This window comes from Pseudophryne corroboree, chromosome 6, assembly GCF_028390025.1.
Source record: "Pseudophryne corroboree isolate aPseCor3 chromosome 6, aPseCor3.hap2, whole genome shotgun sequence".
Taxonomy (NCBI): Eukaryota; Metazoa; Chordata; class Amphibia; order Anura; family Myobatrachidae; genus Pseudophryne; species Pseudophryne corroboree.
In genome coordinates this window covers 39,468,173-39,596,109 of record NC_086449.1, presented here as the reverse complement: position 1 = coordinate 39,596,109, position 127,937 = coordinate 39,468,173, and the positions used below count along the sequence as shown (strand labels likewise).

At 49.1% G+C, this 127,937-nt stretch overlaps 16 non-coding genes across 16 annotated transcripts; 7 read left to right on the top strand and 9 right to left on the bottom strand.

Annotated features, from left to right (window-relative positions):
- The first annotated feature begins 10,220 nt into the window (after positions 1-10,220).
- TRNAL-AAG (transfer RNA leucine (anticodon AAG)) lies at positions 10,221-10,302 on the top strand. Its single transcript has one exon. It is a non-coding gene; the product is annotated as a tRNA-Leu (tRNA).
- Positions 10,303-10,849: 547 nt separating this feature from the next.
- TRNAP-UGG (transfer RNA proline (anticodon UGG)) lies at positions 10,850-10,921 on the bottom strand. The gene has a single exon. It is a non-coding gene; the product is annotated as a tRNA-Pro (tRNA).
- A 13,260-nt stretch (positions 10,922-24,181) lies between these two features.
- Positions 24,182-24,263, top strand: TRNAL-AAG (transfer RNA leucine (anticodon AAG)). The gene has a single exon. It is a non-coding gene; the product is annotated as a tRNA-Leu (tRNA).
- A 1,421-nt stretch (positions 24,264-25,684) lies between these two features.
- Positions 25,685-25,756, bottom strand: TRNAP-UGG (transfer RNA proline (anticodon UGG)). Its single transcript has one exon. It is a non-coding gene; the product is annotated as a tRNA-Pro (tRNA).
- Positions 25,757-39,559: 13,803 nt separating this feature from the next.
- Positions 39,560-39,641, top strand: TRNAL-AAG (transfer RNA leucine (anticodon AAG)). Its single transcript has one exon. It is a non-coding gene; the product is annotated as a tRNA-Leu (tRNA).
- Positions 39,642-40,656: 1,015 nt separating this feature from the next.
- TRNAP-UGG (transfer RNA proline (anticodon UGG)) lies at positions 40,657-40,728 on the bottom strand. The gene has a single exon. It is a non-coding gene; the product is annotated as a tRNA-Pro (tRNA).
- Positions 40,729-41,941: 1,213 nt separating this feature from the next.
- TRNAL-AAG (transfer RNA leucine (anticodon AAG)) lies at positions 41,942-42,023 on the top strand. The gene has a single exon. It is a non-coding gene; the product is annotated as a tRNA-Leu (tRNA).
- Positions 42,024-42,345: 322 nt separating this feature from the next.
- TRNAP-AGG (transfer RNA proline (anticodon AGG)) lies at positions 42,346-42,417 on the bottom strand. Its single transcript has one exon. It is a non-coding gene; the product is annotated as a tRNA-Pro (tRNA).
- Positions 42,418-43,015: 598 nt separating this feature from the next.
- TRNAP-UGG (transfer RNA proline (anticodon UGG)) lies at positions 43,016-43,087 on the bottom strand. Its single transcript has one exon. It is a non-coding gene; the product is annotated as a tRNA-Pro (tRNA).
- A 1,213-nt stretch (positions 43,088-44,300) lies between these two features.
- On the top strand, positions 44,301-44,382 carry TRNAL-AAG (transfer RNA leucine (anticodon AAG)). The gene has a single exon. It is a non-coding gene; the product is annotated as a tRNA-Leu (tRNA).
- Positions 44,383-44,704: 322 nt separating this feature from the next.
- TRNAP-AGG (transfer RNA proline (anticodon AGG)) lies at positions 44,705-44,776 on the bottom strand. The gene has a single exon. It is a non-coding gene; the product is annotated as a tRNA-Pro (tRNA).
- Positions 44,777-45,373: 597 nt separating this feature from the next.
- On the bottom strand, positions 45,374-45,445 carry TRNAP-UGG (transfer RNA proline (anticodon UGG)). The gene has a single exon. It is a non-coding gene; the product is annotated as a tRNA-Pro (tRNA).
- A 14,873-nt stretch (positions 45,446-60,318) lies between these two features.
- On the top strand, positions 60,319-60,400 carry TRNAL-AAG (transfer RNA leucine (anticodon AAG)). The gene has a single exon. It is a non-coding gene; the product is annotated as a tRNA-Leu (tRNA).
- A 26,450-nt stretch (positions 60,401-86,850) lies between these two features.
- On the bottom strand, positions 86,851-86,922 carry TRNAP-UGG (transfer RNA proline (anticodon UGG)). Its single transcript has one exon. It is a non-coding gene; the product is annotated as a tRNA-Pro (tRNA).
- Positions 86,923-88,369: 1,447 nt separating this feature from the next.
- On the bottom strand, positions 88,370-88,441 carry TRNAP-UGG (transfer RNA proline (anticodon UGG)). The gene has a single exon. It is a non-coding gene; the product is annotated as a tRNA-Pro (tRNA).
- Positions 88,442-101,169: 12,728 nt separating this feature from the next.
- TRNAS-GCU (transfer RNA serine (anticodon GCU)) lies at positions 101,170-101,251 on the top strand. The gene has a single exon. It is a non-coding gene; the product is annotated as a tRNA-Ser (tRNA).
- The last annotated feature ends 26,686 nt before the right edge of the window (positions 101,252-127,937 follow it).

The following is a 127,937-nucleotide window of genomic DNA, read 5'->3' as shown; positions in this document are numbered from 1 at the left end:
GGCATCTCTCCCCCGCCGTTTCCTCAAATCTGCCTTGCCGACAACTCCCTCAGGCAGGGAGGCTGTGCTAGAGGCAATTCACAAGCTGTATTCCCAGCAGGTGATAGTCAAGGTGCCCCTACTTCAACAAGGACGGGGTTACTATTCCACACTGTTTGTGGTACCGAAACCGGACGGTTCGGTGAGACCCATTTTAAATTTGAAATCCTTGAACACATACATAAAAAAATTCAAGTTCAAGATGGAATCGCTCAGGGCGGTTATTGCAAGCCTGGAGGAGGGGGATTACATGGTATCCCTGGACATCAAGGATGCTTACCTACATGTCCCCATTTACCATCCTCACCAGGAGTACCTCAGATTTGTGGTACAGGATTGCCATTACCAATTCCAAACACTGCCGTTTGGACTGTCCACGGCACCGAGGGTCTTTACCAAGGTAATGGCAGAAATGATGATACTCCTTCGAAAAAAGGGAGTTTTAATTATCCCGTACTTGGACGATCTCCTTATAAAGGCGAGGTCCAAGGAGCAGTTGTTGGTCGGAGTAGCACTATCTCGGGAAGTGCTACAACAGCACGGATGAATTCTATACATTCCAAAGTCACAGCTGGTTCCTACCACACGCCTACTGTTCCTGGGGATGGTTCTGGACACAGAACAGAAAAGTGTTTCTCCCGCAGGAGAAAGCCAAGGAGCTGTCATCTCTAGTCAGAGACCTCCTGAAACCAAAACAGGTATCGGTGCATCACTGCACACGAGTCCTGGGAAAAATGGTAGCTTCTTACGAAGCAAAATTCCATTCGGCAGGTTCCATGCAAGAACCTTTCAGTGGGACCTCTTGGACAAGTGGTCGGGATCGCATCTTCAGATGCATCGGCTGATAACCCTGTCTCCAAGGACCAGGGTATCTCTACTGTGGTGGCTGCAGAGTGCTCATCTTCAAGAGGGCAGCAGATTCGGCATACAGGACTGGGTCCTGGTAACCACGGATGCCAGCCTTCGAGGCTGGGGGGCAGTCACACAGGGAAGAAATTTCCAAGGACTTGGGTCAAGTCAGGAGTCATCCCTACACATAAATATTCTGGAACTGAGGGCCATTTACAATGCCCTAAGTCTGGCAAGGCCTCTGCTTCAAAACCAGCCGGTACTGATCCAATCAGACAACATCACGGCAGTCGCCCATGTAAACCGACAGGGCGGCACAAGAAGCAGGATGGCGATGGCAGAAGCCACAAGGATTCTCCGATGGGCGGAAAATCATGTGTTAGCACTGTCAGCAGTGTTCATTCCGGGAGTGGTCAACTGGGAAGCAGACTTCCTCAGCAGACACGACCTACACCCGGGAGAGTGGGGACTTCATCCAGAAGTCTTCCAACTGTTGGTAAACCGTTGGGAAAGGCCACAGGTGGACATGATGGCGTCCCGCCTAAACAAAAAAACTAGATATTGCGCCAGGTCAAGGGACCCTCAGGCAATAGGTGTGGACGCTCTAGTGACACCGTGGGTGTAGCAGTCGGTTTATGTATTCCCTCCTCTGCCTCTCATACCAAAGGTACTGAGAATAATAAGAAAACGAGGAGTAAGAACGATACTCGTGGTTCCGGATGGGCCAAGAAGAGCTTGGTACCCAGAACTTCAAGAAATGATATCAGAGGACCCATGGCCTCTACCGCTCAGACAGGATCTGCTACAGCAGGGGCCCTGTCTGTTCCAAGACTTACCGGTGACGGCATGGCGGTTGAATTCCGGATCCTAAAGGAAAAGGGCATTCCGGAGGAAGTCATTCCTACGCTGATAAATGCCAGGAAAGAAGTAACCGCAAACCATTATCACCGTATTTGGCGAAAATATGTTGCGTGGTGTGAGGCCAGGAAGGCCCCAACAGAGGAATTTCAGCTGGGTCGTTTTCTGCACTTCCTACAGTCAGGAGTGACTATGGGCCTAAACTTGGGTTCCATTAAGGTCCAGATTTCGGCTCTGTCGATTTTCTTCCAGAAAGAACTGGCTTCACTGCCTGGAGTTCAGACATTTGTAAAGGGAGTGCTACATATTCAGCCCCTTTTTTGTTCCTTCTGTGGCACCTTGGGATCTCAACGTGGTGTTGAGTTTCCTAAAATCACATTGGTTTGAGCCACTTAAAACTGTGGATTTGAAATATTTCACGTGGAAAGTGGTCATGTTATTGGCCTTGGCTTCGGCCAGGCGTGTGTCAGAATTGGTGGCTTTGTCATGTAAAAGCCCTTATCTGATTTTCCATATGGATAGGGCAGAATTGAGGACTCGTCCCCAGTTTCTCTCTAAGGTGGTATCAGCTTTTCACTTGAACCAACCTATTGTAGTGCCTGCGGCTACCAGGGACTTGGAAGATTCCAAGTTACTGGACGTAGTCAGGGCCTTAAAAAATTATATTTCCAGGACGGCTGGAGTCAGGAAAACTGACTCGCTTTTTATCCTGTAGGCACCCAACAAAATAGGTGCTCCTGCTTCTAAGCAGACTATTGCTCGCTGAATTTGTAGCACAATTCAGCTGGAGCATTCTGCGGCTGGATTGCTGCATCCTAAATCAGTAAAAGCCCATTCCACGAGGAAAGTGGGCTCATCTTGGGCGGCTGCCCGAGGGGTCTCGGCTTTACAACTTTGCCGAGCTGCAACTTGGTCAGGGGCAAACACGTTTGCAAAATTTTACAATTTTGATACCCTGGCTGAGGAGGACCTTGAGTTCTCTCATTCGGTGTCCCCATGGTCCTTACGGAGTTCCCAGCATCCACTAGGACGTCAGAGAAAATAAGATTTTACTCACCGGTAAATCTATTTCTCGTAGTCCGTAGTGGATGCTGGGCGCCCATCCCAAGTGCGGATTGTCTGCAATACTTGTATATAGTTATTGCCTAACTAAAGGGTTATTGTTGAGCCATCTGTTGAGAGGCTCAGTTATATTTCATACTGTTAACTGGGTATAGTATCACGAGTTATACGGTGTGAATGGTGTGGCTGGTATGAGTCTTACCCGGGATTCAAAATCCTTCCTTATTGTGTCAGCTCTTCCGGGCACAGTATCCTAACTGAGGTCTGGAGGAGGGTCATAGTGGCAGGAGCCAGTGCACACCAGATAGTACCTAATCTTTCTTTTAGAGTGCCCAGTCTCCTGCGGAGCCCGTCTATTCCCCATGGTCCTTACGGAGTTCCCAGCATCCACTACGGACTACGAGAAATAGATTTACCGGTGAGTAAAATCTTATTATATATATATATATATATATATATATATATATATATATATATATATATATATATATATATATATATATATATATATATATATATATATATAATATAATATAATATTATATAGAGTGGGTGCGGGCCGGCACTCATCCCAACGGCTAGAATTTACCCTGGTGCCCTCTGGAAGAACTTTTGCAGAATCCCAACATAGAAAACAGCGGCACCCAGGGAATTTCAAAACAGATAAATGTATTCAAAGTGTACAAGAAAGCCGACGTGTCGGGGCTCACCCGCCCCTTTGTCAACGTGTGTAACGTTACACACGTTGACAAAGGGGCGGGTGAGCCCCGACACGTCGGCTTTCTTGTACACTTTGAATACATTTATCTGTTTTGAAATTCCCTGGGTGCCGCTGTTTTCTATGTTGGGATTCTGCAAAAGTTCTTCCAGAGGGCACCAGGGTAAATTCTAGCCGTTGGGATGAGTGCCGGCCCGCACCCACTCTATATAATATTATATTATATATATATATATATATATATATATATATATATATATATATATATATATATATATATATATATATATATATATATATATATATATATATATATATAATATAATATAATATAATATAGAGTGGGTGCGGGCCGGCACTCATCCCAACGGCTAGAATTTACCCTGGTGCCCTCTGGAAGAACTTTTGCAGAATCCCAACATAGAAAACAGCGGCACCCAGGGAATTTCAAAACAGATAAATGTATTCAAAGTGTACAAGAAAGCCGACGTGTCGGGGCTCACCCGCCCCTTTGTCAACGTGTGTAACGTTACACACGTTGACAAAGGGGCGGGTGAGCCCCGAAACGTCGGCTTTCTTGTACACTTTGAATACATTTATCTGGTTTGAAATTCCCTGAGTGCCGCTGTTTTCTATGTTGGGATTATATATATATATATATATATATATATATATATATATATATATATATATATATATATATATATATATATATATATATATATATATATATATATATATTTCTCTGTCGTCCTAGTGGATGCTGGGGTTCCTGAAAGGACCATGGGGAATAGCGGCTCCGCAGGAGACAGGGCACAAAAAGTAAAGCTTTAGGATCAGGTGGTGTGCACTGGCTCCTCCCCCTATGACCCTCCTCCAAGCCTCAGTTAGATTTTTGTGCCCGGCCGAGAAGGGTGCAATCTAGGTGGCTCTCCTAAAGAGCTGCTTAGAAAAGTTTAGCTTAGGTTTTTTATTTTACAGTGAGTCCTGCTGGCAACAGGATCACTGCAACGAGGGACTTAGGGGAGAAGAAGTGAACTCACCTGCGTGCAGGATGGATTGGCTTCTTTGGCTACTGGACATTAGCTCCAGAGGGACGATCACAGGTACAGCCTGGATGGTCACCGGAGCCTCGCCGCCGGCCCCCTTGCAGATGCTGAAAAGAGAAGAAGGTCCAGAATCGGCGGCAGAAGACTCCTCAGTCTTCTTAAGGTAGCGCACAGCACTGCAGCTGTGCGCCATTGCTCTCAGCACACTTCACACGGCAGTCACTGAGGGTGCAGGGCGCTGGGAGGGGGGCGCCCTGGGAGGCAATGTAAACCTATTTTTTGGCAAAAAATACCTCACATATAGCCTCCGGGGGCTATATGGAGATATTTAACCCCTGCCAGAATCCGTTGAAGAGCGGGAGACGAGCCCGCCGAAAAAGGGGCGGGGCCTATCTCCTCAGCACACAGCGCCATTTTCCCTCACAGAAAGGCTGGAGGGAAGGCTCCCAGGCTCTCCCCTGCACTGCACTACAGAAACAGGGTTAAAACAGAGAGGGGGGGCACTAATTTGGCGTTAGAAATATATAAAAAGATGCTATAAGGGAAAACACTTATATAAGGTTGTCCCTATATAATTATAGCGTTTTTTGGTGTGTGCTGGCAAACTCTCCCTCTGTCTCTCCAAAGGGCTAGTGGGTCCTGTCCTCTATCAGAGCATTCCCTGTGTGTGTGCTGTGTGTCGGTACGTGTGTGTCGACATGTATGAGGACGATGTTGGTGAGGAGGCGGAGCAATTGCCTGTAATGGTGATGTCACTCTCTAGGGAGTCGACACCGGAATGGATGGCTTATTTAGGGAATTACGTGATAATGTCAACACGCTGCAAGGTCGGTTGACGACATGAGACGGCCGACAAACAATTAGTACCGGTCCAGACGTCTCAAAAACACCGTCAGGGGTTTTAAAACGCCCGTTTACCTTAGTCGGTCGACACAGACACAGACAAGGACACTGAATCCAGTGTCGACGGTGAATAAACAAACGTATTCCTTATTAGGGCCACACGTTAAGGGCAATGAAGGAGGTGTTACATATTTCTGATACTACAAGTACCACAAAAGAGGGTATTATGTGGGATGTGAAAAAACTACCTGTAGTTTTTCCTGAATCAGATAAATTAAATGAAGTGTGTGATGATGCGTGGGTTCCCCCCGATAGAAAATTATTGGCGGTATACCCTTTCCCGCCAGAAGTTAGGGCGCGTTGGGAAACACCCCTTAGGGTGGATAAGGCGCTCACACGCTTATCAAAAAAATATCATATAAAAGTATATACACACATACTGGTGTTATACTGCGACCAGCGATCGCCTCAGCCTGGATGTGCAGAGCTGGGATGGCTTGGTCGGATTCCCTGACTAAAAATATTGATACCCTTGACAGGGACAGTATTTTATTGACTATAGAGCATTTAAAGGATGCATTTCTATATATGCGAGATGCACAGAGGGATATTTGCACTCTGGCATCAAGAGTAAGTGCGATGTCCATATCTGCCAGAAGATGTTTATGGACACGACAGTGGTCAGGTGATGCAGATTCCAGACGGCACAAAGGTGTATTGCCGTATAAAGGAAGAGGAGTTATTTGGGGTCGGTCCATCGGACCTGGTGGCCACGGCAACTGCTGGAAAATCCACCGTTTTTACCCTAAGTCACATCTCTGCAGAAAAAGACACCGTCTTTTCAGCCTCAGTCCTTTCGTCCCTATAAGAGTCATATTTGCCCAGGGATAGAGGAAAGGGAAGAAGACTGCAGCAGGCAGCCCATTCCCAGGAACAGAAGCTTTCCACCGCTTCTGCCAAGCTCTCAGCATGACGCTGGGAACGTACAGGACCCCTGGATCCTACAAGTAGTATCCCAGGGGTACAGATTGGAATGTCGAAACGTTTCCCCCTCGCAGGCTCCTGAAGTCTGCTTTACCAAGGTATCCCTCCGACAAGGAGGCAGTATGGGAAAAAATTCACAAGCTGTATTCCCAGCAGGTGATAATCAAATTACCCCTCCTACAACAAGGAAAGGGGTATTATTCCACACTATATTGTGGTACTGAAGCCAGAAGGCTAGGTGAGACCTATTCTAAATCTAAAAAAATTTGAACACTTACAAAGGTTCAAATCAAGATGGAGTCACTCAGAGCAGTGATAACGAACCAGGAAGAAGGGGACTATATAGTGTCCCGGGACATCAGGGATGCTTACCTCCATGTCCCAAATTTGCCCTTCTCACTAAGGGTACCTCAGGTTCGTGGTATAGAACTGTCACTGTCAGTTTCAGACGCTGCCGTTTGGATTGTCCAAGGCACCCCGGGTCTTTACCAAGGTAATGGCCGAAATGATGATTATTCTTCGAAGAAAAGGCGTCTTAATTACCCCTTACTTGGACGATCTCCTGATAAGGGCAAAGTCCAGGGAACAGTTGGAGGTCGGAGTAGCACTATCTCGGATACTGCTACAACAGCACGGATGGATTCTAAATATTCCAAAATCGCAGCTGATCCTGACGACACGTCTGCTGTGCCTAGGGATGATTCTGGACACAGTCCAGAAAAAGGTGTTTCTCCCGGAAGAGAAAGCCAGGGAGTTATCCGAGCTAGTCAAGAACCTCCTAAAACCAGGAAAAGTGTCAGTGCATCATTGCACAAGGGTCCTGGTAAAAATGGTGGCTTCCTACGAAGCAATTCCATTCGGCAGATTTCACGCAAGAACTTTTCAGTGGGATCTGCTGGACAAATGGTCCGGATCGCATCTTCAGATGCATCAGCGGATAACCCTATATCCAAGGACAAGGGTGTCTCTCCTGTGGTGGTTACAGAGTGCTCATCTTCTAGAGGGCCGCAGATTCGGCATTCAGGATTGGATGCTGGTGACCACGGAGGCCAGCCCGAGAGGCTGGGGAGCAGTCACACAAGGAAAAAATTTCCAGGGAGTGTGATCAAGTCTGGAGACTTTTCTCCACATAAATATACTGGAGCTAAGGGTAAATTTATAATGCTCTAAGCTTAGCAAGACCTCTGCTTCAAGGTCAGCCGGTATTGATCCAGTGGGAAAAACATCACGGCAGTCGCCCACGTAAACAGACAGGGCGGCACAAGAAGCAGGAGGGCAATGGCAAAAACTGCAAGGACTTTTCGCTGGGCGGAAAATCATGTGATAGCACTGTCAGCAGTGTTTCATTCCGGGAGTGGAAACTGGGAAGCAGACTTCCTCAGCAGGCACGACCTCCACCCGGGAGAGTGGAAACTTCATCGGGAAGTTTTTCCACATGATTGTGAACCGTTGGGAAATACCAAAGGTGGACATGATGGCGTCCCGTCTGAACAAAAAACGGGACAGGTATTGCGCCAGGTCAAGAGACCCTCAGGCAATAGCTGTGGACGTTCTGGTAACACCGTGGGTGTACCAGTCGGTGTATGTGTTCCCTCCTCTGCTTCTCATACCTAAGGTACTGAGAATTATAAGACGTAGAGGAGTAAGAACTATACTCATGGCTCCGGATTGGCCAAGAAGGACTTGGTACCCGGAACTTCAAGAGATGCTCACAGAGGACTTATGGCCTCTGCCGCTAAGAAGGGACTTGTTTCAGCAAGTACCATGTCTGTTCCAAGACTTACCGCAGCTGCGTTTGACGGCATGGCGGTGGAACGCCGGATTCTAAGGGAAAAGGCATTCCGGAAGAGGTCATTCCTACCCTGGTCAAAGCCAGGAAGGAGGTGACCGCACAACATTATCACCACATGTGGCGAAAATATGTTGCGTGGTGTGAGGCCAGGAAGGCCCCACGAAGAAATTTCAACTCGGTCGATTCCTGCATTTCCTGCAAACAGGAGTGTCTATGGGCCTCAAATTGGGGCCCATTAAGGTTCAAATTTCGGCCCTGTCGATTTTCTTCCAGAAAGAATTGGCTTCAGTTCCTTAAGTCCAGAAGGTTGTCAAGGGAGTATTGCATATACAACCCCCTTTTGTGCCTCCAGTGGCACTGTGGGATCTCAACGTAGTTCTGGGATTCCTCAAATCACATTGGTTTAAAACCAGTCAAATCTGTGGATTTGAAGCATCTCACATGAAAAGTGACCATGCTCTTGGCCCTGGCCTGGGCCAGGCGAGTGTCAAATTGGTGGGTTTTTTTCTCAAAAAAGCCCATATCTGTTTGTCCATTCGGACAGGGCAGAGCTGCGGACTCGTCCCCAGTTCTCTCCCTAAGGTGGTGTCAGTGTTTCACCTGAACCAGCTTATTGTGGTGCCTTGCGCCTACTAGGGACTTGGAGGACTCCAAGTTGCTGGATGTTGTCAGGGCCCTGAAAGTATAGGTTTCAGGACGGCTGGAGTCAGGAAAACTGACTTGCTGTTATCCTGTATGCACCCAACAAACTGGGTGCTCTTGCTTCTAAGCAGACTATTGCTAGTTGGATGTGTAATACAATTCAGCTTGCACATTCTGTGGCAGGCCTGCCACAGCCAAAATATGTAAATGCCCATTCCACAAGGAAGGTGGGCTCATCTTGGGCGGCTGCCCGAGGGGTCTCGGCTTTACAACTTTGCCGAGCTGATACTTGGTCAGGGGCACACCCTGACTGAGGAGGACCTGGAGTTCTCTCATTCGGTGCTGCAGAGTCATCCGCACTCTCCCGCCCGTTTGGGAGCTTTGGTATAATCCCCATGGTCCTTTCAGGAACCCCAGCATCCACTAGGACGATAGAGAAAATAAGAATTTACTTACCGATAATTCTATTTCTCGGAGTCCGTAGTGGATGCTGGGCGCCCATCCCAAGTGCGGATTATCTGCATTACTTGTACATAGTTACAAAAATCGGGTTATTATTGTTGTGAGCCATCTTTTCAGAGGCTCCGCTGTTATCATACTGTTAACTGGGTTCAGATCACAGGTTGTACAGTGTGATTGGTGTGGCTGGTATGAGTCTTACCCGGGATTCAAAATCCTTCCTTATTGTGTACGCTCGTCCGGGCACAGTATCCTAACTGAGGCTTGGAGGAGGGTCATAGGGGGAGGAGCCAGTGCACACCACCTGATCCTAAAGCTTTACTTTTTGTGCCCTGTCTCCTGCGGAGCCGCTATTCCCCATGGTCCTTTCAGGAACCCCAGCATCCACTACGGACTCCGAGAAATAGAATTATCGGTAAGTAAATTCTTATTATATTCTAGCAGCAGGATGTATAATTTAACGTTTCAATATTTTATTCATATTTCCCCTGACGATAGTATTATTGTAGCATTGTCTTATTATTGAAGCCTTGCATTATACCTTTCTGGCTGTTAGAAGTAGAGGTTTAAATCTACTATGACATATTTCTTTGTACATAAATAGATAAGTACACGGTAGAGTCACATTATTCAGAGCAACATACGCAGCAGGGTTCACTGAGCTGTCATGTTAGACACACGTGTGGTCGCCCCCGGGTTCATAGTGAGGGTGAGCCGCTACACTGTAGCACGTCGTTCGGCCCCCACGCACCTACGTAGCCGCCGTTCACCTCTCACATCAATGGCGCGCGTCGCTCCGCAGTAATATGTAATGTAATATGGCAATAATATTAAATGTAAAAGTATAATTGACGCTAGGGCTATTGCTAGACATAAATAAACCATTATATTCCAAGCTCCGAGTAGTTAAACATTTTGGCTATCAGGTAGCGTGGCCGAGCGGTCTAAGGCGCTGGATTAAGGCTCCAGTCTCTTCGGGGGCGTGGGTTCGAATCCCACCGCTGCCAAGGTTGTGTTTTAGCATTTCTAAATATTTGCAGGATAGCCTCCAGTGCCCAAATATATTACGTAAACCCTGCGATGTATCTAAGGAAGTGGGGAGAAACACAGCTCACATTGCATATATTGGCTACGATGTCCCGTTTCCCACCACAAGTACAGCCCTTATAGGTTCCTCTGGGGTGATAGTCATTGAAGCCTATGGGCTACTAGTCGTCAGAGTTTACCCAGTGAGGGATCCATAATCCCCTCTGCGGCAGTGGCGGCTAGCACATGGGCGGTCAGCAGAACGCACGTGTGCCGTAGCGAGCCGTGGTCCTGAAGTAGAAGTGAAGTGACATCATTAGTGATCACTTCTAACTCATTGCAGGGATGGCCTCCTGTCGGAGCACCTGTTCCTACTTGTGTATTTTATGAAATTCAGGTGATAATTTCTCATTGCCGCAGTAAGCAGTTAAAAATTATTGGGTCCAAGAGCTGACAATCAATATGCCCCTGAGTTACATCACTTCCACTTAGGGGAGATCCAGCATTACAGAAACAAGTGTAAAAGTTGGGCTCGTCCGGGATTTGAACCCGGGACCTCTCGCACCCAAAGCGAGAATCATACCCCTAGACCAACGAGCCACATTGGTGCACTGGTCTCATGTATGGGGATGTGTGAGTAATGCTCTGGATTGTTATTGGGGAAATCTTGTTCCTGAGAATGTGCACCAACTAGTGAATAGGTTTACGGTGGGTACACACCGGGCGATAATGAAATGCCGGCGATGAACGACTTTATCGTCGGACGATGTAGCGTTCAACGATATAGTAGTTGTACCCGACTTTACTAAAGTGTGTAAAAATGAAAAGTGTCGTGCTGCCCACAGCAAACAGTCAGGTACCATCTTTTGGTATGCAGTAGAGAAACAATATCTAGAACTTCATTGGTTGCTATGGCAACAACATCACTTTTCATTTTTAGAAATTGTAGTAAATCTACTCCAGGACTGTTACTGCCGTGCCCTTCTAGGACTGATGCAGGGGACCAGGAATGGACTGTGGGTGTTATTTGGCCACCGGCATCCCACTGTGCATGAAATGGGGGCGTGTCATGAGACATGGGGGTATGGCCTCCCAGCACGCCACATCTCTATGCATGCCGGCCCAGGCAGAGCGCAGGAGGCGGAGCTGGTAGTCCATGCCGGGATTTACTCTGAGGGCGTTTCCAAATGAATATATATATATATATATATATATATATATATATATATATATATATATATATATATATATATATATATATAGTGGGAAATCATGCCAAACAAATCTTATTGACTTTTTTGACTCTGTGACGAAAATAATAGATCAAGGGGGAGCTGTAGATGTAGCATATCTAGACTTTAGTAAGCATTTGACACTGTCCCACATCGCAGACTGCTAAATAAACTTGAAAGTGTGGGGGTGGATTATAAAACAGTTAAATGGATAAGAACCTGGTTGCAGGATAGGAAACAGACAGTTGTAGTAAATGGAGTGCAATCTTTGGAAAGAAATGTTACCAGTGGAGTACCCCAGGGATCTGTACTTGGACCAGTTCTCTTTAATATCTTTGTTGGTGACATTGCAAATGGTATTAAAGGGAAAGTATGCCTTTTTGCAGATGATACAAAGATTTGCAACAGGGTAGACACACCGGGAGGGGTAAAACAAATGATTGATGACCTAGCTAGGCTTGAGAAATGGTCAAGAACATGGCAATGGCAACTACAGTTTAATGCTAAAAAATGCAAAATCATGCACTTGGGTCTCAAAAACCCAAAGGCTAAATATAGTATCAAGGGTACAATAATGGAAACTACTGAAGAGGAAAGGGATTTAGGAGTCACTATTTCAAGTGACTTAAAGGCAGAAAAGAAATGCAACAAAGCAATGAGAAAGGCAAGTCAGATGCTTGGTTGCATAGGGAGAGGAATCAGTAGCAGGAAAAAAGTAGTAATAATGCCACTGTATAGGTCACTGGAACGGTCACTGTGTCCATTTCTGGAGACCATATGTTCAGAAGGATATAAATACATTAGAGAGTGTACAAAGAAGGGCAACTAAAATGGTGCATGGCCTACATCACAAAACATACCCAGAAAGGCTAAAAGATCTTAACATGTATAGTTTGGAGGAGAGAAGGGAAAGGGGGGACATGATAGAAACTTTAAAATATACCAAGGGTCTTAACAAAGTTCAGGAGCGAAACATTCTTCAAAGGAAGAGGAGTATTAGAACTCGAGGACATGCACTGAAACTGGAGGGGGGGGGGGGGGGGGGGGAGGTTCAGGGGAAATTTAAGGAAAACTTCACAGAAAGAGTAGTGGACAAGTGGAATAGCCTCCCATCAGAGGTGGTAGAGGCTAAGACTGTAGAGCAATTTAAACATGCTTGGGATAGGCATAAGGATATCCTTACAAAGAAATAAGGTTAAAAAAGGGTTGAGATTGCCTAAAGGATAAAAAAGGGGCAGACTAGATGGGCCAAGTGGTTTTTATCTGCCGTCAAATTCTATGTTTATATATATATATAAAATATATATATATATATATGTATTTGTTCTCTGCTGTAGGAGTGCCGGTCATAACTGTTTTGTTTTTTTTGTTGTTTTTTTTATATATATATCTATATATATATACAGTACATATAAAATGTGGGTGTGACCGGCAGACTTAACCAATGCCAGCTCTGTGCACATTCTGAGTTCATGAAAAGGACCTCACCGGTAGGCGGGCTTAATAAGACCCTCAATCCTTCCGAGCTTTGCATAAGCAATGTTGGGATTCCATTTCTCTGTTGGTGCTTCAACAGTTTTATCTGCTTTGCCTGTTTATCAGCTTTGTCTACATCTCGGGTCTTCTTCACTGGTTACACTGGCTGACTTAACATCTCAGCCTCAATGGAGATCAGTTGCTTAGAATCGCAAATCAGCATTATAATGGCTGGGTAACCTGGGTTGACTGATTGCAGTGATTTTAAAATCCAGTGCTTAAGTTCCCACAAAAGGTCATTTCTTCTTCAGGGTCCGTGGTCTCCACAGGGTTAACCTTGGGTATGGCTGGTGGAGACCAGGACTGGCACCGAACAATAAAGCTTGTGATCCTCCCAGGATGCACTGGGCTCCTCTCCCCTCATACCCCGCCCCCCAGGCTCAGGCACTTCAGTATATTCGATGCCAGCAGGAGCGGGTCACACTGAACAGGGGCGGCACACTGCAGCCCAAGCTTTTGTATTTGTATAGTTTTTTCTTTAAGATTTTTCTTTTTTTTTCTTTGAGCAATCAGCACCTGGCAATCCAGAGAACGCCAGCGCTGATGCTCCAACACCCCTACCGGCCCGCAACACCGCGACTGGGTAGGTGATTTTGGCGGGGCCCCTGGCAATCACAGGGGTACCCAGGACTGCATCCGGATAACACTGGGGGACAGGTAAGGTGGATTCCCGCCTGTGGGACCTGCGTATAGCGCAGTCCATATACTGTCGGTCCCTGGAGACGGTTGGCGGTGCTGATGTGCTCCCGGATCATTATGTATTCCCGTGGCCGCACTAGACCACCAGGGCTGTAATGTACACTGGCGCTGGGGACCCTTGATGACCAGGAGAACCGGTGGGGAAATTCAGCATAAGGACGTTGGACAGCCATATCTGAGCCCTGTAGATCTCCGGGAGCGGTGGGCTGAATCTCCCTGTATACCTCTCCAAGTAGCAGGTTATACTCAGCGCTGCATCCTACCAGCCTCTTCCACAGAGCTGTGTAGTTGATATCCGCGCCTATTGCAGTTAAATTGAATATTCTGCACTGTACGTGACTTATGGTAGTGCTGATGGGTGTGGTTCATCAAATCGACAGTGTCTAGGTCGACAATGTTTAGGTCGACCACTATAGGTCGACAGTCACTAGGTCGACATGGATGGAAGGTCAACAGGGTTTCTAGGTCGACATGTGCTAGGTCGACAGGTCTAAAGGTCGACATGAGGATTATTTTTTTTTTTGTCGTTTTCTTCGTAGAGTGACCGGGATCCCAAATTAGTGCACCGCGTCCCCTCGCATGGCTCGCTTCGCTCGCCATGCTTCGGGCATGGTGCCTTCGCTCCGCTACCACTTCGCTCGGCACACTTTACCGTTCCAATCGTAGTCCACGTGGATCGTTAAGTATGAAAAAATTCAAAAAAAGAAAAAAAAATGTGAAAAACTCATGTCGACCTTTAGACCTGTCGACCTAGCACATGTCGACCTAGAAACCCTGTCGACCTTCCATCCATGTCGACCTAGTGACTGTCGACCTATAGTGGTCGACCTAAACATTGTCGACCTATAGTGGTCGACCTAAACATTGTCGACCTAGACACTGTCGATCTTTAGACCGGATCCCAGTGCTGATGCTTGGTTTTCACATCTGTTTCACTGTACATTATTATTACTTTCCCTTTTCTCTTTCTCAATAATACTGGTGTGTATTGGGTTGGATTTGCCACACTTTACTGTATACTGTAACTGTATATTGTGTGCGCACATAGGGCCTAATTCAGACCTGATCACTCCTCTGCGATTTTGCAGCGGTCTGCGATCAGATAGCTGGCGCACGTAGAGAGTGAAAACCCGCCCCGTGCAAATGAGCGAATGAATGTGTACTCCGTGCAAAAACTTCGCCAGACAGCGGACCTCTGCAAATGCATTCGCAACTCACCATCTAATGATTTTTCTCTTACGTCCTAGAGGATGCTGGGGTCCATATTAGTACCATGGGGTATAGACAGGTCCACCAGGAGCCATTGGCACTTTAAGAGTTTGAGAGTGTGGGCTGGCTTCTCCCTCTATGCCCCTCCTACCAGACTCAGTTTAGAAAATGTGCCCGGAGGAGCCGGTCACAGCTAGGGGAGCTCTACTGAGCTTCTTTAGAAAAAGTTTAGTTTTTATTTTTCAGAGTTTTTTGTTTTCACAGGGAGGCTGCTGGCGACAGCCTCTCTGCAGCGAGGGACTGAGGGGGAGGAGCAGTGTCCGCCCTGTGGGGTCGTGAGCCACTGCTCCCGCTGACTTAACACTGGCTTCAGAGGGGTCTGATCGCGCCCCGCCACAGGGGAATGCTCGCCCCGGCAGCCGGCCGCCACCCCCTCGGGAGCTGAAGAGGTGGCGAGTGAGTCACTGTCCCCCCTTGCAAGTGGGGGGACAGTGTGAAGAAGGCGGCCTTGGGGTATGGAGCGCGGTCTCACCCGCGCTCCGTGATGGCTCAGCGGTACTACGGTGCGACGCTGGGAGGGGAGCCCTGGGCCAGTGCCGATCCCTACACTGTCCACTAAAGTCTGTCGGGGTCTGAGGATCCAGGCCAGTGCAACTCCTCCGGCCAGTATAATCTGTTGGTGAGCGGGAAGACAGAGCCAATGAGGTAGCGGAGCTTCTCAGAGCGGACCCAGCGTCGTTCAGCGCCATTTTCTCCTGCCTGCAATCACTTCAAGTGGAACCAGGTCCCTCCAGAGCAATCTCCAGCTGTCTGTACGGTACCAAGAGGGTTGTAGAAGTGGGGGGAGGCTGTATACAGGCTGTGTCACCTATTAAGGGACACAGCCAGCGCTGGTTAAGGTCTCCCTATACCTTTGATAGCGCTGTGTGTGGGTTGGCTCCAATCTCTGTGTCTCTCTGCCATTCTTGGGAAGGGAAACTTTGTCTACCTAGTACCCTGTGTGTTTGTGGGGTGTTTGATTGTGTGTACAACATGTCTAGGGATACTGTTTCATATGCTGCAGAGGATTTGTCTTCCCAGGAAGACTCCATTCCATGTAATCAGGATTGCACTGTTTTAGCACAGATCCCAGCTAGAGAGCCAGAATGGTTAGCCTCTCTGAGGGGGACTATTTCTCAGATTTCTGAAAGGGTTGCTAGGACTGAGCATGCCACTCAGGTCCTGCAATCCTCTATGGTTGTTTGGACTGATACTGCCTCCTCGGGGTCCCCTGCGGTACATTCTCACAAACGTGCACTTGCAATTATACAGGATGACACGGACACCGACTCGGACGCTGCAGACGGTGACGGGGATGTGTCGAGGGGGACGGCATCATTTGCCAAGGGGGTGCAGTTGATGATTGAAGCTGTTAGGGATGTTTTACACATTTCGGACACAGCCCTGGAACAGGTAGAGGAGGCCTTCTTCACAGATCATAAGAAGCCCCCTCTCACTTTCCCGGCATCCAAAGAATTGAATGCTATCTTTGAAAAGGCATGGGAGACTCCGGAAAAGAAATTCCAGATTCCCAAGAGAGTCTTGGTGGCTTTTCCCTTCCCAGAGGAAGATAATAAGAGATGGGAGTCTCCGCCGATCGTGGACGCCCCGGTCTCCAGGCTGTCTAAACAGGTAGTTTTACCGGTCCCGGGGTCTACCGCGTTAAAGGACCCGGCAGATCGCAAGGTGGATCCTACGCTAAAATCCATTTACACGGCTTCTGGGGCTATATTGCGATCTACTATAGCCTGTGCTTGGATTGCAGGCGAAGCAAAACCCCCGATAAGCCGCGGCACGCGCCGGCTTATCGGGGCCAATTAAATAGCCCCCGCCGGCCGATACTTATCACCCGGCACCCCGGGCCAAATTGAATATCCCTGCAAGAGTCTCTCCTCCTGATAAACATCCTGGAGCTCAGGGCAGTGTACAATGCCCTTCTGCAGGCAGCACACCTTCTACAACATCGGGCTGTTCAGGTGCAGTCGGACAATGTGACCACAGTGGCCTACATAAAATCGACAAGGCGGAACGAAAAGCAGGGCTGCCATGGCAGAGGTGTCAAAGATCCCCACCTGGGCAGAAAGGCACGCGGGAGTAATGTCGGCAATCTTCATTACGGGCATGGACAACTGGGTAGGAGATCTCCTCAGCAGACATGATCTCCGTCCAGGGGAGTGGGGACTCCATCAGGAGGTGTTCAAGGAGATAACCGGTTGGTGGGGGGTTCCCCACATAGACATGATGGCCTCACACCTCAGCAAGAAGCTACGGAGGTACTGTTCCAGGTCCAGAGACCCACAGGCAGTGGTGGTGGATGCACTGGTAACACCGTGGGTGTTCCAGTCAGTGTATGTGTTCCCTCCACTTCCTCTGATATCAAGGGTTCTTCAACTCGTGAAAAGAACAAAGGTCCTGGCAATCCTCATTGCTCCGGACTGGCCAAGGAGGGCTTGGTACGCGGATCTGCTGGATCTTCTGCTGGAAGATCCACGGCCTTTACCTCTTCGGGAGGATCTGCTTCTGCAGGGGCCATTCGCTTATCAAGACTTACCGCGGCTACGTTTGACGGCATGGCGGTTGAACGCCAGATCTTAGCCCGGAAAGGTATCCCGAGTGAGGTCATTCCTACCCTGATACAGGCCAGGAAGGGGGTAACGTCTAAGCATTACCATCGCATTTGGAAGAAATATGTTTCTTGGTGTGAGGCCAAGAAGTTTCCGGCGGTGGAGTATCAACTTGGCCGTTTTCTCCTTTTCCTGCAAGCAGGGGTAGATATGGGACTGAGACTGGGCTCTGTCAAGGTCCAGATCTCTGCTTTGCCATCTTCTTCCAAAAACAGTTGGCTGCTCTTCCTGAGGTTCAGACCTTTTTGATAGGGGTTCTGCACATCCAGCCTCCCTTTGTGGCGCCTGCGGCTCCGTGGGATCTGGATGTGGTGTTGAGGTTCCTGTAATGTGCTTGGTTTGAGCCTCTACAGGAGGCTGATCTCAAGTTTCTCACGTAGTAGGCGGTCACATTGTTGGCCTTGGCTTCTGCACGACACGTGTCGGAATTTGGGGCTTTGTCTTGTAAAAGTCCCTATCTGATCTTCCATGAAGACAGGGCGGAACTTAGGACTTGTCCACAGTTCCTACCTAAGGTTGTGTCGGCTTTCCACATCAACCAACCTATTGTGGTGCCAGTGGCTACTGACTCCTCAATTACTTCAAAGGCCTTGGATGTAGTGAGGACTTTGAAGATTTACGTGAAGAGGATGGCTCGTCACAGGAAAAGTGACTCCTCTATGATCCAAAGAAAATTGGACGCCCTGCTTCTAAGCAGTCGATTTCACGTTGGATCAGGTTCACTATCCAGCATTCTTATTCCACAGCAGGCTTGCCGTGTCCGAAATCAGTTAAGGCCCACTCTACTCGTAAAGTGTGTCTCGGCAGTGCAACTCTGTCGAGCTGCTACTTGGTTTGGGTTGAACACGTTTGCCAAGTTTTACAAGTTCGATACTTTGGCCTCTAATGACCTCAAGTTTGGTCAAGCAGTGTTGCAGGAGGCTCTGCGCTCTCCATCCCGTACTGGGAGCTTTGGTACATCCCCATGGTACTAATATGGACCCCAGCATCCTCTAGGACGTAAGAGAAAATAGGATTTTGGTTACCTACCGGTAAATCCTTTTCTCGTAGTACGTAGAGGATGCTGGGCGCCCGCCCAGCGCTTCGTTTTCCTGCGTTGTTTTTTTATATAGATCAGTGTTACCTGGTTCCTAGGTAAGTTCTGAGTTATTTACTGTTTCAGCTGTTGCTGAGTTGTTCCGGCATGTTGGCCGGGTTTGCATGTTGTGTGTGCTGGTATGAATCTCGCCACTATCTGTGTAATTCCTTCTCTCGAAGTATGTCGTCTCCTCGGGCACCGTTTCTAAACTGAGTCTGGTAGGAGGGGCATAGGAGGGAGGAGCCATCCCACACTCTTAAACTCTTAAAGTGCCAATGGCTCCTGGTGGATCCGTCTATACCCCATGGTACTAATATGGACCCCAGCATCCTCTACGGACTATGAGAAAAGGATTTACCGGTAGGTAACCAAAATCCTATTTTCTAGTCTGTGCGCAGCCCAGGACTTACTCCTACAGTGCGATACAAACAGGCTGATCGGGGCCGGAGCTGACGTCACACACCCTCCCAGAAAACGCTTGGGCACACCTACGTTTTTTCTGACACTCCCAGAAAACGGGAAGTGACCACCCCCAAACTCCGCTTCCTGTCAATCACCCTGCGTATGCCAAGCGACCGAAATTTTCGCACCACTCTTTTGCAGTTCGATAATCGCCTGTCATGCAAAATCGCACAACAGCGATTAGATCTGAATTAAGCCCATTGTCACATACTGTCAATGTTGCACACTGCACATTTTGTGTGTAAACATTACTTACTGCGATGTCTAACAAAAGTAAGATCAAGCAGACAGAGGCACCTACTCTGGTAGCATGTGCAACCTGTAACATGGAGGTTTTACCTCAGGAATTGTCACAGTACGGTCAGTACACAGCCTGTCTGGTGCCTCTCAGCCCTCCCAGTTCCTGTGCAGGAGCCCCCATGGGCATCTTTCACTGCGTTGCTGACAAAAATTGCTGACCATATTGCTACCCCACCTGTGGCTCCCCCTATGGGTATACCACATCCACTGCAGCCCCTAATGGCTCCCCTACGGATTTCCAACAGCCATTACAGCCTGTTTATCAGGCAATTGCAGTCCCACTCATCCCTACTACATGGCTGGACTCATTCTCTAACTCTATAAAGCTGCTTCCTCTGCTGCATTTCACAACATGGTGCTGGGTCAGGATACCCTGCCTACACCTACTGCCACTAAACTTACTGTACCTTCCTCATAGTCTACTACCCTCTCTTACTCAGAAGAATCATCAGTTGAGGTTGATCAAGCTGCAATTTCAGATGCAGAATCCCCCTCAGGGGATGAGGAGGCCCCACCGAAATTTCATGTGCCTGCATTAAATAGGGTGGTCAAATTCTCATTTCAGCTAGAAGATGCTGAACCAGCCCCTACATCTAAGAATCCTCTGTGCAAATGGCAGAAGGTAGTGCTAGCTGAATTTCCACACTGGATCACTTCTCAGAAACTATGAACGAGGCATGGAAACACCTACTAAGAAATTTACGGTGCCTAAAAAGCTCCACTCCTTTTACCCATTACCCACCTCAGATTGTGCAAAGTAGGAGACTCCACCTATGGTAGATGCTCATGTAATGCATTTAATTAAAAGTTCCATCTGCATCTTCTGTTAAGGAACTACCGGATAGACAACTGGATATGTGTCTCAAATCTCTGTACTCTCATACAAGAGCGATGGTTAGACCGGCCACAGCTACAGTGGCTAAAGCCATAGAGACTTGGGCCAACAACCTTGGACAGAGTTTCATGTTTGAACCCACTAAGGACCAAGTTGTTCGCTCGCTAGCCGTGCAAACACTATGCCGCCTCCCATTGGGAGTGTATTTTAGCTTAGCAGAAGTGCGAACGAAAGGATCGCAGAGCGGCTACAAAATTATTTTGTGCAGTTTCAGAGTAGCTTCAGACCTACTCAGCGCTTGCGATCACTTCAGACTGTTCAGTTCCTGTTTTGATGTCATGAACACGCCCTGCGTTCGCCCAGCCACGCCTGTGTTTTTCCTGGCACGCCTGCGTTTTTTCGAACACTCCCTGAAAACGGACAGTTGACACCCAGAAACGCCCTCTTCCTGTCAATCACTCTGCGGCCAGCAGTGCGACTTAAAAGCTTCGCTAGACCTTGTGTGAAACTACAACGTTCGTTGTAATAGTACGACGCGCGTGCGCATTGCGCCGCATACGCATGCACAGAAGTGCCGTTTTTTTGCATGCACAGAAGTGCCGTTTTTTTGCCTGATCGCTGCACTGCGAACGAAAGCAGCTAGCGATCAACTCGGAATGACCCCCCAATTGTCTTTGCTTGCTAATATTGGAGACGCGGCCTATTACATTGTTGAAGCAGCTTTGGACACTGTTCTGTTATCCTAAGGTTTTCAGCGGTTTCCATTGTGTGGCTCCATTCATGGAAGGCAGATTATGACACCAAGAAGGCCCTGGAAGCCCTACCATACACGGGAGACCTCCTGTTTGGACCAGAACTGAACAAGATTTTAGAGAAACTGGAAACGTCCAAGAGAGCTTGCCTGCCTTCAGCATCCTCTGTGCAGCCTCGAACGTCATCCTTTTGCCCACAGGGTAGGGCCAAAGGCCAGACTTTTACATGAGTATCTCGCACTATCAAGACCTCCAAGCCCAAGACCAAACAGGCTTGTGTTGCTAGACGTCCAACTACCAAGCAAGAGGACAAACCCTCAGCCTGACGGGGCGGGCCTCCCCCTGGGGGACCCCAGAGTGAGAGGCTGACTTCTTCAGTTTACCCACACATGACATCAAGTCACAACCGACGCCTGGGTCCAAGAAGTGTTCTCTCACGGGTATGCTCTTACCTTCCTAAGTTGTCATCCCAGACAATACTTCCCTACTACTCCGTCAACAGACCCTTGCAATCACAGGCACTGAAAGGAGTCATACACTCCTTACTACAGGTGGGGGTCATAATCCCTGTTCTGCAGCCTCAACAGGGTCAGGGGTTCTATTCTATGCTCTTTTTGGTTCAGAAACAAAATGGGTCCTACCGTCCCATTCTGAACCTAAATTTGCTGAACAGGTACCTCAAGGTCACCAAGTTTCGCATGGAAACACACCGTTCCATTGTCCTGGCTATGCGACCTGAGGATTATGTAGTCTCCCTGGATATACAGGATGCGTACCTCCATGTACATATAGCACCCTGTCATCAACAATATCTTCACTTTGCTATCCTATGCCAGAATTTCAAATTCCAGGTCCTGCTCTTCGGACTGTCTACAGCTCCCAGAGTGTTCACCAAGCTCATGGCCTTTCTAATGGCTCAAGATCTGTTACAGGATTCTCCGATTCAAATCCAGTCAGACAACACCACTGTGGTGGTTTATATAAATCGATGCAGGAGGTAACTCAATTTCTCATCTGGGCAGAATGCCACCTTCCAGCCATCTCTGCAATATTCATTCCAGGAGTCCTTAACTGGGATGCAGACTTTCTCAGTTGACAGGATATTCACGCAGGTGGATGGTCTCTACACCCAGAGGTCTTTCAGATTCTGGTACACAAATGTGGTCTTCCAGACGTCAATCTCATGGCCTCCAGACACAACCACAAGGTTCCAGTGTACGGAGCCAGGACACGAGATCCAGAAGCAAGCTTCGTGGGCGCACTCACAGTCCCATGTGCCTTCCATCTGGCCTTTCTCTTCCCTCCAGTGTCTTTCCTTCCCAGAGTACTATGGAAGTTCAAGGAAGATGGGGTCATGATCATACTCCTCCTTTCAGCTCAGGAGCGTTCTCTCCCTACTATAACTTCTTTGGGACATCCCAAGGTTAATCCTGTAGAGACCATGGACCCCAAAGAAGTAAAGAAAGAGTTATGGTAAAACTTACCTCTGTTAACTCTTTTTCTTTGAGGTCCATGGGATCCACAGGGTGCCCACCCTGATGAAACTAGCTTTAATGGGTTACCTTTACACCAATTCCCTTCTCTTATCTATGAGAGTGCATTTTCCTGTGTGTACCATTCTTCCTTCTCTCCTCTCTCCAGCTCCTGTTTTGGGCTTGTTAACTATAAAACTGAAGTATGAGGGGAGAGGAGCCCAGTGCATCCTGGGAGGCTGACAAGCTTTATTGTTTGGTGCCAGTCCTGGTCTCCACCAGCCATACTCAAGGTTAACCCTGTGGATCCCATGGGCCTTGAAGAAAAAGAGTTCCTTTCTGAAAACATGATCTGCAAGTGTTCTTGAGCATCAGAGTTGAAAACCAATGATTTATTGGGATCAGCGCTAATTGACTTAATAAGAACACCTTCATTACATTCTCTGTGTATGATTTTGGACCCTATTCATTTTTGTCCTGACCGCTGTCTTGTCTCTTTCCTGACCTGACCTCAGTCTGTTTACTAATTATGCTTGTTTGCTACCTGCCATAACTGTGTTTTGTGACCCTCCACTATTCTGTTTTCAGCATGCTTATTTTGTGTTCAGTTGCCATTTGTCATCTGGTATCTGCTCTGTGATTTAGTGTACATCAGTCTACTCTTTGTGTGCAGCAGCTTGGTAGTATAAACCTATATTACTGTACAAGACCTGGGGACAACTGAGTTCCAGTGAGCTTACACAGCTGTATGGGAAAGAGGAGTTTCTGAGGTCTATAGGTATACCTTGGATTGTAACCAGTGTTGCTGCAGCACCAACCACACATTGCAGGTGGGAGCGGGTAAGCACATAAAAACATACATGTAATGTTGTATGTGACACAGTCTGTGCTGGCTGCCTTACCTGGGTATCAGAAGCACCGCTGTGTTTCACTGACATGCCGCAGCACGGGACATAAGGTGGGTACACACTATTAGATATATCTGCAGATCAATTGATCTACAGATATATCTATGTACGGATCGGGCAGTGTGCTGTGCATACACACAGCCCGATCCGTCGGGGGACTGACGTCATGAACTGGGCGGGCGCTCGCGCCCGCCCAGTTCACCTGTCAATCACCGCCGGCCGCCGCAGCATGTGTACGGGCGGTCGTCCACACACAGCGACGGGCCAATATATCGTTAGATATATTGGCTGTCGGCTGTGCTGCGCGGCCGACGCGATACGTCTGTGAACGACGGAGTTCACAGACGTATCGCCCGTACACACTGGCCGACGGTCCCGCGATGTATCGGCCGTTCAAGAGAACGGCCGATACATCGACCAGTGTGTACGGGCCTATAGCGTTCAGTTTATCTATCTGCTATAAGCCCGCCCCCAGACTCCCATTGGCTAGTTTCACAGGAGTCGGGGGGGTGGGCATTTAAATTCTAATGTATTTTACATATAGTGCAAGATCTTTGTTATGTACGGTCCGTTATTAATTTTATACTATAGCCATGTAAACTCTATCGTTTGTATTTTATAAGGGGAATAAGAGCCTTAGTATGAAATTCTCTTAATAAAAATAAATAATCCATTATATTCCAATCTCTGAGTAGTTAAACTGTTTGGCTATCAGGTAGCGTGGCCGAGCGGTCTAAGGCGCTGGATTAAGGCTCCAGTCTCTTCGGGGGCGTAGGTTGGAATCCCACCGCTGCCATTTTTTATTATTGTTTGATACTATCTTGGAGAGGTGTTTGATCCTACAAGTGCTGTATCTACCCATATAATAATAGGTACAGCCCACACATTCCTGTTTCTGTCATACTAGATACCCATTCATATAAATCTTGCTTTAGTAGTATTTGTGTAATTGTTTTTCTAATGCTAGTGTGTAGCCAGTCATATCTAGTGCCAGCCCTGTGTACACTCAGAGTCATAGAATGGATCAGCTGCGCTATAGGAAAGTGGTACAATGATAAATAATTGCTGCAGTACGCCATTTTATACCTAGAGCAACAAAAAGAAAAAGAGGGCTCGTCCGGGATTTGAACCTGGGACCTCTCGCACCCTGAGCGAGAATCATACCCCTAGACCAACAAGTCAGTGTGAACAAGACCTGTTAACTGTTGTTAATATACATGTAATAATTATTCTGTTTTCACTATGTTTATTCTATTACAGGTTGAGTATCCCTTATCCAAAATGCTTGGGACCAGAGGTATTTTGGATATGGGATTTTTCCGTATTTTGGAATAATTGCATACCATAATGAGATATCATGGTGATGGGACTTAAGTCTAAGCACAGAATGCATTTATGTTACATATACACCTTATACACACAGCCAGGAATGTCATTTTGGCCAATATTTTTTATAAATTTGTGCATTAAACAAAGTGTGTCTACATTCACACAATTCATTTATGTTTCATATACACCTTATACACACAGCCTGAAGGTCATTTAATACAATATTTTTAATAACTTTGTGTATTAAACAAAGTTTGTGTACATTGAGCCATCAAAAAACAAAGGTTTCACTATCTCACTCTCACTCCAAAAAGTCCGTATTTCGGAATATTCCGTATTTCGGAATATTTGGATATGGGATACTCAACCTGTATTCATTTTGTTAAAAGAACAAAATGCTACAAAATAAAAGGTTTTGGAAATTGAACTAACTGGCTATCAAAACACGCGTAAATATACATATACATTGATAAAATATCCTCATCTCATGGATAGTGGGGTCATATGGACAGCAATCTCGAATGATGCAAGTGGAATGTTTGTGATAAGCTGTATACATTGACTAAATCTATCCATTTGCATCGGGAAGTAGCAAACTCAGGACGGTGCCATCACCGAGGCATCAGAAAAACACAAATGCACTTTTCAATTACTGGTCCCAAAATATGTATCCCTACAATGAACCTATTAGCTTTTGTTAATATAGGGATTTATCTGTGGCATACTTTGTCAGAGGTCTAACGTCCTAGAGAAAAAGCTATAGATTTCCAGTGATCTGGTAATGTGCAGTCACAGTGGTGATGTGGCTTTCCTCCGTAGTTTCACGGTGTCAGACTTAAAGCTGTTAGCAAAGTTTTTTACGGAACAGAATTATCAGAAATAAAAGTTGGGCTCGTCCGGGATTTGAACCCGGGACCTCTCGCACCCAAAGCGAGAATCATACCCCTAGACCAACGAGCCACATTGGTGCACTTTTCTCCTGTTCAGGAATGTGAGTGTAATGCTTTGGATTGTTATTGGGAAAGTCTTGTTCATGAGTAGGTTTACGCCGGGTACACACCGGGCGATAATGAAATGCCGGCGATGAATGACTCTATCGTTGGACGATATAGCGCTCAATAATATAGTAGGTGTACCCGGCTTTACTAAAGTGTGTAAAAATGAAAAGTCGTGCTGTCCACAGCAAACAGTCAGGTACCATCTTTTGGTATGCAATAGAGAAACAATATCTAGAACTTCATTGGTTGCTATGGCAACAACATCACTTTTCATTTTTAGAAATTGTAGTAAATCTACTCCAGGACTGTTACTGCCGTGCCCTTCTAGGACTGATGCAGGGGACCAGGAATGGACTGTGGGTGTTATTGGCCACCGGCATCCCACTGTGCATGAAATGGGTGTGTGTCATGAGTCATGGGGGTATGGCCTCCCAGCACGCCACATCTCTATGCATGCCGGCCCAGGCAGAGCGCAGGAGGCGGAGCTGGTAGTCCATGCCGGGGGCAAACGCAGGATTTACTCTGAGGGGGTTTCCAAACATATGTATGTATATATAACTATATATATATATATATATATATATAATATCTGGATGATAGACAGTGCCTAGTTAGACAGTCAATAGATAGACACCATATATTAGACAGTCATTAGGTCATAAGGGTCAAAAGGTCGACATGAAAAAGATAGAAACAAAAGGTTGTCAGGGTCAAAAGGTAGACATGAAAATGGTCGACATACAAATAGTTGACATACAAAAAGTAAACACAGGTTTTTGTTTTTTTTAAATTACGTTTTTGCCATTTTTTTTCATACCTTCTCTATCCAGAGTTGGTTATAAACCTTGTAGCGAGTGCAGCGAGCCATTGAGCCCGAAGCGTGGCGACCAAAGCGAGCCCCGCGAGGGGATGCCTTTCTACAATTGGGGGTATCAGATGACAAAACTATCCACACAAACCTCAAAAATGCAAAAAAATGTTGTCTACCTCTTTTTATGTCGACCATTTTCATGTCGACCTTTTGACCTTGTCTACCTTTTGACTGTCTAACATGTGGTGTCTATCTATTGACTGTCTAACTAGACACTGTCTCTCTGTTATACCACACCCATATGCATATATGTTCTTCTTTCGTGTTCCCTCTTTTAAAAGATGTTCACCTCCATCATGCTCAACTACAGCCTGTTAATTTGGGAGTTGCTGGCCATTACCATGAGCTGCCTGCAGTTCCTTCTGGAGTGAAACTCCATAGAAGCCACAGAAGTCCAGGAGACATGTTTCCAGGGATTTCATGAATGACCTTCTTAGCTTCCAAAGTAGCACCACAACCCACTTAAATGTTATGTCTGCAGTGGGCAGCAGTGATGCGACTTTGTTGACTTTTGGTCGCTGTCCGCTCTGTCGACTAGGGTTCATAGTAAGTCAACACAAGGGGTCAGTGAGGTGTTCCAACTGAAATTGCAAGATACAGTTACCACTCCTTGCCAAAATCGAACATACATTTAACATGTGGGTGTGACCGGCAGACTTAACCAATGCCAGCTCTGTGCACATTCTGAGTTCATGAAAAGAACCTCACCGGTAGGCGGGCTTAATAAGACCCTCAATCCTTCCGAGCTTTGCATAAGCAAAGTTGGGATGCGATTTCTCTATTGGTGCTTCAACAGTGGTATCTGCTCTGCCTGTTCATCAGCTTTGTCTACATCTCAGGTCTTCTTCACTGGTTACACTGGCTGACTTAACATCTCAGCCTCAATGGAGATCAGTTGCTTAGAATCGCAAATCAGCATTATAATGGCTGGGTAACCTGGGTTGACTGATTGCAGTGATTTTCAACTCCAGTGCTTAAGTTCCCACAAAAGGTAATTTCTTCTTCAGGGTCCGTGGTCTCTACAGGGTTAACCTTGGGTATGGCTGGTGGAGGCCAGGACTGGCACCGAACAATAAAGCTTGTGATCCTCCCAGGATGCACTGGGCTCCTCTCCCCTCATACCCCGCCCCCCAGGCTCAGGCACTTCAGTATATTCGATGCCGGCAGGAGCTGGTCACACTGAACAGGGGTGGCACACTGCAGCCCAAGCTTTTATATTTGTATTAGTTTTTTCTTTAAGATTTTTCTTTTTTTTCTTTGAGCAATCAGCACCTGGCAATCCAGAGAACGCCAGCGCTGATGCTCCAACACCCCTACCGGCCCGCAACACCACGACTGGGTAGGTGATTTGGCAGGGCCCCTGGCAATCACAGGGGTACCCAGGACTGCATCTGGATAACAATGTGGGACAGGTAAGGTGGATTCCCGCCTGTGGGACCCGCGTATAGCGCAGTCCATATATTGCCGGTCCCTGGAGACGGTTGGCGGTGCTGATGTGCTCCCGGAACATGAAGTGTTCCCGCGGCCACACGGTATCATATCAGCGCCCATTGCAGTTAAATTGAATATTCTGCATTGTACGTGACTTATGGTAGGGCTGATGCTTGGTTTTCACATCTGTTTCACTGTACATTATTATTACTTTCCCTTTTCTCTTTCTCAATAATACTGGTGTGTATTGGGTTGAATTTGCCACACTTTACTGTATACTGTATATTGTGTGCGCACATAGGGCCTAATTCAGACCTGATCGCTCCTCTGCGATTTTGCAGCAGTCTGCGATCAGATAGTCGCCGCCCATAGAGAGTGAAAACCCGCCCCGTGCAAATGAGCGAATGAATGCGTACGCCGTGCAAAAACTTCGCCAGTCAGCGGACATCTACAAATGCACCATCAAATTATTTTTCCAGTCTGTGCAGTCTGTGCGCAGCCCAGGATTTACTCCTACTGTGCGATACAAACAGGCTGATCGGGGCCGGAGCTGACATCACACCCCCTCCCAGAAAACGCTTGGGCACACATGCGTTTTTCCTGACACTCCCAGAAAACGTGCAGTTACCACCCACAAACTCCGCTTCCTGTCAATCACCTAGCGTACGCCAAGCGACCGAAATTTGCGCTCCATTCTTTTGCAGTTTGGCGTTGCGTCTGCGCTTTGTGATCCATACGCATGCACGGTCATTCAATAATTGCCCATCATGCGAAATCGCCCAACAGCGATTAGGTCTGAATTAAGCCCATTGTCACATACTGTCACGGTTGCACACTGCACATTTTGTGTGTAAACATTACTTACTGCGATGTCTAACAAAAGTAAGATCAAGCGGACAGAGGCATCTACTCTGGTAGCGTGTGCAGCCTGTAACATGGAGGTTTTACCTCAGGAATTGTCACAGGGCGGTCAGTACACAGCCTGTCTGGTGCCTCTCAGCCCTCCCAGTTCCTGTGCAGGAGCCCCCATGGGCATATTTCCCTGCGTTGCTGACCATATTGCTACCCCACCTGTGGCTCCCCCTATGGGTATACCACATCCACTGCAGCCCTCAATGGCTCCCCTATGGATTTCCAACAGCCATTACAGCCAGACAATTGCAGTCCCACTCATCCCTACTACATGGCTGGACTCATTCTCGAACTCTATAAAGCTGCTTCCTCTGCTGCATTTCACAACATGGTGCTGGGTCAGGATACCCTGCCTACACCTACTGCCACTAAACTTACTGTACCTTCCTCATAGGCTACTCCCCTCTCTGACTCAGAGGAATCATCAGTTGATGTTGATCAAGCTACGATTTCAGATGCAGAATACCCCTCAGGGAACGAGGAGGCCCCACCAAAATTTAATGTGGCTGCAGTAAATAGGGTGGTCAAATTCTCACTTCAGCTACAAGATGCTGAACCAGCCCCTACAACTAACGATCCTCTGTGCAAATGGCAGAAGGTAGTGCTAGCTGAATTTCCACACTGGATCACTTCTCAGAAACTATGAACGAGGCATGGAAAGCACCTACTAAGAAATTTACAGTGCCTAAAAACTCCACTCCTTTTACCCATTACCCACCTCAGATTGTGCAAAGTAGGAGACTCCACCTACGGTAGATGCTCATGTGATGCATTTAATTAAAAGCTCCATCTGCATCTTCTCTTAAGGAACTACCGGATAGACAAATGTATATGTGTCTCAAATCTCTGTACGCTCATACAAGAGTTTATAATCCTAACAATGGGGGTAATTGCAAGTTGAGCACAGCAGGAATTTTGTTAGCAATTGGGCAAACCCACGTGCACTGCAGGGGGGGCAGATATAACATGTGCAGAGAGAGTTAAATTTGGGTGTGGTGTGTTTAATCTGCAATCTAATTTGCAGTGTAAAAATAAAGCAGCCAGTATTTACCCTGCACAGAAATAAAATATCCCACCCAAATCTAACTCTCTCTGCACATGTTATATCTGCCTCCCTTGCAGTGCACATGCTTTTGCCCAACTGCTAACAAAATTCCTGCTGAGATCAACTCAGAATTACCCCCATTATGTGTACTAAACCGTGCGCTCCCTTTTTCACCTTACTTAGCAGCTGGTTTGTTCACACAAGGAACACACCTAATTCCAATGGATTATACTGCTCAAAGAAAAAGGATGAACAACCTGCGCTTAAAGATGCAGAAAAGAATACATATATAATGACTCTAATTAACAATGCTTTGGGTATCAGCAGATTTCCTCATTCCCCATAGGTATTTCTATTTCAAATGATCCTCTTACCTTATTTCTTATCTTCACCAGGATTAAATGAAATGGATCAGTTTCACTTACATTTCATTTCATTCCTGCATACACATCAAGGTATCTTTAAATAAATCAGCTTTCACATCCAGCTATATCCATATAGAAACACTCACTTTAAAATCCTTTCTCGCGTTCATCAAAAGGTATCTTTCTTGTCAGACAGATGTGTTGAGCAGAAAGGGTTTCTTTTAATACGATACCACGTAAAAGATTAATCCAAGATAAAAGGTTTAAAATGTTCCAATAAAAGTACATATAGTGAGACCGGATAGCAGGGATAAGAGACGCACGGTGCAGCGTCTGTGTGGTCGCTTACCGTGCCGGTTCTACACCTTGTGGTGCCCAGTGCAAAAGTTTCCACTGGCGCCCCCCCTGCGGCAAAACAGGGGCATGGGTTTATAGGGGAGGGTCGTGGCCAGTTATGCCCCCAGTAGCTGTGCCCCCAGATTTGCCCCAAGTAGTCGTGCCCCCAGTTGATTTGCCCCCTGTAGCTTTACCCCAGTAGCTGTGCCCCCAGTTAATTTGCCCCCAGTAGCGGTTCCCCCTGTAGTAGTGCCCCCTGTAGTAGTGCCCCCTGTAGCTGTACCCCCAGTTGATTTGCCCCCAGTAGCTGTTCCCCCTGTAGCAGTGCCCCCAGTATGTGCCCAATGTAGTTATGCCCCCTGTAAATGTGCCCCTTGTAGCTGTGCCCCCTATATGTGCCCCCAGTAGAAGTGCCCCTTGGAGCTGTGCCCCCTATATGTACCCCCCAGTAGTAGTGCCACTTGTATCTGTGCCCCCAGTAGTAGTGCCACTTGTATCTGTGCCCCCTGAATGTGCCCCCTGTAGTAGTGCCACTTGTATCTGTGCCCCCTGAATGTGCCCCCAGTAGTAGTGCCACTTGTATCTGTGCCCCCTGTATGTGCCCCCAGTAGTAGTGCCCCTTGTAGCTGTGCCCCCAGTAGTAGTGCCACTTGTATCTGTGCCCCCTGTATGTGCCCCCAGTAGTAGTGCCACTTGTAGCTGTGCCCCCTGTATGTGCCCCCTGTAGCCGCTCTGAATCCCTAAAAGAGAAACCACAATACTTACCAGCCTCGCTCCTGTTTCCGGACAACTGCTGCTGTCTCCGGGGCGCCGGCTCCTCTCTCCCATAGCAGCGCTGCACTGACACTAGGGGTCAATTTTGACCTCTAGCATCAATCAGCGATGCCGGCTGCAGCGTGCGCACATAGCGCTCGCTGCAGCCAGGAGCCGGGGAAGGAGGGAGGATACTTAGTAGCGGCTCTTGCTACGGCGGTGGCACCCTCAGGGTAGCAGTGCCCCAGGCAAAAAGCCTGCTTGCCCGTGGCAAGAGCCACTACTGGTCGCTTACTGCAGTTAGCGGGCACCAGCGGCTTTCAGATGAATACAAGCGGACCGGCTTCTCTCTCCTTGCGTCATGTGTCTCTCAACAACGGGGGCATCGACGCGTTTCAGATATTCGATCTCCTTCCTCAAGACTGACCCGTTCCTTAACACTTCAGGGTTTTTAAATAATAACTAATGTAGTTTGTGGGATCCAATAAATTTTTACCTCTTTGGAAAAAACACGACTTGGAATGAAATTGCCTGACAAACTGCATAAAGATACCTTGATAGGAACGACGCATGATCTATACGTGTGAGTCCCGGTACGATATCTATGAAAATTTTCTGCACCTTTGAAAAAGATACCTTGATGTGTTTGTTACTGGTGGTGTTTCCGTGAGTGTTGGGGTACGCTACCCTATTTTGCACTACCTTACTACCAGGCTTTATACATTAGTTATTTTGCTGTCTTATATAGATATATAGTATAACATATAAAGAATTACTTATCAAGACAACTGAGTAAAAGATACCATGATAGGAATTGCTCTACATCATCAAGAGTGAGTTGGGGTACGCTGTGTGCAACTGAAATAACACATTTGAAAGAAACCTTTATATGTTTCATATCCCCCTTTGCCCTGTGAGTTCTCGGGTACGCTCTATAAATTGATGCTTTCCACCTTTCCTATCGGTCTTCTCAACGCACTTCAAGGGTGAATTGACACGACATTTGATGGCATAAAGATACCTTTATATGCATGTATCCACCTATCACTGAGTGAGTGGGGTACGCTGGATCTGGATATCTAAGTCTACTTATCCAAAGACATTTTTTTTATTTGTTGTTGTGAAATACTACACATTGGTTGTCCTTTTATTTTTTCTGTTTTATACTTACGAGTTGGATTCTACATACTCGGAAAGCCGGACAGGGACATCTGAGTCGACACAATCAATCAGGAACGTAACCTTTCCCCTTTTTTTTGCTTGCGCTGTGTGTACTAGGAAGGTTTACCATTTTCTGTATTTATTCTTGTCTTTAAATGTGGTGACATTTATTTTGAACCATCAGGTACTATAGCTGCATTGCGCCACTTGAGGCACTTTCCTATTTTTCTGTTGCATTCTAGGGTTTTTAAACCCGTTTACTCACACGTGACCAATCATTCAAAATCAATGCATCTGTGTATCTAAATGCCACACGATAGTTCTAACACACGTTAAAAACATTGAGTAGATACAATATTGCCAAAAATACATTAGTTATTATTTAAAATAAATCCATTAAAAAGCACAATGATAAAAGCTTTACTGGATAGCTAAAACTACAACATCCACACGTGAAAACTCATGTACACCGCATGGAAAAAATGGAAAACACAAGAGAACATCATTAGTGTAGTTAATACAGAAGTGTATAAAACAATTATTTTTTCATCATAAAAACCATTTAGTTTCAAAGTCAGCGTTAAGTCCTTGTGGACATAAAGTCCTCATCTTAAATATAGTTTTCATTTCTAATTTAGCCAGTGCTGACTCTGTATTTTTAACCCTCCAGTGTGGCTTGGCTATTTTTATTCTACAAAAACTCTTGAGGGCTTTGATGTTACAATCATGTTTATCTCTAAAATGCAGAGAAACATTGTGTTTATCATATCCTTTTTGTATATATCGGACATGCTCACTCAATCTCTCCTTAAGTGATCTACTGGAGCCCACAGATACACTCTAAAAGATACACCACATTTTTGCTGCCGCAAGTGATGAATTCATTGATAGTTTCACGTTTATGTGTATTATTAGATAGATATTCAGTGATTTTATTGTCTGTTTTACATGATTTACATAGTGTGCAAGAACCACACCTAAAAAAAACCTTTGGTGAGTATTCTAGTGTTTCTTTTTTCCACTGGAATTGCACTTCTCACCAGTTGATCTTTCAAATTGTCCGCTCGTTTGAGGAAGGAGATCAAATATCTGAAACGCGTCGACGGCCCCGTTGTTGAGAGACGCAGGACGCAAGGAGAGAGAAGCCGGTCCACTTGTATTCATCTGAAAGCCGCTGGTGCCCACTAACTGCAGAAAGCGACCACACAGACGCTGCACCGTGCGTCTCTTATCCCTGCTATCCGGTCTCACTATATGTACTTTTATTGGAACATTTTAAACCTTTTATCTTGGAGTAATCTTTTACGTGGCATCGTAATAAAAGAAACCCTTTCTACTCAACACATCTGTCTGACAAGAAAGATACCTTTTGATGAACGCGAGAAAGGATTTTAAAGTGAGTGTTTCTATATGGATATAGCTGGATGTGAAAGCTGATTTATTTAAAGATACCTTGATGTGTATGCGGGAATGAAATGAAATGTAAGTGAAACTGATCCATTTAATTTAATCCCGGTGAAGATAAGAAATAAGGTGAGAGGATCATTTGAAATAGAAATACCTATGGGGAATGAGGAAATCTGCTGATACCCAAAGCATTGTTAATTAGAGTCATTATATATGTATTCTTTTCTGCATCTTTAAGCGCAGGTTGTTCATCCTTTCTCATACAAGAGCGATGGTTAGACCGGCCACGGCTACAGTCTGGGTAGGGAAAGCCATAGAGACTTGGGCCAACAACCTTGGACAGAGTTTTATGTCTGATCCCACTAAGGACCAATTGTCTTTGCTTTCTAATATTGGAGACGCAGCCTATTACATTGTTGAAGCAGCGTTGGACACTGTTCTGTTATCCTCCTAAGGCTTCAGCAGTTTCCATTGTGTGGCTCCATTCATGGTAGGCAGATTCTGACACCAAGAAGGCCCTGGAAGCCCTACCGTACATGGGAGAGCTCCTATTTGGACCAGAACTGAACAAGATTTTAGAGAAACTGGAAACTTCCAAGACAGTTTGCCTGCCTTCAGCATCCTCTGTGCAGCCTCGAACGTCATCCTTTCGATGGCAGGGCAAGGCCAAAGTCCAGACTTTTACATGAGTATCTCGCACTATCAAGACCTCCAAGCCCAAGATCAAACAGGCTTGGGTTGCTAGACATCCAACTACGAAGCCAGAGGACAAACCCTCAGCGTGACGGGGTGGGCCTCTCCCTGGGGGACCCCAGAGTGAGAGGCCGACTTCTTCAGTTTGCCCACACATGGCGTCAAGTCACAACTGATGCCTGGGTCCAAGAAGTGGTCTCTCACGGGTATGCTTTTTCCTTCCTAAGGTGTCCTCCCAGACAATACTTCCCTAATACTCCATCAACAGACCCTTGCACCCACAGGCACTGAAAGGAGTCATATACTCCTTACTACAGGCGGGGGTCATAAGTCCTGTTCGGCAGCCTCAACAGGGTCAGGGGTTCTATTCTACACACTTTTTGGTTCAGAAACCAAATGGGTCCTACCGTCCCATTCTGAACCTGAAGTTGCTGAACAGGTACCTCAAGGTTATACAAAAAAGAATACCAAGAACTAGCGCTATATATTAAAATTACAGTAAAAATGATAGGGATATTGCATGGAAACACATCGTTCCATTGTCCTGGCTATGCGACCTGAGGATTATATGGTCTCCCTGAATATACAGGATGCGTACCTCCATGTACCTATAGCACCCTGTCATCAACAATATCTTCAATTTGCTGTCCTAAGCCAGAATTTCCAATTCCAGGTCCTGCCCTTCGGACTGTCTACAGCTCCCAGGGTGTTCACCAAGCTCATGGTGGTGATGGCTCAGGATCTGTTACCGGGTTCTCCGATTCAAATCCAGTCAGACAACACCACTGCGGTGGCTTATATAAATCGATGCAGGAGGTAACTCAACTTCTCATCTGGGCAGAACGCCACCACAAGGTTCCAGTGTACGGAGCCAGGACATGAGATCCAGAAGCGAGCTTCGTGGGCACACTCACAGTCCCATGTGCCTTCCATCTGGCCTATCTCTTCCCTACAGTGTCTTTCCTTCCCAGAGTACTATGGATGTTCAAGGAAGACGGCAGCATGATCATACTCCTCCTTTCAGCTCAGGACCGTTCCCTCCCTATTATAATTGCTTTGGGACATCCCAAGGTTAATCCTGTAGAGACCATGGACCCCAAAGAAGAAAAGAAAGAGTTATGGTAAAACTTACCCTCTGTTAACTCTTTTTCTTTGAGCTCCACGGGATCCACAGGGTGCCCACCCTGATGCATATAGCTTCAATGGGTTACCTGTACACCAATTCCCTTCTTTTATCTATGAGAGTATGATTTTCTGTGTGTACCATTCTTCCTTCTCTCCTCTCTCCAGCTCCTGTTTTGGGCTTGTTAACTAAAACTGAAGTGCCTGAGCATGGGGGGCGGGGTATGAGGGGAGAGGAGCCCAGTGAATCCTGGGAGGCTGACAAGCTTTATTGTTTGGTGCCAGTCCTGGTCTCCACCAGCCATACTCAAGGTTAACCCTGTGGATCGCCTGGGCCTTGAAGAAAAAGAGTTGCTTTCTAAAAATATGAACTGCAAGTGTACTTGAGCATCGGAGGTGAAAACCACTGATTTATTGGGATCAGCTTTAATTGACTTAATAAGAACACCTTCATTACATTCTCTGTCTGTGTATGATTTTGGACCCTATTCATTTTTGTCCTGACCTCAGTCTGTTTACTAATTATGCTTGTTTGCTACCTGCCATAACTGTGTTTTGTGACCCTCTACTACTCTGTTTGCTGCTTTGTTCAGTTGCCATTTGTCATCTGGTATCTGCTCTGTGATTTAGTATACATCAGTCTACCCTTTGTAGACAGCTTGGTAGTATAAACCTATATTACTGTACAAGACCTGGGGACAACTGAGTTCCAGTGAGCTTACACAGCTGTATGGGAAAGAGGAGTTTCTGAGGTCTATAGGTTTATTAAATAACTGGTTACATACCTTGGATTGTAACCATTGTTGCAGCTGCTCCTGGGCTGCAACGCCAACCACACATTGCAGGTGGGAGCCGGTAAGCACATAAAAACATACATGCAATGTTGTATGTAACACACAGTCTGTGCTGGCTGCCTTACCTGGGTATCAGAAGCACCGCTGTGTTTCACTGACCTGCCGCAGCACGCTACATAGCGTTCAGTTTATCTATCTGCTATAAGCCCGCCCCCAGACTCCCATTGGCTAGTTTCACAGGAGTCTGGGGGTGGGCATTTAAATTCTAATGTATTTTACATATAGTGCAAGATCTTTGTTATGTACTGTCTGTTATTAATTGTATACTATAGCCATGTAAACTCTCTCATTTGTATTTTATAAGGTGTTGTAACTCAATAGCATACACACCATTAGTGCACTATGGGTTATAATTACTAAGTGGTGGCTTTCCAAAGTCCACGGGATCTAAAATGGCAATAATATGAAATGCAAAACACGCCTAGTTTTGCAGTTAGGGCCTTAGGGGGTAATTCATACCTGATCACAGCAGGAAATTTGTTAGCAGTTGGGCAAAACCATGTGCACTGCAAGGGGGGCAGATATAACATTTGCAGAGAGAGTTAGATTTGGGTGGGTTATTTTGTTTCTGTGCAGGGTAAATATGTGGTACCCATGTTTGGGGTACCTCTACTACCCCTCAGCGCTATGGGGGAGGCCCTTTTTGTGTAACTGGCACTGCTAGGGTTAAAACCCCTTCCCTAGTACCAGACAACAACGGGAGCACTAGGACCCAGCGCCACGAATACCTGGGAGCTGCAGAGGCTGGGATTGGCCGCCCACAGAGCGGGAAGGAGCGGGCCGAGTGATTCGAAGGAGGCAGAGCGCGGGAGAGCAGGGGTTGGTTGGCTCGGAAAAGACGGCTGGCGCCAGTGTGAGGAGAGAGGTGCCGGGAGTGTGTCACACGGCTGCCCGACGGAGGAGAACAGAGCGCAGCGGAGGGGAGAAGTGACCCTGCCGCCAGGGCTAACACCACCGCAGATTGCCGGGCAGCGTGTGTGGAGAGCGGCACGCTGCTGCGGCTTGCAGAGGAGATCCGCCGGGCCAGTGCCGCGCAGAGGAGACAGAGAGCGACGCTGCAAGAAGCCAGCCCAGGCCCGGGAGACAAAGCTGACCTTGTGTGTGTCCAGCAGAGGGGGAGAGCAGCAGGACCAGCTGGCCCTCGTTGTGGTCCCAGGAGGCAGCCGCGATAACAGCAAGGTATCAGCAGCCAGAGCCGGGCAGCGGGACACTAGAGGATACCACTAGAGACCAGGTACTTGCACACTAACAGCCTCACCCGGGACACTTCACAAGGGAATCAGAACCACAAGCCCCCCTCTATTCCAACCCTAGCTAGATACAGATGCTTTAATAGAGGGAAACTGTACACCTTGTCTAAACACCCCTCCAGTAATAGGGGCACCTGACGCTGCTGAACTACTTACCTTTCCGTGGATACAAATACGGTTAGTACCGTTGGCCATTGCTACCGTGTCAGATTGCGAACAGTTAGTGTTGCACACATCCCTACGAATACTTACCTTACGTCCACCGACGTCTTCCCAGGAGTTCTCTGTTAGAGCGCAAGAGTTCTGTTAAAGGAACACTGACCGTAAACACCCACTGAGGCGCGAGAATTGCACATTAGTGCCCGGCGTGTAGTGCCATCCTATGGACAGTTTAAGAAGTGCATCAAAATTACTGTCGGGACATTGCTTATCCTGAGATATCGCTACATATCAAGTGCTTGCTATCGCATGTAATGTATTTGATTGTTTAACCCAGTTATTGTCATGCCTTTGATATCTCTAAGCTGTGATTACTGTTATGGACAGGGAAAGAATCAGGGTATTGTAATGATGTCCGACCTATGCAATTGCTTCTAACGAGTGATGAGTTATAATGGTGACTGGTTCCTTCAGTTCAATAAATGATTGGCACCGTCTCCATGTGTAGTAGTCCTTGAGCATATTGTGTTTGGGTTGTCCTCCGGGGTTCTCCGGGCCCTTCTGCCCCAGCCTTACAGGTGATGGAAGTATAGCCGCTGGCCTCGACATCGCTGAAGAGTGGATACGGCCGACCACGAACACGACAGAGCTTCAAGTACGAACCCACTTTATCGTGATATTACAAATACTGGCTGCTTTATTTTTACACTGCAATTTAGATTTCAGTTTGAACATGCCCCACCCAAATCTAACTCTCTCTGCACATGTTACACCTGCCCCGCCTGCAGTGCACATGGTTTTGCCCAACTGCTAACAAATTTGCTGCTCTGATCAACTCTGAATTAAGCCCCTAGTTAGTATGGATTGCATCAGCAATGCGATCACATACTGAACTATTAATTCCCAATGCAGAGGCGCAGCAGCCGTACTGCGCATGCGCAGACAGTGAGATGCGATCGCATGTCACTTATGCAAATGCCTCTGCCTAATTGACAGGCAGAGATGTTCACGGGCGGTGACTCGGCATTGTGTGGGCGTGTTGTCACAAACGGAGGTGGGTTCGGGGCATCCGCGTGACATCACAATCACACGTGGCTGCTGCAACCCAAAAAATGGCTGCCCTGTGCCTGCCTTTGCAGCTTGGCTGCGGAGGCAGGGGGGCTTTCAGAAATCAGTGATGTGATCACAATTGAATTGCGATCGCACGGCTGCCGAGTATTTGCATGCTAGGCAGCCTTAATCCTGTGCTGGTCGCCCCCCGCATGCGATCGCAGTCACTTGCAGTTTTGCTAAAATAGCAAAACTGCAACTGAAGCTGAATAACGTCCGTAGTAAGAAATCCTGTCAATAAAGATAAATAATCCATTATAGTCCAATCTCTGAGTAGTTAAACTGATTGGCTATTGGGTAGCGTGGCCGAGTGGTCTAAGGCGCTGCATTAAGGCTCCCGTCTCTTTGGGGGCGTGGGTTCGAATCCCACCACTGCCATAATTTTTTTTTATTGTTTGATACTATCTTGGAGAGGTGTTTGATGTGCATACTACAAGTGCTGTATCTACCCATATAATAATAGGTACAGCCCACACGTTCCTGTTTCTGTCATACTATATACCCATTGATATACATCTTGCTTTAGTAGTATTTTTGTAATTGTTTTTCTAATGCTAGTGGGTAGCCAGTCATATCTAGTGCCAACCCTGTGTACACTCAGAGTTCATAGAATGGATCAGCTGCGCTATAGGAAAGTGGTACAATGATAAATAATTGCTGCAGTACGCCATTTTATACCTAGAGCAACAAAAAGAAAAAGAGGGCTCGTCCGGGATTTGAACCCGGGACCTCTCGCACCCTGAGCGAGAATCATACCCCTGGACCAACAAGTCAGTGTGCACAAGACCTGTTAACTGTTGTTAATATACATGTAATATAATTATTCTGTTTTCACTATGTTTATTCTATTATTTTATTCATTTTGTTAAAAAACATAATGCTGCAAATACAAATCAACAAAACATAGCATAAAAGGTTTTGTAAATTTAACTAATTGGGTATCAAAACACGCGTAAATATACATATACATTGATAAAATATCCTCATCTCATGGATAGTGGGGTCATACGGACAGCAATCTCGAATAATGTAAGTGGAAAGTTCGCGATAAGCTGTATACATTGACTAAATCTATCCATTTGCATTGTGAAGTAGCAAACTCAGGACCGGTGACATCACCGAGGCATCAGAAAAACACAAAAGCACTTTTCAATTACTGGCCCCAAAAATGTATCCCTACAATGAACCTGCTAGCTTTTGTTAATATTGAGATTTCTCTGTGGCATACTTTGTCAGAGGTCTAACTTCCTAGAGAAAAAGCTATAGATTTCCAGTGATCTGGTAATGTGCAGTCACAGTGGTGATGTGGCTTTCCTCCGTAGTTTCATGTTGTCAGGTTTGAAGCTGTTAGCAAAGGTTTTTATGGAACAGAATTATCGGAAAAACAAAAGTTGGGCTCGTCCGGGATTTGAACCCGGGACCTCTCGCACCCAAAGCGAGAATCATACCCCTAGACCAACGAGCCTGCTGATTTCTTGCTGTGATGTGACATCTAGTGATACAAGATTTCCACGGGCTGCAGTTGGAAATGCTTCTCAGCAGTTTCTCATTCATTCAAGGCTTATGAATGCTACTTGTTATACACTTCTGCAAACGTGGAAGTGTATAACACCATTGTTCTTCGAGGTATCGGAATATGGAGCCTAGCTCTGTCCCCCGACACTCCAGAGTAGCCACTCCCCCAGACTCTGATTGGACCGCAGTCCAGTGAATAGTAAAGCAGAGGTGATCATCGGTGGGTGAATCTTTCGCTCGTTTCCTTGCAGATGGTTTCACACCATTGAGGTTAACCATTAATGGTACCACTGATGGTTAACCCACCGATGACCATACCTATCAACATCTACAGAAGCAGGTGAATTTGGGATCTAGTGTTGAGAACCCAATATGTAGGGCTCTCTACAGGGGAAAAAACATCCAGAAGTCTATTCATCATCACTATTGGACTTGTTACATAAATCCAGAAATCCTAGATTCCGCATGTTTTAAGTAATGGGCCCATTTATTATTAGGGCCCCAATGGGACCACCTAGTATTCAGCAAACTCTGAAAACTGAAAGTCTTCGGAGTTTGCCTGCAGAACCAACGCCATCTTCAAATGGCGTATGTTCTATCAACCATCCATTAGAAGGTGGATGGGGCGTTCTTCATGATGTCACGTAATGACAGTTGGTATGGATTTTGACCCCTCCCACTAATGTCAGTGACGACACTTCCAGTATTCCAGCGTAACACACATCTCCAGTCTCCGTACTCTCCTGTTATTTCCCATACTTACTTATCACATATCACCTCATGATAAAACGCAGATACTCCTGAAAATCATCCAGTAACAACGTCACAGCATTATCCACAATGGGAAAGGAGTATAAAAGAAAGGAAAAAGGTACACAGGGATGCAAGAGAAAGACAAAGCGAGGTTGTCCAAAAATGCACAATAGGCAATTCTAAACATCTATATAATAAAATCGAATACTGATAAGAGAAAAAAGATGAGGGAAAGAGAGATGGAGTAAGATGGGGTTACAAAGGAGGGGGAAAAGAGGCGGGGGAGTTTGTAAATAGAGAGGAGAGACTGCAATTGAAGCTGAATAACGTCCTTAGTTAGAAATCCTGCTAATAAAGATAAATAATCCATTATATTCCAATCTCTGAGTAGTTAAACTGTTTGGCTATCAGGTAGCGTGACCGAGCGGTCTAAGGCGCTGGATTAAGGCTCCAGTCTCTTTGGGGGCGTGGGTTCGAATCCCACCGCTGCCATTTTTTTTTCATTGTTTGATACTATCTTGGAGAGGTGTTTGATCCTACAAGGGCTGTATCTACCCATATCATAATAGGTACAGCCCACACATTCACACGTTCCTATTTCTGTCATACTAGATACCCATTCATATAAATCATGCTTTAGTAGTATTTTTGTAATTGTTTTTCTAATGCTAGTCTGTAGCCAGTCATATCTAGTGCCAGCCCTGTGTACACTCAGAGTCATAGAATGGATCAGCTGCGCTATAGGAAAGTGGTACAATGATAAATAATTGCTGCAGTACGCCATTTTATACCTGCAGCAACAAAAAGAAAAAGTGGGCTCGTCCGGGATTTGAACCCGGGACCTCTCGCACCCTAAGCGAGAATCATACCCCTAGACCAACGAGCCAGTGTGAACAAGTTTCGTTAACTGTTGTTAACATACACGTAATATAATTATTCTGTTTTCACTGTTTATTCTATTGTTTTATTCATTTTGTTAAAAGAACAAAATGCTATAAAATACATTTTTTTGTAAATTGAACTTATTGGGTATCAAAACACGCGTAAATATACATATACATTGATAAAATATCCTCATCTCATGGATAGTGGGGTCATATGGACAGCAATCTCGAATGATGTAAGTGGAAAGTTTGCGATAAGCTGTATACATTGACTAAATCTATCCATTTGCATTGTGAAGTAGCAAACTCAGGACCGGTGACATCACCGAGGCATCAGAAAAACACAAATGCACTTTTCAATTACTGGCCCCAAAAATGTATCCCTACAATGAACCTGCTAGCTTTTGTTAATATTGGGATTTATCTGTGGCATACTTTGTCAGAGGTCTAACGTCCTAGAGAAAAAGCTATAGATTTCCAGTGATCTGGTAATGTGCAGTCACAGTGGTGATGTGGCTTTCCTCCGTAGTTTCATGTTGTCAGGTTTGAAGCTGTTAGCAAAGGTTTTTATGGAACAGAATTATCGGAAAAACAAAAGTTGGGCTCGTCCGGGATTTGAACCCGGGACCTCTCGCACCCAAAGCGAGAATCATACCCCTAGACCAACGAGCCAGCTGATTTCATACAGTCATGTGACATCTAGTGATACAAGATTTCCACGGGCTGCAGTTGGAAATGCTTCTCAGCAGTTTCTCATTCATTCAAGGCTTATGAATGCTACTTGTTATACACTTCTGCAAACGTGGAAGTGTATAACACCATTGTTCTTCGAGGTATCGGAATATGGAGCCTAGCTCTGTCCCCCGACACTCCAGAGTAGCCACTCCCCCAGACTCTGATTGGACCGCAGTCCAGTGAATAGTAAAGCAGAGGTGATCATCGGTGGGTGAATCTTTCGCTCGTTTCCTTGCAGATGGTTTCACACCATTGAGGTTAACCATTAATGGTACCACTGATGGTTAACCCACCGATGACCATACCTATCAACATCTACAGAAGCAGGTGAATTTGGGATCTAGTGTTGAGAACCCAATATGTAGGGCTCTCTACAGGGGAAAAAACATCCAGAAGTCTATTCATCATCACTATTGGACTTGTTACATAAATCCAGAAATCCTAGATTCCGCATGTTTTAAGTAATGGGCCCATTTATTATTAGGGCCCCAATGGGACCACCTAGTATTCAGCAAACTCTGAAAACTGAAAGTCTTCGGAGTTTGCCTGCAGAACCAACGCCATCTTCAAATGGCGTATGTTCTATCAACCATCCATTAGAAGGTGGATGGGGCGTTCTTCATGATGTCACGTAATGACAGTTGGTATGGATTTTGACCCCTCCCACTAATGTCAGTGACGACACTTCCAGTATTCCAGCGTAACACACATCTCCAGTCTCCGTACTCTCCTGTTATTTCCCATACTTACTTATCACATATCACCTCATGATAAAACGCAGATACTCCTGAAAATCATCCAGTAACAACGTCACAGCATTATCCACAATGGGAAAGGAGTATAAAAGAAAGGAAAAAGGTACACAGGGATGCAAGAGAAAGACAAAGCGAGGTTGTCCAAAAATGCACAATAGGCAATTCTAAACATCTATATAATAAAATCGAATACTGATAAGAGAAAAAAGATGAGGGAAAGAGAGATGGAGTAAGATGGGGTTACAAAGGAGGGGGAAAAGAGGCGGGGGAGTTTGTAAATAGAGAGGAGAGACTGCAATTGAAGCTGAATAACGTCCTTAGTTAGAAATCCTGCTAATAAAGATAAATAATCCATTATATTCCAATCTCTGAGTAGTTAAACTGTTTGGCTATCAGGTAGCGTGACCGAGCGGTCTAAGGCGCTGGATTAAGGCTCCAGTCTCTTTGGGGGCGTGGGTTCGAATCCCACCGCTGCCATTTTTTTTTCATTGTTTGATACTGTCTTGGAGAGGTGTTTGATCCTACAAGGGCTGTATCTACCCATATCATAATAGGTACAGCCCACACATTCACACGTTCCTATTTCTGTCATACTAGATACCCATTCATATAAATCATGCTTTAGTAGTATTTGTGTAATTGTTTTTCTAATGCTAGTCTGTAGCCAGTCATATCTAGTGCCAGCCCTGTGTACACTCAGAGTCATAGAATGGATCAGCTGCGCTATAGGAAAGTGGTACAATGATAAATAATTGCTGCAGTACGCCATTTTATACCTGCAGCAACAAAAAGAAAAAGTGGGCTCGTCCGGGATTTGAACCCGGGACCTCTCGCACCCTAAGCGAGAATCATACCCCTAGACCAACGAGCCAGTGTGAACAAGTTTCGTTAACTGTTGTTAACATACACGTAATATAATTATTCTGTTTTCACTGTTTATTCTATTGTTTTATTCATTTTGTTAAAAGAACAAAATGCTATAAAATACATTTTTTTGTAAATTGAACTTATTGGGTATCAAAACACGCGTAAATATACATGTACATTGATAAAATATCCTCATCTCATGGATAGTGGGGTCATATGGACAGCAATCTCGAATGATGTAAGTGGAAAGTTTGCGATAAGCTGTATACATTGACTAAATCTATCCATTTGCATTGTGAAGTAGCAAACTCAGGACCGGTGACATCACGAGGCATCAGAAAAACACAAATGCACTTTTCAATTACTGGCCCCAAAAATGTATCCCTACAATGAACCTGCTAGCTTTTGTTAATATTGGGATTTATCTGTGGCATACTTTGTCAGAGGTCTAACGTCCTAGAGAAAAAGCTATAGATTTCCAGTGATCTGGTAATGTGCAGTCACAGTGGTGATGTGGCTTTCCTCCGTAGTTTCATGTTGTCAGGTTTGAAGCTGTTAGCAAAGGTTTTTATGGAACAGACTTATCGGAAAAACAAAAGTTGGGCTCGTCCGGGATTTGAACCCGGGACCTCTCGCACCCAAAGCGAGAATCATACCCCTAGACCAACGAGCCAGCTGATGTCATACAGTCATGTGACATCTAGTGATACAAGATTTCCACGGGCTGCAGTTGGAAATGCTTCTCAGCAGTTTGTCATTCATTCAAGGCTTATGAATGCTACTTGTTATACACTTCCACACACGTATCAGTTTTTATGGCGTCCTGACCGTGTTTGTGCCTGGGGCTATATTCCTCCCCTTCCATCCCTCCCCTCTCTATAAATAGAGCCGTAATCCACATATGACAGCTGCTGAGAACAGTAAGACTGGTTTAGTCTGTGTCCCATAGTGATTAAAGCCTTGTGTGTGTTGCTGAGACTCCAGCTGAAAATGAAAACCTGTGGGTGCCCTATATCTAGGGATAACCATCAGTATTTCAACATCAATTGTTTATGTCCGATGTTGATTTTTTTCCCCATCAATGGGGGAGTACCAGATAATTTCCTACCACTGATGATACAGAACCATCACATTTTTTTTTCTTCAAGGTATCGGAACATGGAGCCTAGCTCTGTCCCTCGACACTCCAGCGTAGCCACTCCCCCGGACTCTGATTGGACCATAGCCCAGTGAATAGTAAAGCAGAGGTGATCATTGGTGGGTGAATCTTTCGATAGTTCCCTTGTAGATGGTTTCACACCATTGAGGTTAACCATCAATGGTACCACTGATGGTTAACCCACCGATGACCATCCCTACCAACATCTACAGAAGCAGGTGAATTTGGGATCTAGTGTTGAGAACCCAATATGTAGGGCTCTCTACAGGGGAAAAAATCTAGAAGTCTATTCATCATCACTATTAGTCTCGTTACATAAATCCAGAAACCCTAGATTCCGCATGTTTTAAGTAATGGGCCCATTCAATATTAGGGCCCCAATGGGACCACCTAGTATTCAGCAAACTCTGAAAACTGAAAGTCTTCGGAGTTTGCCTGCAGAACCAACGCCATCTTCAAATGGTGTATGTTCTGTCAACCATCCATTAGAAGGTGGATGGGGCGTTCTTCATGATATCACATAATGACAATAGTAAAGATGTGCAGAAAAAAGGCAATTCTAAACATCTATATAATAAAATTAAATACTGATAAGAGAAAAAAGATGAGGGAAAGAGAGATGGAGTAAGATTGGGATAGAAAGGAGAGGGAAAAGAGGCAGGGGAGTATTGTAAATAAAGAGGAGAAAAAGAGAGTAAAAAAGACCCTGATACACTGTGTCAGGGGTCAACATCTAGTTCATTTCTTAGAGAATTTATTATCCAGTGAATAAAATTGAATAGAAAATATATATATATATTTTTTAAACAATGGAATGAGTAAATGGACCATGTCAAAGCCTGGCAGAAATACAACAGCAGACTTGGCCGACTACTTGTACAATACAGAGACCATACTAGTGATCTTTGTACAATACAGAGTGATGTCTCGTTCTCCATGATCCTGCCCAATGACCCTGTGAAGAGGGCCATGATGTCATTTGCTATAAATGACAGAGCGCTTCATTATGTCACGGGGATGAGATTATCAGTGCCCCCACCTGGACCTCTCGCTACCACTTAACATAATTTTGTCCCCAGGTGCAATATTGCTAATACGTTTCTATACCTGTTTCACGGGATTTAGGAACTAAAAATAGATTTGGGGTGTAAATGATGTCCTAATTCAATTTTTACCCTGAATCGTTAGTTGGACACTGAGGGACTGTATCTTACTATGGAAATATGCCATGCACCTGGACATAATATTTTGCACTAGAAAGTTGACTGCTGAGGGGTGCCAAGGGTTAACAACAAACAGCACAGACTTCAAACCGGGGTCCATTAGTTGGTTGGCAATAAAATGTATAATGACCCTATGTAGGTGTTTCCTTTTGCTTTCATTCTCTTTGCCCAACTGCAATCTGCGTTTTCAATAACTTCCAATATTGCCAATTTATAGGCTCATTTATCAATGAGTGATAAATGTCACTGTGAGTGATAAATTTCACCAGCCAATCAGCTACTGCCATTTTTCAAACACAGCCTGTGACATGTCAGTTAGGAGCTGATTGGCTGGTGCAATTTATCACTCACAGTGAAATGTATCACTCATTGATAAATGAGCCCATAAGTATATAATATAAAAGAGATGGCCTTGAACTTTATGGCTGTGCCTCTTACAATTGCTCTTCTCTAGTTCCTTGAAAGGTAACTGGTAACATTTCCCGAATTCGTTTACAGTTTTCACACTTCCACGGGGTAATGCTGAACAGCAGTTTCAAAAGAGAGTACCCTCTCTTTCAGAGTTACTATTTAATAACCTTTAGTTACAGAGTGCAGTTTATTTCATGTTTCTTGCAATACATGTCTTTAAGGAAGGACTTCTCTGCTCCATGTGAGCGTGGTGTGCACTGCACATGGGCCCCTGGGACAAGGAGGGCCCATACTATAGTTTTTTTATTACTTACCTCTTCGGAGTCCCATGTCAGCAGTAGAAAAATCACAGAAAAATGGGCGCCACACCATTTTGCTGGAGGCCTGTGTATGCACAGTAGCCTTTGGCGCAGCGCCAGAGTTTGTTCGTTTGTGCCATCAGCTAGAGAGTAGGGGACCTGGATGCAGAGCTGGCAACAGAAATCATGGGGCCTGGTATACTCATTTTGTTTGGGACCCATACCTTTCGGTTAGATACTTTGGGGGTATCCAATTAGCAGCGATATTGCCGTGCCCGTGAAAACACCACTGTTCTATTTTATTACCGGTATCCAATTACATTGCCCCATTTTTCTTGTGAAAATACATAGGGTCCACGAAAAGCCACAAACCTATGTACAGGTTGAGTCCCCTTATCCCAAATGCTTGGGACCAGAGGTATTTTGGATATCGGATTTTTCCGTATTTTGGAATAATTGCATACCATAATGAGATATCATGGTGATGGGACCTAAATCTAAGCACAGAATGCATTTATGTTTCATATACACCTTATACACACAGCCTGAAGGTTATTTTAACCAATATTTTTTATAACTTTGTGCATTAAACAAAGTGTGTGTACATTCACACAATTCATTTATGTTTCATATACACCTTATACACACAGCCTGAAGGTCATTTAATACAATTTTTTTTAATAACTTTGTGTATTAAACAAAGTTTGTGTACATTGAGCCATCAAAAAACAAAGGTTTCACTATTTCACTCTCACTCAAAAATGTCCGTATTTCGGAATATTCCGTATTTCGGAATATTTGGATATGGGATACTCAACATGTATTTTCGTTGCACTTATCGCTGCAAAAATATGGCCTAAGGCAGGAGAAAGCAGTCCCCGATAAGTTCTGGATATCGGAGCTAATAGGATAGCCCCTGGCGAACCAATTAGTCATGGTAAATTACCACCACTAATTGGATACCCCTCATAGTGTGCAAATACTACGAGGGTGGTTCAAAAAGAATGGTAACAAGGCCTCTTACCTGTGTAATGTTCTCTATTTCATGCAAGTTTCCTGTCAGAGCAGGTAGACCACTGCTTCACCTCACGGCCATTAGACTGCGCCTCATATAGGTTATACTGCCCCAACATCAGTTGTGATGGGGCTGGTGGAAACCTGGTCAAACACTGAGTGATCAGAATTCTGCATCTAAATGTCATATTACAGGAACAAGTGTTGGTGATTGTTATCTGTGGACGTGCTTTGCTGGCACGTTCTCTGCTCATCTTGAACGTCTGTCCTGCCGTTACCAAAGGCGGCGCACAAAACTCAAACCTGTGTCTTACTGACAATGCTGAAAGCTTCCATCAAGTTATGGGGAATTCTTGAAGATTTATTTGTGAAGTTATTTTGAATCAATTAATAAAATGCAAAGCCAATGTACAGAAGAGAAATCTAAATCAAATCAATATTTGGTGAGACCACCCTTTGCCTTCAAAACAGCATCAATTCTTCTAGGTACACTTGCACACAGTTTTTGAAGGAACTCACAGGAAGGTTGTTCCAAAAATCTTGGAGAACTAACGGCACATCTGTGGATGTAGGCTTGCTCAGATCCTTCTGTGGCTTCATGTAATCCCAGACAGACTCAATGATGTTGAGATAGGGATCTGTGACGGCCATAATAATAATATTATTTTCTCTAACGTCCTAAGTGGATGCTGGGGACTCCGTAAGGACCATGGGGAATAGCGGCTCCGCAGGAGACTGGGCACATCTAAAGAAAGCTTTAGGACTATCTGGTGTGCACTGGCTCCTCCCCCTATGACCCTCCTCCAAGCCTCAGTTAGATCTTTGTGCCCGAACGAGAAGGGTGCACACTAGGGGCTCTCCTGAGCTTCTTAGTGAAAGTTTTAGTTTAGGTTTTTTATTTTCAGTGAGACCTGCTGGCAACAGGCTCACTGCATCGAGGGACTAAGGGGAGAAGAAGCGAACTCACCTGCGTGCAGAGTGGATTGGGCTTCTTAGGCTACTGGACATTAGCTCCAGAGGGACGATCACAGGCCCAGCCTGGATGGGTCCCAGAGCCGCGCCGCCGGCCCCCTTACAGAGCCAGAAGGCAGAAGAGGTCCGGAAAATCGGCGGCAGAAGACGTCCTGTCTTCAACAAGGTAGCGCACAGCACTGCAGCTGTGCGCCATTGCTCTCAGCACACTTCACACTCCCGTCACTGAGGGTGCAGGGCGCTGGGGGGGGGGGCGCCCTGAGACGCAATAAAAAACACCTTGGATGGCAAAAAATGCATCACATATAGCTCCTGGGCTATATGGATGCATTTAACCCCTGCCAGAATACATAGAAAAACGGGAGATAAGGCCGCCGATAAGGGGGCGGAGCCTATCTCCTCAGCACACTGGCGCCATTTTCCCTCACAGCTCCGTTGGAGGGAAGCTCCCTGTCTCTCCCCTGCAGTCACTACACTACAGAAAGGGTTAAAAAAGAGAGGGGGGGCACTAATTACGCGCAGTATTAAAAGATACAGCAGCTATAAAGGGAAAAACACTTATATAAGGTTATCCCTGTATATATATAGCGCTCTGGTGTGTGCTGGCAAACTCTCCCTCTGTCTCCCCAAAGGGCTAGTGGGGTCCTGTCCTCTATCAGAGCATTCCCTGTGTGTGTGCTGTATGTCGGTACGGTTGTGTCGACATGTATGAGGAGAAAAATGATGTGGAGACGGAGCAGATTGCCTGTAATAGCGATGTCACCCCCTAGGGGGTCGACACCTGAGTGGATGAACTGTTGGAAGGAATTACGTGACAGTGTCAGCTCTGTATAAAAGACAGTGGTTGACATGAGACAGCCGGCTACTCAGCTTGTGCCTGTCCAGACGTCTCATAGGCCGTCAGGGGCTCTAAAGCGCCCGTTACCTCAGATGGCAGATATAGACGCCGACACGGATACTGACTCCAGTGTCGACGGTGTAGAGACAAATGTGACTTCCAGTAGGGCCACACGTTACATGATTGAGGCAATGAAAAATGTTTTACACATTTCTGATAATACGAGTACCACCAAAAAGGGGTATTATGTTCGGTGAGGAAAAACTACCTGTAGTTTTCCTGAATCTGAGAAATTAAATGAGGTGTGTGATGATGCGTGGGTTTCCCCCGATAACAACTGATAATTTCTAAAATGTTATTGGCATTATATCCTTTCCCGCCAGAGGTTAGGGTGCGTTGGGAAACACCCCCTAGGGTGGATAAAGCGCTCACACGCTTGTAAGGGCTCTACCCTCTCCTGAGATGGCCGCCCTTAAGGATCCTGCTGATAGAAAGCAGGAGGGTATCCTAAAATGTATTTACACACATACTGGTGTTATACTGCGACCAGCAATCGCCTCAGCCTGGATGTGCAGTGCTGGGTTGGCGTGGTCGGATTCCCTGACTGAAAATATTGATACCCTAGATAGGGACAGTATATTTTTGCCTATAGAGCATTTAAAAGATGCATTTCTATATAGGCGTGATGCACAGCGGAATATTTGCCGACTGGCATCAAGTCTAAGTGCGTTGTCCATTTCTACCAGTAGAGGGTTATGGACACGACAGTGGTCAGGTGATGCAGATTCCAAACGGCATTTGGAAGTATTGCCTTATTAAGGGGAGGAGTTATTTGGGGTCGGTCTTTCAGACCTGGTGGCCACGGCAACAGCTGGGAAATCCACGTTTGTACCCCAGGTCGCCTCTCAACATGAGAAGACGCCATATTATCAGGCGCAGTCTTTTCGTGGGCAAGCGGGTAAAAGGTTCCTCATTTCTGCCCCGTGACAGAGGGAGAGGAAAAAGGCTGCAGAAATCAGCCAGTTCCCAGGAACAGAAACCCTCTCCCGCCTCTGCCAAGCCCTCAGTATGACGCTGGGGCTTTACAAGCAGAATCAGGCACGGTGGGGGGCCCGTCTCAATGAATTTCAGCGCGCAGTGGGCTCACTCGCAAGTAGACCCCTGGATCCTTCAGGTGATATCTCAGGGGTACAAATTGGAATTCGAGACGTCTCCCCCTCGCCGTTTCCTAAAGTCGGCTTTACCGATGTCTCCTTCTGACAGGGAGACAGTTTTGGAAGCCATTCACAAGCTGTATTCCCAGCAGGTGATAATCAAGGTACCCCTCCTGCAACAGGGAACGGGGTATTATTCCACACTGTTGTGGTACCGAAGCCGGACGGCTCGGTGAGACCGATTTTAAATCTAAAATCTTTGAACACTTACATACGGAGGTTCAAATTCAAGATTGAATCACTCAGAGCAGTGATTGCGAACCTGGAAGAAGGGGACTACATGATGTCTCGGGACATCAAGGATGCTTACCTTCATGTCCAAATTTACCCTTCTCACCAAGGGTACCTCAGGTTTATGGTACAGAACTGTCACTATCAGTTCAGACGCTGCCGTATGGATGGTCCACGGCACCCCGGGTCTTTACCAAGGTAATGGCCGAAATGATGATATTCCTTCGAAGGAAGGGAATTTTAGTTATCCCTTACTTGGACGATTCCCTGATAAGGGTAAGATCCAGGGAACAGTTGGAGGTCGGTGTAGCAATATCTCAGGTAGTGTTGCGGCAGCACGATTGGATTCTCAATATTCCAAAATCGCAGCTGGTTCCGACGACTCGTCTTCTGTTCCTAGGGATGATCCTGGACACAGTCCAGAAAAAGGTGTTTCTCCCGGAGGAGAAAGCCAGGGAGTTATCCGAGCTAGTCAGGAACCTCCTAAAACCGAGCCAAGTCTCAGTGCATCAATGCACAAGGGTTCTGGGTAAAATGGTGGCTTCCTACGAAGCAATCCCATTCGGCAGATTCCACGCAAGAACTTTCCAGTGGGACCTGCTGGACAAATGGGCCGGGTCGCATCTTCAGATGCATCAGCGGATAACCCTGTCACCAAGGACAAGGGTGTCCCTCCTGTGGTGGTTGCAGAGTGCTCATCTTCTAGAGGGCCGCAGATTCGGCATTCAGGACTGGGTCCTGGTGACCACGGATGCCAGCCTGCGAGGCTGGGGAGCAGTCACACAGGGAAGGAATTTCCAGGGCTTATGGTCAAGCCTGGAGACATCACTTCACATAAATATCCGGAAGCTAAGGGCCATTTACAATGCTCTAAGCTTAGCTAGACCTCTACTTCAAGGTCAGCCGGTGTTGATCTAGTCGGACAACATCACGGCAGTCACCCACGTAAACAGACAGGGTGGCACAAGAAGCAGGAGGGCAATGGCAGAAGCTGCAAGGATTCTTCGCTGGGCGGAAAATCATGTGATAGCACTGTCAGCAATTCCGGGAGTGGACAACTGGGAAGCAAACTTCCTCAGCAGACACGACCTCCACCCGGGAGAGTGGGAACTTCACCCAGAAGTCTTCCACATGATTATAAACCGTTGGGAAAAACTCGACAGGTATTGCGCCAGGTCAAGGGACCCTCAGGCAATAGCTGTAGACGCTCTGGTAACACCGGGGGTGTACCAGTTAGTGTATGTGTTCCCTCCTCTGCCTCTCATACCCAAGGTACTGAGATTGATAAGATGGAGAGGAGTAAGCACTATATTCGTGGCTCCGGATTGGCCAAGAAGGACTTGGTAACCGGAACTTCAAGAGATGCTCACGGAGGATCCGTGGCCTCTATCTCTAAGAAGGGACCTGCTCCAGCAAGGACCCTGTCTGTTCCACTTACCGCGGCTGCGTTTGACGGCATGGCGGTTGAACGCCGGATCCTGAAGAAAAAAAAAGGCATTCCGGATGAAGTCATCCCTATCCTGATCAAGGCCAGGAAGGATGTAACCGCAAAACATTATCACCGCATTTGGCGAAAATATGTTGCGTGGTGCGAGGCCAGTAAGGCCCGACGGAGGAAATTCAACTGGGTCGATTCCTACATTGCCTGCAAACAGGAGTGTCTATGGGCCTGAAATTGGGGTCCATTAAGGTTCAAATTTCGGCCCTGTCAATTTTCTTCCAAAAAGAACTAGCTTCAGTCCCTGAAGTTCAGACGTTTGTAAAAGGGGTACTGCATATACAGCCTCCTTTTGTGCCTCCAGTGGCACTTTGGGATCTCAAGGTAGTTTTGGGTTCCAAAAGTCACATTGGTTTGAACCACTTAAATCTGTGGAGTTAAAATATCTCACATGAAAAGTGGTCATGCTGTTGGCCCTGGCCTGGGCCAGGCACGTGTCAGAATTGGCGGCTTTATCTTGTAAAAGCCCTTATCTGATTTTCCATTCGGACAGGGCGGAATTGAGGACTCGTCCTCAGTTTCTCCCTAAGGTGGTTTCAGCGTTTCACCTGAACCAACCTATTGTGGTGCCTGCGGCTATTAGGGACTTGGAGGACTCCAAGTTGCTAGACGTTGTCAGGGCCCTGAAAATATATGTTTCCAGGACGGCTGGAGTCAGGAAATCTGTCTCGCTGTTTATCCTGTATGCACCCAACAAGCTGGGTGCTCCTGCTTCTAAGCAGACTATTGCTCGTTGGATTTGTAGTACAATTCAGCTTGCACATTCTGTGGCAGGCCTGCCACAGCCAAAAATCTGTAAATGCCCACTCCACAAGGAAGGTGGGCTCATCTTGGGCGGCTGCCCGAGGGGTCTCGGCTTTACAACTTTGCCGAGCAGCTACTTGGTCAGGAGCAAATACGTTTGTAAAATTCAACAAAATTGATACCCTGGCTGAGGAGGACCTGGAGTTCTCTCATTTGGTGCTGCAGAGTCATCCGCACTCTCCCGCCCGTTTGGGAGCTTTGGTATAATCCCCATGGTCCTTACGGAGTCCCCAGCATCCACTTAGGACGTTAGAGAAAATAAGAATTTACTTACCGATAATTCTATTTCTCGTAGTCCGTAGTGGATGCTGGGCGCCCATCCCAAGTGCGGATTGTCTGCAATACTGGTACATAGTTATTGTTACCAAAAAAATCGGGTTATTGCTGTAGTGAGCCATCTTTTCTAGAGGCTCCTCTGTTATCATGCTGTTAACTGGGTTCAGATCACAAGTTGTACGGTGTGATTGGTGTGGCTGGTATGAGTCTTACCCGGGATTCAAAATCCTTCCTTATTGTGTACGCTCGTCCGGGCACAGTATCCTAACTGAGGCTTGGAGGAGGTTCATAGGGGGAGGAGCCAGTGCACACCAGATAGTCCTAAAGCTTTCTTTAGATGTGCCCAGTCTCCTGCGGAGCCGCTATTCCCCATGGTCCTTACGGAGTCCCCAGCATCCACTACGGACTACGAGAAATAGAATTATCGGTAAGTAAATTCTTATTATTATTGTTATATTTTATTCATATGGCGCCACAAGAGATCCGCAGCGGTCATTACAGAGCACATAAATGTGCAAAACAAGAAAAAAGCACTTACAGGTAAAGGGCTGATAGACCGGGGTGACACAAAAGGGGTAGACCGTGAGTGTGGACAAAAGGGTTAGGAGGAGAATTGGTTGGGTTTGGTGAGTGCCCGTTTGAAGTTTTGTAAAGAGGTTGTTTTTCTTTATACTGAAATAGTTCTTAATGACATTGGCTGTCTTTTGGGGGTTGTTGTCCTCTTGCAGAATAAATTTGGAGCCAATAAGATACCTCCCTGATGGTATAGCATGATGGATAAGTACCTGCCTGTATTTCTCAGCATTGAAGCACAAAGAAAAGGACAACATTGAGGACCATAGACGCAGTGGTTGGCCAAGAAAACTTAGTGCATCAGATGACAGACACATCATATTTACTTTCCTTTGCAATATGAATATGTCCAGGAGCGGTCCTTGGTGCGGGCAAGCAGTGCCTGCGCCCGGGGCGCTGCGGCCTGGGGTGCGACCGCAGTCACCCCACAGGCACCGCCGCCTGCCCGCATCCTGCTCCCCCGGCTGCAGCAGACGCCGTGGGCTGTGTGGGCATCCGCTGCAGCCGGCTCCAGGGACAGACACCTGAGGTCAGTATTGACCTCTAGTGTCTGTGCGGCGCTGCTATGGGAGAGACGTCCAGGGCCGGTGCAAGGTCTCGGTACCCTAGGCAAAGCTTCAACCTGGTGCCCCCTAACCTGCAACCCTCCTGCAGGAGGTGCATCAGAGCAATGAGGAGTGGCCATGAGGGCGCCCTTCGGGAGCCATAGTTACATCTGCCTCCTATGTGCCTTCACATGACTTGATGTTACATGTGTCAGCACAGAGGTAGCGCTGAGACAGTTTGTGGTACAGCCTGATAGTGGTGGCTGCACACATTGCCGTAACTAGGTGTGGGCGGATGGGGCATTGCACACAGCGCAGTTGGTCTGTGGGCGCACCATCCACACTGATTGCTCCCCACCGGCTGCAGTGCTGCCCACTGTAGTGTAGTGTAATATCAGTAACAATGTGCCCGGCACCTTCCCTGCTGAGAAGTAAAATACATTTTGAAACATATCGGGGGCGTGGGGTGCCGATGCTGTTTCGTGCACACAGCGCTAAAATGTCTAGTTACGGCACTGGCTGCACATAATTAGACCAACAGCAGTGCAGTGTATAAGGAGGAGGCTGCATACAGACACATCCTTCAGTTTTTTGCTAGATGAATTCAGTTGCGCCCTCCAGGGGCTGGCACCCCTAGGCAGCCGCATAAAGCTGCCTAATGGTAGAGCCGGCCCTGGAGACGTCATGACATCTCTCCCATAGAGAGAAGCCGGCGGCCAGACGGAGCAGCAGCAGCGGTCAGGAGCGGGGCAGTGGTAAGTATTTTTTTATTTTTGTGTGTGTTTGACTGGGGGCACAGCAGCAGGGGGCACATCAACAGGAGGCACAGCAGCAGGGGGCACATCAACAGGAGGCACAGCAGCAGAGGGCACAGCAGGGGCACATCAACAGGAGGCACAGCAGCAGAGGGCACAGCAGGAGGCACAGCAGCAGATGGCACAACTATTGGGGGCACAGCAGCAAAGGGCACAACTATTGGGGGGCACAGCAATGGGCACAGAAGCAGAGGGCAAAAAAAGGGGGCACAGCAGCAGAGGGCACAACTATTGGGGCAAAGCAACAGGGGGCACAACTACTGGGGCAAAGCAACATGGCACAACTACTTGGGGCATAACTGTGGCCACATCCCTCACCTATGAAGCACTATTTTTTTGCTGCACGGGGGGGCGCCAGTGGAAACTTTCGCACTGGGCGCCACAAAGTGTAGAACCGGCCCTGAATATGTCCAGCAGTACCATTAGCTTAGAACTGGCAGAAACCAGTGGGACCAAGGTACACCCATCTACTTTTTGGAGAAGTCTGGCCAGAAAAAATCTTCATGGAAGAACTGTGGCCAAAAAGCCATACCTTCGAAGTGGAAACAAGGCCTAGGGCTCATCTATGCACAAAAACATAGGAACTGGGCTGCAGAAAACTGGCAGCAGGTGCTCTGGAATGATGAGTCAAAATGTGAAATATTTGGCGGTAACAGAAGGCAGCTTGTTCCCTGAAGGGCTGGAGAGCGGTACAATAACGAATGTGTGAAGGCAACAGTGAAGCATGATGGAGGTTCCTTGCATGTTTGGGGCTGCATTTCAGCAAATGGAGTTAGGTGGATTAAATTCTGAGGGCATCCATAAGCACAACAGAAATGGCCGCCCCCCGCCTGCCTAATTTTATTATTTTTATTGATTGGTTGGTTATAAGCCCTTACTTTGTGCAGTACAAACTGAATCTTTATTTATTCTGCACGAACAGTTATTTTATGGACTCTACCTTAGTAGAGGTCTGCTTGATACATATACTTTCTGAAAGTCTTTGGAGTCTGTGGGAAACAAAGGTGATCTTCAGTTGGCATTGATTCCCGGAGCACCGGGAAGGAGGTCCAGGGTTTTAGAGAGGGATCTGAGGGATCTGAGGCTGGCTGACTTCAAGCCTGCATTTTAGCTGGTTTTACTCAGCCACAGAACCTGTGTAATCCATGAGCGTCCCAGGTAAAAGGGATAATATGGTCACCCTAACCAGAGGCGTCACCAGGTGTGGTGACAGTTGGTGCGCACCCTTGATATGCCAGCGCTGGCTCGTAACAAAAGGGGGAGTGGTCGCAAAAGGGGGCGCAGCCTCGCAGATCGTCACCCCGGGGGCGTGCCCAGCATCTCCAGAGATGCAGGGCTGTACTGGGCTGCCCCCGGGGACTGTCTGCAGCAAAATTCTGCTACAGCACCCGTCTCCTGTCATAGAAGAGGAGCCGGGTGCTGTTGCAGAATTTCACACTGCAGCACCTGTCACTGCAAAGGAGCCCACCCCTTCCAGACATCACACCCTGGTGCGGGCCGCCGCCCCGCACCCGCCTTGTGACGCCACTGATCCTAACACTTCTAGTACTGTTGCCGGGAATATTTTACCTCTAGGACTGCTACTAGGAATACAGCAACTCTATGATTGTTCCTGGGGATATTATACCTCAAGGACTATTACTCCTGATACTACTACTGCATACCTCCCAACTGTCCCAATTTTCGCGGGACAGTCCCATTTTTTGGGTCTGTCCCGCTGTCCCACCAGCAGGCCGCAGTGTCCTGCGGTGGGGGGGGGGGGGGCAGTTGGGAAGCTCCTGTAGACCTGTACTCGCTGTTCTGCTTAGCAGAGCAGCGGTGAATAGACACTGCGCATGCACACAGCGTCTATTTAGTGGAGACAGGAGGAGAGGGGGCATGCCAGCGGCTCACAGAGCGCTGGACATGCCCCCTCACTGACGAAAACGGGGGGATGGCTCGCGATCGCGGGTCCTCCCGCAAAGCCATGCCCCTTTTATTAGGCCACACCCCTTTTCAGGAGCGCGTGGCTCGGCCGCACGTGTGTCCCTCCTTCTGCCTGAAGAAAGTTGGGAGGTATGCTACTCTAGTACTGTTGCTGGGAATATCGCTCTAGTACAGTGGTGGCCAACGCGTGGCTCTTAAGCCAAATGCGGCTCTTTCTTCATTCAAATGTGGCTCCCAACACTCAAAGTCACGTGACCACAAGAGATCTGTAAACCGCTGCACTCCAGGCAGACATGCAGCAGCACTACGTAGTCTGAGAACTGAGGGAGCCAAATACACATGGGGGAACTGGTTGGAGTAACACAGGCGGGTGCTGGCTGGAGTGACACAGGCGGGTGCTGGCTGGAGTGACACAGGCGGGTGCTGACTGTAATGACACAGGAGGGTGCAGGCTGGAGTGACACAGGAGGGTGCTGGCTGGAGTGACACAGGCGGGTGCTGGCTGGAGTGACACAGGCGGGTGCTGGCTGGAGTGACACAGGCGGGTGTTGGCTGGAGTGACACAGGCGGGGTGACACAGGCGGGTGTTGGCTGGAGTGACACAGGCGGGTGCTGGCTGGAGTGACACAGGCTGGTGCTGGCTGGAGTGACACATGGGGGAACTGAAGTGTATTATGTGAATCTGGCTATTCAATATATTTTATGCGGATCTGGCTTTTTCAATTATTTCATGTAGAAGTGGCTTTTTCAGTGTATTTTATGTTGGATCTGGCTTTTTCAATGTATTTTATACCAAGGGTGTGACCTAGCAGGCACAAGGTCACACCCCATTTTTGCAAGTGCACCTTCGGCTCGAAGTCGGCTCTTTGATGTACCTAACAAGCAGTGGCGTAAGTTCGTCCAAATTGCCCGGAGGCAAGATAAATATTGGTGACCCCCCTATTTCCTATATTAAGATAAATAAGTGTGTGTGTGTGTGTGTGTTCTGAAAAAAATGCATATACTGTATTTATACATTTAATTGTCTTTTATTTTAAATCACACAGTTCTTAGCAGTCATACTCAGGATTGGAATCCATGACCTGTTACACTGACAGCAGACACTTCACTGATGGAGCTATTTGCTCCTGTAGAGGAAGCATGAGAATTCTAACTATATAAAGTTATGTGTAATTGTCAGAGAAGTATCTTCATATCGTTAAAATTACCATATTTCCTATACAGGAGCAAACAGCTTCATCAGTAAGGTGTCTTCTTCCAGTGTAATAGGTTGTGGTTTCTAATCCTGGGTGTGACCCTTGTAAAATGTGTATATTCAGTATAATAAAGAGGGTGTGATTTGTAAGGTACAGGGACCAGTGAGGAAGTCGGCCACTGAAAAGACAGCGACAGATATCAATTAACTTAATTCAATGGTGTCACAGAATGGGAGGAGAGGTGCCCCCCTTCAGAGCAGGATCCTGGCGGCAGATGACTCCATTGTCTCCCAGAGTTCTGCCTCTGCTAACAAGATTTCTTGGCTCTTTGTCTCTGACTGGTTGGCCACCCCTGCTCTAGTATTTTAACTGGGAATACTCATCCTGTATATCTAGCACTGTTAGTGAAAGTACTAATTTTACACCTCTAGGATTGTTTGTGGAAAGACTCATCCTGTATCTCTAGAACTATTTCAAATGATTAATTATCCACAATACCTGTAGCTGACAGTTAATACTGGTAAGAATACCTATAGACCCGTTTTATAATCAGGTAGCGTGGCCGAGCGGTCTAAGGCGCTGGATTAAGGCTCCAGTCTCTTCGGAGGCGTGGGTTCAAATCCCACCGCTGCCAGTAATTTTTTTTTTATCGATTATTTTCAACTTTTATCTTTGTTAAAAATGTTGTGGAACCTGTCCTCATCCTGTAACTTCCCTTGTCATAATTCAGCACATCCCTGCATCTTATTCTGCTGTATTTTAATTTTTTTTTATTTATGTTACCCATTATTTTTGTTGCTATGTTGAGCTTTGATGTAGAAGTGCATTTTGAGCCACAGGAAAACCATTAAAAAAAATACAAAAGTGCCACATGTAATAAATACATTCCTGATATCTCCTCATTTTAAAAATTGACATAATTTACAGACTGGAGGGTTAGGGTTAGGCTGCAAGAAACATAGAATGTGACGGAAGATAACCACTTGGCCCATCTAGTCTGCCCCTTTTTTTTTTTAACCATATTTTTATCTCAATCCTTATTTGATCCTTATTTCTTTGTAAGGATATCCTTACGTCTATCCCATGCATGTTTAAATTGCTCTACTGTCTTAGCCTCTACCACCTCTGATGGGAGGCTATTCCACTTGTACACTACCCTTTGTGTGAAGTAATTTTTCCTCATATTTCTCCTGAACCTCCCCCCCACCCCCTCCAGTCTCAGTGCATGTCCTCGTGTCCTATTGCTTCTCTTCATTTGGAGAATGTTTCCAGAAAAAGATTTAGCATCTACACACTCAGTATATATTGAATTAATATTGTGGGTGTATGTAATTTATTTCCATACAGCCACTACTTGAGACCCCTTTCTATATTATAAATAATATTCCATCAGTTCAGGGGGTGCTGTCAACTACAGTATGTATACAACTGAAATTTGAGAAGGAAGAAGGAAGAAGGAAGGAACCTGTATTATTGACACACTAAAGAAAGATAAGTTTATCATAAAATATAACCTTTAATATGATACGATTAAAATGGGGTATAATATATTATCCCAAACTACAGTGAAACATAAGAGTTAAAATCACGAACATTTGACAAATACATAAGTGTAAAGAAAATAAAGAATGTGAACAAAAGATTAAAAAGCGTGTCCACGTGTGATTATTAATATATTACACTGTTCATTTGCTATGATTACCAAGATATCTCCACCATTGGTCACTTTACTATCATGGGATGTCATCAAAAATTGACTTTCTTTTTGATATATTAATATCTGCTCTCCAATTTGTCAGTCTCCACACTATCCTGACACCAGTTCACCCAGAGCCGGCCATAGGCATAGGCAAACTAGGCAATTGCCTAGGGCATTTGATATGCCTAGGGGCATCAGCAGCTTCTGCTTATTAAAATGATATGTGGCATGCCTATATTCTGTATGTAGCATTTCATATGCAGATACAGCCACAGTCTCGCACAGTATATAGGCATGCTGCATATCATTTTAATAAGCAGAAGCTGCTTGTGCATCCTAGCCACATAGCAATGCAAATAAGATGCATTTTTATTAAAAAAAAAGGTGCCCGATGTTAGCATTGATGCAAGATTTGTGAGGACACATCTGTATCCAAGCAGAGGCAGAGGTCACAGTGTTAGTGGAAGTGTGAGTGCTGTGTGCATGTGAGTGGGTTGGTTGTGCAGTAGTGTTCAGAATATGTGTAAGGAGCATTATGTGTGTCATGTAAAAATGCATTAATAATGTGCAACATATGTGTAAAGGGCCACTATGTGTGTCATTATGTGTATAAGGGCATTAATAATGTGCGGCATATGTGTAACAGGGTTCTACTGTATGTGTGTCATTATGTGTATAGGGGCACTAATAATGAGCAGCAAATGTGTAGAGGGCACTATGTGTGTCATTATGTGTATGAGGGCATTAATAATGTGCAGCATATGTGTAAGGTACATTATGTGTAAAAGGGCATTAATAAAGGTTGTCATAATGTGTAAGGTGCATTATGTTTATAAGGATATTAATGTGTTTCATATGTGTAAGGGGCATTACTGTGTGGAATTGTGTATAAATGCATTACTAATGTGTGGCCTTATGTGTATAAGGTGCTCTACTATGTGGCATTGCATATAGAAAGGGCACTACTGTGTCATCTAATGTGAATTAAGAGCAATAAGGTGTGGTATAATGTTAATAAGGAGCAATTCACTGTGATGTAATGCGAATAAGGGGCTCTACTGTGAGGAGTAACGTTTATAAGGTAAAGTGATACTACTGTGGGATGTAATATGAATTATGGACACTATCGCAAGATAAAATGTGAATAAAGTTGCAGTACTGTGTGGCGTAATTGGAATTGGGGTTACTATTGTGTGGCCATGCCCCTTCCCAGCAAGAAGATGCCCCTTTTTGGGCTGTGCGTCAAATGTGCGAACTGTTCCTATTTAAAATATAGGGGGTACAAGGACTGCTATGGGTGAGGTGTGATGGTGCTGGGAAAGAGGTGCAAGGTCAGAGGCAGAACCAGCGGTGGTGCTAGGGGGCACCAGCCAAAATCTTGCCTAGGGCATCATATTGGTTAGGGCCGGCTCTGAGTTCACCACCTACTCATTGAGAATACCTCAGATTCATTTCCATAATATAAAGGTTATGCATGTAAGTGGATATAAATACATAAATTGTTCTCCGAATGAGGGTATCAGAGCCTTTGTACACTTATTATTAGATGTCTACTATTTTTATAGTTTGAACCCAACTGTGATACTCAGATTTTCACTATATCAGGATACTTTACACTCATTATATATACCATTAAAAGAATAATCCTTACTTGTCTGGTTTGGAGTGTAAGCAGTAGCAGATCTTGCTACGGGCACAGAGGATTTTTGCCCGGGGCGCCGCCTTCTGGAGGGCGCCGCTGCCGTGGCAAGATCCGCAACGGGTGGTGCCCCCCGGTGCTGGCTGTCACTGCTGTGCGGTGCGCGATGACTTCATTGTGCACCGCACGGCATTGTGGAACGGCACATAGACACTAGGGGTCATGATTGACCACTAGTGTCTATACGGTGCTATGGGAGAGACGTCATGACGTCTCTCCCATAGATCAGAGGAGCGGCGCCGGCGGCCGGAGACGGAGACAGAGGGCAGCGGGCAGCAGCAGTCGGGAATCAGGAGCGGGGATGGTGAGTGTGACTGGACGTACCGTACGAAAGCACTCACCGCTTTCGCGTCCCGTCCCGTCCCCAGTACACAGAATGGATATTTAGGTCACACGGGACCTGACTACATAGGGGATTCCTGCTTACCGTCAGTAACCGCCTGTTACTGACTCCAGCCACTGCGTTGTGGGTGGGTTTATGCTGCCACCACCAAACTCCTAACCTGCCGTGGCGTTTGGAACCACGGTTCTGCTCTGTATGTGCCGACACGCTGCCTTACCACACCTGTGTGGTATTGATGAATCCCCACTAGTCCTCTACCGGTAACTGGCGGAAGGCGGAACTTGGAGACGTTGGTGTGCTCCCAGGACAGCCGGAGAATGGGGCTATGTTTTGCATAGGCCTGCAGGTCACAAGATGACGCAATCTTCTTGAGGCAGATGATGTTTTAATGCCAACAAATAGTTCTAAAGAGAACTCTTCCCTATTGCTAGGGGAAACAGCATACAGCAAGATGTTCACAGCAGAAAGTAGTTGGTATAAAACACACTGGAGGCTCACTGCCTCCTCTTTTTATACAGAAAAATCACAAACCACAGTCCTTTCCATCCAATCAGGATATCTTTGTTAGGGTCTCCTGCCCTGTGCTGCCACGTCGTCATGGCAACCGGGAGACAAGTGCTAGCGGAGTAACCTGAGCGCAGCTGATACTCCGGTTCGGGTCTTTTGCTGTGCAGTGGTTACAGGCATGGGATCCGGTGCTGGTTTTTGTGCTCACAGTCTGTGAGGTCTGAGGGGGGCGTGGACAGCACCTGCTTTATAAGGCCTCTTCTCAGGATAAGCAGATGCTGCTGAATCTTTGTTGGTTAGTCAGTTCCTGAAAGTTAGCCAGTACTGTGTAGCTTTGTATTTTGTTGTTGCTTACTGCAAATAGGCCTGGGCATTTGGTACTACACTCTGCCAATCCAGACCTAGCAGTAAGACTGGAGTCAGTCGTTTAGCCTGCTGAGGTTCTTTTGCTATTCTGTGAACCCAGCAGGTTTGTGGCTGTACTTTCAGACCTGCCTGCATAATCCTCTCTCACTGTGCAGGGCGTCCATGTGTCAGTTTAGTGGCAGTAAGCTGAACCTGGGCCCTGCAAGTGAGAATTAGGATTGTGGAGACTCTCCTTGTGTCTATTATTCCATCTCTGACCAAGGAGTTTACTGCCACACCCGTTGGTAACCCTTTAGGGTTTTGCTGTTGCCCTTAGCAACAGCATTTCGGGTTCTCTACGTATTAAAACACAACATCTTGCTTTTTCCATCTGAGCATTTCTAATACTAGGGAGACACCCAGTTTCTTAGCCTCTGGGCTTCTCTGTTCACTCTGTGTTGGTTTTGTTACCCTATCACCTTCTGTGTACGTTATGTCATATTTCCCAGTCTGTCTGTGAGTTCATTTGTTTTGCATCCCTCTCTGTTCAGACACCAGTACATTCCTGCAGGCACTGGTGTGTATAACAGTTCAAACACCAGTACATTCCTGCAGGCACTGGTGTGCATAACATATTCAGCAGCCCAATACTCCTGTTGAAATTTTGTGGGAATATGGAGCATACCCCTCAAAATACGTTGCAACAGGTGGTCGATCAGGTGCAGGTCCTGACTCGTCAATTTAATGATTTGTCCATTAAAATGCACACCTCCCAGGCCGCTGGCGGAGCTCCCGCAGCAGCAGCACCTTCAGGGGTTAAGGAGCCGAAAGTAAATCTTCCGGATCGTTTTTCTGGAGATCGCTCGCAGTTCTTTTGTTTCAAGGAGAGCTGCAAGTTATATTTCCAGCTTAGGCCTCAGTCTTCTGGGTCAGAGATTCAGCGGGTGGGCATAGTGATTTCCTTGCTACAAGGAGACCCACAGGTCTGGGCATATGGGTTGCAGCCTGACTGTCCGTCGCTTAAAAGTGTTGATGCTTTTTTTACGGCACTGGGCATGTTGTATGATGACCCTGACAAGACGGCCTCAGCCGAGGCTCAGATTTCGATCCTTAAGCAAGGGCGAAGGCCAGTTGAGGTTTACTGTACGGAGTTTCGGAGGTTGGCCCATGATACCCAGTGGAATGACCCAGCCCTGAGACACCAGTACCGAAGAGGTCTTTCTAACCAGATAAAAGACCAACTGGTACAATATCCCTTGCCTGATAGCTTGGATCAGCTCATGCAGTTATCCATCCGGGTGGATAGACGGCTGAGAGAGCGTAGGCTTGAAAGGGAGACCGAGGTTTCCTTCTTTCCCAAGGGAACCTCAGACTCTGAGGAATTTTCCGAGGAGCCTATGCAGATTGGGGCTACCCGCCTCTCCTCGCGTGAGAAGACGCGGAGGAGACAGCAGGGGTTGTGTTTGTACTGTGGGAATAAGGGTCATGTGGTAGTATCATGCCCAGAAAAGCCGGAAAACTTCAGGGCCTGAGGGTGATGGGGAAATATCCTGTCAGGCCAGAAGTCAGAATTTCCCAAGAAGACTTTTATCATTCCGGTGACCTTGAAGATCCTCGGTCAAACTGTCAAGACTGAGGCCTTTGTGGACAGTGGGGCCGACGGGTTTTTTATGGACCGCCAATTCGCCCTGAAACACTCTGTTTCCTTAGTACCCTTGGCGTCGGAAATTGAGATTTGTGGGTTAAACGGGGAACCATTATCCCAGGGTAAAATTACCTCTTGCACTAGCCAGATTTCTTTGTTTATTGGAGCCACACACTCTGAAAAATTGTCCTTTTATGTGACTGTCTGTACTTTTGCCCCATTGGTGTTGGGGTTACCCTGGTTAAGGGTCCACAATCCTCAATTTGACTGGGTCTCTGGGGAGATTCTTAGTTGGGGTACTGATTGTTTCAGGAGTTGCTTGAGCCTTCCAGTCAGGCTCTCGCAGCTAAGTTTGCCAGGATTGCCAGGGTGTTATGCAGATTTTGCGGATGTGTTCTCCAAAAAAGTTGCAGAGGTACTACCTCCCCATCGCCCCTATGACTGTGCCATTGATTTGTTGCCGAATGCTAAGCTTCCCAAGAGCAGGTTGTACTCCCTGTCACGTCCTGAGACTCAGGCTATGGCAGAGTACATTCAGGAGAACTTGGCTAAAGGATTTATCAGACCTTCACAGTCTCCAGTTGGGTCGGGGTTCTTCTTCGTAGGTAAAAAGGACGGTTCATTGCGACCCTGCATCGACTTCAGGGAATTGAACCGTACCACTGCCTCTCATTTCGGTCTTGTTTGACCAGCTTCGTACTGCCACCATTTTTTCTAAGATTGACCTACGCGGTGCGTACAATCTAATCCGAATAAGAGAGGGGGATGAATGGAAGACTGCCTTTAATACCCACTCAGGGCATTATGAATATTTGGTGATGCCTTTTGGGCTCTGTAATGCCCCGGCAGTCTTCCAGGATTTCATGAACGATGTGCTCAGGGAATATTTGGATAGATTCTTAGTTGTATACTTAGATGACATCCTAATCTTCTCCCATTCCCTGGAGGAACATCGGAAGCATGTACGCTTAGTCCTCCAGAAACTCAGAGACCACCGGCTTGGGGCGAAGCTGGAGAAGTGCGAATTTGAAGTTCAGCAAATCGCATTTCTAGGATATATTATCTCCCCAGAAGGTTTCCAAATGGAGGGTTCCAAGGTACAGGCAGTCCTGGATTGGGTGCAGCCCACTAGTTTGAAGGCGCTTCAGCGTTTCCTGGGCTTTGCAAATTTTTATAGACGATTTATCGCTGGATTTTCGTCTATAGTGGCGCCCTTGGTGGCACTCACTAAGAAAGGGGCGGATGTTGCTCACTGGTCTCGTGAGGCCAAAGCGGCTTTTGCCCGTCTCAAAAGGGCATTTGTCTCGGCCAAGGTGCTGCGACACCCAGATCCAGAGCGTCCTTTTGTGGTGGAGGTGGATGCCTCTGAGATGGGTATTGGGGCAGTGCTCTCTCAGATGGGAGTGTCTGATAATCGCCTTCATCCCTGTGCTTACTTTTCCCGTAAATTTTCGCCTGCCGAGATGAATTATGACGTGGGTAACCGGGAATTGTTGGCTATTAAGGATGCACTCGAGGAGTGGAGACACTGGCTTGAGGGGGCTAAGTTTGTGGTCTCAATTCTCACCGACTATAAGAATTTGGCATATTTAGAGTCAGCGAAGCGTCTCAATGCCAGGCAGGCACGATGGGCTTTGTTTTTTGCTCGCTTTAATTTTTTGATAACATATCGCCCTGTGTCAAAAAACATCAAGGCTGATGCGCTCTCGCAGAGTTTTGCTCCAATCCAGGAGACCACCGAGGAGCCGTTGCCCATTGTGTCCCCATCATGTATTAAAGTGGGCATTACCCAGGACCTCTTGTCATTAGTCCTTAGAGCACAGGAGCAGGCTCCTCCAGACCTTCCGGTAGGTCTTTTGTTTGTGCCTCCTAGGTTAAGACAGCGAGTGTTCCTGGAGTTCCATGCCAAGAAGTCGGCAGGTCACCCGGGTATTGCCAGAACTCGGGAGTTGCTATCTAGGGCGGTGTGGTGGCCCTCGGTGGCTAAGGATGTGGATCAGTGGGTTCGGGCATGTGACATCTGTGCTCGAAATAAGACTCCTAGAGGGGTTCCTGTTGGCCCATTACATCCACTCTCTATTCCATCTAAGCCATGGACCCACATTTCAATGGATTTTGTTGTGGACTTGCCCAAATCCTCTGGGATGACAGCCATCTGGGTTGTCGTTGACAGGTTTTCGAAGATGGCGCACTTCGTTCCACTGGTTGGGCTGCCATCGGCCAGACGCCTGTCTGAATTATTTATGCTGCATGTTGTGCGCCTCCACGGGTTGCCACTTGATGTGGTCTCTGACCGCGGATCCCAGTTTGTGGCCAAATTCTGGAGGGCATTTTGTTCCGATCTCCAGATTTCTGTCAGCTTGTTGTCAGGCTACCATCCGCAGTCTAATGGGCAGACTGAAAGGGTGAACCAGACCTTGGAGCAGTTCCTCAGGTGTTATGTCTCCAAGTGTCAGACTGACTGGGTTGCTCATCTGTCAATGGCGGAGTTTGCCTATAACAACGCGGCTCACTCTGCTACAGGGATCTCTCCCTTCCTTTGTGTGTATGGGCATCATCCTAAGGCCAATTCTTTTGACCCCCTGGACTCCACGCCTGGTGGTTCCTCTGTCGTTTCGGTCCTTAGAGGTATTTGGAGGAAAGTGAAGAAAGCCCTTGTGTCTGTGTCATTAGTGACCAAAAGGGTTTTTGATAAGCGGAAAAGACCCTGCAGCTTTAAATTAGGAGACTTCGTCTGGTTGTCTACCAAGAATTTGAAGTTGAAACAGCCATCTCATAAGTTAGGCCCCCGGTTCATCGGCCCTTATAAGATCACCAGGGTTATCAATCCGGTGGCATTTCAGTTAGATCTGCCCCGTTCTTTGGGTATCAATAAAACATTTCATTGTTCCCTTTTAAAACGGGCGATTAGTAATCCTTCTTCCAGAGGAAGACCTTCCCCTCTTCTGATACGTGGCCAGAGGGAGTTTGTTGTTGAAAGGATTCTTGACTCCAAGATGGTTTGGGGTCGGCTGTCATTTTTGGTGCACTGGAAGGGGTATGGCCCGGAGGAGCGGTCGTGGGTGCGCAGTTGTGATCTTCATGCCCCCAGACTGATACGCTCTTTCTTCTCGCAGTTCCCCGATAAACCCGGTGGTAGGGGTTCTTTGACCCCTCGTCAGAGGGGGGGTACTGTTAGGGTCTCCTGCCCTGTGCTGCCACGTCGTCATGGCAACCGGGAGACAAGTGCTAGCGGAGTAACCTGAGCGCAGCTGATACTCCGGTTCGGGTCTTTTGCTGTGCAGTGGTTACAGGCATGGGATCCGGTGCTGGTTTTTGTGCTCACAGTCTGTGAGTTCTGAGGGGGGCGTGGACAGCACCTGCTTTATAAGGCCTCTTCTCAGGATAAGCAGATGCTGCTGAATCTTTGTTGGTTAGTCAGTTCCTGAAAGTTAGCCAGTACTGTGTAGCTTTGTATTTTGTTGTTGCTTACTGCAAATAGGCCTGGGCATTTGGTACTACACTCTGCCAATCCAGACCTAGCAGTAAGACTGGAGTCAGTCGTTTAGCCTGCTGAGGTTCTTTTGCTATTCTGTGAACCCAGCAGGTTTGTGGCTGTACTTTCAGACCTGCCTGCATAATCCTCTCTCACTGTGCAGGGCGTCCATGTGTCAGTTTAGTGGCAGTAAGCTGAACCTGGGCCCTGCAAGTGAGAATTAGGATTGTGGAGACTCTCCTTGTGTCTATTATTCCATCTCTGACCAAGGAGTTTACTGCCACACCCGTTGGTAACCCTTTAGGGTTTTGCTGTTGCCCTTAGCAACAGCATTTCGGGTTCTCTACATATTAAAACACAACATCTTGCTTTTTCCATCTGAGCATTTCTAATACTAGGGAGACACCCAGTTTCTTAGCCTCTGGGCTTCTCTGTTCACTCTGTGTTGGTTTTGTTACCCTATCACCTTCTGTGTACGTTATGTCATATTTCCCAGTCTGTCTGTGAGTTCATTTGTTTTGCATCCCTCTCTGTTCAGACACCAGTACATTCCTGCAGGCACTGGTGTGTATAACAGTTCAAACACCAGTACATTCCTGCAGGCACTGGTGTGCATAACAATCTTACAAAATATAAATAAATTACATTTTACAAGGATATACAGTAAGTGCAATAAAGCTATTCTTCCTTTTTCCTGCCACACACAGACAAAGTTTTGTATAATTTAAACTCCAATTCCTACCACCTGGGAGTTTACACTTCACCATTGATACATTTAACACAGCTTCAAATACGGTTTGTATTTGATTTACCAAACAAATATACTTCCTTCCTGCATCTACCATTCAGGATTCGTATATCAATTAAATCAGGTACATGAAACAGGTTCCAAGCCCATAGACTTTATATATGTTATAAGGAGATCTCCTGTGATTAGCATCTTTCTCTAAGGAACTTACACATCAAAAGGCTTTGTCGTTCACACCTCTCTGCTAGGACAGGGCCATTAGCATGCCACTTCCAATTTCCAGAGGATAGGAAATGCTAATTCAGACAGATATAGTAAGTGCATTTTTCCCTTTAAAATACAGGTGACCACATCTTAAATATAAAAACATTTAAACATGCAATCCTACAATTGTGCACAGTGCACTTCATATGACATGTTAAGACACATCATTAAACATTTTTAAACAGTCTGCGCCCAGCGCCGTAAGTACATTTAACAGTGACGGTAAGCGCCTATTGTCCGCAAAATGGCGCCGGGCATGAGGGTTAACCCCTTCAGTGCCGCAGCCGCCATTACACGTGTGGCTAGTTAGTCTCTCCGGCCACACTCCCCCCCCCCCCCCCCCAATTCAAGCGGGAAAACCAGGGAGCCATGTCCCAACGATTTGACTCCTGGTCCCGCAGTCTGTTGGGTTGAAGGTGACGCTACCTGGGGGGCGTAGGCTCCGGCCTAGACAGTTCATCCATAGTACAGTGGGCCTCTCTTCGTGGGTGCACAATGGGGGTAATTCCAAGTTGATCGCAGCAGGAATTTTTTTAGCAGTTGGGCAAAACCATGTGCACTGCAGGGGGGGGTGGGCAGATATAACATTTGCAGAGAGAGTTAGATTTGGGTGGGTTATTTTGTTTCTGTGCAGGGTAAATACTGGCTGCTATACTTTTACACTGCAATTTAGATTGCAGATTTAACTCACCACACCCAAATCTATCTCTCTCTGCAAATGTTATATCTGCCCCTCTGCAGTGCACATGGGTTTGCCCAACTGCTAAAAAAATTCCTGCTGCGATCAACTTGGAATTTCCCCCAATGTTCAAATAGTCCACCTGAAGTCCAAGTTCAAGGCTCCACCACAAAAGTCTGTCCAATTTCCCCAATGTAGGTTGCAGCCACCTAACAGCTGGGTGGTAAGTCACCACGGTGGGGGGGGGGGTCAGTTACACACAAGTGCCACCCAAGGTGTCCCAATGGTGGCATACCCCACCTCCCACAATAGCAGTATTCTGCTCAAACAGGCCACGGGGTGCTCCTGCCCATATGGCTCTTTCTGGCTCGGTACTGCTCCCAGTCCGTGCAGTGACGCAGTAGTTTGTAAAACACAGTCCTGGTCAAGAATGTGCACCATCAGCACTGGAGCGGGTACCAGAGCCTCCTTCAATGACTGGAATGCCAACTCGCAAGCGGGTGCAAAGTCCACTGACTTGGGAATGCCCTTCCTAGCCATCTCTGTAAAGGGGTTCACTACAGGACTAAAGTAAATGACAATGTGTCCGTAGGGCCTTACAGGTTTTAAGGTTAGTACCAGTCTGGGTGATGTGGGCCGGGGACAGCCTCTGGTTGCCTCTGCTTTGGGCCTACCCCTGTCTCCTCCCACATGGTGCCCCAGGCACTGCACCTCCGTCATTCCTATCTGGCAACTGTCTGCCCTTACTCAGACCTGCCCTCCAATCCTCCTCTGTCGACCTATGACTCGGGAAACCTACCCTGTCACCTAGGCCTACTCCTTCCTCCTCGTCCGCTACCTGTGCCACAGTGATGGTGGCCAGACCACCAGCCTCTGGATCCTGTGTGGCATCCACTACAGGGAGGCTGCGTGTCTTCCCCGATCTACTGAGCATAGGCAGGGGACCTGCTATGTCCACAGCAACTTGCTGTAACGGTTCTCCTATGGGCAGAGGCCCAGAGACAACACTACTGCTGGAGTGCCCCAGCTGCCAACGCATGGCACCAACCTTACTGTTGGTCTGGGCGTCATCTGACATTCCAGACCAGGGTAAGCTCTGTGACAGGCACTTCAGGGTACGGTCTATCTCCGGGTTACTGTCCAAAGGGGTTGCGCAGGAAAGTTCCCTGGGGGGACCAGTTGGACACGTTCCCTACCTGGTCTATCCCCTCCTACTTTCCTGGATACCCTATACCTTAACCCTTCCCTCCAGGTCAAACTTCCTGCCCCAACCCTGTCAAGGCCACTGCCAGAGTGGCGCCTCATGCCTTTCAGGGATGGGTCAGAGAGTTGAGCCTCCCTAAACTCCTGCCTGCAGCCCTCAATCTCTCCTAAATTGGGACACTCTACAGGGGGATCTAGGTGGGAACTACTAGGGTCAGTCTGGTAGGGGTCAGTCACGGAAAGGTCAGTGTGGTTTCTCATACTCACCGCCAGAGTTGGCAAACCACTTGGGTCAGGAGCATCATTGGGCACCCCCACAGGATCAAACGAGCTGGAAACAACATCCTCTGAATTGCTAGGGAACGTAGGCATACCAGAGGCAAAAGGCATGCGGGGTCGATGTGCCAATCTAGCTGCTGTAATCTTTTCCTCTGGGCTGGTTGATGCTGTGGTTGGCTGTGCTGGCGGTTGTCTAGCAGCTGTAGTCTTTTCCTCTGGGCTGGGCTGGGCTGGAGTAGCTGATGTCAACGGTGGTTGTGGAACTTGACTCCGGGGAATGGTGCCAGCAAACGTGGTGACGATCCCACCACCAAGATCATTTCCTAGGACCACATCAGTTGGGAGACCATCCATGACGGCAACTTCTCGCAACTCTGGTCCAGCTCCCCAGTCCAGGTAGACTCTTGCCATGGGAACCGCTTTCTCCATTCCATCTGCCAGACCGGCTGCAGGTGCCTCCACATATTGTGTAGGGGCTGTTTGGCCATGCAGGTGACTCTCTCCGCAGAGTGCACCTGTTTCCCGCCACACTCCATCGGACTGACTGGAGGGGGAACAGTCTTTGTAGGCTCATCTCCACTCGTCAAACAAGCGAGCTGGGCTCCAGCACTCGGATTTGGGGCATGAGTCTGGGGTGCTTGGGATGCAGGACAGTTCATCCTCAGATGTCCGATTTTCCCACAGCTGTAGCACTTCTTCTCCAGTTGTGGCACCGATGATCTCTGATCACTTGCAGGGACACTGCGGTGCGGTTGCTGGCAAAGAGCGCCCGGGTTGGAAGATGCTTGTCTTTGGGGGTGATGAGCTGAAGAGTGGTGTCCCCCTGGTGGTACAGTCTATTGGAGCTGGCTGCTGGCTGGGCACTTCTGCCCGTGTGGCCGAATTGCCACATACTTGTCGGCTAACTGGGCAGCCTTCTTTAAGCTGGGTGGCTCCCGGTCTAGCACCCACTCCTTCACTTCTGGAGCGCATCTGCGGTAGAACTGCTCCCGGCAGATCAGGTCGATCAGTGCGTCCCATGTAGTGGCTTCAGAATCCTTCACCCACTTCACCACATACTGCTGCAGCTGGGTGGCGAACTGCCCATGGGTGCTGCTAGGATTCTTGGGCAAGTCTCTAAACTTCTTCCTGTAAGACTCTGGAGTGATGAAGAATCGATGGAGGAGGGCCTTCGCAACTTCGTTGTAATCCCCACAGTCCTCCGTGGCCACTCCTCGATAGGCCCCCAATGCCTCTCCATGCAGAGTGGGCACAAGGTGTCTCACCCACTCCGACTTGGGTAAATCGTGTAGTTTACAAGTCCTTTCAAAAACTTGTAAATGTCCATCAATGTCCCCATCACTGTCTGCAAACTTGGCAAACTGAATGCATCCTGATCTGTGTACAACAGCTGACAACGGCTCCCGGGGTACCACGGCCTGTGGTGCCCGCTCATCACGCCACATCTGGATGATGATCAAGCGCTCTTGCTCCGTTGCCCTTTCCCCCAATTCCGCTAGCCGATCCGTTAGGCTATCCGTGCCGCCCCCCCTGGGACGTTGGGATCCTGGCCCTGCTAGGGATTGCTGGGAAACATGGATGCTGCTAGAAGGGGCGGGGCTTGTGGGTCTCAACAGTTCCGTACGAAGGTTCACTGGTGGGCCGTCCTCTGCGATGCTGACACCGTCAGTGCTTTCCACCTCCGCCTGATGGGACTCCTCCAAGCTCATGAGCGCCGCCTTCATGACGCTTCTGGACGCGTTGAAAGGGATATCCACACCCTTCTCCTGGCACACGATCTCCAGATCACCCTTAGACGTTCCGCTGAAGTCCGTCATCTTGTGCGTTCTCCTGCACTGCAGTTACTCCTCTCCTGAGTAACTCGGCTTCTCCAATCGGGTGACCGAAAAGCCGCCTGGGATGATCCCACCGCTATGCCACCAATTTCTGTGACCGGACGGTACCGTACGAAAACACACTCACCGCTTTCGCGTCCCGTCCCCAGTACACAGAATGGATATTTAGGTCACACGGGACCTGACTACATAGGGGATTCCCGCTTACCGTCAGTAACCGCCTGTTACTTACTCCACCCACTACGCTGTGGGCGGGTTTATGCTGCCACCACCAAACTCCTAACCTGCCGTGGTGTTTGGAACCACGGTTCTGCTCTGTATGTGCCGACACGCTGCCTTACCACACCTGTGTGGTATTGACGAATCCCCACTAGTCCTCTACCAGTAGCTGGCGGAAGGCGGAACTTGGAGACGTTGGGGTGCTCCCGGGACAGCCGGAGAACGGGGCTATGTTCTGCATAGGCCTGCAGGTCACAAGATGACGCAATCTTCTTGAGGCAGATGATGTTTTAATGCCAACAAATAGTTCTAAAGAGAACTCTTCCCTATTGCTAGGGGAAACAGCATACAGCAAGATGTTCACAGCAGAAAGTAGTTGGTATAATACACACTGGAGGCTCACAGCCTCCTCTTTTTATACAGAAAAATCACAAACCACAGTCCTTTCCATCCAATCAGGATATCTTACAAAATATAAATAAATTACATTTTACAAGGATATACAGTAAGTGCAAAAAAGCTATATCCTTTTCCTGCCACACACAGACAAAGTTTTGTATAATTTAAACTCCAATTCCTACCACCTGGAAGTTTACACTTCACCATTGATACATTTAACACATAGCTTCAAATACGGTTTGTATTTGATTTACCAAACAAATATTCTTCCTTCCTGCATCTACCATTCAGGATTCGTATATCAATTAAATCAGCTACATGAAACAGGTTCCAAGCCCATAGACTTTATACATCCCCCGTGATTAGCATCTTTCTTTAAGGAACTTAAACATCAAAAGGTATTGTCATTCACACCTCTCTGCTAGGACAGGGCCATTAGCACGCCACTTCCTATTTCCAGAAGATAGATGATTAGTCAGACAGCTATAGTAAGTGCATTTTTCCCTTTAAAATACAGGTGACCATATCTTAAATATAAAAACATTTAAACATGAATTCCTGCAATTGTGCACAGAGCACTACATATGACATGTTAAGACACATCATTAAACATTTTGAAACCGTCTGCGCCCAGCGCCGTAAGTACATTTAACAGTGACGCCAAGTGCCTATTGTCCGCAAAATGGCGCCGGGCATGAGGGTTAACCCCTTCAGTGCCGCAGCTGCCATTACACGTGTGGCTGGTTAGTCTCTCCGGCCATAGTGAGTATTAATGAATTAATACATTTTTTATTTATTTATATTTTGTAAGCGGCGCAACTAGGAGGCACAAACGGGGGCACAACTGTACTGGGGGAAATACCACTGGGGGCATAAACCGGGCACAACTCTACAGGAGGCATAACTGACCACGCCTCTTTATGAAGCCACGCCCCTATTTTCGCTCGGGGCACCACAAGGGCTAGAACCGGCCCTGAGTGTAAGTATGGTTGCTTTTAAGGGGTATAGAGATCCCAGTATAGATATAAAATGACCTACAGTATATATGCATGGTGGTTCTTATTGATCTTTATTTAGCTGGAGATATGTTGCTTTTAGGGGTATGGCAACCCCAATCATAATATAAAGCAACTAGCACGCAAAATTAATGCTTGTTAATTCTTCAGTTGGTCAGTTTATCACCTGCTCATCAAAAAGTACTCAAGAAACTGTTTTTTTTGTATGTCAAAATACTTTACATTCCTTTTTAATATGATTAAGGAGATAATCCTTCTTTATTTAGTTGGAAGTGTAAGTAAGGTTGTTTTTTAGGGGGTATAGCAATCCCAATTTAAATATAAAGCAACCAATATATACAGATTAGTTCTTGTTAGTCTTTATCTATTCATTTAGGGATATGTTGCTCTTAGAGGTGTAGCAGCCCCAATTATAATATAAAGCAACCAACCCAAGAAAATAATTGCTTATTGATTCTTTTCCATGTCCCCGCTGATTTCTGATGCTGAAAATATAAAATATATATCTCAATATGGACCTCAGTAGAGTATCTTGAGATGGGTTTATTCCTGTCTTACATTATTGGGTACCAAGTTCAATCAGTAGTATTCCCAGGTAATCACTCAAGTTCACCCTTGGCATGTATATATGGTAACTGCTAATATTAAAGTCGCAGTGATATATTATATTTGGACCATAGCGCCTTTCATCAAGTAGTGTGGTTTTTTAAAGTCATAGGAGAGATATTATAGAATTTCCAAAGGGATTTTATTTATGTATTTTTACTAAATTATGGGGGTCATTCCGAGTTGATCATAGCTGTGCTAAATTTAGCACAGCTATGATTATTCACACTGAAATGCGGGGGGACGCCCAGCACAGGGATAGTCCGCCCCGCATGTCAGTGCCCCCCCCCCCCCCCCGCAGAAGTGCAAAGGCATCGCACAGTGGCGATGCCTTTGCACTTCAAGAGTAGCTCCCGACCAGCGCAGCTTTAGCGTGCTGACTGGGAGCTACTCATCGCTCCCCATCATGCAGCCGCACCGCCCCGCCCCCCGTTCAGTCCGGCCACGCCTGCGTTGGCCGGACCGCTCCCACGAAACGGCGGCCAAACGCAGCCATTCCGCCCCCTCCCACCCAGCAAACGCCTCTGCCTGTCAATCAGGCAGAGGCGATCGCAGCCCTGCTACGGCCTTCTGGCATGCGCAGTAGGGACCTGTTTGCTCGGCTGCGACAAAAAGCAGCGAGCGAATGGGTCAGAATGACCCCCAATGTCCCTTATTATTTCCCTTGTGGAAGAAACATTTATTAAGCAGATGTCACTGTTTATATCATACAACAATGCTGTGTGCTCTTACCGTTGGTTGTATCACTACTAGCTTATACCCCTTTCACACCAGCCTATTTTCCCGGGATGATCCCGGCAACAACCCAGGTGTAGCGCTGGTGTGAAAGGGTCCCGGGACAGAATCCCGGGAACCATGCCCCTGCATTTCAACCCTGCTTTCTTCCAGGGTTGGTCCCGGGAAGACTGTTCATACTGGCCAGGGATCTTCCCGGGACCCTGGCCAGTATGAACGGTGCAGGGACATGTCCCGCCTTTCCGGGTTGCCTTTGCTGATGCTGATTGGCTATTCTGGGCACTTCCTGGTGTTGTGATTTTACAGAGACGCGCAGAGGCATCACACAGAGTGTAGGCAGGTACTTTGCAGCTCTGTGGCACAACAGACCCCAGCAGCGCTTTTTAACCCCTGCAGCCCTGCAATGTCTTGGACAAATGAGGAGGTGAGGGAGCTTTTAAGCATTAGAGGGAAAGAGGAGATCAGGCGCCAGATCACAGGTACTGTAAAGGATGCCCAGATGTACCACAACATAGCGCAGACCCTGGCCTCGCCCAGCATCATCCGTAGCCAACAACAAGTGGTGAATAAACTGAAAACGCTAAAAGAACAGTTTAACCGCATCCATGACCACAACCGGAACAAAAGTGGGGCTGCAAGGTGCAACTGGATGTTTTATGAGCAATGTGCATCAGTTTTTGGCAACACTGCGCTCAGTGACCCCATCAGCCTGTCATCCTCCAGCTATGCCACTCCCTCACCCTTTGTGGATGCTGAGGAGAGTGAGTCCAGCATGGAAAGTACCCAATGTGGGCGAACAACATCATCCCCCATACTATTTGAAGATGATCCTATCCACCCCGATCTGGACTCATCCACCAACCCGACTGAAGATAGTTTACCCGGCAACAGTGCGGACGCTGCGACTGTCCAGGAAACAGATGTGGGCGCGGCCCTCCAGGCAAATCCCCCTGTGATGGGCACCAATAGTAAGTATTTGTCCTTGCTTACCATTATTTCTGTTCTAAACACCCGCATCCAATAAACATGAATTCTGCACTATATGCCCCCATAACCGCCCGCCATATAGTTCCTGTCGCAGAGTGTATCTAGTGCAGGTGGGAGGAGGCCACAAACACGTACGATCACATCACTGCTTTTTCTTATATGCCCTTTTTTCCTTCTTAATCCCCTTGCAGTATTTTCAGTTCCCAAACGGAAACGCAAAGTTAACAAAGTGGAGCTTGCTGCATGGGCAATGACAAAGGTGCTGGTTGAAGAACTGCACGACATGGACAACAACATGCAGCAACAGGAGGATGCCCGATAACTCCGTTTTATAGAGGCGGAAAGAGAGCTGCAGCAATCCTTCATAACGCAGATAATGGGACACCAAGAACGCATCTTGTGCGACTACCAAGACCGGCAATTTCAGTTCCTGGAACGCATCTTGCCTCGCATTCAGGGTACCCATATGTACCCAGCTATCCAGGCCCCTCCTGTCCCCGAGCAGGGTTATCCCCCGTATTCTAGAGGTCCCTACTATGACCCCCCTAACCCGAATCCATCTCCAGATTACAAAGTGTATAGACAATTGCCATAGGCAGTGTTTGCCTTGGACTGTGTATTTAACTTTGATAGTTTGGGCCAGTTATACGGTCCCAATTTTCATGTTTGGAAGGGGGGGAGGGATTGGGTTTTTGGGGGATTTTATATTAATATGTTTGCTATGTGTTCGCCACATGTTCTCATTTTATGCCAAGCTTTACTATATATATATGCCTGTGCATTTAACCGATTGGTTTTGTGCAATTAAAACAAAGGATAAAACAGTGCAAATGTTTTGTTCATGTAAAATTGTAAACATCATGAATTATTTTAACATCTCGTTAAGGTTGGTACAAATGGTTTCCCTAATGAGTTCGGCACTAGAGGAATGTTGCCCACCAGACACCTCCAAATCTACACTAGAGGGTGTCACTTCAGGGTCCTTCACAGTCCACTCCTCTGGAAACTGTTCCTTCTGTAGTTCACATATGTTGTGAAGGACACAGCAGGCCGCTACTACATGGGGCATAAATTTGAGGTCAACATCATTCCACTTCATGAGGCAGCCCCAACATCCTTTCAGGCGGCCAAAGGCATTCTCCACCACCATCCATGCCGAACTTAGAGTGTGGGTATATGCCACTTGGATGGGAGACAGCTGCAAATGCTGGGTGTACCCCTTCATTAGCCAGTGGCGTAAAGGGTAGGCTGCATCCCCAATGATGTGGACTGGGATGTCCACCCCATCCACTGTCTTTGATTTCTGAAAAGAAATACAAGAGTATGAGTATCACTTGATTGCTGAAACAGGTATGGGGGTGAAGCAGGTGACAGCAATCTACAGGGACTGCTATTTCAATAAACCTTTTACAAAGAGAAACACTACAGGCCACACATATTCCATCACAACTGACAACCAAAAGTGAAATCTGGCAAACCCTTTAAAGAAACATTGGAGGGGGTGTGGATAATATATATATATATATATATATATATATATAAATTTTTTTTTTTTTTTTTTTACCTCTCTGGGAAAAAGCCATCCACCCTGCTTGTCCTCCGCAATCTTGTACAAATCGGAGTTGGCAAGAACACGAGCGTCATGTGCTCGCCCAGGCCAGCCAATATATACATCAGTGAAGCTAAAAGAAATTTTTTAACAATTTTTAGAAAAAATAAAGGCACACTGCATTTAAAAAAAAAAAAAAAACACTGACAAATTTACTTACCAGTATTTATGGCCAACCACAGCCTGTAAGACAATGGAATGCCATCCCTTGCGTTTATAATAAGCCGCCGGGTTGTCACGGGGGGCAATGATGGGGATATGGGTCCCATTGATGGCACCGGCACACTGAGGGTACCCACGTTGCACAAAGCCTCTGATGGTGTCATCTAGGCGCTGCCCTTGCGGTAAGCAGATAAACCTTTTGTATAGTGTATCCAGTATAGCCTTCGTCACCTGGTGTATAACACTGCAGACAGTGGAGATCCCAACAACAAACAAACAAACAGGAGATTGTGCGGTACTCTCCTGGCATAGCATACCACCACAGCGCAATCACCAGTCTCCTCCTTGGCTGGATAGGTGTCCGGTAGTGGGTGGTCTGCATAATAAGTGCAGGGGTGAGTAGGTCCAGCAGGTATTGGAACGTTGGACGTGACATGCGAAAGTGGCTCATCCACTCCTCATCTTGATAAGCCTCCACAGTCTCCATGAAAACATCACCATGAGGGCGGTCTCTGGTCCACATTCTTTGCTCGGACGCGGTACTAATTCGCATAACAGAAGCCAGAGTCTGCGAAATCAGGGTTCTCCTCCTGCGCAAATACTGGCGCCGAGTCCTGGCCCTCTCTGCCAAAAATAAAGCTCTCCTCCTCCAGATATAACTCTGCACTATAGAGCACAAAAAGTCAGAAGCTGCATCAGACTCTCACTTGCTGGGTCAAACAGCAGTAAAGCCCAAACAATCAGGAACACAGGCATACACAGTGGTACTCCGTCGGCCATGATTGCTGCAATGAGGTGAGCAGGCCTGCCCTCCCTTCCTTTCTCCCTCCCTCTCTGTAATGACCTCATATTTGTGGGCCTTAAAAAGGGCCATTTCTAATGACATTCTCATAAAATGCAGGGCCATCCTGGGTTCAGTATGAAAGGTGCCGACCCGGGATGTCCCGGCTCCAAATGCTGGTATAAACGGGGCCCAACCCGGGAATGTCCCTGCATGATCCCGGGACCGAATTCCCGAGTTAGACCCTGCATTTTTGGTCTGAAAGGGGTATTATTCATAAAGGTATTCACATCATATTTAGATACACTGTTTCAATTGTAGCTGCTCCTATATCTTGTTTATTCAAATAGCTACTTTCCAGCATCTAGATGTTGCCAGTTTATTTGCTACAATCTGATCTTGCTAGTGCTATTCCTATCATAGCTGCTCAACCATCCAACAATGGGGGGGTCATTCCGAGTTGATCGCTTGCTGCCGATTTTCACAGCGCAGCGATCAGGTGAAAAAATGGCATTTCTGCGCATGCGTATGCCCCGCAATGTGCACACGCTACGTACGGGTACAAAGCTCTTTGTGGTTGTGCTCAGGTTTTAGCAAAGTTTTCCTTCGCACTGGCGCCAGCAAGAAGATTGACAGGAAAGGGGCGTTACTGGGTGTCAACTGACCATTTTCAGGGAGTGTTTGCAAAAACGCAGGCGTGTCTGAAAAAACACACTCGTGGCTGGGCGTTCGCTGTGCGGGTGTATGACGTCAAATCCGGACACGAATAGGCTGAAGTGATCGCAAGCGCTGAGTAGGTTCAGAGCTACTCTGAAACTGCACAAACTGTTTTTGTAGAGCTCGGCTGCACAGGCGTTCACACTTCTGCTAAGCTAAAATACACTCCCCAGTGGGCGGCGGCATAGCGTTTGCACGGCTGCTAAAACTAGCCAGCGAGAGATCAACTCAGAATGACCCCCAATGTCACAGTGTATCAATGTTTCTTACACATGATGCAGCACAGGTAACATCATCAGTGTCACTGGCAGCTGCCACAAGGTCTAGATTCTATGTTTAAGCTCTGAATATCGTTATTATAATTACTCCAAATAGCAAAAAAGTTGTTTATACTATATTCCATTAGCAGGTATATACACTCTCTGTCTCCTATAGCCTAGTATAACATCCCTATTGGTGAGGGTAATACAGAGCTGGTCCTAACCAATATGATGCCCTAGGCAAAATTTTGGCTGGTGCCCGCTAGCACCACCGCTGGTTCCGCCTCTGACCTTGTACCTCTTTCCCAGCACCATCACCCCTCACCTATAGCAGTCCTTATTTTGGTGTTTGTACCCCCTATATTTTAAATAGGATCAGTTCGCACATTTGGCGCACAGCCCACAGTACTGCAACTTTATTCACAATTGATCATGCGATAGTGTCCATAATTCATATCACATCCCACAGCAGTATCACTTTACCTTATAAATGTTACTCCTCACAGTAGAGCCCCTTATTCACATTACATCACACTGAATTGCTCGTTATTCACATTACACCACACCCTTTTGCTCTTTATTCACATTAGATGACACAGTAGTGCCCTTTCTATATGCAACGCCACATAGTAGAGCACCTTATATACATAATGCCACACATTAGTAATGCATTTATACACATAATTCCACACAGTAATGCCTCTTACACATATGAGACACCTTATTAATGTCCTTATATACATAATGCGCCTTACACAATATGACAACCTTTATTAATGCCCTTTTACACATAATGTCCCTTACACATATGCCGCACATTACTAATGCCCTTATACACATAATGACACACATAGTGCCCCCTACACATTTGCTGCACATTATTAGTGCCCCTATACACACATAATGACACACATACAGTAGTACCCTGTTACACATATGCCACACATTATTAATGCCCTTATACACATAATGACACACACAGTGCCCCTTACACATATGTTGCACTTATTAATGCATTTTTACATGACACACATAATGCTCCTTACACATATTCGTAACACTACTGCACAACCAACCCACTCACACACAGCACTCACACTGCCACTAACACTGTGACCTCTGCCTCTGCTTGGATACAGATGTGTCCTCATAAATCTTGCCTCAATGCTAACGTCGGGCACCTTTTTTTTAATGAAAATGCATCTTATTTGCATTGCTATGTGGCTAGGATGCACAAGCAGCTTCTGCTGATTAAAATGATATGCAGCATGTCTATATACTGTGTGAGACTGTGGCTGTATCTGCATATGAAATGCTACACACATAGGCATGCCGCATATCATTTTAATCAGCAGAAGCTGCTGATGCCCCTAGGCATATCAAATGCCCTAGGCAATTGCCTAGTTTGCCTATGCCTATGGCCGGCTCTGGGGTAATATATGTCTAAACACAATGATGATACATTTGTTTTATAACATTTGGTATGCAAACACACGTGGACACGCTGTGCCCTACACGCATGTTTCACTGCGCTAGTGGCAGCTTCATCAGGGAGCTTGGAGGTTGCCATTCCCCTAAAATCAACATATCTCCAGCAAAATAGATACAGATCAATAAGAACCACCATGCATATATAGCTTGTTCTATATCTATACTGGGATCTCTATACCCCTTAAAAGCAACCTTACTTACACTCCCAACCAGAAAAATAAGGATTATTCCTTTAATGGTATTAATAGTGAGGTATTCTCAATGAGTAGGTGGTGAACTGGTGTCAGGATAGTGTGGAGACTGACAAATTGGAGAGCAGATATTAATATACCAAAAAGAAAGTCAATTTTTGATGACATCCCATGATAGTAAAGTGACCAATGGTGGAGATATCTTGGTAATCATAGCAAATGAACAGTGTTATATATTAATAATCACACGTGGACACGCTTTTTAATCTTTTGTTCACATTCTTTATTTTCTTTACACTTATGTATTTGTCAAATGTTCGTGATTTTAACTCTTATGTTTCACTGTAGTTTGGGATAATATATTATACCCCATTTTAATCGTATCATATTAAAGGTTATATTTTATGATAAATTTATCTTTCTTTAGTGTGTCAATAATACAGGTTCCTTCCTTCTTCCTTCCCAAATTTCAGGAGAATGTTTCCGTCCTGGACTTAAAACCCTTGATATACAGTATGTGAAAGTTTCTATCACTTTACCCCTTTCCCTTCTCTGCTCCAAACTATACATAGTGAGATTTTTTAGTCTTTCTGGGTATGTTGTGTGATGTAGGCCATGAACCATTTAAGTTGCCCTTCTCTGTACAGTCTCTAATGTATTAATATCCTTCTGAAGATATGGCCTCCAGAATTGAACCAAGTATTCTGGATGAGGCCGCACCAATGACCTATACAGTGGCATTATTACTTCTTTATTTCTGCTGCTGCTTATTCCTCTCAAAATGCAGCCAAGCATCTGTCTAGCCTTCCTCATTGCTAGATGAAAGGTTAGGGGTAGGGATTAGGTTTAGGGATAGGAGAGAAATACTGGAATGCCGATGCTCTCACCTGGAAGTGATGGTCAGATGACCGCCAGGACCCAGAAGCTGCACTGGAGCTTCCTCAGCCATCAGGAGAAGGTTAGTCATTTCTGGGCCACTAGGAACAATATGTTGACATTCCAACATGTCAAAATTTCATCATTATGCAATGAATATCGACATGCTCAACATAAACTTTTGTATTCTTATTATCCTTTATTTATATGGTACCACAAGGGTTCTGCAGTGCATTACAAAGTACATAAACAAATGGGCAAAGCAATAAAAATGTGACTTACAGTTTAAGGTGATTCAGGACAAGTACATGGTATATAAACATTACTGCATCAGCGGACATGACCCCGAAATAAACAGGGTGGCAGAAATTGAGGGTTAGGTGCCATTGTAGAAGACAATCTGATTAAGAAGGAAAAGCACATGAGGGGAGAGGGCTCTGCTCGTGAGAGCTTACATTCTAAAGGGTAAGAGCAGACAGAAGGGTAACACAGATCAGGTAGACAGTGAGAGTGGAACATGGTTAGGATGAGAGATGGCTGGGTTTGATGAAGAAGTGGATCTTGGGAGCCCATTTAAAGTTTTGTATAGAGGTGGACAGTCTGATGGGGAGAGGTAGAGCATAGGTTCTCAAACTCGGTCCTCAGGACCCCAAACAGTCAATGTATTCCAGGTAACCCAGCAGGTGCACAGGTGTACTCATTACCAACACATTTTAAAAGATCAACAGTTTGAGCTAATTATTTCACTTGTGATTCTGTGAGGAGACCTTCAAAAACATGCGCTGTGTGGGCTCCTGAGGACCAAGTTTGAGAACCTGTGAGGTAGGGAATTCCAGAGACAGGGAGCTGCATGTGCAAAATCTTGGACGTAGGAGTGGAAGTAATCAGTAGGCAGGAGAGGTGGCATGTATTTGCGGAGCGAAGAGGACGGGCAGGAGTGTAAAGGGAGAGAAGGTCAGAGATGTATACAGAAGAGGAATCTGTGAGGGCTTTATAAGTGAGAATCTAGAATTGGAATCTCAAGGGGAAGCAGAGCCAGTGTAGGGCTTGTAAGAGGGTTGGCGGATAGTACATTTGGAGAGGATGATCAGCTGTACAGCAGCATTGAGGATAGATTGGAGTGGATAAAGGCAGTTGTCAGGGAGGCCAGATATGAGATTACAGTAGTCCAATCTGGAGCTGACCATTGAGTGGATGAGGGTCTTAGTAGCATCCAGGGTAAGAAAGGGGCTGATCCTGGAGATATAGAAACGGTAGGACTGCAAGAAGTACTGAATGTGTGGCTTAAAGGAGTCAAGGATTACTCCAAGACAGCTCACTTTGGGGCTAGAGGAGACAGTAGTGCCATCAATAGATTACGAAATTGTGGGAGGTGAGGTTATGTGGGAGGGTGGGAAGTTGATCAGCTCAGTCTTAGACATGTTCAGTTTAAGAAAGTGCTGGTACATCCACGATGAGGTAGCAGAGAGACAGATGGAGATATGAGTGAGGAGAGCAGGGTTGAGGTCAGGGGAGGAAAGTTAGATTTGAATATCATTAGCGTAGAGATGATAATGGAAGTCAAAAGTGCTAACCTAAAGAAGATGTATAGAGAGAAAAGAAAAGCTTCAAGAACAGCCTTGTGGAACACCTACTGCTAGTGGAAGTGGAGGGAAGGTGGAGTCATGAGAGGAGACAGACAAGGAACAGTCACAGAGGTAAGAGGATAGCCAGGAGGGGGCAGTGTCATGCATGCAAAGGGAGTGAAGGATTATGACCATACCCAGTAAAATGACTGAGACATGAGGCACTGTATGCTGCATTTTCATGTTTTGTGTCCATTTCACCAAGTACATTGTATTGCTCTTTCTGAGTCAATCCTGAAATTAACTCAAGTACTTGTACAGTATATGTATACAGATGTGTCCAGTTTTACATGCATTTCTTTTCTGCTGATGTTACGCACCTGACATTCCAGGTAGCAAGATAGTGATCTATGAAGTCACAGGTTCTCAAACTCTGTGCTCAGGACCCCACGCAGTGCATGTTCTCCAGGTCTCCTCACAGAATCGCAAGTGAAATAAATAGCTCCACTTCTGGACCTTTTAAAATGTATCAGTAAGTAATTATTACACCTGTACATCTGCTGGGTTACCTGCAAAACATGCACCGTGTGAGGTCCTAAGGACCGAGTTTGTGAACCTGCATATTAAGGCATAGTTATATTGGTGAGCTGACATTATTTAGCCATTCTAAGCTATTCAGTGTTTGCGAAGCAGATAACATGATGTTTATTTAAAACACAATAGGCCAGAAGAAACAAAATAAGAAAATTGGGCTCGTCCGGGATTTGAACCCGGGACCTCTCGCACCCAAAGCGAGAATCATACCCCTAGACCAACGAGCCACCTGTGCAAAGTCTGTCATGTGATATCTAGTCATACGACTGCCCTGAGGAAGCCCGACACCGGAGCGAAATGCGCATTGGTGGCCAGTGTGTCACGTCTAAAATATAATATATATCTATATATTCCCATTGTTAATAACAGCTTAACATGCACTCCCCCGCAGTCTTTATCAAGATAGCGGTGGAGATAGCCATATGAGATTTTTACGGTGTACAGGAGGTCCGATCATAACGGTCCCGCACAGCGGGGACGACCGATGAATGTAATGCACCAAACACATGTTCACAATTATGCTTTACCAGCTATAGAACTTTGATACTAGTATAAGGAATTACATGAACTCTGGAGTGTAGTATCGTTTATGAATGTGAAGTGTAGCAATCTATAATAAAGCCTGTTCAGTAAAAAAACAAATGGTTAGAATTATCAAACAAGGTCTGGATTAACACTATCTATAATAACATATGCAATATCACCACCATTATTATTTTATGGCTGCAGGGATCTATTAGTAACATTATTATTGTTACATGTGGACCATAATAATACAAGAACAATAAAAACAACGTGATTCGTGGCTGGGAATCATAATCCCAAGTGTAACCATCTGTTCCCATATACAGTATATGAATATCACATGACCACAGGCTAGTTACAAACTTTTTTTTAAACACCACATTCATCAGTTGTTGGATATAAGAGCTACAATCCAGGAAACTCAAGTAATTATTGATACAAAGTTACAAGTATCATTTATTATGTAACCATTGAGGGTTGCATAATACCATAAATTGACACTTACTCTCCTGCTTGTGGAGTAAACATCGTATATCTTAATATATAATACAGCACACATATTAACCCTGTGCCTGCAATTCACTGGTAGCATACGTATGGGAATTTATATATAATAGGCAAATAAGAGACGTGACACATAGCGTATTTTTAAATCTTTATTCACATTTCTTATATTTCTTTCACAACCTTTTTTTCTAATTTCTTCACTTCGCTTAATTTACCTATTATAGGTCAAAAATAAATATATAATATCATTTACAGGCTGCTGAACTGAGTATTTATGCTGATACCTGTTTTTAAATGAAAATTAATAAAGTGGATTTTAATAATAATTCACTTTAGGGGACGGAGTGCACCCAATTGAACCCAATTCTCTTTCTTTATTCGTTATCCAATATTTTTATAATTGGTGGGTGGCACCCAACACGAACGGTTTGATTAAAGATGGAGACTTAATTGTTCCAATTACTGAGTCCAATGTTCCCTTTAAATAATTATTTACATTCTGGTGCGGAAAACCCTCTTCTCTTTGCTAAGGCATTGGTGAGCTGACATTATTTAGCCATTCTAAGCTATTCAGTGTTTGCGAAGCAGATAACACGATGTTTATGTAACACAATAGGCCAGAAGAAACAAAAGAAGAAAATTGGGCTCGTCCAGGATTTGAACCCGGGACCTCTCGCACCCAAAGCGAGAATCATACCCCTAGACCAACGAGCCACCTGTGTAAAGCTTGTCATGTGACATCTAGTCATACGACTTGTCAATGCTATGTTTGCACAGTATGGATTTTGTATCTATGTGAGAACAGCGTATAATCTTTTCTGCAGTTTCAGTGAAGACATGTTTGCTCCACTTTTTATACTTCCACAAATGATCAGTTCAGACAGTGTTCTGTGTGTGCCTGGGGGGTATTCCACCCCACCTGTCCCTTGAATACGTCTGTACTACACACACGGCAGCCGCTGTGATCAGTAACGCCAGCTCACTCTAGTGCTGATTGTTCCGTGACCTAGTGGTTGTAGCCTGGAAATGTGTTATTGAGACTACAACGGACGATGAAAATCTCCTGCCCTTGTGTATGTTATGTATAGTGTGGATATGTAACAAGCTATTTTATTTAAAACGGGGGCCCTCCTCTTGCCTTCTTAGTGGGGGGTGGATGGGGGGGGGAGTCTATTCATTGAGACTGGGGTCTGATATTTTTACAGGTCCTTAGCTAGGCTGAAAATAATATCCCTTTAAACTGGGACACTCATAAATTACACAGGTTCTGTGGCTGGCTGACTTCAAGTCTGTATGTCACCTGGTTTTAATCAGCCCCAGAACCTGTGTAATTTATAAGTGTCCCAGTTTAAAGGGATATTATGGTCAGCCTACCTTTGCAGTTATTATTTGAGTAAATTATAGTTCTAGACATGTTTTTTTTCTCTGTGATTTCCCCCCCCCCCAACTATTACATTATTTGACAGCTTATTTGATTATTATTTGGGCCAACCCTCTAGGAGATCCTCTAGAGCAGTGAGTTTCAACCTTTTTCAATTTGCGGCACACCAAACAAGATTTAATAATTTCCAAGACATACCGTCTACTGATACCACCCACAGCGAAAATAAAACACATATATCGGTCCCCACAGGAAAAAAACAACACACATTGGCTCCTGCAGTTATTACCCAAATTCACTGGCGCCCCTACAGTAATTAAACAAATGCGCTGTTCCCCACAGTAATTCCACACTTGGCCCCCACAGTAATTCCACACATTGGACCCCACAGCAATTCCACACATTGGCCCCCCACAGTAATTCCACACATTGGACCCCACAGTAGTTACACACATTGGCCCCCCACAGTAATTCCACACATTGGACCCCACAGTAGTTACACACAGTAATCAAATAAATAAAAACACGCTGACCCCTACCTGTGAGTCAGTAGATGTGAAGCTCGGTTTTCCCTCTCTCTGCCTCAGCGGCGGGTGTTTATGCAGCCGGAGCGTCAACTTCAAACGGCAGGAAGCAGTAGGGGGCGGTGGATGGGAATGCGACATAGCGTGTATGATCTTTGAGTCATGGCACATCTTCATAGGTCACGGAGCTCGATAGTGATGATGGGCACAGGAATCTCTGGTGGCACATCTGGGAACCGCTGCCACAGTAGTGTGCCATGGCACAGTGGTTGAAAAACGCTGTTCTAGAGTCTAAGAGAAAGTGCAAAGGCATCATCATGGACCTGCCCGCTGCTCCTGGGAATGGCCTGGAGGCTTCCGAATCTTGGGTGGCTCTCCCGGCTACCTGGAAGAGCTTTCTAGTCTCCCAGAGCAGCACTTGTCAACCCGACATCGCCCACTTCCTGAGTGAAGTGGGTGGTCCAGGTGGCCAATGGCGCGATTTGCGCTAAATTGTGTCATCAGAGCCACGCCCCCCACTTTACAATGCTTGTAATCTCCGTGTCCAACCTCCTCCATCGGGGGCCCCCTCCCCTGCAGCCAGCGCCCATCAGCGTAATAGAGTCTGAGCACTAGAGGGTGCACAGACTCTATTGTGTATGTGCAAATCTCCAGGAAAATGGCGCGGTGGCCATACTCCCAGAGATTTTCTTACTGTGCATGCGCAAATCTCCGGGAAAATGACCGCAGCGCCATTTACCGGAGATTTGAGGAGAGCTGCTACCGCCAGCGGGGGACTCTGGAGAGGTGAGTATTAAAAAATAAGTGCAGGGTGTTGCAGTGTGGGCCCCCCTGAACACTGCACACACTGCACCCACTATAGATACGCCACTGTCAAAGTCTGCGCTGTTTTGCCTGCCCGTCTCTCTCTGTGTGGTCAGATCAGCCCATCAGCCCTTGTCACACACACACACACACACACACACACACACACACACACACACACACACACACACACACACACACACACACACACACACACACACACTGCAGACCACACACATTCCAGGGACTGTACATACTGTAGGTCCACCAGTAGGGGGAGACATAATAACATATCATCACATACAAGTAGTATTCTGCATTAGTGTTTGCAGAATGCTGGAATGGGAAACTCCTATTATACGCTTTACGAGTGTTTTTCAGACATAAGTAAAGTTATTGTTATACAGTAAGCAGCAATCATTGTGGGAATTTTAGCTGGTTAGATTTTTATTTAGTACCATATGTCTTCTTCATGAGGGACACCTCCCCTTAGTAATGTAGGATACAAGCAGATACTGCACGTATTATTGTGTCTGTGAATAATTTTGTTTGTATTTGCGTTGGGACATTAATCTGTTTGCAGGATTATATACAAAGTATGAAAAACAAGCTTATTAACAATGTGCATTATCCCTGTATAAATATCAGTCACATGACCTGTATTTTGGCATTTGCGAGACCTTTCTCCTAAACCAGGTGGTGCAAACTTTCCATAGTCAGAGAAATCTGCAATCAGCAAATAAACGGTTACCTGGTTATAGTATGACAGTAATTAATAACTCAGTATCTAAAGACCTTGTGTTGTGTTTTTCCACCTTATCTAGACCAGCCATTAATAGCTTATGTAATAGAGGGGCTAATTCAGACCTGATCGCAACAGCAAACTTTTTCTCTAACGGGCCAAACCATGGGGGTAATTCCAAGTTGATCGCAGCAGGAATTTTTTTAGCAGTTGGGCAAAACCATGTGCACTGCAGGGGAGGCAGATATAATATGTGTAGAGAGAGTAAGATTTGGGTGGGTTATTTTGTTTCTGTGCAGGGTAAATACTGGCTGCTTTATTTTTACACTGCAATTTAGATTGCAGATTGAACACACCACACCCAAATCTAACTCTCTCTGCACATGTTATATCTGCTCCCCCTGCAGTGCACACGGTTTTGCCCAACTGCTATCAAAATTCTTGCTGCGATCAACTTGGAATTCCCCCTCATGTGCAGTGCAGGGGAGGCAGATGTAACATGTGCAGAGACAGTTAGATTTGGGTGGGGTGTGTTCAAACTGAAATCTAAATTGCAGTGTAAAAATAAAGCAGCCAGTATTTACCCGGCACAGAAACAATATAACCCACCCAAATCTAACTCTCTCTGCACATGTTACAGCTGCCCCACCTGCAGTGCACATGGTTTTGCCCATTAGAGAAAGATTTTCTTTTGCGATCAGGTCTGAATTAGGCCATAGGTGCCTACCTTGCTGCACCATCCTCCGGGAGGCTGCAGCATGGTAGGCTAATGATGGCATGTCTGGTGGCAATGTGGGTGATCTGGGGGTGTGTCCAGTGGGGAAAGTGAGCGGTCTGGGGGCGTGGCATCATAGTCGCATCATCGTGGCCCCACCCCCGCTAAACAGTGCAGAGAAAACAGGCACTGTACAGTGGGGGGGTGGAGCTACGATGACGTGAATCGCTCACCCTATCCTCCTCGGACCGCCCACTTGTTCTCTGTTGTGTGCAGCCGAGCGGGAGTGTAGGGGACACTTGCCCACCTTTCCGGGGGGCCGGGAGGGCCACATGATTTTCGGGAGCCTCCCAGCCTTTCCGGGAGGGTAGGCAAGTATGATTTAGGTCCAGAGTCATTTGGCCCTTACTGACTGTAACCTGCGTTTCTGCAGCAGGTTTAATAAAGAATTCTCTAAGAGTGACTTAATTTAGGAGCTGCCCTCCTTTTAAAGACGACAGTGGCTAGCAATACAGACCACCTTGCAGTTGTGCTGGTCATTAATAGAATTTTAACTGTTTCTTGGCATTATGAGAAACGTGAGAAGAACCTTTATCTCATCTGATTGGCTCTGCGCTGTGAACTTGGATTTGCACAATGGCGAGCCGTGATTGGCTCACTCACAGTGCCTTTTAAAAAAAAGTGCCGCTGTGATTGGTGAGCCCTAAATCCTTTCACATTCAGGCTCATGGGGTGATGCATTTATTGATGGGGCCTGAATCGCCCGTCATCATACTGGTGGATAGGGCCTGAATCTCCCGCTACCCTGCTTGGGGCCTCCACCGGACCCCGCTACAAGAGAAAGACCCTACTCCTGAGTGCTTACCATTTAAAGGGAAGGGGCAGGCAGACAGTGGTATTAAACATGCGTGCCTATTTGTGGCCTATAAAACATTCTTCCTACTCTCCTGGAATTTGCGAACATTGAGAAATAAATGTGGATTTCCACCTGCATTCCGATTCAGCCGAATCTACGCACGTACATAACACATAACTGTGCACCATCCCTAGTCATGGCTCTGGAGATTCAATGGTGAGAACATGCTCACCATTGAACGTCCCACCATTCCTTCAGTACTCTCTTGAAATACACACATGGCAAACTTATCGTGTGTGCAAATGCCCCCAGATGTATTCTCCAACTGGGCCCTCCAAATGCGTGCCGACCCGTGTACAGTGCAGACTCTGCCTGAGAATACTGCGCTTGTCTCCAGGAGAATAGACCCACAAGCTGATCACAGTGTAAAAAAGAAAAAAAAAAGTAAAACCCCCCCCAAAACCATACTCACCTGTCCAGGGAGCCGGTGTCCGCTGCTCCGGTGAGCGCTGCCAGGCGCTGGGTCCCCCATGTGCTGCAATGTGACCCCGGTGCTGTAAAGTGACGCTGCAAACAGGGCTGGTGCTAGGGTGTTTGGCGCCCTCCTGCAAACTATAAATTGGCGCCCTCCAACACTTTACTAAAGGACAGCTCGCAGCTAAGGGGCAATGCCCACAGCAGCAGCGCCGCCTACACACATAATGCCCACAGCAGCAGCGCCGCCTACACACATAATGCCCACAGCAGCAGCGCCGCCTACACACATAATGCCCACAGCAGCAGCGCCGCCTACACACATAATGCACACAGCAGCAGCGCCGCCTACACACATAATGCACACAGCAGCAGCGCCGCCTACACACATAATGCACACAGCAGCAGCGCCGCCAACACACATAATGCACACAGCAGCAGCGCCGCCTACACACATAATGCACACAGCAGCAGCGCCGCCTACACACATAATGCACACAGCAGCAGCGCCGCCTACACACATAATGCACACAGCAGCAGCGTCACCTACACACAATGCACACAGCAGCAGCACCGCCTACACACATAATGCACACAGCAGCAGCGCCGCCTACACACATAATGCACACAGCAGCAGCGCCGCCTACACACATAATGCACACAGCAGCAGCGCCGCCTACACACATAATGCACACAGCAGCAGCGCCGCCTACACACATAATGCACACAGCAGCAGCGCCGCCTACACACATAATGCACACAGCAGCAGCGCCGCCTACACACATAATGCACACAGCAGCAGCGCCGCCTACACACATAATGCCCACAGCAGCAGCGCCGCCTACACACATAATGCACACAGCAGCAGCGCCGCCTACACACATAATGCACACAGCAGCAGCGCCGCCTACACACATAATGCACACAGCAGCAGCGCCGCCAACACACATAATGCACACAGCAGCAGCGCCGCCTACACACATAATGCACACAGCAGCAGCGCCGCCTACACACATAATGCACACAGCAGCAGCGCCGCCTACACACATAATGCACACAGCAGCAGCGTCACCTACACACAATGCACACAGCAGCAGCACCGCCTACACACATAATGCACACAGCAGCAGCGCCGCCTACACACATAATGCACACAGCAGCAGCGCCGCCTACACACATAATGCACACAGCAGCAGCGCCGCCTACACACATAATGCACACAGCAGCAGCGCCGCCTACACACATAATGCACACAGCAGCAGCGCCGCCTACACACATAATGCACACAGCAGCAGCGCCTCCTACACACATAATGCCCACAGCAGCAGCGCCTCCTACACACACAATGCACACAGCAGCAGCGCCGCCTACACACATAATGCCCACAGCAGCAGCGCCTCCTACACACATAATGCCCACAGCAGCAGCGCCGCCTACACACATAATGCACACAGCAGCAGCGCCTCCTACACACATAATGCACACAGCAGCAGCGCCGCCTACACACATAATGCACACAGCAGCAGCGCCGCCTACACACACAATGCACACAGCAGCAGCGCCGCCTACACACATAATGCACACAGCAGCAGCGCCGCCTACACACATAATGCACACAGCAGCAGCGCCGCCTACACACATAATGCACACAGCAGCAGCGCCGCCTACACACATAATGCCCACAGCAGCAGCGCCGCCTACACACATAATGCACACAGCAGCAGCGCCTCCTACACACATAATGCACACAGCAGCAGCGCCTCCTACACACATAATGCACACAGCAGCAGCGCCGCCTACACACATAATGCCCACAGCAGCAGCGCCGCCTACACACATAATGCCCACAGCAGCAGCGCCGCCTACACACATAATGCCCACAGCAGCAGCGCCGCCTACACACACAATGCAAACAGCAGCAGCGTTGCCTACACACACACAATGCACACAGCAGCAGCGCCGCCTACACACATAATGCCCACAGCAGCAGCGCCGCCTACACACATAATGCCCACAGCAGCAGCGCCGCCTACACACATAATGCACACAGCAGCAGCGCCGCCTACACACATAATGCCCACAGCAGCAGCACCGCCTACACACACAATGCACACAGCAGCAGCGCCGCCTACACACATAATGCACACAGCAGCAGTGTCGCCTACACACAATGCACACAGCAGCAGCGTCGACAACACACATAATGCACACAGCAGCAGCGTCGCCTACACACAATGCAAACAGCAGCAGCGTTGACTACACACGTAATGAACACAGCAGCAGCGTCGCCTACACCGGTGGCGGAACTAGCAAGCGGTGGGCCCAGGTGCGACAAAATGCTTTGGCGCCCCCCCCCCCCATCCCATCCAAGTCCACCCCCTCACCCCTTGAGAGGATCTGGTGAGGGGGACCTCCTCAGGGCCAGAGAAATGGATACCTAGCAACAGTGCCGTAACTAGACATTTTAGCACTGTGTGCAAGAAACGGCATCGGAGCCCCACCCCTGCATGCAAACAGGGGCAGTGCGCGCCGTAGGCGCGTGCAAAAATACATAGTGGCGTGGCTTCGTGGGGAAGGGGTGTGGCCACAAAATAATACCAATTCATAAAATGGTGCACAGTAGTCTCCATTATTCAAATTACGCCGCACAGTAGCGCCACTACACCAGGTAGAGACCCTTTTACACCTTACAGCGAACAGATTCCTCTTTTTACACATTACGGCAGACAGCGTCCCCTTTTTACACATTACGGCAGACAGCGTCCCCCTTTTTATACATTACGGCAGACAGCGTCCCGTTTTTACACATAACGGCAGACAGCGTGCCCTTGTTACACATAGCGGCAGACAGCGTGCACTTTTTACACATTACGGCAGACAGCGTACACTTTTTACACATAACGGCAGACAGCGTGCCCTTGTTAAACAAAGCGGCAGACAGCGTACACTTTTTACACATAACGGCAGACAGCGCCCCCCTTTTTACACATTACGGCAGACAGCGTCCCCTTTTTACACATAACGGCAGACAACGTACACTTTTTACACATAGCGGCAGACAGCGTGCCCTTGTTACACATTACGGCAGACAGCGTGCCCTTGTTACACATTACGGCAGACAGTGTGCCCTTGTTACACATTACGGCAGACAGCGTGCCCTTGTTACACATTACGGCAGACAGCGTGCCCTTGTTACACATTACGGCAGACAGCGTGCCCTTTCTACACGTTGCGGCAGGCAGTCCCCCGTTTTTACACATTGCGGCAGGCAGATTCCCCATTTTTACACATTACGGCAGGCAGATTCTCCCTTTTTACACATAGCGGCAGGCAGATTCTCCCTATTTTTACACATTGCGGCAGGCAGATTCCCCATTTTTACACATTACGGCAGGCAGATTCTCCCTTTTTACACATAGCGGCAGGCAGATTCTCCCTATTTTTACACATAGCGGCAGGCAGATTCTCCCTATTTTTACACATTGCGGCAGGCAGATTCCCCATTTTTACACATAGCGGCAAGCAGTCCCCCCTTTTTACACATTGCGGCAGGCAGTCCCCCCTTTTTACACATTGCTGCAGGCAGTCCCCCCTTTTTACACATTGCGGCAGGCAGTCCCCCATTTTTACACATAGCGGCAGGCAGTCCACCCTTTTTACACATTGCGGTAGGCAGTCCCCCATTTTTACACATAGCGGCAGGCAGTCCCAACAAATAAAGAAAGAAAGAGACAGAAAGAAAGAAAGAAAGAAAGAAAGAGAAAGAAAGAAAGAAAGAAAGAAAGAAAGAAAGAAAGAAAGAGAAAGAAAGAAAGTAGAATCATACTTACCCTCTCCGCTGGCTCTGGCTCCTCGTGCAGCTTGACGATTCCCGGGCAGTAGACGAGGTGGAGGAGGGAGCCGCAGCAGCGCTGTGTTATTGGTGGAGGCGCTGCTGCTGCCCCCCTGCTTCACTATAGGCTGTTCTCGGAAGACAGCCTATAGTGAAGCAGAGGGGCAGCAGCAGCAGCGCCTACACCAGTAACAAAGCGCTGCTGCGGCTCCCTCCTTCACCTCCGTCCTCCTCCTTCCCCCGTCCGTGCCGCTGCTCTTCTCCTCCGTGGGTGGCATGTAATGAGTCAGTTTGACTCATTACATGCTTGGGCCCCTGGACAGAGGCGGGCCCCAGTGCAACGCACTGCTTGCCCTGCCGGTAGTTCCGCCTCTGGCCTACACACATAATGCACACAGCAGCAGCATTGCAGACTATACACAATGCACACAGCAGCAGTGCCGACTACACACAATGCACACAGCAGCAGTGCCGACTACACACAAAATGCACACAGTACTGGTGCCACTTATACACAAAATGCACACAGTACTGGTGCCACACACACACGAGCATACATCAGTGCAAGGCTACACACACACACACACACACACACACACACACACACACACACACACACACACACACACACACACACACACACACACACACACCTCTCCCCCCCTTCCCTCCCTGACTTGAGGTGGGTACACACTGATAGATATATCTGCAGATCAATCTATGGACGGATCGGGCAGTGTGCTGTGCATACACACTGCCCGATCCGTCGGGGACTGACGTCATGAACTGGGCGGGCGTGTACACACGCCCACCCATTTCAGCTGTCAATCACCGCCGGCCACCGCATGTGTATGGCCGGTCGGCCGACCGCCGTACACACACAGCGATGCACCAATATATCGGTAGATATATTGGCCGTCAGCTGTGCTGCGGGGCCGACGCGATACGTCTGTGAACGACGGAGTTCACATACGTATCGGCCGTACACACTGGCCGACGGACCCGCGATATATCGGCCGTTCAAGAGAACGGCCGGTATATTGCCCAGTGTGTACGGGCCTTTACTCTCCCTCCAGTCCAGGAAACAGCAGACGATCATTCTGTTACATGCAGCCCTGGCCTGGTCCCATCCGTGCAGCTCTGCCCCCTCAGGTCCGTGTAGCTCCGCCCCTATAAGTCAGTGTAGCTCCGCCCCTGATACTGCATGGCTCCGTCCACTTTTCAGGCCGTGATTGTGAGGACGAAGCGACAGCCAGTGGCAACAACAGTCAGCGGGGATGCAGAGCAGGGAGAGCGCCTCTCCCTCCTGGCGCCTACCTGCTCTGCATTCCTTTGCTGAGCGGGTTACCCCGGCACTGGCTGCAAAGCGGCAGCGCACTTTACAGCAGCGGGGGTCACATCAGCGCACAGGATCCGGCGCCCGGCAGCCCAGCAGAAGCAGCGCGGACCGGCTCCCTGGACTGGTGAGTATATTGATCTTCTGGGGGGGTCCGTGGTGTGCGGGGATAGTTGTGACAGGGGGGTCGACCGGGCGGCGGCGGTAGCGGTGATGTTGGTGGGGGCAGCGCATGCGCAGCAGGACATCGGGGTATTATTTACTGCGGAGTGTCATCGCAGGGACAGAGCTTGACCGCAAGCTGTGTCCCTGCATGCGATAGTTGATACATCCCTGTGATGTAATCAATTATCGCAGTGAGAGTTTGTGCGATTTTATCACCTGTCATCCGCATTCGGGATGCGGATGGTGATAAATAGGCCCCTATATCTGTAATAGCTCTTTATATAGCAAAGGCTGCTGGTGTACTTCAGCCAAGTGCCGCTGCTCTAATGCACAGGTTCTCAAACGCGGTCCACAGGACACGACACAGCGCATGTTTTCCAGGTCACCTGTGGATTTTTAAAATGTGGCAGTTGGTGACCCACAGTGCACCTGCCGGGTGACCTGGAAAACGCGACCTATGTGGGGTCCTGGAGACAGAGTTTGAGAACCACTGCTTAATATTGGATTTCAGTGCTGTTTGCTAGCCAGAACGTCCCTTTCTTCAGTCTCTTAGGGGGACATGTACTAAGCAGTGATGAAAGGGGAGAAGTGAGCCAGTGGCGAAGTTGCCCATGGCAACCAATCTGCTGCTCTGTATACTTTTATAGTATGCAAATTTTAAATGTTACGTAAGTGCTGAATGGTTGCCATGGGCAACTTCTCCACTGGCTCACTTCTCCACTTCTGTCACTGCTTAGTACATCTCCCCCTTAGTTTCTTCACTGCTTCTTAGACATGAGGCACAAAGGTCAGATGATAAATTGGCCGGTTCTCCAGCCCTCATCTTATTGGCGCATGAGGCATTGTCAGGCTGCCTCTCTTGTACACTTGTGCTGGCAGGGCTGGTGCTCACCAGTGAATTTCCTCGGTACACTCATGGCAAACTTATCGTATATGCAAATGCCCCCATTGCCGCCTAGATATGCCCACCCAGTTGCACGTGTAAATACGATTGAGATTCGTAACAACTCTGAATCGCCCGTAATCGCTCTAAGTTGCGTGCACAGGCTCCGACATGGTATGCGGCAGGTTTAAAGTTATTACGCCTGTGATGCAATTATCATGGAATCACGTCATATTGGGCCCCAACCCCAGCTCATAGACCCAAGGGCATGTTAAGAAAGGAGGTGACGCGTGTGCAGCCTCTATTGTGGGTCTCCTTCTCTCCGGCAGCTTGTAGACTACTGCCCATCTGGTGCCCGTACCTTGTTCCCAGGGACATCTCCAATGTGCACGCACCAATCACTCGGAAGCCATTTTCCAAGTGATTTGTGTCTGCACTGCAGGGCTGCCGCAAGACTCCGGAGGGGTAAGTATACTATATGGGTGCAGTGTGTGTGGTGTGGGCCTACCCCGGACCTAGGGGCCCGTGTGCACCACACACGCTGCACCCATTATAGAAACGCCTATGCATAGACACATGATTTGTGGCATTATGCACCCCATCCCATTCACACAAAATGGGAGGATCACACACTCTTCCGGAGGTCCAGCCGACAATTTCTGAGTAGGTGAGTAAGTTCTAGTCAAGGGCCACTGAACTAATATTCATAATACTGTAAGCTACGGCTCTTATGAATAATGGTATGGGGTTGCCTCAGTCATTTTTAGCAAATGTACAGTTTGCATTTTGTCAAGCATAGTACATGGATTCCTACACTGTAAGAGACAGACATAGGGGGAGATTCAATTCTTTTCACCTCTTTTCACACCCATTCTGTTTCTGCCCTCAGGGGCGTGGTATCATTATTTCAGCTTGCTACCTCCGGAGTATGGAGGCACCCAACCCTTTACACAGCTAAACCTGATCACTATGAGCGCAATATGCGCAATAACGGAGAACATTTTAGAAGTAAATTGGGCGTGATATGTCATTTGAATCTCACCCATAATGTCAATATTGCAGAGCGGCCATTTTTCTGTAGCCACTCTGTGAAGACTCCGGGCGGGATGTACTAAAGCAAAAATGCGGTAAAACCCCCGAAAATGGGGGTTTTACCGCATTTTCATATTTACTAAGACCCTACCGCAGCGTTTTCGGCGTCCAGGGTTTCGCCATCTCTGGATGGCGAAACCCTATAGAAGCCTATGGGCTTCTTTTCGCCGACCGCCGCAACCCGCCGACACCGTTGACCCCCGCCGCAGACGCCGACCCCCCTTCCCCCTGGCTTACCTTCCTCCAGGCTGCCCTGGACCCGGAAGGTAGTGTCCTCCTCCCCCTAGCAACGCAGCCGGACATCCTTCCGGCTGCAGGGGGGAGGAGGAGGTGCCGGGGGCAGCCTGCTGCTGCTTCCCGGCATCTAGCCAGTGTGGGGACCCCGGGGAGGTGACGGAGACTCCCCGCAGACCACCTAACAGGTATCGCGGGGGGCCTCCGTCACCGCATCGCGATGTTGATCGCATATGTTAGTACATATGCGATCAACATCGCTGCGGTAACCGGCGAGGGGCGGCGATGTATGTTAATACATCCCGCCCTCCATGTTTTAGGATGATGTCAGAAAAGAACATAGTCCCACAAGAAAATTGTATGATTACACAAAGTTGTGGTTTGCTGAAACAAGCAAGTACTAGGACGAGGTGGCCGAGTGGTTAAGGCGATGGACTGCTAATCCATTGTGCTCTGCACGCGTGGGTTCGAATCCCATCCTCGTCGATAAGTGTTTTTGCTAACTTTTAATTGTATTTACCATCTCACAATTCCACTTATCACCTGCAATATAATACTTATTATATCTATCTGCTTGAATTATTAAAATACTTTCCTTCCACAACAGTGGTGATGCACAAGTGCCACATGCTCTGGGAGAACTCATCAGGGTCACCATTCCCATGATCCTCCGTGATAAACAGTCCAGAGTTCATATTTGAACTTCTGCAGAAGTTCAACAGTTTTGCCATCAAACGGTATTTGATATTTAGGCTTCGGATACTGAACTCTGGTAGGGAAGAGCTCTCTGGAAACTATTGAGATATCATGCGCAGAAATCTCATGGTTACGCTAGTTGGGGACAACATTTCCCCAGAGATCTTTATTAACTCATGGAGATATCTGATGGGGTGTGGTATGGCTGACCGACGGTCAGCATACCGACGCCAGGATCCCAGCAGTGTAGCGACTATCTTCCCCCATAGTTCCCTCACAGCCTGGACCTATATAATGGGGGTCATTCCGAGTTGAACGCTCGCTAGCTATTTTTTGCATTGCTGGCATCAGATAGTCGGCGCCTATAGGGCAGTATATTTTCACTTTGCAAGTGTGCGAGCGCATGTGCAGCCTAGCGGTACAAAAAAGTTTTGTGCAGTTTCTGAGTAGCCCAGAACTTACTCAGCCGCTGCGATCACTTCAGCCTGTTCGTGACCGGAATTGGCATCAGACACCCGCCCTGCAAACGCTTGGACACGCCTGCGTTTTTCCAACCACTCCCAGAAAACGGTCAGTTACCACCCACAAACGCCATCTTCCTGTCAATCTCCTTGCGATCGGCTGTGCGAATGGATTCTTCGTTAAATCCATCGCTCTGCAACGATCCGCTTTGTATCCGTACGACGTGCCTGCGCATTGTGGTGCGTATGCATGCGCAGTTTTGACCTGATCGCACCGCAGTGAAAAAACCTAGCGTGCGATCAGGTTGGAATGACCCCCATTGTCATTATTGAGCTTTTGGAACAATGTTTGTACACATAAGTTGATGCTCATCATGTCAACTCCCGTGTATAGAATGAAATGTCCGTCTGTACATCCACCCTGCAGAGGCATTTGATAGGAGGAGTGGACCCATGTGTAGCCTCCAACTGGACCCTCCAAATGCGTGCCGGGCGCATCTGCAGTTCAGACTCTGGCACTACGCCAGAGAATACTGCGCAAGTCTCCAGGAGAAGAGCGTCAGCGGCATTTTCCTGGTGATTTCTCTATTGCATGTGTGCGCATATCTCTGGAGAAATGGTGCTGACACCATTTTCCCAGAGATTTCGTCTGCAGTGCCCATCGCGGGACTCCGGAAAGGTAAGTATAAAACAACATGGGTGCAGTGTGTGCGATGTGGCCCCCCCTAGAACAAGGGGTCTGTGTGCACTGCATACGGGGCCTAATTCAGCTGCGGCAGCGTTCACACGTTGAAGCCCTGTGAAGTGTGCACACGTGCAACAGTCGCACTGCGCGTGTGCACACTGTGAGATGCGAAAGCCTGATTGACAGCTAGGCTGCGTAGGCACAGGGCTACCCTAAACATGCGAAACCATTGCCACCGTGCAATGCTTTTGCATGTTTGTGATGGGGGGGCTTGATCCGGCATGCGGGGGGAACTTGCCCTGTGCTGGGCGTCCCCCCGCATGCCCAGTAAATGGATCGTAGGTTTTCATATTTTAAAATGTAACGTTCAATATGTTGTAAAATAAATAATGATTACAGTAGTGCGTGCTGGGTTAGGGGGTAAGGGTACAGTAGTGCGTGCTGGGTTAGGGGGTATGGGTACAGTAGTGCGTGCTGGGTTAGGGGGTAAGGGTACAGTAGTGTGTGCTGGGTTAGGGAGTAAGGGTACAGTAGTGTGTGCTGGGTTAGGGGGTAAGGGTACAGTAGTGTGTGCTGGGTTAGGGGGTATGGGTACAGTAGTGCGTGCTGGGTTAGGGGGTAAGGGTACAGTAGTGTGTGCTGGGTTAGGGGGTACGGGTACAGTAGTGTGTGCTGGGTTAGGGGGTAAGGGTACAGTAGTGTGTGCTGGGTTAGGGGGTAAGGGTACAGTGGTGTGTGCTGGGTTAGGGGGTATGGGTACAATAGTGCGTGCTGGGTTAGGGGGTACGGGTACAGTAGTGCGTGCTGGGTTAGGGAGTGAGGGTACAGTAGTGTGTGCTGGGTTAGGGAGTAAGGGTACAGTACTGCGTGCTGGGTTAGGGGGTAAGGGTACAGTAGTGTGTGCTGGGTTAGGGGGTATGGGTACAGTAGTGCGTGCTGGGTTAGGGGGTATGGGTACAGTAGTGTGTGCTGGGTTAGGGAGTGAGGGTACAGTAGTGTGTGCTGGGTTAGGGGGTACGGGTACAGTAGTGTGTGCTGGGTTAGGGGGTATGGGTACAGTAGTGTGTGCTGGGTTAGGGAGTGAGGGTACAGTAGTGTGTGCTGGGTTAGGGGGTATGGTTACAGTAGTGTGTGCTGGGTTAGGAAGTAAGGGTACAGTAGTGTGTGCTGGGTTAGGGGGTACGGGTACAGTAGTGTGTGCTGGGTTAGGGGGTAAGGGTACAGTAGTGCGTGCTGGGTTAGGGGGTAAGGGTACAGTAGTGTGTGCTGGGTTAGGGGGTATGGGTACAGTAGTGTGTGCTGGGTTAGGGAGTAAGAGTACAGTAGTGTGTGCTGGGTTAGGGGGTACGGGTACAGTAGTGTGTGCTGGGTTAGGGGGTACGGGTACAGTAGTGTGTGCTGGGTTAGGGGGTAAGGGTTCAGTAGTGTGTGCTGGGTTAGGGGGTACGGGTACAGTAGTGTGTGCTGGGTTAGGGAGTAAGGGTACAGTAGTGTGTGCTGGGTTAGGGGGTAAGGGTACAGTAGTGCGTGCTGGGTTAGGGGGTAAGGGTACAGTAGTGTGTGCTGGGTTAGGGGGTACGGGTACAGTAGTGCATGCTGGGTTAGGGGGTAAGGGTACAGTGGTGTGTGCAGGGTTAGGGGGTAAGGGTACAGTAGTGTGTGCAGGGTTAAGGGGGGTACAGTGGTGTGTGCAGGGTCAGGTGATAAACATAGTTTTGGGTATAGACAGTGCTATTTTTGTAGGAAAATAGGTTCAGGAACTGTGGGTGGGACAGAGGTGGTGATGTGGGTGGAGCTACCAAAGGGTCGGGGCATCAATTGGTACATAAACCTTTTCAAAAAAACACATAATGCCCCCAGTAGTGCCATATATACACATACTGCCCAGTGCCCATGCTTGCTGATATTCTGGCTGCCCCATGCGGCAGGGGGCAGCCAGGTCTACACAGGAAGGGATGTGGCATCTGTGGGGTGTGGCGGGGGTCAATGATGTGATATAGGGGTGGATTTGGGGCATGGCCATGTGATTTCGTCATCATGGCCCCACCCCCTGCAACTCAATGCCGAGATTACCAGCATTGAGAGGCAGGAGGCAGGACCACGATGATGTGATTCCGCGCAAATCGCATCATCTGACAACCCTGGACCGCCCACTTCGGACAGCAGCATGGGGGGGGTTTATGGGCAATGCAGGGAGGTGCGAGCTTACAGCACCCGACCGGGAGACTTGACCACTCTTCCAGGAGGCCGGGAGTGCCACTCGATTTTCAGGAGCCTCCTGGCCATTCTGGGAGAGTAGGCAAGTATGATGTTGCCCTCAGTTGTGCCATATATACATATAATGCCCCCAGTAGTGCCATATATACACATAATGCCCCCAATAGTGCCAGTCACACATAATGCCCCCAGTTGTGCTATTTACACAGAATACCCCCAGTAGTGCCAGTTACACAATGCCCCCAGTAGTGCCAGTTACACAATGCTCAGTGCCAGCAGCAGAGGGGAATATACCATGCCCAATGCCAGCAGCAGAGGGAGGTACACCATGCCCAATGCAAGTAGCAGAGAGGGGTACATGATTTACAGTGATTGACAGTCTGATGTCATTTGGGGGCAGGAAAGGGGCAGTGATAGCCTCTGTTTCTCAATATGGAGGTGTGTCGCTGCCATTACAGGGGAGGGAAGAGGTCAGGATCTCTGTCAGAGGACGGAGATTTCCTGGCCTCTAGGTAGGAGTTGCGGCGGCCAACTTGTGCGACCCTAATGGTCATGCAACCAGCCGCTGGTGTCACAGGTGATGCAGTGTTGCATCCTAGGACACTGCTCTTGTCAGTATAGTAGCAGGAGATGTGGCGCCCCCTGCTGCATTACCATATTAGCGCTATCGCTGCTGCTTCTATGGAAGTATCCATTATAGAAGCTCTTTTCCAGTAACAGATCTACCGCTAGGCAACATAGGCAGCCGCTTAGGGCCCCGCGGCTCTCAGGGGGCCCGGCGATAGGCAGTGCCGCCATCATTGGATGATTGTCAGCCTGGACCCGGACTGTGCACCCGAGCCGCTGGCTGAAAGTAAACATCAGACCCGCTCATCTTCAGGCTTTGATGCGGCCGGGATTCCCCTGCACTCTCTGCCCTCACTGTCTCTCCCACCCGGCCTCCTACTCCCCTGTTTTGCATGCTGCGGGAGAAACAAACAGAAGGACCCTCGCCCCACTCAACAGTACAACGATGACATGAAGGCCGGAGCAGGAGCAGGTACCTGAGTTGGGGCCCCTGGAACTGGCACTGCCGGACAACTAGAGCTCCAGCCAGCCACCCCTCTTGCTGAAAAAGCTGCCAGTTTTAGAAGGCAGATAAACATTTTAAAGCAAGGGTCATGTGACTACCAGTGACAGAGGTACCTTGTTGTCGCTTAGCACCTCTGCTCTGAAGCAGTTATTACCCGCTCCATGGCTTCGGCGCCTGCATGTATCCTCCTGGTCACATTTTCATCTGTTCAGTGCAGGGAGTGAGCGGAGGGTGGTGGGGGTGGGGTTTCTCAGCTGCTCAGGGGGCACTGATCACGCCCCCAAAACGACGGAAAACGAGTCCTCGCCGCGTGAGTGTCCCGACCCAGCAGGATCAAAAGTTGGGAGGTATGCGTTAGGGAATCTTAGATAACATACTAAGTGCACTGGGAAATAGTAGTAATCATTTAAAGCGACCCTATAGGAGCAAACTGACTTTGTTCACTCACAGACCAACACAAGCGCGATTCTTATTAATAATCACATTTGTAATGCGATCTGGGCGTGGTATTATCACCCAGGATCGCATTGCAGAATGCTATTACATCGGCGGGTTATATTATAGAGCACCCAAAGGGACAAGGGCTCCCGAAAGAAGCCCGTCCCTGCGATGTGCTCCAAGGACGTCTGTGCATGTTCGGTCCTGCAGATCACACATTCACAGGGGTCATTTCCTGGGTAACCCTCTGCTGGCTGAATCTTCAATGTATAGCCCATAGGCTACAGTGGGCTGATGCAATCTTCAGATGCGGTAGCTGCGGGAGCCAGTATCGGGAATGCTTTGCATTCTGGAAATTGGTAAAATCACAGCATCGCATTCCCCGTAGAAACCTATGAGAGAAGCAGCCGCCGGCGGGAATGGAGGGATCGCAGCAGGTATGGGGCGTGGTATTGGGGCGTGGCTTATGGAAAAGGGGCATGGCTTCGCGGTAGGGTCCACGCTTGCTAGCCACGCCGCCTTTTTTGTCACTGAGGGGGCGTGCCCAGCGCTCTGTGAGCCGCTGGCATGCCCCCTCTCCTCCTGTCTGCACTGAATAGACGCTGTGTGTGCGCGCACAGCGTCTAGTATTCACTGCTGCTCTGCTCAGCAGAGCAGCGAGTGCAGGAGCCTCCCAACTTCCCCCTTCCCACAGCTGGACACTGTGGCCCGCGGGTGGAACAGCGGGACAGTCCCCAAAAAATGGGACTGTCCCACGAAAATAGGGACTGTTGGGAGGTATGTAGTATGGATTGTTTGAGGAAGGGGGCCCCATATCCAGTGTCGGACTGGGGCGTGTAGGGCCCACCGGGGGAATGCAGCGGTAGGGACTCATGTTTAGGGGTGTGGTCAGTCTGCAGAGGGGGTGTGGTCTGCCACCTCATTGGTTTGACTAACTATTAGAGTGCAACGTCTGGGCCCCTTCATAAATATATACAGTAAATTCAGCTGCTGCATACATGATAATGTACCAGATTAATAACAGCAATGCACTGTAGAAAATACACACCATAGTCCAGTATAATGTAACATATGTATAATGTATAATTCAAGTGCACAGTCTGGAACCTGATCCTTAGAGCAGGAGGTGGGCCCCCAGGCAGTGGGGCCCACCGGTGATTTCCCCTGTACCCCTGTGGGCCAGTCCAAGCCTGCCCATATCTGTGTCTTGCTGTGTCTTGCAGTGGGCGCTTCTTCGCAGGACCATGCCAGGCAAGTGGTTAAAGCAATTTTAATAGCTTGTGCTGTTTTGTGTAAGCGCACTTTAGCCTTTGCAGTAAGGAGTACCGTATATATCAAGTAAAAGGTATATTGTGATAACAGGGCCGGTTCAAGCCTGCTCGGCGCCCCGGGCAGGAAACGGGGCGTGGCCTAATACAGGGGGCGTGGTCAGTTACGCCCCCTGTACATTACTAGCGCCGCTTGACTGCTGAGCGGTGCGCGATGACGTCATTGCGCACCGCACAGCAAAAGGTCCTCTCCATGAAGGGAAACTAGACGCGTACTAGACGCGAAACTAGACCTTTTGCTGTGCGGTGCGCGATGACGTCATCGCGCACCGCTCAGCAAAGGTACACTCCACGAAGGGAAACTAGACGCTACGCGTCTAGTTCCCTTCACAGGAGGCGGGGACACAGCGGGCAGCGGAGGCGGATGGGGGACACAGCGGGCAGCAGTGGCGGATCTTGCCACGGTGCGGCGCCCTCCGGATGGCGCCAGCGCCCTCCGGAAGGCGGCGCCCCGGGCAAAAGTCCTGCTTGCCCGTGGCAAGATCCGCTACTGTGTGATAACATAATTTTAATGTTATTGGTTTAATTTTGTTTTATATGTCCTGTATAATGTTATTATATAGCATTATTTGGATTATGTCATTGGTGTGGTTTAGTCAAATATCAACACATGCCATAGTATAATACAATTTGTTTTCTGGTTATTGATGTTTGTTGATTGTCTGTTAGTAGTGATCATATTCCCTCTAATTACACGCACAGCACATCCTCACCGACTCACTGGCTGCCCCCTACGGGAGGGGCGGGTTCAGTATGACTTACCGACGGACACAATACCAATTGTCATAATCCCAACAGCTATTGGCCGACAGTCAAAATACCGACACGGTCAAAATACCGACATGTTCAAAATGCCGACAGTCAGAATACCTACATTTCAAAATACCGACATGAGTTTTTCTGGTTTTTTTGTGTGTCAATGTCGACATAGGTTGACATGGACACCGTGTAAGTGTACCACGTCCCCTACCATGGCTTGCTACGCTCGGCACATTATTATATTCCCCCCTCCAGGTCCACTGGGATAGTAAAGTATGAACAACTTTTGGGCAAAAATTCCTTAAAAACGCATGTCGGCATCTTAAATGTCGGTATTCTATGTCGGCATTTTGAACATGCCGGTATAATGAATGTCGGTATTTTGACCGTTTCTGTATTTTGAATGTCGGTCAATGGCTGTCGGGATCAGCACCGTCGGTATTGTGTCGGTCGGTAAATCAACGCTACCCGTGAGGGGCAGCTAGGTCAGCTCTGCATGTAGTTTTTTAATGCTCCATGTGAATATTCTTTGCAACCCAGCACTGGTCTGTAACCATTGCTGCTCTGATTGGCCGGAACTGGTTCTTCCAGAAGTAAATGTAACTGGTTTTACAACATAGTAATATATAACACTGTGAGCTGTTAATGCTTAGTCAGTATTGTTGTTGAACATTGGGTGTGTGTAGACACGTGTGTTCATAGCTATGTGTTCCAGGGGTCCAAGCCAAGGTAAGGATAAAGGTATTTCAATCCACTCTCGTTGTATGGGCCTAATTCAGCGTTGATCGCAGAACAAAATTTGTTAGCAGTTGGGCAAAGCCATGTGCACTGCAGGGGGGGGGGGGGAAGGGGCAGATGTAACATGTGCAGAGAGAGAGAGTTAGATTGGGTGGGGTGTGTTCAAACTGAAATCTAAATTGCAATGTAATAAAGCAGCCAGTATTTGCCCTGCACAGAAACAAAATAACCCACCCAAATCTAACTCTCTCTGCACATGTTACATCTGCCCCCCTGTAGTGCACATGGTTTTGCCCAACTGCTAACAAATTTGCTGCTGCGATCAACTCTGAAGTACCCCCAATGTGCAGTTGTCTCTTTCTCACTTTTGGCAGCTAATTATCTGTCATCTTTTAACTGTGTTTTCTCTCTCCTTTCTTATTTGCCCGGCTGTTCATTACTTACATACCTGGTATACTTTTCATGTGTCAGTGTTCTGCTGAAAGCTACAGTATTAGGGGCTAAGGAACACATTCAGCTACCTGTGAATAAGGTCTTTCATGTGCATGGCTAGCAGAAAGGTGGCTGTATTGTATACTAGTAGCCACCAGCTACAGTATATCTCTGCGTTGTAAACTGATCTCATTTTAGAAAAAAATAGCGCTTCACAAAAGTGAGGTTACATGAGGTTACAATTTACTGGCAGGGCCGGTGCAGGGTCTCTCTGCACCCCAGGCAAAGCTTCATCCTAGCGTCCCCTAACCTGCAATCCCCACCACCACCACCACCGCCTCCCGTAAGGGAGATGCAGGTGGCCACTAGGTGGGCTGGGGTGAATTACATCATTATACATTTACAGAGAAAGGGACAACGTGCAAGGACTTCAAAGTGGCAAAGTATATTGTAAAGAAAAACACAAAATGCTGTGACTTTGGCCCTCATTCAGCTTCAGTTGCAAATTTGGTAATTTATCAAACTGCAACTGCTACCACTCGCATGCTGTTGGCCACCCAGCACAGGGCGAGACCGCCCAGCATGCTAATGGCTACCAGTGATGCGATCGCAATTCAATTGCAATCGCATCACTGAATAAGGTAAACCCCCTGCCTGCGCAGCCTGGCAGCCCTGAAAATGGCCCAGACCCACCCCCGTTTATTCCGCAACGCCGCCCCACAAATGCCTTCTCCTGTCAGTCAGGCAGAGGCGTTCGCATCGGTGAGATGTAAATGCATTTCCCAGTCCACACACGCACAGATAGGGCCCTGCGCATGCGCACTGGGTAGAAATTCAGCTGTATGTGATCCCCCCATACTGAAGGGTTGGGTATGCGTGACCACCGCTGGGGATCCTGGCAGTCAGCATACCAACCGCGGGATCCCGGCGTTGGAATGCCAGCGAGGGGGAGCGAGCGCAACAAGCCCCTTGCGGACTCGCTGCACTTGCCACGCTGCAGGTTTGGTGACTCGCTGCACTCTCCACAGGTTCTATTCCCACTCTATGGGTGTCGTGGACACCCACAAGTGGGAATAGGCTTTAGAGGGCGGCAGGATGTAGCCACCAGTAATGTATATACACACATTGCCGAGTCACATTATTATGACCACCAGCTAATAGCCAGAGTAACTGCCGTGTGCAGCACGAACAGCAACTAGACGGGCTGTACTGTCGGTTTAGACACATATGGGCAAGCGGCGGGGCTGTCTCCGAGTTGGGATGAGGAGCACATGGCTGTGGGCATGCAGTGGGGCTGTCTCTGAGTTAGGATGTGGAGCACATGGGTGTGGGCATGCGGCGGGGCTGTCTGTGAGTTGGGATGTGGAGCAAATAGCTGTGGGCATGCGGCGGGGCTGTCTGTGAGTTGGGATGTGGAGCACATGGGTGTGGGCATGCGGCGGAGCTGTCTGTGAGTTGGGATGTGGAGAACATGGGTGTGGGCATGCGGCGTGGCTGTCTCCGAGTTGGGATGTGGAGCACATGGCTGTGGGCATGCGGCGGGGCTGTCTGTGAGTTGCGATGTGGAGCAAATGGCTGTGGGCATGCGGCGGGGCTGTCTGTGAGTTGGGATGTGGAGCACATGGGTGTGGGCATGCGGCGGGGCTGTCTGTGAGTTGGGATGTGGAGCAAATAGCTGTGGGCATGCGGCGGGGCTGTCTGTGAGTTGGGATGTGGAGCACATGGGTGTGGGCATGCGGCGGAGCTGTCTGTGAGTTGGGATGTGGAGAACATGGGTGTGGGCATGCGGCGTGGCTGTCTCCGAGTTGGGATGTGGAGCACATGGCTGTGGGCATGCGGCGGGGCTGTCTGTGAGTTGCGATGTGGAGCAAATGGCTGTGGGCATGCGGCGGGGCTGTCTGTGAGTTGGGATGTGGAGCACATGGGTGTGGGCATGCGGCGGAGCTGTCTGTGAGTTGGGATGTGGAGCACATGGGTGTGGGCATGCGGCGGGGCTGTCTCCGAGTTGGGATGTGGAGCACATGGCTGTGGGCATGCAGCGGGGCTGTCTCTGAGTTAGGATGTGGAGCACATGGGTGTGGGCATGCGGCGGGGCTGTCTGTGAGTTGGGATGTGGAGCACATGGCTGTGGGCATGCGGCGGGGCTGTCTTTGAGTTAGGATGTGGTGCACATGGCTGTGGGCAGGGCCGGCTCTAGGCATGTTCGAATAGAGCGGCCGCGCAGGGCGCCACCCTTAATGGGCGCCACGCGCTGGCGCCGCCATATTCGATGCTGGAGCCGGCCCTGTGTGTGTGCTGCTGCAGCATTTGGCGGTCGCGCTGTGTATGCGCGCTGCGCGGCGCCGGTATCTAACGTCAGACGCCGGCGCCGCGCATAGCCCGCCTGCACAAGTGGCCGCCCGCCAGCCCGGACCCAGGCTCAGGCTCAGGCTCACTCTCACTCGCCCGGCCTCCCGCCCGCCAGCGCTCCCACACAGGCGGACAGCAGTACTCCTCCCCAGCGCCGCAGGTATTTTTTTTTTTGGGGGGGGGAGATCCGCACTGTGGGGGCATTTCTGGCACACGGGGCATTTTTGGTTATGTGGGGGCATTTCTGGCACTGTAGGGGCATTTCTGGCTCTGTGGGGGGCATTTCTGGCACTGTGGGGGCATTTCTGGCACTGTGGGGGCATTGCATATCTGGCTCTGTGGGGGCATATTTGGCACTGTGGGGGCATATCAGGCACTGTGGGGACATATCTGGCCCTGTGGGGGCATATCAGGCACTGTGGGGACATATCTGGCACTGTGGGGGCATTTCTGGCACTGTGGGGGCATTTCTGGCACTGTGGGGGCATTTATCTGGCTCTGTGGGGGCATTTATCTGGCTCTGTGGGGGCATTTATCTGGCTCTGTGGGGGCATTTCTGGCACTGTGGGGGCATTTCTGGCACTGTGGGGGCATTTCTGGCACTGTAGGGGCATTTATCTGGCTCTGTGGGGGCATTTATCTGGCACTGTGGGGGCATTTCTGGCACTGTGGGGGCATTTCTGGCACTGTGGGGGCATATCAGGCACTGTGGGGACATATCAGGCACTGTGGGGGCATATCTGGCACTGTGGGGGCATATCTGGCACTGTGGGGGCATATCTGGCACTGTGGGGGCATTTATCTGGCACTGTGGGGGCATTTATCTGGCACTGTGGGGGCATTTCTGGCACCGTGGGGGCATATCTGGCACTGTGGGGGCATATCTGGCACTGTGGGGGCATATCTGGCACTGTGGGGGCATTTATCTGGCACTGTGGGGGCATTTATCTGGCACTGTGGGGGCATATCTGGCACTGTGGGGACATTTATCTGGCTCTGTGGGGGCATTTATCTGGCTCTGTGGGGGCATTTCTGGCACTGTGGGGGCATATCTGGCACTGTGGGGGCATTTATCTGGCTCTGTGGGGGCATTTATGTATCAGGCACCGTGGGGGCATTTATGTATCAGGCACCGTGGGGGCATTTATGTATCATGCACCGTGGGGGCATTTATGTATCATGCACCGTGGGGGCATTTATGTATCATGCACCGTGGGGGCATTTATGTATCAGGCACCGTGGGGACATTTATGTATCTGGCACCGTGGGGGCATTTATGTATCTGGCACCGTGGGGGCATTTATGTATCAGGCACCGTGGGGGCATTTATGTATCAGGCACCGTGGGGACATTTATGTATCTGGCACCGTGGGGGCATTTATGTATCAGGCACCGTGGGGGCATTTATGTATCAGGCACCGTGGGGGCATTTATGTATCAGGCACCGTGGGGGCATTTATGTATCTGGCACCGTGGGGGCATTTATGTATCTGGCACCGTGGGGGCATTTATGTATCTGGCACCGTGGGGGCATTTCTTGCACTGTGGGGGCATTTCTTGCACTGTGGGGACATTTCTTGCACTGTGGGGGCATATCTTGCACTGTGAGGGCATTAATGTATGTGGCACTGTGGGGGCATATCTGCGCTGTGGGGGCATTTATCCATCTGGAACTGTGTGGCCATTTATGTAGCTGGCACTGCTGGGGGGCATGTCACGTGTAGCTGGCACTGCTGGGGGGCATGTCATGTGTAGCTGGCACTGCTGGGGGGCATATCATGTAGTGTTCCCGCTAGGCGTCTGTGGCTGGGCAGTGTGTCTCAGTGCTCTACCTGGCGCAATGTGTCTAACGTGCTCTTATAGGAGGTTCTACCTGGTGCAATGTGTATTAGCTGCACTACTGTGTGGTGTAATGTGAATTGCCACTATAATGTGGCTACGCACCTTCCCCACGAAGTAACTCCCCTAAATTTTTGCTGCGCGCCTTCGGCGCGCACTGTCCATACTTTAGCGTGTGGAAATGGGAACAACAAGCATTACAGTATGTACATCATTTTGCCCACCTAACTTAAAAATGAGCCCTCCCTGTGATCAGCAACCTGCCCTAAAAAGTGAACACTAGCACGTGTAGCTGGCACTGCTGGAGGGCATGTCATGTGTAGCTGGCACTGCTGGGGGACGAGACCACGCCCACTTTCAAGAGGCCACGCCCACTTTTCCAGGAGCGCGCGCGCCTTCGGCGCGCGCATGGGGGGGGGGGGGGCACTTTTACATTTTCTCGCTCAGGGTGCTAGTAGGCCTGGAGCCGGCCCTGGCTGTGGGCATGCGGCGGAGCTGTTTGTGAGTTGGGATGTGGAGCACATGGGTGTGGGCATGCGGCGGGGCTGTCTGTGAGTTGGGATGTGAGCACATGGCTGAGGGCATGCGGCAGGGCTGTCTCTGAGTTAGGATGTGGTGCACATGGCTGTGGGCATGCGGCGGAGCTGTTTGTGAGTTGGGATGTGGAGCACATGGCTGTGGGCATGCGGCGGGGCTGTCTGTGAGTTGGGATGTGAGCACATGGCTGAGGGCATGCGGCAGGGCTGTCTCTGAGTTGGGATGTGGAGCACATGGGTGTGGGCATGCGGCGGAGCTGTCTGTGAGTTAGGATGTGGAGCACATGGCTGTGGGCATGCGGCGGAGCTGTGTGAGTTGGGATGTGGAGCACATGGGTGTGGGCATGCGGTGGGGCTGTCTGTGAGTTGGGATGTGAGCACATGGCTGTGGGCATGCGGCGGAGCTGTTTGTGAGTTGGGATGTGGAGCACATGGCTGTGGGCATGCGGCGGGGCTGTCTGTGAGTTGGGATGTGAGCACATGGCTGTGGGCATGCGGCAGGGCTGTCTCTGAGTTGGGATGTGGAGCACATGGGTGTGGGCATGCGGCGGAGCTGTCTGTGAGTTAGGATGTGGAGCACATGGCTGTGGGCATGTGGCGGGGCTGTCTCTGAGTTGGGATGTGGAGCACATGGCTGTGGGCATGCGGTGGGGCTTTCTCTGAGTTGGGATATGGAGCAAATGGCTCTGGGCAGGTGGCGGGGCTGTCTGTGAGTTGGGATGTGGAGCACATGGCTGTGGGCATGCGGCGGGGCTGTCTCTGAGTTGGGATGTGGAGCAAATGGCTCTGGGCATGCAGCGGGGCTGTCTCTGAGTTGGGATGTGGAGGAAATGGCTGTGGGCATGCGGTGGGACGGTCTCTGAGTTGGGATGTGGAACAAATGGCTGTGGGCATGCAGTGGGGCTGTCTGTGAGTTGGGATGTGGGGCACAAGGCTGTGGGCATGCGGTGGGGCTGTCTCTGAGTTGGGATGTGTAGCATATGGCTGTGGGCATGCGGCGGGGCTGTCTCTGATTTGGGATGTGGAGCACATGTCTGTGGGCATGCGGTGGGACGGTCTCTGAGTTGGGATGTGGAGCACATGGCTGTGGGCATGCGGCGGGGCTGTCTCTGAGTTGGGATGTGGAGCACATGGCTGTGGGCATGCGGCGGGGCTGTCTCTGAGTTGGGATGTGGAGCACATGGCTGTGGGCATGCGGTGGGGCTGTCTCTGAGTTGGAATGTGGAGTACATGGCTGTGGGCATACGGTGGGGCTGTCTGTGATTTGGGATGTGGTGCACATGGCTGTGGGCATACGACGGGGCTGTCTCTGAGTTGGGATGTGGAGCACATGGCTGTGGGCATGCGGTGGGGCTGTCTCTGAGTTGGGATGTGGAGCACATGGCTGTGGGCATGCAAGCAAGGCTGTCTTTGAATTGGGATGTGGAGCACATGGCTGTGGGCATGCAAGCAAGGCTGTCTGTGAGTTGGGATGTCGGGCACATAGGTGTGGGCATACGGCGGGGCTGTCTCTGAGTTGGGATGTGTAGCAAATGGCTGTGGGCATGCGGTGGGGCTGTCTCTGTGTTGGGATGTGGAACATATGGCTCTGGGCATGCGGCGGGGCTGTCTGTGAGTTGGGATGTGGGGCACGTGGGTGTGGGCATGCGGTGGGGCTGTCTCTGAGTTGGGATGTGGAGCACATGGCTGTGGGCATGCGGCGGGGCTGTCTCTGAGTTGGGATGTGGAGCACATGTCTGTGGGCATGCAGTGAGACGGTCTCTGAGTTGGGATGTGGAGCACATGGCTGTGGGCATACACCAAGGCTGTCTGTGAGTTGGGATGTAAAGCACATGGCTGTGGGCATGCGGCCGGGCTGTCTCTGAGTTGGGATGTGGAGCACATGGGTGTGGGGATGCAGCGGGGCTGTCTCTGAGTTGGGATGTGGAGCACATGGGTGTGGGCATGCGGTGGGGCTGTCTCTGAGTTGGGATGTGGAGCACATGGCTGTGGGCATGCAGTGGGGCTGTCTCTGAGTTGGGATGTGGAGCACATGTCTGTGGGCATGCGGTGAGACGGTCTCTGAGTTGGGATGTGAGCACATGGCTGTGGGCATGCGGCGGGGATGTCTCTGAGTTGGGATGTGGAGCACATGGGTGTGGGGACGCGGCGGGGCTGTCTCTGCATTGGAATGTGGAGGAAATGGCTCTGGGCATGCGGCGGGGCTGTCTCTGAGTTGGGATGTGGAGCACATGGGTGTGGGCATGCGGTGGGGCTGTCTCTGAGTTGGGATGTGGAGTAAATGGCTCTGGGCATGCGGCGGGGCTGTTTGTGAGATGGGATGTGGGGCACATGGGTGTGGGCATGCGGTGGGGCGGTCGCTGAGTTGGGATGTGGATCACATGGCTGTGGGCATACGGCGGGGCTGTCTGTGAGATCAGATGTGGAGCACATGGCTGTGGGCGTATACGGCGGGGCTGTCTCTGAGTTGGGATGTGGAGCACATGGGTGTGGGCATGCGGCGGGGTTGTCTCTGAGTTGGGATGTGGAGCACATGGATGTGGGCATGCAGCAAGGCTGTCTTTGAATTTGGATGTGGAGCACATGGCTATGGGCATGCGGCGGGGCTGTCTCTGAGTTGGGATGTGGAGTACATGGCTGTGGGCATGCGGTGGGGCTGTCTCTGAGTTGGGATGTGGAGCACATGGGAGTGGGCATGCGGTGGGGCTGTCTGTGAGTTGGGATGTGGAGCACATGGCTGTGGGCATGCGGTGGGGCTGTCTCTGAGTTGGAATGTGGAGTACATGGCTGTGGGCATACGGTGGGGCTGTCTGTGATTTGGGATGTGGTGCACATGGCTGTGGGCATACGACGGGGCTGTCTCTGAGTTGGGATGTGGAGCACATGGCTGTGGGCATGCGGTGGGGCTGTCTCTGAGTTGGGATGTGGAGCACATGGCTGTGGGCATGCAAGCAAGGCTGTCTTTGAATTGGGATGTGGAGCACATGGCTGTGGGCATGCAAGCAAGGCTGTCTGTGAGTTGGGATGTCGGGCACATAGGTGTGGGCATACGGCGGGGCTGTCTCTGAGTTGGGATGTGTAGCAAATGGCTGTGGGCATGCGGTGGGGCTGTCTCTGTGTTGGGATGTGGAACATATGGCTCTGGGCATGCGGCGGGGCTGTCTGTGAGTTGGGATGTGGGGCACGTGGGTGTGGGCATGCGGTGGGGCTGTCTCTGAGTTGGGATGTGGAGCACATGGCTGTGGGCATGCGGCGGGGCTGTCTCTGAGTTGGGATGTGGAGCACATGTCTGTGGGCATGCAGTGAGACGGTCTCTGAGTTGGGATGTGGAGCACATGGCTGTGGGCATACACCAAGGCTGTCTGTGAGTTGGGATGTAAAGCACATGGCTGTGGGCATGCGGCCGGGCTGTCTCTGAGTTGGGATGTGGAGCACATGGGTGTGGGGATGCAGCGGGGCTGTCTCTGAGTTGGGATGTGGAGCACATGGGTGTGGGCATGCGGTGGGGCTGTCTCTGAGTTGGGATGTGGAGCACATGGCTGTGGGCATGCAGTGGGGCTGTCTCTGAGTTGGGATGTGGAGCACATGTCTGTGGGCATGCGGTGAGACGATCTCTGAGTTGGGATGTGAGCACATGGCTGTGGGCATGCGGCGGGGATGTCTCTGAGTTGGGATGTGGAGCACATGGGTGTGGGGACGCGGCGGGGCTGTCTCTGCATTGGAATGTGGAGGAAATGGCTCTGGGCATGCGGCGGGGCTGTCTCTGAGTTGGGATGTGGAGCACATGGGTGTGGGCATGCGGTGGGGCTGTCTCTGAGTTGGGATGTGGAGTAAATGGCTCTGGGCATGCGGCGGGGCTGTTTGTGAGATGGGATGTGGGGCACATGGGTGTGGGCATGCGGTGGGGCGGTCGCTGAGTTGGGATGTGGATCACATGGCTGTGGGCATACGGCGGGGCTGTCTGTGAGATCAGATGTGGAGCACATGGCTGTGGGCGTATACGGCGGGGCTGTCTCTGAGTTGGGATGTGGAGCACATGGGTGTGGGCATGCGGCGGAGCTGTCTGTGAGTTAGGATGTGGAGCACATGGCTGTGGGCATGCGGCGGAGCTGTTTGTGAGTTGGGATGTGGAGCACATGGCTGTGGGCATGCGGCGGGGCTGTCTGTGAGTTGGGATGTGAGCACATGGCTGTGGGCATGCGGCGGAGCTGTTTGTGAGTTGGGATGTGGAGCACATGGCTGTGGGCATGCGGCGGGGCTGTCTGTGAGTTGGGATGTGAGCACATGGCTGTGGGCATGCGGCAGGGCTGTCTCTGAGTTGGGATGTGGAGCACATGGGTGTGGGCATGCGGCGGAGCTGTCTGTGAGTTAGGATGTGGAGCACATGGCTGTGGGCATGTGGCGGGGCTGTCTCTGAGTTGGGATGTGGAGCACATGGCTGTGGGCATGCGGTGGGGCTTTCTCTGAGTTGGGATATGGAGCAAATGGCTCTGGGCAGGTGGCGGGGCTGTCTGTGAGTTGGGATGTGGAGCACATGGCTGTGGGCATGCGGCGGGGCTGTCTCTGAGTTGGGATGTGGAGCAAATGGCTCTGGGCATGCAGCGGGGCTGTCTCTGAGTTGGGATGTGGAGGAAATGGCTGTGGGCATGCGGTGGGACGGTCTCTGAGTTGGGATGTGGAACAAATGGCTGTGGGCATGCAGTGGGGCTGTCTGTGAGTTGGGATGTGGGGCACAAGGCTGTGGGCATGCGGTGGGGCTGTCTCTGAGTTGGGATGTGTAGCATATGGCTGTGGGCATGCGGCGGGGCTGTCTCTGATTTGGGATGTGGAGCACATGTCTGTGGGCATGCGGTGGGACGGTCTCTGAGTTGGGATGTGGAGCACATGGCTGTGGGCATGCGGCGGGGCTGTCTCTGAGTTGGGATGTGGAGCACATGGCTGTGGGCATGCGGCGGGGCTGTCTCTGAGTTGGGATGTGGAGCACATGGCTGTGGGCATGCGGTGGGGCTGTCTCTGAGTTGGAATGTGGAGTACATGGCTGTGGGCATACGGTGGGGCTGTCTGTGATTTGGGATGTGGTGCACATGGCTGTGGGCATACGACGGGGCTGTCTCTGAGTTGGGATGTGGAGCACATGGCTGTGGGCATGCGGTGGGGCTGTCTCTGAGTTGGGATGTGGAGCACATGGCTGTGGGCATGCAAGCAAGGCTGTCTTTGAATTGGGATGTGGAGCACATGGCTGTGGGCATGCAAGCAAGGCTGTCTGTGAGTTGGGATGTCGGGCACATAGGTGTGGGCATACGGCGGGGCTGTCTCTGAGTTGGGATGTGTAGCAAATGGCTGTGGGCATGCGGTGGGGCTGTCTCTGTGTTGGGATGTGGAACATATGGCTCTGGGCATGCGGCGGGGCTGTCTGTGAGTTGGGATGTGGGGCACGTGGGTGTGGGCATGCGGTGGGGCTGTCTCTGAGTTGGGATGTGGAGCACATGGCTGTGGGCATGCGGCGGGGCTGTCTCTGAGTTGGGATGTGGAGCACATGTCTGTGGGCATGCAGTGAGACGGTCTCTGAGTTGGGATGTGGAGCACATGGCTGTGGGCATACACCAAGGCTGTCTGTGAGTTGGGATGTAAAGCACATGGCTGTGGGCATGCGGCCGGGCTGTCTCTGAGTTGGGATGTGGAGCACATGGGTGTGGGGATGCAGCGGGGCTGTCTCTGAGTTGGGATGTGGAGCACATGGGTGTGGGCATGCGGTGGGGCTGTCTCTGAGTTGGGATGTGGAGCACATGGCTGTGGGCATGCAGTGGGGCTGTCTCTGAGTTGGGATGTGGAGCACATGTCTGTGGGCATGCGGTGAGACGGTCTCTGAGTTGGGATGTGAGCACATGGCTGTGGGCATGCGGCGGGGATGTCTCTGAGTTGGGATGTGGAGCACATGGGTGTGGGGACGCGGCGGGGCTGTCTCTGCATTGGAATGTGGAGGAAATGGCTCTGGGCATGCGGCGGGGCTGTCTCTGAGTTGGGATGTGGAGCACATGGGTGTGGGCATGCGGTGGGGCTGTCTCTGAGTTGGGATGTGGAGTAAATGGCTCTGGGCATGCGGCGGGGCTGTTTGTGAGATGGGATGTGGGGCACATGGGTGTGGGCATGCGGTGGGGCGGTCGCTGAGTTGGGATGTGGATCACATGGCTGTGGGCATACGGCGGGGCTGTCTGTGAGATCAGATGTGGAGCACATGGCTGTGGGCGTATACGGCGGGGCTGTCTCTGAGTTGGGATGTGGAGCACATGGGTGTGGGCATGCGGCGGGGTTGTCTCTGAGTTGGGATGTGGAGCACATGGATGTGGGCATGCAGCAAGGCTGTCTTTGAATTTGGATGTGGAGCACATGGCTATGGGCATGCGGCGGGGCTGTCTCTGAGTTGGGATGTGGAGTACATGGCTGTGGGCATGCGGTGGGGCTGTCTCTGAGTTGGGATGTGGAGCACATGGGAGTGGGCATGCGGTGGGGCTGTCTGTGAGTTGGGATGTGGAGCACATGGCTGTGGGCATGCGGTGGGGCTGTCTCTGAGTTGGAATGTGGAGTACATGGCTGTGGGCATACGGTGGGGCTGTCTGTGATTTGGGATGTGGTGCACATGGCTGTGGGCATACGACGGGGCTGTCTCTGAGTTGGGATGTGGAGCACATGGCTGTGGGCATGCGGTGGGGCTGTCTCTGAGTTGGGATGTGGAGCACATGGCTGTGGGCATGCAAGCAAGGCTGTCTTTGAATTGGGATGTGGAGCACATGGCTGTGGGCATGCAAGCAAGGCTGTCTGTGAGTTGGGATGTCGGGCACATAGGTGTGGGCATACGGCGGGGCTGTCTCTGAGTTGGGATGTGTAGCAAATGGCTGTGGGCATGCGGTGGGGCTGTCTCTGTGTTGGGATGTGGAACATATGGCTCTGGGCATGCGGCGGGGCTGTCTGTGAGTTGGGATGTGGGGCACGTGGGTGTGGGCATGCGGTGGGGCTGTCTCTGAGTTGGGATGTGGAGCACATGGCTGTGGGCATGCGGCGGGGCTGTCTCTGAGTTGGGATGTGGAGCACATGTCTGTGGGCATGCAGTGAGACGGTCTCTGAGTTGGGATGTGGAGCACATGGCTGTGGGCATACACCAAGGCTGTCTGTGAGTTGGGATGTAAAGCACATGGCTGTGGGCATGCGGCCGGGCTGTCTCTGAGTTGGGATGTGGAGCACATGGGTGTGGGGATGCAGCGGGGCTGTCTCTGAGTTGGGATGTGGAGCACATGGGTGTGGGCATGCGGTGGGGCTGTCTCTGAGTTGGGATGTGGAGCACATGGCTGTGGGCATGCAGTGGGGCTGTCTCTGAGTTGGGATGTGGAGCACATGTCTGTGGGCATGCGGTGAGACGATCTCTGAGTTGGGATGTGAGCACATGGCTGTGGGCATGCGGCGGGGATGTCTCTGAGTTGGGATGTGGAGCACATGGGTGTGGGGACGCGGCGGGGCTGTCTCTGCATTGGAATGTGGAGGAAATGGCTCTGGGCATGCGGCGGGGCTGTCTCTGAGTTGGGATGTGGAGCACATGGGTGTGGGCATGCGGTGGGGCTGTCTCTGAGTTGGGATGTGGAGTAAATGGCTCTGGGCATGCGGCGGGGCTGTTTGTGAGATGGGATGTGGGGCACATGGGTGTGGGCATGCGGTGGGGCGGTCGCTGAGTTGGGATGTGGATCACATGGCTGTGGGCATACGGCGGGGCTGTCTGTGAGATCAGATGTGGAGCACATGGCTGTGGGCGTATACGGCGGGGCTGTCTCTGAGTTGGGATGTGGAGCACATGGGTGTGGGCATGCGGCGGGGTTGTCTCTGAGTTGGGATGTGGAGCACATGGATGTGGGCATGCAGCAAGGCTGTCTTTGAATTTGGATGTGGAGCACATGGCTATGGGCATGCGGCGGGGCTGTCTCTGAGTTGGGATGTGGAGTACATGGCTGTGGGCATGCGGTGGGGCTGTCTCTGAGTTGGGATGTGGAGCACATGGGAGTGGGCATGCGGTGGGGCTGTCTGTGAGTTGGGATGTGGAGCACATGGGTGTGGGCATGCGGTGGGGCTGTCTCTGAGTTGTGATGTGGAGCAAATGGCTCTGGGCATGCGGTGTGGCTATCTCTGAGTTGGGATGTGGAGCACATGGCTGTGGGCATGCGGTGGAGCTGTCTCTGAGTTGGGATGTGGAGCAAATGGCTCTGGGCATGCGGTGGGGCTATCTCTGTGTTGGGATGTGGAGCACATGGCTGTGGGCATGCGGCGGGGCTGTCTCTGAGTTGGCATGTGGAGCATATGGGTGTGGGGATGCAACGGGGCTGTCTCTGAGTTGGGATGCAGAGCAAATGGCTCTGGGCATGCAGCGGGGCTGTCTGTGAGTTGGGATGTGGGGCACATGGGTGTTGGCATGCAGTGGGGCTGTCTCTGAGTAAGGATGTGGAGCACATGGGTGTGGGCATATGGCGGGGCTGTCTGTGAGATCAGATGTGGAGCACATGGATGTGGGCATACGGCGGGGCTGTCTCTGAGTTGGGATGTGGAGCACATGGCTGTGGGCATACGGCGGGGCTGTCTGTGAGGTCAGATGTGGAGCACATGGCTGTGGGCATGCGGCAGGGCTGTTTCTGAGTTGGGATGTCGAGCACATGGATGTGGGCATGCAGCAAGGCTGTCTTTGAATTGGGATGTGGAGCACATGGGTGTGGGCATGCGGTGGGGCTGTCTCTGAGTTGGGATGTGGAGCAAATGGCTGTGGGCATGCGGTGGGGCTGTCTCTGTGTTGGGATGTGGAGCACATAGCTGTGGGAATGCGGCGGGGCTGTCTCTGAGTTGGGATGTGGAGAACATGGCTGTGGGCATATGGCGGGGCTGTCTGTGAGATCAGATGTGGAGCACATGGATGTGGGCATACGGCGGGGCTGTCTCTGAGTTGGGAAGGGATGCGGAGCAAATGGCTGTGGGCATGCGGTGGGGCTGTCTCTGAGTTGGGATGTGGAGCACATGGCTGTGGGCATGCGGCGGGGCTGTCTCTGAGTTGGGATGTGGAGCATATGGGTGTGGGCATGCTTTGGGGCTGTCTCTGAGTTGGGATGTGGAGCAAATGGCTCTGGGCATGCGGCGCGGCTATCTCTGAGTTGGGATGTGGAGCACAAGGCTGTGGGCATGCGGTGGGGCTGTCTCTGAGTTGGGATGTGGAGCACATTGCTGTGGGCATGCGGCGGGGCTGTCTCTGAGTTGGGATGTGGAGCATATGGGTGTGGGTATGCAGCGGGGCTGTCTCTGAGTTGGGATGCGGAGCAAATGGCTCTGGGCATGCTGCGGGGTTGTCTGTGAGTTGGGATGTGGGGCACATGGGTGTGGGCATGCGGCGGGGCTGTCTCTGAGTTGGGATGTGGAGCACATGGGTGTGGGCATATGGCGGGGCTGTCTGTGAGATCAGATGTGGAGCACATGGATGTGGGCATACGGCGGGGCTGTATCTGAGTTGGGATGTGGAGTACATGGGTGTGGGCATGCGGTGGGGCTGTTTCTGAGTTGGGATGTGGAGCAAATGGCTCTGGGCATGCTGCGGGGCTGTCTGTGAGTTGGGATGTCGGGCACATAGGTGTGGGCATACGGCGGGGCTGTCTCTGAGTTGGGATGTGTAGCAAATGGCTGTGGGCATGCGGTGGGGCTGTCTCTGTGTTGGGATGTGGAACATATGGCTCTGGGCATGCGGCGGGGCTGTCTGTGAGTTGGGATGTGGGGCACGTGGGTGTGGGCATGCGGTGGGGCTGTCTCTGAGTTGGGATGTGGAGCACATGGCTGTGGGCATGCGGCGGGGCTGTCTCTGAGTTGGGATGTGGAGCACATGTCTGTGGGCATGCAGTGAGACGGTCTCTGAGTTGGGATGTGGAGCACATGGCTGTGGGCATACACCAAGGCTGTCTGTGAGTTGGGATGTAAAGCACATGGCTGTGGGTATGCGGCCGGGCTGTCTCTGAGTTGGGATGTGGAGCACATGGGTGTGGGGATGCAGCGGGGCTGTCTCTGAGTTGGGATGTGGAGCACATGGCTGTGGGCATGCGGCGGGGATGTCTCTGAGTTGGGATGTGGAGCACATGGGTGTGGGGACGCGGCGGGGCTGTCTCTGCATTGAAATGTGGAGGAAATGGCTCTGGGCATGCGGCGGGGCTGTCTCTGAGTTGGGATGTGGAGCACATGGGTGTGGGCATGCGGTGGGGCTGTCTCTGAGTTGGGATGTGGAGTAAATGGCTCTGGGCATGCGGCGGGGCTGTTTGTGAGATGGGATGTGGGGCACATGGGTGTGGGCATGCGGTGGGGCGGTCTCTGAGTTGGGATGTGGATCACATGGCTGTGGGCATACGGCGGGGCTGTCTGTGAGATCAGATGTGGAGCACATGGCTGTGGGCATACGGCGGGGCTGTCTCTGAGTTGGGATGTGGAGCACATGGGTGTGGGCATGCGGCGGGGTTGTCTCTGAGTTGGGATGTGGAGCACATGGATGTGGGCATGCAGCAAGGCTGTCTTTGAATTTGGATGTGGAGCACATGGCTATGGGCATGCGGCGGGGCTGTCTCTGAGTTGGGATGTGGAGTACATGGCTGTGGGCATGCGGTGGGGCTGTCTCTGAGTTGGGATGTGGAGCACATGGGAGTGGGCATGCGGTGGGGCTGTCTGTGAGTTGGGATGTGGAGCACATGGCTGTGGGCATGCGGCGGGGCTGTCTCTGAGTTGGCATGTGGAGCATATGGGTGTGGGGATGCAACGGGGCTGTCTCTGAGTTGGGATGCAGAGCAAATGGCTCTGGGCATGCGGCGGGGCTGTCTGTGAGTTGGGATGTGGGGCACATGGGTGTTGGCATGCAGTGGGGCTGTCTCTGAGTTAGGATGTGGAGCACATGGCTGTGGGCATATGGCGGGGCTGTCTGTGAGATCAGATGTGGAGCACATGGATGTGGGCATACGGCGGGGCTGTCTCTGAGTTGGGATGTGGAGCACATGGCTGTGGGCATACGGCGGGGCTGTCTGTGAGGTCAGATGTGGAGCACATGGCTGTGGGCATGCGGCAGGGCTGTTTCTGAGTTGGGATGTGGAGCACATGGATGTGGGCATGCAGCAAGGCTCTCTTTGAATTGGGATGTGGAGCACATGGGTGTGGGCATGCGGTGGGGCTGTCTCTGAGTTGGGATGTGGAGCAAATGGCTGTGAGCATGCGGTGGGGCTGTCTCTGTGTTGGGATGTGGAGCACATAGCTGTGGGAATGCGGCGGGGCTGTCTCTGAGTTGGGATGTGGAGAACATGGCTGTGGGCATATGGCGGGGCTGTCTGTGAGATCAGATGTGGAGCACATGGATGTGGGCATACGGCGGGGCTTTCTCTGAGTTGGGATGCGGAGCAAATGGCTCTGGGCATGCGGCGGGACTATCTGTGAGTTGGGATGTGGGGCACATGGGTGTGGGCATGCGGTGGGGCTGTCTCTGAGTTGGGATGTGGAGCACATGGCTGTGGGCATGCGGCGGGGCTGTCTCTGAGTTGGGATGTGGAGCATATGGGTGTGGGCATGCGGTGGGGCTGTCTCTGAGTTGGGATGTGGAGCAAAAGGCTCTGGGCATGCGGCGCGGCTATCTCTGAGTTGGGATGTGGAGCACAAGGCTGTGGGCATGCGGTGGGGCTGTCTCTGAGTTGGGATGTGGAGCAAATGGCTCTGGGCATGCGGTGGGGCTGTCTCTGTGTTGGGATGTGGAGCACATTGCTGTGGGCATGCGGCGGGGCTGTCTCTGAGTTGGGATGTGGAGCATATGGGTGTGGGGATGCAGCGGGGCTGTCTCTGAGTTGGGATGCGGAGCAAATGGCTCTGGGCATGCTGCGGGGCTGTCTGTGAGTTGGGATGTGGGGCACATGGGTGTGGGCATGCGGCGGGGCAGTCTCTGAGTTGGGATGTGGAGCACATGGGTGTGGGCATATGGCGGGGCTGTCTGTGAGATCAGATGTGGAGCACATGGATGTGGGCATACGGCGGGGCTGTATCTGAGTTGGGATGTGGAGCACATGGCTGTGGGCATACGGAGGGGCTGTCTGTTAGGTCAGATGTGGGGCACATGGCTGTGGGCATGCGGCAGGGCTGTTTCTGAGTTGGGATGTGGAGCACATGGATGTGGGCATGCAGCAAGGCTGTCTTTGAATTGGGATGTGGAGCACATGGGTGTTGGCATGCGGTGGGGCTGTCTCTGAGTTGGGATGTGGAGCAAATGGCTCTGGGCATGCGGTGGGGCTGTCTCTGTGTTGGGATGTGGAGCACATGGCTGTGGGCATGCGGCGGGGCTGTCTCTGAGTTGGGATGTGGAGTACATGGGTGTGGGGATGCAGCGTGGCTGTTTCTGAGTTGGGATGTGGAGCACATGGGTGTGGGCATGCGGCGTGGACTAACTGTGAGTTTGGATGTGGAGCACATGGGTGTGGGCATGCGGCGGGGCTGTCTCTGAGTTGGGATGTGGAGCACATCGCGGTGGGACGGTCTCTGAGTTGGGATGTGAAGCACATGGCTGTGGGCATGCAGCAAGGCTGTCTTTGAGTTGGGATGTGGAGCACATGGCTGTGGGCATGCATTGGGGCTGTCTCTGAGTTGGGATGTGGAGCACATGTCTGTGGGCATACACCAAGGCTGTCTCTGAGTTGGGATGTAGAGCACATGGCTGTGGGCATGCGGCGGGGCTGTTTCTGAGCTGGGATGTGGAGCACATGGGTGTGGGCATGCGGTGGGGCTATTTCTGAGTTGGGATGTGGAGCAAATGGCTCTGGGCATGCGGTGGGGCTGTCTCTGTGTTGGGATGTGGAGCACATAGCTGTGGGAATGCGGCGGGGCTGTCTCTGAGTTGGGATGTGGAGAACATGGCTGTGGGCATATGGCGGGGCTGTCTGTGAGATTAGATGTGGAGCACATGGATGTGGGCATACGGCGGGTCTGTCTCTGAGTTGGGATGCGGAGCAAATGGCTCTGGGCATGCGGCGGGACTATCTGTGAGTTGGGATGTGGGGCACATGGGTGTGGGCATGCGGTGGGGCTGTCTCTGAGTTGGGATGTGGAGCACATGGCTGTGGGCATGCGGCGGGGCTGTCTCTGAGTTGGGATGTGGAGCATATGGGTGTGGGCATGCGGTGGGGCTGTCTCTGAGTTGGGATGTGGAGCAAATGGCTCTGGGCATGCGGCGCGGCTATCTCTGAGTTGGGATGTGGAGCACATGGCTGTGGGCATGCGGTGGGGTTGTCTCTGAGTTGGGATGTGGAGCAAATGGCTCTGGGCATGCGGTGGGGCTGTCTCTGTGTTGGGATGTGGAGCACATTGCTGTGGGCATGCGGCGGGGCTGTCTCTGAGTTGGGATGTGGAGCATATGGGTGTGGGGATGCAGCGGGGCTGTCTCTGAGTTGGGATGCGGAGCAAATGGCTCTGGGCATGCAGCGGGGCTGTCTGTGAGTTGGGATGTGGGGCACATGGGTGTGGGCATGCGGCGGGGCTGTCTCTGAGTTGGGATGTGGAGCACATGGGTGTGGGCATATGGCGGGGCTGTCTGTGAGATC